The 144,179-nt window shown below is 30.7% G+C and overlaps 1 protein-coding gene across 1 annotated transcript; it reads left to right on the forward strand.

Moving 5' to 3' along the window:
• The first annotated feature begins 40,953 nt into the window (after positions 1-40,953).
• MS3_00010125 (uncharacterized protein) lies at positions 40,954-120,028 on the forward strand. Its single transcript, XM_051218474.1, has 8 exons — positions 40,954-43,191; positions 82,611-82,820; positions 94,494-94,739; positions 101,174-101,467; positions 105,790-105,975; positions 106,909-107,356; positions 109,308-109,684; positions 119,182-120,028. The coding sequence occupies exons 1-8, from the start codon at positions 41,305-41,307 to the stop codon at positions 119,899-119,901; spliced, it is 4,368 nt and encodes a 1,455-aa protein (XP_051074011.1). The 5' UTR covers positions 40,954-41,304; the 3' UTR covers positions 119,902-120,028.
• The last annotated feature ends 24,151 nt before the right edge of the window (positions 120,029-144,179 follow it).

The following is a 144,179-nucleotide window of genomic DNA, read 5'->3' on the forward strand; positions in this document are numbered from 1 at the left end:
TGATGTTTACGGGATTCGGTTTATGGTTTGATATGAAAGTATTCAAATATATTTTCGGGTACAAGTTAAACAATAACCAATATTAATAGTACAGGTATGTTTTGTATTGTGTGTATTTGATTTTGTACACTTTATTTAATTAAAAATACAATAATGAGAGACTACCATATGGTTGTAGACATTGATAATTGTGTCTACACAAATTGATATTTTGCTTTTAAAATAGATCATTTTGCAACATATTGTTAAAATACATTATGTTGTAATATTATGTTTAGAATTCAATTTTTTTTCATAGACTAAAAAGTAAATCAAATTTTCTAAAAATTTAATTTTCAGATAGTTATACAAAATAATGAAGAATGTACGTTGTCAAATCCCAAGCACGTGAAGAAAATAGCATCGAAACTTTCTTGATGTGTCATAAAATTTTAGTTGAGCCCTTCATTTTGACGTAAATTAAATTAGACGATGATGTTATCGATAAACTCACCATTTTTGTGACCCTCGAATATCTGACTCCAGGTAGATCGTACGAATGATTGTTATTGAAATATACATGTCGCTAATCCTCGTATATACTCATCGATTTAAATCGCATTGGTGAATAACGGAATTAAATAAGTTAAACACGAGAATAGATTTTTGAATACGTATAACTTGCACGCTCATTGATCTGGACAGAAAATCAGAGGGACGAAGTGAAGAAAGTCAAATAACACGCAGTGAAGAAGACGTAGGAGCCAACTCGATTCAACCAAGCATGACTCGATATTTATAGACAGACAAAAGTAAGTTACAGACATATGATCAGTAAGATAGGAAATGTACATACATAAACTTACACAAAAGTAGTCAAGGTAGACAACCGAATAATTAACAAGGTGAAAATGTAACTCAGAAAGAATGAATAAACTGGTCTGTCCGAAATCTAGAATAAGCTGAGTGGTCTTATCATAGCAACCAACACTACAAAATAATGAATATAAATAGATCAAGTTAAAACTAATAAGCTTCACAAATAAAACAGGAATTTTAAACAGAAGCGAACGAATATCCGATGTTAACCGTCGTAGTATAGTGTTCAAGTAGCCATAACGAATATTATACTTAAGTTGTGTCACCTAAAGGTATCATTTTTATTAACTGATATTCAACATTTTCAAAATGTCAGTCAGAAATTCAGTTCGTCGTATATCGTTAGAACTGTTATAAATTATTCGATAACATTTATTTTCAATTTGAATAAATCATTATTCATCTACTTAATTACTTCTGGTGAATAGAATTAAATAAATCAGATACCCTGATGACAATTGTGTATTCACATGTGATACTAGCTTCGAGGTGCATACGATATTATGTTTATTAAAGGTGAAAAATTCTCATCATCCGTTAGCTAAATGCATTATATTACGACTATTTAGATGGAAGACATTTTACAACTGATTTGAAAAACTGTCTGGTTTTATGAAAGGATTTATAGTTTTCAAGATCACCGATTTATATAAGTTTGTTGAACGTCGGGAATCAAGGAGCGTTGAACATTAGTCCAGTACTAGTATGAGGCTTCTTAGAAGTGTTCATTCAAACTTCCGCAAGGGACCTTACTCGTAACCTTTAAGTTTTTGAATTTCAGAACACTGACCTGTCATCCACAGTTCTTTATATTTAGATTCGCTTACACGCACACTAGCGGCTAACCTCGAGGAATTCTGGTGCAAATGTGTGATCAGTAGGGTTTAACCGCATCTGGTATAAGATAGCTACCAGCTAAAGACCATGGAAAGTGATTGCCCAATATCATGAACTGATTGAAACCAGAAATATATTCCATTTGATTACCCCCTTACTGGCCTTAACGTTAAGGACTTGAAGGTCCTGAGTATTTTCATACAAATACGAAACAACTGTTTGGTGCCTTTTAGTTTTCAGTGATTACGTAAATTAGATTTGTTTAGAATCCCAATAACACTCGGTAATATTCACAATCGTCTATACTGATAATTTATTAGTTATCTATAAAAAAAGTTCTCAATGTTAAATTTATATGACTTGGATATATAAGCCAAAATATTAAGCATATAATCACCTAAATAAAAGTGAACAGTACTTGAATAATAAGATTCCAAAGAGAGTGCTTCAATTTAAAACCTAAAATGTGGTCACGATACCTATATTGATCTCAAGTCATTTTTTTCATATAGATCTTTTGAAAACTAATTTTTATACGTTTTTGTTTACTTTAATTACAATTCGTTTTGTTTCATTCTCTAACAGTAAAACGTTTACTGATAAAAATGTGAATTCATCCTGACAGTGATTGATACTATTGTTCAGTCATATTCTATGAATTAAACATGCATTCATTAAACGTTTAATAAAACAAATTACAACTTGAATGGATTTATAAATCCCGGTTATTGATTTAGTACTTAAAGTTTAATCTTTTTTTGTTTTAAATTGATTTATTAAGAACCATGCACAAAATTAAACATCTTTTCTAGTTTATATTTTAATCATTTAATTCTATTATGTTATCTTGTTAGCGGAAAGTCGAAAATTTCTGATAAATATGTATCATATTTGCATGAAACGATACGATATTTTCTTGATAAGTTACTAAAGAAACGGTGATAACTTCATAACAATTTACATAACGGTGCTTGAGTTATGATAAGTTTTAAGTTATGTAAATCCCGATGTTAAGCGGCTAGAGGTAGAGAATTCAGTCAAAATCAATGACCTTAGCATATAACACATAGACACAAAGTGAACATACGCCCAATTTTTCTTATGAGTTTAGTTGTATGTCCTCTGTTTTCAGGGTGGTGAAAGAGAAAAAAAAGACGAATGAAATAATTGGATGAAATATAAAAAGAAATTATAAAGTTTATTTTAACCTAAGAACTTTTAATTTTTGTTAAATTTCTTTCTTGTTTCCTGATAAGTTATTTTAATAGATTGATTTTTCTATGTATAACCATTTCTTTTTTTCTTCTAAAGATAAGGAAATGTATATTATCAGAATGAAATTAATATTACATGTTTACAGGTCAATGAACATGTCATTAGTGTAAACTAATATCAATGATTCATTGGGAATGAACTTTCAAAAAAATTATAGTAATACCATTGTCTACCACTTTTTGTAGACCATAAATTCATTAAACATATTTACTTTTAATAGTTGAAATCATGAGTCTATTGAAGCTAGACCACCATGGAAAACCTGGAAGCACTGGACGGCCGTTTCGTCCTACTGTGGGACTCCTCAGCGATGTGTGTCCACGACCTCGCCCCCCATGAGATTCGAACTCAGGATCAACCAGTCTCGCGCGCGAGCGCCTAACCACTAGACCACTAGGCCGTCTGGTATCCAACGGTGTTAATGTCTGACTTCAACTTATTCACGAAATTGCGCCACCGTGCACCATTGTCTTCAGTGAGCTGATATCCCACAACAGACCTGGTTGAACTTCACTGGTCAGGAGTTCTCACTAGAACTCTAGGAAACGCTTCATAAAGTCAGTCACTAGTGAGCAGATGATTATTATCAGAAGGGATTTTGTGTAAATTTTAGTAATTTCAGTAGTTGAAATCATGAGTTAATTGAAGCTAGACCACCACGGAAAACCTGGAAGCACTGTACGGTCGTTTCGTCCTACTGTGGGACTCCTCAGAAATGCGCATCGACGATCCCGCCTCTCGAGATTCAAACCCATTACCTGGCATTCAACTGCGTTAATGTCTAACTTCAACTAACTCACGAAATTGTGCGAGCCATCCATCATTGTCTTCAGTGAGTTGCTATCTCACAACAGAATATTTTGTTTTATATCATTAGAATGGTGGATTGTTCCAAAAGAAGAAATTGACAGAATACGTATCACATGCATATCACAGATTATTATAAATTCTGTAAGAGATTTCCAATAAATCATAAGAGAATCTAATAAGTAATTAATAAAAATTTATTGCTTTTAATATATTAACAAGGATAAATTAATCTTAGATTAATACATGTAAAGTAATATATAATGCAAATGCTAATGTTCATTAAAGTCTGACTTTATTTCTTTTGATTAGTAAAAGTCTATTGACTACCTGTTAGCTATCTTATTTTGTAAATTAATAATCTAGGGATTCAGACATAATTATTTACACTATAAATGACAGTAAAGTAATTTAAATAATAATAATCATGCATAGTACTTCTAATAGTACTGAGAGATAGCTTAATTGTAGGATCAATAGAGTAGCGAACATAAGATCTTAGTTCCTGGGTGATTAACGTTCACTTCGGTTAGAATAACTACAAATGATCATTAGCCCTTACACAAATAATATGCTGCAAAGTTGGGTCCAATAATAAATACTCGGTAAATTAGTTAGCTTATCAGCTGACACATCATAAATTATTCGACGATCAATTTTCACCATATACCTAAATAGCATGTAAATTGAAAAACAATCCATTGTTATATATAATAATAACTATGTCATATTCGAATACTTCTATTTACCCTTCCTTCCACTTAAATCAACTTGGCAAACATACTATGGTGTTTGAATGCATCAATGATTCCTTTGTACTTGTTGAATTCTTGATTTCAAATTTTAATTACAGTGCATTCGTTTGTGGTTATCTAGTACTTCTTGATCTGATTACGTTATTTCTTAGTTCATACTATAATTCAAATACTTCTAATTATCATACTCCTTTGATCGTTGGTGGAGTGACAGCTATAGGAAGGTCTGTCTGTGCTGCTTCGATTTCCGGTAGATTCGACGAAGCTGGTCTATTCAAGTGTTCTACCCATCTGTTCCTCTGTTCTTGAATCTCAGTGATTAACTCGCCTTTTTCGTCCTTGATCGGTCGCTTTAGTTTTTTTTATATTTTCCTACCAATTTCTTCGTTGTGTCATGTAGTTGCTTCATATTTACTTCTGTCGCAGCTTAATCCACTGTCGTTCTTGGTTATTTTGACGTATTTTCGCCTGTCAGTTCTAATGTTCCTCTTCACTTGTTGGTTCGCTTTAATGTATTCAGCTTGTGCCTTGATTTTATTTTCTCCTGTTTGACTGTTGTTAATTGCTATTTTCTTGTTCTCTCTTCCTTGAGTTTCGATGGAGATCCATTCCCCATAATGATGATGCTTCATGCAGCTCAGAACCTCCTGACACATTGAAGTTAATGCTTATTTGATCCGTTTCCGATTGTTTTCCATAGTAATTTCATTATCTTACTGATGATAAAAGTTGATTCTACTAGAGATGTTATTATTATTTTTTTCATATGAATATTTACTACAATCGGTTTTAAAGTCAAATCAAAATTCACAATAAATACATTTAGAAATTTTTATTTTTTATAAATAATCACAATATAGTTCTCTATAGTTGATCGGTAACTGTATAGAAATTTATAATCAAAAAAAGATTTGAGTCAAATATCATAGTGTACAAATGATGAATTGAATTATTACACTGAGGGAAATCTGATTTATCAATGAAAATTGGTTTTCTCACGATAATCTGTTGGAATTAATTTTTTTTTTTCACAGTTCATTTACATAACATAGAATAGATATTGAATAATGTTTCTTGATGAAGTACCTACTAAGTTGAAAGTTTATAGAAAAAAATGTATGCAAACAAATTAATTACTACATCGTTTTCATCTACTATCCAATGTAGCAACTTTTGTAAACTTTCCTGCTTGTTTTTGGTTCCAATTAGTTATCTTAATTAGTTCCATTGGTTGAATCAAAATGATTTTCAACAATGCATATTGCATGTATGTATGTATGAATATTCATCTATACATATATTAGTACTTACTTACTTACTTACTTACGCCTGTTACTCCCAATGGAGCATAGACCGCTGACCAGCATTCTCCAACCCACTCTGTCCTGGGCCTTCTTTTCTAATTCCATCCAATTCTTGTTCATTTTTCTCATGTCTATCTCCATTTCTCGGCGTAATGTGTTCTTTGGTCTTCCTCTTTTCCTTTCGCCTTGAGGATTCCATGTGAGGGCATGTCTTGTGACGCAGTTGGGTGCTTTCCTCGATGTATGTCCTATCTACTTCCAGCGCTTCTTCCTGATTTCTTCCTCCGCTGGGATCTGGTTTGTTCTCTCCCACAGTACGTTGTTGCTAATAGTGTCCGGCCAATGGATCTGAAGTATTTTGCGTAGACAATTGTTAATAAACACCTGTATTTTCTGGATGATGGCTTTCTTAGTTCTCCAAGTTTCTGCCCCATACAGTAGAACTGTGTTGACATTTGTACTGAAAATCCTGACCTTGGTGTTGGTCGACAGTTGCTTTGAGTTCCAGATGTTCCCCAGTTGTAAATATGCTGCTCTTGCTTTGCCGATCCGCGCCTTCACATCTGCATCAGATCCACCCTGTTCATCAATGATGCTGCCCAAATACGTAAAGGTTTTTACATCTTCAAAATCTTCTCCGTCAATTGTGATTGGGTTGGTGCATTCTGTGTTGTATCGGAGAATCTTGCTTTTCCCTTTGTGCATATTGAGACCTACTGCTGCTGAGGCTGCTGCCACACTGTTTGTCTTCTCCTGCATCTGTTGTTGCGTTTGGGATAGAAGGGCCAGATCATCTGCGAAGTCTAGATCGTCCAACTGCATCTTAGATGTCCATTGTATCTCGTGCTTCCCTTCAGACTTTGACGTCTTCATGATCCAGTCGATCACCAGGAGAAAGAGAAAGGGTGAGAGTAAGCAACCTTGCCTAACACCGGTCTTCACTTCGAACGACTTTGTCAACTGTCCTCCATGCACAATTTTGCAGTGTAATCCATCATATGAGTTCTGTATGATATTGACTATCTTCTGAGGCACGCCGTAGTGTCGAAGAAGTTTCCATAGTGTTGTTCTGTCCACGCTATCAAATACCTTTTCGTAGTCGATGAAGTTGATGTAGGGTGATGAATTCCATCCAATTGATTGTTCCACAATGATCCGTAGAGTTGCGATTCGGTCCGTACACGATCTATCCTTACGGAATCCTGCTTGTTGGTCACGAAGTTGGGCGTCTACGGAGTCCTTCATCCTGTTTAACAATACCCTGTTGAAGACTTTTCCCGGTATTGAGAGAAGAGTGATGCCCTTATAGTTATCACAGCTGCTGAGATCCTCGTTCTTTGGTATCTTGATCAGGTGTTTTTTTCCATTCTCTTGGTACTTTTGCCGAAATGTCAATAACAATTAAAATTTCATAAAATTTAAAGGAGGTTTTTTTACTGGTTGAAATCATGAGTCAATTGAAGCTAGACTACCGTGGAAAACCTGGAAGCACTGGGCGACCGCTTCGTCCCATTGTGGGACCCCCCAGCGGTACGCATCCACAACCTCGCCTTCCTTGCTTTTCACTGGTCGTTCTGGTTTGCGGCGATTTCCAGAGAGTTTCTTTGTCGTGTCATACAATTGTTTCATGTTTCCTTCTCTTGCAGCCTTTTCCGCCGTCGTTGCTAAATCTTCCACATATTTACGTTTGTCGGTTCTGATGCTCCTCTTCACTTGTTTGTTTACTTCTGTGTATTCAGCTTGTGCCTTGGCTTTTTCTGCTCTTGTTCGGCTGATATTGATTGCTGCCTTCTTGTTCCTTCTTTCTTGAATCTTATCCAGTGTATCAACAGTGATCCATTACTTGTGATGTTGCTTCTTGTGACCCAGGACCTCATGACATGTTGAAGTGATTGCTTCTTTGATCCCCTTGCAGTTGCTCTCCACAGTGGTTCCTTCTCCATTGAGTAGATCATGAAAGGCCTGGAACTTGTTGCTGAGGTCTATCTTGAATTTGTTGAGTTCGTTAGTATCCTGAAGAAAGGCCGTATTGAACTTTTGTGATATTGTCCGTCCCGTTGTCCAGTGTTTCTTGAGTTTCAATTTCATCTTGGCGACCAGCAAGTGATGATCTGATGCTATATCAGCTCCTCCCTTGGTTCTCACGTCCTCTATAGTCCTCCTGAACGTTTTGTTGATGCAAATATGGTCGATTTGGTTTTGTGTAGTGTGATCCGGTGAAGCCCATGTGGTTTTGTGTATGCACTTATGTGGGAATATGGTGCCACCTGTGACCAGTTTATTGAAGGCACATAGATTTGCAAATCTCTTACCATTTTCGTTTCTTTCTCCCAGTCCGTGTCGTCCCATGATGTCTACATATCCGATGTTGTTCATTCCAACCTCGGTATTTAGGTCTCCCATCAGAATGGGCAAGTCCTTTTGTTGAGCACTTCTTGACAATTGACTGCAGCCTATTGTAGAATTGATCTTTAGCGTCTTCATTGTAGTCGTTGGTAGGCGCATAGCATTGGGTGATGTTTATTGAAATGCCCTCTTTCTTTGTTTTGAAGGAGGCTTTGATGATCCTTGGTCCATGAGATTCCTATCCTATAAGCGCATTTTGTGCTTGTTTGGACAGCATCAATGCAACTCCTTGTGTATGTGGTGCATTTTCTTCTTCATGGCCGGAGTATAACAGGAGCTCTCCTGTAGTTAGTCGTTGTTGTCCGAATGCGTCCAATGTGTTTCACTGATCCCAAGTACCTCTAGGTTGTATCTTCTCATTTCTGCAGCAATTTGGAAGGCTCTCCCGGTGTCCCACATTGTACGAACATTCCATGTACCTAAATAAATGGTCGCTCTGGTTGTCAGAAGGGGCATCGGCCTCGTAACTTCCGAAGGAATTCGGCTTTCATCATGAGGCGTCATAGTTCTTCCAAATGAAGACCTTCTGACTCCCAGGGCAAAGTTTAAAAGGTTTGAATAATTTTTTCTGGTTAGCGTTTTTTTAGCGAGTTAGTTTTCTACGGGATGGGGACGCTAGCCCCATGCCCAACCCTCCTCCTTTATCCGGGCTTGGGACCGGCAGTGGCCCCCGGAGGGACTCCAGGCGAAGTTACATATATTAGTGCTTTACTGAAAAAAAGGCTTGATTTCTGGTGGTTAGAATAGTTCAATGTTAGAGTTCCTGACTGGAACTCATTTATGGATCCCAAGTTTAATATTAAGTTCTTCAATATTGAAGATATGTTTTGTTGAGGAATATCAACTAAGATGAAATCCGAGTGTACAGTTCTTTCCTATGTATATAGCTTGCCTTGTAATTGATTCAATAATTGTTTGTGGCTTTAGTATATCATCAAAGTTTGTTTTTGGATTAGATTTTGAAACGATACTGAAGAAGAATTCCAAAAATGAAGAATAAATATAAGTAGAAGTTACTGCATCTTCATTTATGTATTAAAAATAGCTAGGTTACAATAAAACGATTCAGAATGAAATGTGTGCTTTTAATACTAAAATAATTTAAATAATTTAGTAGTTAACGAATCACTTTTTTCATTTTAATGACTCAGAATAATCAAATTGGTTCATTTCATATATCAGTATCAATATAGTGTTACATAAGATTTCTAAAAGACTATCGACAAGTAAATGAATCTTTTTTTGTTACTAACCAATAATGTTTTACTTCAATATTTAAGGGAGTTGTAAATATTTAACTTCAATAGACTATTGATTTATGTATAGTGTATGATGAGTACATACTTTATCCTTCTAAACTTCTCCAGAAAATGTCTTTTATAACTAGTTAAGGTAGTGATGTTTTATCCTATTTTTGGTTGGCTCAGATGTTTTTTTAGATTTTAAACTGGTATTATTGGACCAAAATATAAAGAACGTTTTACAATTAGATCAGTAATAACTCTTTTATTTAGTTTCAGAGTCCATGAACTTATGCTTAGGTCATAGTGCAAAGAGTGATACAGGTTTCTCTTTGATGATTTACATGAGATTATATAAATATCTTTCATGTTAATTGAATACTTAATAAACTTCAGTGAAAATGTTTTTGAATCAATTTGTTCTCTGAGATATAATTTATTTATATACATAAAGTTTCAGTGTTTATTCGTAATAATTCTCACGTAATGGCAATAAAATGCTTTCCACTTTAATAAAATAAGTTCGATGAAATTTCGGCCGTACTTATTAGAATAATATACACTTTAATAAAGAAAATGGATCGATAACTCTGAATACCTCGAAATGATTTTGTGAAAATCTTTAGTCAGTACGGTGATGTGAATATAAATGGACTAATTTCAAAGCTGTTTTAACACTGTTATTTGAACAATTATCATCCATGTTTCTAGTTTAGTTCCAAAACACATACTACATGCTTCTATTTGATTATCACAAAAACAGTAAGTCTGCTTATTAGAAAATAAAGTTGTAGAAGGGAAATTTCGATACAGTAATCTAATGAAATATCATTTCTAAATGTACATTTTCTAAGTAGATCATAAGTAAAACACTTTGGCGAAATAAAGTTTAAGAACTAGATTATTTACTATGACCATCACAGTATTAGTGATGTAGTAGATTTCCTGTATGTAAACCATCTAACTTTAATGATGTAACAAAACAAATGATTTCAGCTTAAATAAATGTACTTGTGTGAAATATCCTGGTATTTGCCATTCATGATATCTTCTGAATAAAAGTGTAAACTTTACACGATTTATTTCATTCAAGGGCTGCTTTAAGTGAGATCAGATAATTTCTTAACAACCTGTTAACTTTTATTTTCTTATTACTTTCCCCTTAATATGTGCTAATATTGATAGCTTGTCTGAAATGCCTGTTTTCTGTATTTTTGGTTGTGATTCTTTAAAAATATCTAACGTTGTTGAAACTAATTATTTGAAGATTGATTCTACGTTTTCACTTCATAGTACTAAGTAGTGAAGGTATTTGTTTTTGTAAACATTTATTTGTGGTAGAACTTTATATATCCCACCAAATTTTAAGGGCACATGAGGACAAAGTTAATATAAAAATTAAACTTTCTGTAGAAAATTTTCATACTATCATATTGTGGTGTAAGTTACTTATATTCACATAAGTAGTATATAATAGTAGTCAGGCATAGAATGTATTTTAGTGATAATCGAGAGGCAAAGAACGGGAACAAAAAGCAATTGGTATGAAAGTGCATGAACAAAAAAATCTGAGACGATGGACTGATATTTGGAAAAGGAACAGTCAAGCTTAAGACAATTGACTGATATGGTTCTTAGATTTTATTGAAATGTTCTGTAATTTTGTGCTCAAATATATTCGATTGTCCCCACTCGTGTTCTTGTTCACTACGACATCACTGAAATTACGAAGATGTATATCTTTACGAAAAAAGGTTTTTTTAAACTGAACAATATAAAGAATAATCTTATGGCAATTAATGTATATCCTCTTTCAAAACAGAACATTAATTAACTTGATATAAAGTTCACTAAATATTTCATAACAATTTACAAGATGTCATATGTAATATATTCTTTTATTATTTCTCAAATAATATCATATAATTCACTTGGTATTGTTTGGCTTGTATCTTCCCATTGGGATTTAAGACTGCAATTGATCAGTCTGTTATTGGCATATGTGCATACTGTACGTATGCCTCGATATTGCCTTAATTCACAAGCTTTTTGTAAGCAATGTTGGACAGTGGCTAGCAGTGGAATCCAGGATGCGCGTTTCGTCCTATTTAAGACTCAGTAGCTGAGTGGATAACGCGATGGCGTTTGAAACGAATGGTACTGGGTTCGAGTCCCGGAGTGAACATCAACTCTGAGATGCAGGTACATCCAGATGACGGGTCCCAAATATGACGAAACGCGCATCAAACTGGATTCCACTGCTCGCCACTATCCATCATTGCTTACAAAAATATCATTTAATTGATTATTATTTTTAAAAATGTAATTTTAAAATATCATCTTGTAATATTCATTTCAGAAAAAAAATTTCTTCGAATAAAATGGATCTAATCAACATTGAAGAAAAGAAAAAGAAAAAAAAGGAAACAACTATTTGACAACTGAATAATTCCTTAAACAAGCAAACAGAAAAAACAAAAACTGGAATAAACTTATTAAAAGTACAAGAAATTTCACTTTATTTTTGTATTATTATTTAAAATTTGTTTTATTCAGTCGAAATAACTACTTTCTATTTTTTTTCTTTACTCTTAGTGATCTAACAAAAATGAACCGAAAAAACAAAACAAAAAAAGTTCAACCTTTGCGTGTACTATTTTATCGAACTATTTGTTTATTGATCTATTCAAATTGTATTTTTTATTTTTTTATTTATTTTTTTTAGAAAAAAATTATTTTTTTGACGTAAAAGGCATATTTTATTTTATTTTTGTTGTTGTTTTGTTTTGTTTCGGTTTTCATTATCATTGTCATTATTATTGTATATATAAAATATTCAATTGTTTAATAGTCAACTGAATTCTTGTTATGAGATGGTGGAGTATCATTCAGATCAGAGAATAAAATTTCATCAAGAACTCTTGTTATATATACGATCTTGAAAATTGTAAATAATAAAATGATTTTGACACTTTTGTATATAATGTAATAAATAATAAATGATATATATGAAGAAAATGTGATGATCATGATAAGTGAAACATAAGTTAGTAAACAGAATTCAAGAAAATATGCTCTCTGATGTAAAGTGTTCTATTCTTCTGAAACTATAGTGAAATACATGATTAAGATAATCAATTGATGAATGTTAGACCACTATTGAGAACGTATAAGCACTGTTTAGCTACTTTGTTCTCGTATGGAACTTCTTAGCAGTGAGCATTCACGATTTCGCACGCGTGATTCGACCCTGAGACCGTCAGTCTTACGTGCGAACGCTCACTTTCTGGACCACTGAGCCGATATACTCATACTAGAACAATACGGCTGCTCACTGATTCCAGATTTTGATTAGTGGTCTAACATTGATCGATTCATGATCTCAATCAAAAATCCAACAATCTTCATAACACCATACTGATATTACGGAATAGTTTGTTTATAACGTAAAGTACATCAATATCTGACGCCATCTAGTCAAAGAAGATAAAAGGATTGATAGAAAATCAAGAGGGAACGTGGTCAAAGGCAAAATAAATCAAAAGGTTTCGTGGATTGACTGATGAAGTAACAAAACATCTAGTTTGGTAAAAGCTTTTAAAACTTTATTACAATTGAATTATTTAATTCAGTTTACAAGGTGGAAATTAAATTTTTATTTGAAACTAGAGAATGTCAATACAGTAGTTATTGAGGATGGCGGAAAGTTAATTTCGTAATATTTAGTGGATTTTGTTGTCATCCATTTAAAGGCTTGACAAGATAATATACTTTTATTCAAAGTCAAATAGATGTTTAGTATATGGTTTCGTAAAATGTAGCTGTTAAACATCCTTTATATTACGTAAGCGATTGCTCAAAATTGTTGTCCATAAAATAGTTAGAAGATAAGGTAATAATGCACTAACATTGTTTCTACGCATTATTCAACAGTAATATGAAGAAATAATTTATAACAAGTAGTGAGTTAGAATGGACTAAATCATAACGATTACCTTCATGAGTAGCTAAACATTTATTTAATTTACATTCTAACCTAACGGTATTGTGGTGAGTGCTACTTATATTGATATAAGTAATATATAACGCGAGTCAGGAATGTAATGTCTAACGGCAGAAGATGGGGAAGATCAAGAAAGGAAGAGCGGGAATAGACAGCAATTAGTATGGAAATGCAAGAACAATGAAGTTCGAGACAATTATTGAACATTTTGCAATTTAAGTATTATAGTATGGTTTTTCTATTTTACCAAGTAACTCTATAACGTTCTCCTTCACTACAGTGTTTATTGAATTCATCGATGAATTGATGGATTGATTCAGAATAATATATAATAGAAATTTTTGTTGGGAGTAATTTGAGAAGAATGAAATAACTTTTTTGGATTACAAAAAAACTTTTATGCTTTCTATTGTTTTAGTTACCTTGAAATATTTTTAGGTCCAGACATTATTCACATTGATTTAGTTTTAGAAAAGATATTTCTTTTCATCTAAAATTATTGATTATCTTTCAGAATTCATGTCTTTTATGTAAGCATTACTTCGTTTAATGAGTAAATGTTTCCCGAAATTTGAAGCTTTCCGCATTCCGTAAAACTGTCAACTTAAAACAATGCATTTAATATCAGAGAGCACTGAATGAATATATTTCCTGGTTTCTGATTTTACAACAGTATTCAACCATGCTTTTTTATGGGATCTAACGTAAATTCTCAAATGTCACACGAATTACAATACATATATATCTTACTGTTTCAGAATCCAGGTATATGTATCATCATTTTTATGAACTTACAATAATTGTGACAACGACTGATTGGCATCAACTATCAATGACGATTTCTTGATAATCGATTTCACAAGTTATAACTTCACTCTATTCCTTTAAGAAACTCAATTACAATCGATTCATTATTGAGCGACTGAGTAATGGCTAGTGGAGAATAGTTTAATTTGAATTTAAGTTTCTGTTAAAACTAATTTCAATTAGATAGAATTGTTATTAATTGATAAGTGTTCGTCTCTTTATTTCCATTTTTTAAAATTAGATTTACCATTTGGCATCTGTACAATTTTGAATATAAGATCTTTTATGAGTTATTTACTGTGTGACTATATAAGTATGTCTTGAAAGAATAAAGGTGTAAATTTTCATACGATAACACTTAAAGTGATAAAATAATATGAACTTGAGTTCATTACATTCAGAAACCATTGATTATTAGACACAATGTACTGACTTCTTACTAACAAATAGTGAGGTGTTTTGAGTGTAAAATTAAAGCCAGTTGTCAATTACATGATACTTCTATGGTAATAAACAGTTTTTAGTGAATATTTTACGGGTATACGATCAACATCAATCTAGAATGGAAAGCATCATCAAATCAAATGTGAAACTATAAACATAAAACTGAATAATTGTAGTGTTCATTTCACTTCATAATAAAAGAAACACTTCTATTAAAACAGTTAAATACATAAGTTTACATAGCAGAGTACCTTTATATGATAAACTAATAACGATACACTCAAACTTTGATAACTTCATCTTATAATGTATTTTTTAAAATCTAATTTCACTTCATGTACAATTATTGTTTCATATTCATATCAACTGTAGAAAGGACTGTTAATTTTAACATTTTTATTATCGGAAAAAATAATTAATTATAAATTATTTTGCTTTTTTTGATATGGTTAATTAAAATCCAAGTGATTGGAGTTTGTGTAAAATGTGAAACTTGTTCTTTTTTTTCACACTTCTTTGACATATGATCACATCTTGTAAAAGAAGTAATTGTACAACTCAGTTAATCAGTTATGCCTGTTGATTGCAGATGATTAATTTTATGGTTCTAATAATGAGTTTGTCAACTGTCCTCCATGCACAATTTTGCAGTGTAATCCATCATATGAGTTCTGTATGATATTGACTATCTTCTGAGGCACGCCGTAGTGTCGAAGAAGTTTCCATAGTGTTGTTCTGTCCACGCTATCAAATACCTTTTCGTAGTCGATGAAGTTGATGTAGGGTGATGAATTCCATCCAATTGATTGTTCCACAATGATCCGTAGAGTTGCGATTCGGTCCGTACACGATCTATCCTTACGGAATCCTGCTTGTTGGTCACGAAGTTGGGCGTCTACGGAGTCCTTCATCCTGTTTAACAATACCCTGTTGAAGACTTTTCCCGGTATTGAGAGAAGAGTGATGCCCTTATAGTTATCACAGCTGCTGAGATCCTCGTTCTTTGGTATCTTGATCAGGTGTTTTTTTCCATTCTCTTGGTACTTTTGCCGAAATGTCAATAACAATTAAAATTTCATAAAATTTAAAGGAGGTTTTTTTACTGGTTGAAATCATGAGTCAATTGAAGCTAGACTACCGTGGAAAACCTGGAAGCACTGGGCGACCGCTTCGTCCCATTGTGGGACCCCCCAGCGGTACGCATCCACAACCTCGCCTCGCGGAGTTCGAACCCAGGACCTACCGGTCGCGCGCGAGCGCTTAACCACACGACCAACGGGCCGTCCAGTATCCACGGTGTTCACGTCTAACTTGAACCAATCCACGAAATTGAGCAAGTACACACCACTGTCTTTAGTGAGCTGATATCTCACAACTGGCTGACTTCAAGAGGAATTTCCTAGAGTTCTAGTGATAAGTAGTGACCAGTGGAGTTCAAGCAGGTTTGTTGTGGGATATCAGCTCACTGAAGACAATGGTGTGCGGTGGCGCAATATCGTGAATTAGTTGAAGTTAGACATTAACACCGTTGGATACCAGACGGCCTAGTGGTCTAGTGGTTAAGCGCTCGCGCGCGAGACCAATAGGTCCCTAGTTCGAATCTTGCGGGAGGATAGTGTATACACAGCTGGGGAGTCTCACAGTAGGACGAAACGGCCGTCCAGTGCTTCCAGGTTTTCCATGGTGGTCTAGCTTCAACTGACTCATGATCTCAGCTATTGCAATATAAAATCATTGAAAAGTTCAAAAGTTATATACATATATATATTCATTTTTATAATTTCAATATTGAAATAATGAAATCATTATAATATGGATATATATTATTATGAATCAATTAATTAACAAACCGCCTTATTTCAAAATATCAATTAGGTGATTGTTCTTTTTTTTTTCTAGAGTCAATGATTCATTATAACATTTGTGTATTTTATTTACAATTAAACAACAAAACATATGGTAACTATATATCTTATTTTAAAATTGAATAACACTAATTGAACTACTGTTTGATTCATTTTATTCTTTTTCGTTTTGTTGTTGTAATAGCAGATTTAAGTGAAATTCTTTATGTATTTATAAAGATCAGTAATTTCTTTATCTTTTCATTCTACATATCATAGGAGAGAGAGAGGAAATACTTCTTTATTTACCAGTATAGGGTTGTGGAGATTGTTAAGTTTTTGATTCAGATCATAAACCGAATGATGTTAGACCATCCGAGTCGGGTAGAGACAGATATCTACCTCAGTACAATGGAAGATGGTCACGCAATTTCGTGGATCGATTGAGGTTGGGCATTAGTACCGTTGGATGCCGGCTTAGTGGTCTACAGGTTGAGCGTTCACGTGCGAGATTGGAGGCCCTATGTTCGAAACCCACAAGTGGGGTCGTGAATGCGCTCTGCTAAGAAGTCTCACGATAGGACAAAACGGCCGTCCAGGTTTTCAATGCCAGTCTAACATCAATCGGTTCATGATCCCAATGAAAACGTCTATATTTAATTGATCATAGAATTTATTTCATAACGGTGATAAAAATTGAATGATATAAATTATTTTCTACCATCTCATTACTTTATAATTACGTAATTTAGACTTTTAATTAAACTCCATTCATTCATTAAAGATAACTCATACTTAATTTTCTTTTTGAATGAATAAAAATACAATGTAAAAGTTGATAAAATGTGAAGTAACTATTTTATGCAAGATACTTATTTTACACCATTTATTTTCTATTACATAATCAGTATTACTTTATAAGCTTTCATTACATCGCTGATGTGTTTAAATAAATATTGAATAATGTTTTGAAAGATTATTTTATAGTCAGTAGGTGAATGAACTTGTTCATGTTTATGGATAATTTTTTGATTGAGATCATGAATCAATCAATCAATCGAAACCCAACAATCTCCACAACTCTATATGAATAGTTTTTTTATTTGGACTGAGAAATTACTAAAACCTAAGTGGAGAAGTAGCAAAGAGATATTTCATCTTATAATGATAATTTTCATTTCATAAATAATAACGATACCACAATCAATCAAACTCACAAGTTTCATAAGTAGTGCTGTAAAGATATCTTTGTACTAATGATTAAAAAGAAACATTGGCAAAAATTTCTTCCTTCAAAATCCTTACATCAAATCAAAAGTACAAGGGTACTGTTATGATATATCTGAGGTATGGAAATAGAAAAAAAATTGCTGAGGACCGTGAGAATTTCAAACCAAACCATATTAGTCATTTGTTTTATATGGGTGTAACCAGTAATTCTCTTATCAGATACTAACCATCTACTCAATTCATATTTTTCTTCTTGTATATCTTCTGGTGGATCAAGACATCAATACACTAGAATCCATGCACTCAAGTAAAAGTATAAAAGCTGTACAATATCTTATATAGCAAATATACTATTTGACGAACAGGTTGTTAGAGCTGACCTAGTCAATAACTTCTATTCTTAAACATCTTTCGAATTAAAAAAATTTGCACATATTCAAATCTTATTAAGATACATTTCTTTTAATTCCAGGTAGTTTAACTACTTGTATATATATATATATATATATATATATATATATATATATATATATACATGCAGATATCAGTTACTTTCACTTTAAAAAAATGTTTTGTTAAACAAACTTCATGAAATACTGCTTGTTGAGAATTCTATATTGTACCAAGAATATAATATTGAATAAAGCCAGTAATAGTAATAATAATTACACATATTATAATTTCGGCGAGACTATAATTTATGAGCGACCTTCGAACGAATATTAAGTGACCGGAGAAATACTAGCCAATCAGCATACAGTCAGTATAGAGTAAAAATATATTATACAAAACCAAACAAATAAAGTGCATACAATTCTTATACGTGGTTCAAAAACTTGTTAAGGTTAGAAAGAGGTCTACAGGTTCTAAGATCGTAATGCATGCAGTAGAGGAAATCATCTATATGGTTACAGAATAATCGGCCTCTGGAGCCATGATAAAGTCTCAAAACCCTTTCAGCCTCGACTACGTAGCTTCAAGATTGTTTGCGTGCACTGCGGTTGTTGAGCACACAAAATGCCACTTGTGGATAACGACACGATGTGCATAATCAAACAAATGTAGGGGTCTGTAAGCTCTCCAATCATCCTTATATATTGTAGTACCTGGACGCAGCCAGTGTTACTGGTGCTTTTATTATCCAGTTCGCGATAATTTTCGTAATTTACCTTAGTTAGGAATTATATATGTGATTTTCATCACGAACTGATATAAGCTATAATGGCAGAATTTTATTTAGCCAAATGGATGAAAGGCTTTCGCGCTAAACTCCGAGATCCGTTTGCTTCGTCCACAAATTATAGTCTGACCGTTTTATTTGTTATATCCGCTCAATTATCACGTTTTGTACGAAATTCCCTGTGAACTGATCGTACGTTAGCCTTGAGCGCTGAAGTTTGCGCCATGACCTGAAATCTCTCAAACACTTTTGATTGGCTCGTCCATAACTTAGTCTCACCATCATTTCTAGTCCATAGTTTGGTAGAGAATAAAACCACTATGTCAGCTTCTAAAGTGGTAAGTTGAAATTTTTTAACAAAACGTGCGTGTTTGTCAAAACTTTGATCTGAAAAAATATGATTTACCTTTAATTCAAATAATTGATACATCCAAAAGATGATTTCAGAATTACTGAATTTTGATGAGAGGAAACCCTATATATTGTACAAAAAGCAGTGTGTAACAGCAAACTTTTACTAAAATTCAAGAACAATGGGTACATGCTAATACGTCAAGTTATTTACATGGTCACAAATAGTTTTAACGGAATAATTTGATATATTTTTCAAAGTATATGTAATTTATAAACATTTTATAATATAAAGTGAGTGATACAAAATACGAGTATTACAACTGTTGATGTATATGTCAAGTAAAACATGACAATTAACTATACTTTGAAAGTATTTCATTTCAAGTTAAAGAATCAAAATAAGATAAACAACTTAACAGATTTATTCCATGTTTATGTTTTATTCAACAATTTGTCTACACTACTAGTAAACATCAAAGAAACTATTACTTTCATGTATATCATGGAATAGTCGAGTATTGTAGTTAAGTTGTACAACGATAATTGAGTTAAACAACAGTTCTATAAGTGTAATAACTTACTTTATGACACAGTAAGCTTACTTAAGAAATGAACATTTTACTAATACGATTCAATTAATCACTGTTTCGTAGTAAATGCTTTCAGATTGCTGTTGGCGTTCGAATTTTATTTTATTTTCAACCATTAACAATTAATAGATATGCTGCTTTTCTAATGACTGTTAATATTATTACATAGTGATATATTGCCTTTTAATTCTTACCGTGAAATACAGATTTATATTAATTTAACTTTATATGGAGGTGAACTGGTCCAGCTTCATTATGAAAATTGTATTCAGCCAAAAAACTTTCTACTCATCATGAAGCCACTATATCGATCATTGAAAAAAATTGCTAGTCTTATCAAAAGTTGCAACGAGAATCTGTGATTTAAACACTTAAATACAGTGTATTTACGTTGGTGAGGATTAGGCATCCAAATATAGTATCAGTTCTTTAACCTCGTGAGGAATCATTGAAAGTCTTGCTTATGAAACAGAACCATTGTTTTCCTTACTAAACAGTATATTAACAAGAAACTCATCAAACATTGGACAGCTAGACGAGTCTATGGATTTTTATTCGTCAGATACTGAAAATAAATATGATGTAGTGCAGCTTGCCGATCCACTAAATTTTTTACACTATGTTATCGTTTACACTTCCAAATTACAAAGTGTTGAGGAAAATAAACTTATGATCATTCTTTAGGAGTATGTACATCTCATAAACGCGATTTAAGTATTTAAAATTATAACTTATCTTCCTTAAGTTGTCTTGAGTAGGAATAAATAGAGATAGATAAACAGTCATTAAAATACCGACAGTTAACCATCAAACGTCGATCTCAAGAATCTTTATATTATTAACAGTGTAAGGCATGAAATACTATGGTACACTGTGTTTTACTATTTTTATAAATGTAGAAAAACATGAATGTGTATTTGAGAAAATTTTTGAGTTTCGAGTTGGAAATACTTTGTGAAAACTGCAGAACCTCTTAAAGTTGTTGATTCAGATTAATAAGGGGTTGATATAACCTTCTGAAAAAATGTTCCAACCAAGAGAACAAAGGTTATTTCATTAAAGGGTCAGAGATCAATCGAATATAATGTTATCGATATTAGTGCTAATGGACATGAAACCAAATAGAATAACAAACTAATATGGAAGCTCGTACTTTATTGTAGTTGCGTTTCCCTAGAATGATGGTGCATGCCCTGAAACTATACATTTCAACAAAGTGAGCATAAAAATTTGGATCACGTTAGCCAGTTTTTTTTCAGAACGGGTTTTGTGGAGATTTTCTTAATTCCAGTAGTTGAAATCATGAGTCAATTGAAGCTAGACCACCATGAAAAACCTGGAAGCACTGGACGGCCGTTTCGTCCTAGTGCGGAACTCTTCAGCAGTGCGCATCCACGATCCCGCACCTCGCGAGATTCGAACCTAGTTTTTTCGTTAAAATGTGGATCTGATATCTAATTTTTTTAAATGTGAGATTTATTAAGAAATAAATGATTGTGTTAACAGCATGGAATAATGATATATTTAGGCACACGTAGGGGTTTATCTGTTACTTAATCATTACCACCTTCTTCCATATATTTTCAAGTCATATAATATTTTTTACGGTCAAGGTTTCATGGTTAACACATGAAAGAATAACACTATTTTGACTGATATAATAAATAACTCATAAGATACTCTAGTTTTGTTTTATTAATAACTAAGTGTTATTTTCTTTGACGATTAATTTATTTGGCATGAGAAAGTCAAACCACCACCAGCAAAAAAAGAATAAGATTTTATCGGAACTAATACCATGAATGTTAGAACATTGATTGTTTGATGGTTTTGTCTAGTGTTGAAGTTTAGTAAGTGATTTTATACAAGCTTTCAAAATAAATTGAAATTAAATATAACCATAGTGAAATTAAAGCATTTTTATCATGACTTTTATAACAAATATCAAATATCTAATGAAACAATGAAAGGCATATAATGTAAGATGAATAGAAAATTATATTATGATACATAGATAAGAAATTAGAAAAACAAACGATAGTCGAATAAGAGAATATCAGAAGGGGTTTGTGGAGATTTTAGAAATTTCATAGGTTGAAATCATGAGTCAATCGAACCTAGACCACCATAGAAAACCTGGAAGCACTGGACGGCCGTTTCGTCCTAGTGAGGGACTCCTCAGCAGTGCGCATCCACGCTCCCGCACCCCGCGAGATTCGAACCTAGGTTTTCCATAGTGGTCTAGCTTCAATTGACTCATGATTTCAATCTGTGAAATAAGAGAATAGTCAATTGAGTTAAATGGTTTCTAATCACTAAGTTATGATAATAAACAAGATAGTAAAAAATCTTACAGAATTTTATAAAAATGAGTTTAAGATTTTCTGATTACTTTAAATCGTAACAGAATTAATGTAAGAGATCTAAAATGTTTAGTTACTATCTGATGGAAGTCATATAGACACTTAGTTTTAACATTTTGATTGTTATGTTAGTATAATCAAAAGAGAAAAGAAAAACTGAAGAAAGAAAAGGAAAACTGTTCATGTTCCTTAGATATCACATGTTTCTAGTAATGTAGTATGTTCATTTTATTAAATAGATTGATTAATGTATTTAGTTAGTTTGACAGTTCAACTGACCCAGAGTAATTACGAAAATATGTTCAAGTATACTATATATATATAATTTCAAACGTATTTGAAGTTTTTATAAGTAGAGATATTAAGAAGTTGAAAGTTTTTGTTTATCTCCATTCAAGAGTTATCATCTCCTCTGAATATGTTTGTTTTTTTCACCAGCATTTTATAAGAGAGATCGTCATAGAAATAATCTGAAAATAGTAACCTTTGAGTTTATACGACAGGAATCTATATTTAAAGCTATTAGTAAGTATTATCATGAGTTGAACTTTACAAATCTTATTTTTAAATGTCAAAAGTGAGAAATAAATGATAAATGGTGCTTTTTGACTTATAAAATATAGTTTAGAACAAAATTACTTTGAATAGTTATATGTAAATTACGGAGTGTAGTATCAAAGTATTATCTTACCACCATTAAAAGTGTTTTCAGTTTAACGTATAAAATGATTTGATTGGGTTAAACACAGAACAGAACACTAATTAGTCTGTCAGAAGATGGTTTTGTGGAGATTTTAGTGATTTAACAGTTGAATTCATCAGTTAATTAAAGCTAGACGACCATGGAAAACCGGGTTTATTGTGTGATAGTAAGACAATGAAGACAATGGTGGATGATCGCGCAACATCGTGGATTGTTTGAAATTAGATATTAACACCATTGGATGTCAACTCAGTGGTCTACATATTAAGCGTTCGCGTGCGAGACCGATAGGTGGATTTGAATCCTGGGAAAGAGATCGTGGATGCTCACTGCTGATGAGTCCCATACTAGGACGAAACGGCAGTCGAGTGCTTCCAGGTTTTCCATGGTGGTCTAGCCTTAATTGACTCATTAATTCAACTAATTAGTCTAATTAAGATATTCTCCATATGTTGGGCTATAGTCAAACCCTTAAACATTTTAATAGGTTTTAATCCTATGTCAGATGCTAAACAAATGCTAATTTGTGAAAACAGTTTTATTTTATGTTCATCAAAAACATTGCTCGACTAAGTGTAATTTACCACATGGATTATTGTATTTAAAAAATATGAATTTAACTAATTTTAAAAGTTATAATATAGATTCGTATTGTTTGAAAAATCCCTTGAAATTCCTAGGAATTCATTAAGCAAAATACGGACTGTAAGCAGAAAATAATCTTTTATTTCGTTTGATTTATAGTTTCCTTACATTTCAGAAACAGAACCTGAACAGGTTTTAGAAATTATCAACATAAAATACTTCATTGTAATCTCATTTAGACAACATAGATGTTAGATAATTTAGTTTAAGTTTTGTAAATATACTGAAAACAAAATCAGTTCACTAATATAAGACTGATTATTTATTGAGCAATAAGGTATGTCATTCCTGTCTAGTTCGTAGAGTTAATCACGCTCTAGCAACCGAATAGGGCTGTGAGTACCTGTTTAACTGACTCAACATTCCTCATAATATTGACTGGCGATTACATCCGATTTGAGTTTTAAGTTGCATACAGCTATAATTCATAAACACAAACACTTGGAATATAGAACAGTATATATACAATTCTACAAACATTTCACATTGTGTTCTAGCATTTCTCCGGTTTTGTCATATGAAATGTGTATTCATCATGGCTGATCAAATATAGAATGCGGAAAAATATCAAGACAGTATTCGTTAAGCACTATAAGCCACAGAAAACTAACAACGAACAGGACCTATAACGTTAAACAAACTGAAGGGAGTTGAAGAAGAAAAATTCCTTTCTGATGACGTTAATTACTAGAGCTTCACAGTTGTATTTATATTTACCTTTTACAAGTAGTATTATATAGTAAAATGAACAGGTATTGTACCATCTAACAAAGCTACCGAAATTTGTTAAAACTTGTTAGTTATCGAGTATAAAGTTGAAAAGATTCATACGAATGTAAGAGGAAATTCGCGTTTTGAAGATGAGGAATTAAGTAATACATAACCACGCTGAAATAAAGGATTGGATATTTCTTAATTGATCATAGATCATGTTTGAGTTTTTGAGTTGCTAAGGTCTCTATACTTGATAAATTCCAGGTCTAAAATCCCTTTGAGTAAGTCCATTTAAATTTTTAGACAATGTTAAAAATGATTCAAGCGGTTGCACGTCACCATAATTATTCATTTAGTCAAGGGTTAATCTGTAGTTTGATTTTGATTCCTATTTAAATTGTCATATAGAGGGGTGCTCAGATATGCGTTTTGTAAGTGCTTGGATTTCAAGTTAATATAGTCTATTGCAAAATGGCAAGTAAACTGATAAATGCATATTAATTTCTGCTAAAACATCAGTTTACTCCTGGTACTTCTCCAGACGAGAGTTTCATCGATTTTCTCTAATTTCTTATTTATTCATAATAATATACCGATATCCCATCTGAAACGTAACACTTCTATAAATATATTTGATGAACGTACTAATCCAACTGGTCTCTGGCAAAGCATTTAACTTAATCTACTATACTAGCTGTAACGCTAATAATATTGCAGGATCCTTTCCTTTATATAAATCTCGTAAAGAAGATACATTCCTAATGGCCACAAAAATAAATCATGTCCGAGTTGATGCAGTTTCATACTGACCTTATTCAGTATTTGTTGATTACAGTAATTATCGAACAGAAAAACATATCAGTTAAATGCGAAATGACAGAGAATTAATATAATTGCATATTATAGAGAACAAAAAGTCACCATGAGATAATTATTAAAAATTGTTGTTAGACTCATCGAAAATTACAGTAAAGAAAAATTACACCGATTAATTGTGAAAATCAACTGAATGAAAAACAGTTTCAAAATTCATTGCCAATCTTGCTTTCTTATCTCTTACTAAAAATGTTTATCTGAAGACGTTCTCCAGTAGGTTAGCTACATAAAAATTATTTGGCTTTTAAGGTAATCACTTTTCTGTTAAATTTTGTTATAGTCGTCTTTTAGTTTAGTATTATGAAATGAATAAACTGGTACGTATAAGAATTCTAAGCAATAGGTTAGTTCTGAAGTGTGTTTATTAATACACTGGGTCACAGAGCCTCATTATAGAACATCCGATAAAACCGATGTAAAGGTATTTTATCAAACGTGGCGCTTGAAGTATTCCTTCGTACGGCGTTAGCCAGCTGTATTAATGTGATAAACCGTCAACAGAAACCGTGTAGTGAACACGAACACGAGTGGAGACAATCGAATGTATTTGACACATTACAGAGCATCTCACTAAAATCTGAGAACCATATAGTAACTAGTTAATTTGCAAAATATCAATCAATTGTCTTAAGCTTAACTGTTCCTGTTGCAAACGTCAATCCATTGTCTCAGATTTCATTGTTCATGTATTTTCATACCAATGGCGTTCCGTTCCCGTTCTTTCCTTATCGATCTTCTACTGAAATACATTCTATGCCTGACCACCTTTAAATACTACTTATGTGAATATAAATAACCCACACCACAACCGTAGTAATATAGATACTTTATAATTACAATTGAATATTTTATTCATTATCACAATAAAATCCATTTTGTTGGTTCAGTTAATGATAATCCACGCGATTATTTTTAAATAATAAAAAAATTCAATGAAAAAAAGCCTAGAATAATAATTATGGTCAATTTGAAGAAAAGGTACTTAAAATGTCTTAATCAATGAATTTCTAAACTTTTTTAATAATTTAGATCAACAAAATTTAATTGAATCAATCTTTTTCTGGACTATGATGGTTTTTTCATCATTGTAATCAAGTCTATACTTACTTTAGATAATATTAAACTGGTATAATTAAACTGATTGTCTATACCCCCCTTTATGATTTTTCGATAGCGACTGTTGAACGGATACAGATTATTTAAAGTATTTAGTTTTAAATCTATGTATACATTGGTAACTTAAGTAAATTCTACATAACATTAACGTATTTACATATTAAGTGACTGTAACATATAAATGTCTATCAAATTGAAATGAAGTTACTGTTACTTTAGTAAATTAAATAGCTTCAAAAAAAAACAGATTTGATTGACGAATGAAGAATAAACTGAATGTCTAAATGGTTTTTTAAAGAAGAATTTAGAATAAGTTAATGATAAGAACAGGAAATATGATAAGATTGTAAAATTATAACAATGACGAGTATTACTGAGGATATTTAGGAATGCGAATATAGCCATTTCATTATCATGAACTATGTGTAAGATACCCGTTTAACAATTAATATGATTATAGAATATTTACAAAATAATACAGAAAGAAAATGGGAAGAATTCATTCAAACAAATGAAACTGGACAATAAACCTAGAATTAACATTAATCATTAGCTATAGAGTATTTAATGTCACGCTCATCTAATCATTATAGTTGATGTAATTCTGTGGACCACGTAACAGTAAGGATACAATTCTAAGTGACACTAAATAGTGGTATATTGTTTTGATGTTAGGTGGTTAGATACAATCAACAGAGAGCTTTAGGTTCAAACAGAATTAAGCTGGTTAACGGTTAGTGGTCACTTTCCATAGACATGTGATCATTTAGATTTGTTATTTGGTTTGCCCGGTGAGTGAGATAAAATTCCAAACAATATAAATCTATCTGTTTATTTGATTGTTATAACTACCAATATACATCACTTAATCAGCGAAAGTTTTATATCTTAAAAACAGAATAGATAATACGACAGAAATATGAATTTCTTGAACTAACATATACATATATATGCGACCAAATTTCATCAATTTAAGCACTTATCACTTAAAGTTCATAAGAGTTGTCAAGATATATATAGTAGGCAAATACTTGAAGGTTAATAATACATAAATACTTCTTATGATTTGGTTAAATTTGACATTTTGACAGTAATATATATATAAGTTTAAAAACTTAGATTCAGACTACACGAAATATGTATCACGAGACGGAATTAATGCAAATCAAATATCAAGAAAATTCTATATCTGTTATTTATTCAGAACTCAATCCTGAATTAAATGTTAATGAGTGCTGTGTTATTTTACATGATCTCCCATAGATGCTACTTTACATTTTTATGTAGATATTTTCAGTAGGTTCTGAAGAATATAATGTTCAATATCATTTTCATCTCTGTTCAACTATAGACATGTACGCTTTGCATTTTAAGACATTATTATTTTAGAAAACAATGTAGTAATTAGGGTATTTTGGTAATAACCTATTTATATGGAAATCAGTTTCAGTCACTTTTGTAGTGAATATAATTGGCTAATTCTAATGATTTAAAGCAATTATTATAAAGTACTATTTCGTTTAATAAATTTTACTGTGAGATTTAAACTTTTGTCATCAATGCCACAATCAGAGATATTCTTACCAACCTATCGGAAAAGCTAGTGATTTTACACAAAACGGGAATATTTACACCTAACAATGTTTTACTATTAAATAAAGGATTAAAACCACATTTTGAAATACGAGGTTAGAAACAGCTCTTTACAAAACATGAATCTGGAAAATGAAAAATAATAAACTGTGTGTGTTGGACTTGTAGATTGTCATTTCTATTCTTTAACTCCAAGTACATTGTTAAAATTTTTCAAGGTTTTACAAATTATGATATAACTCGATACATCGATAAATATCGTCGTCTGGTTTTTTCCTGTTGATGCCACGATCCCGACTTTATTTAGCAACTTATGAGTACATTTACAATATAATTAATTTGGGCTTATGAACGTCTTCGTTTGCACGAATATTTGTCAAGATTAGAACAAATAGTTTAACAATAATTGGGTGCTAAGTATAGAGAAGTCATTTTATGTAAAAATTATATTCGAAATAATCTCCGTGATTGAAATTTAAATAATTCCGACGTTTTGTCCAGATAACTTGTCTGGACTTCTTCAGGGTAATAATCAAAATCATCAAAGAAAGATATAAATTTTTAACAATCAAAACTATACTGTGTTAAACCAATCATATTTAGATGTTGATTTTTGTAAAATAGGAAAACATGAGTCAGTTAAATGCGAAACATGTGAAAAATTCAACTACATGGAAATAATTAATTGAATAACAAATTGTATGTGTGATTGGTTCAACACAGTATAGTTTTGATTGTTAAAAAGTTATATCTTTCTTTGATGATTTTGATTTTGATTATTACCCTAAAGAAGTCCAGACAAGTTAGCTGGACGAAACGTTGGATTTAATTAAATTTCAATCGTTGAGATCATTTCAAATATAATTTTAATATAGAATGAGTTTTCATTATCATTTACTAGACTAAACGGTCTATATGTATTTTTGAAGAAAATAATGAATATTATTAGATTATTTGGTATTGTGAATTATCAGAAGGGGTTTCGTGGAGATGTTTTAGAAATTTCACTGATTGAAATCATGAGTCAATCGAAGCTAGACCACCATGGAAAACCTGGAAGCACTGGATTGTTGTTTCGTCATATTGTGGGACTCCTCGGCAGTGCGCATCCACGATCCCGCCTCCCGCGAGATTCGAACCCAGGACCTATCAGTCCCGCACCAGGCGCTTAACCAACTATACCACGGAGCGGGCATTCTTTTGAAAAAAAGATTGAAGAGGTTATACAATTTTATTCTAATTCATTGAATCAAATATACACTACAGTGATGATTCATGTTGAAGCGTTTAAAACCTATAAGAAACTAGTGAAACTAGTGAATGTCATTTTGTTGATTTTTTTCTTTTTTTAAAGGATCTATCATTTATCATTAGATTTTATTGATATCAGTTCATTAGGTATTCACCGCAAAAATCTAAATTGAATAGTATTTATTTCAAACTTTGATTAAGGTGGCATTATTGTTGACGTGAACTTAAAAGTACGACCATATATTTACGTAATTGTCATATTTATATTTAAATTAGACAAAAGAAACTTTAGTTTGGGGTTTCTTATACATTAAATTCAACCATTTAACGTCAAAGATCCATAACTGTGGTGATCTGTCTATGTATAAAGCATGAAACAATTTACACCAAAGTCCAAAGCTTAGCAAAAAATACGATTATTAACTTCGTAAATTGTATAAGAATCAGTTTATTGTGAACCTATATAGTTGTATGTTTGAAAAGCAGAGAGTTGGTCACTATGTTAATTCTATACGGTACTAGACACGCAAATATAACTGAGTGTTTTACTAAATTAATCGCATAAAATATGAAGTTGATAAGTGGGATGTACGTTGCTGAATGAATTAATAACATATGAACGAAGATTACTGATGTAGGTAAGTATACACACAGAAAAATACTTAAAAAAGAACATTCAAAGTATTCGATGCTTATCCCAAAGTTTATTCTTAACGTTTCTGATTTTCGTCGTCACTACTTGATGAGTTTAAACAAACAGTAGTCTGACTAACGAATAATTAACCTACATATTATTAAATGACCAATTCGAGGAGGCTTCACAATGTTCCATAATTATAGACTTATAAAAATGTTTACGGGTATTTATACATATTATTAAGGTATGTTCTAATAAATTTATGAAATAGTAGTGATTATTATTTTTTAAAATCAATTTTCATTATTCATCCATAAATATTTTCCAATGAAATATCATTGGGATATTCATCCGGCATTAATGTTCCAGTATATCAGATACGTAATTCAATTTGTAGCCCTCTCAGAGTTACTGCCGGACTCAAGCCCGAATAAAGCATGGGGATTGGGCACGTAGTCAGAAACCTCACTCCGTAGAAGAAAATGTGGTTGAGAAAACTGGCCAGGAAAGTAATTGAAGCCATTTAAAATCTACCCTTCGGGTTGAACGATCTTTATTCAGAAAATTAAGACGCCTCATTGTGAAAGCCCAGATTCTTCGGAAGTCAAAAGCCTGATGCCCTTTCTAACAACCAGAAGAACAACTTATATAGGTACATGGGATGTCCGAACAATGTGGAGACCGGAAGGACTAGTCAACTAGCTACAAAAATGAGGAGATACAACATAGTGGTGCCCGGAGTAAAAAAACCCACTGGACTCAAGCTGGAAACAAAAAATTAGATTCGGGGGAGATACTTTTGTACTATGATGAAGAAGAAAATGCTTCGCATACACAAAGGGATTGCACTGATGCTGTCCAATGAAGTGCAAAAAGCACTTATGAAATGGGGATCTTATGAATTCAGGATTATCAAAGCACCCTTCAAATCGAAGGAGGGCAACGCAATGAATGATATCCAATGTTATGCACACACCAGTGATAGCAACGACTATGAAAATGATCAGTTTTATGAGGGGCTAAAATCAATCAATGTGAAGTGCTCAGGAAAAGACCTGATCATTCTGATGGGAGACCTAAACGCCAAATTAGGAATGGACAACATCGAGGATGAAGATACCATGGGACAACAAGCTCTGAAGTCAGATATATAGGTAACTGTAAAGATACTCCACGTACTATTCAGGAAGATTTGGGAGAAGGAACAAGTGCTGACAGACAAACTAAAATAAAATATATCTCGTCAAAATATCAATGAGAGGTGATCTGAGCGAATGAGAGAACTACAGAGGAATCACACAACATTCAGTACTGGGAAAAGTTTTCAATAGTGTTGCTGAACCGGATGAAAGATTCAGTAGATACTCAACAAGCTGTCAATATATACTGAAAGTAGAGAATTTATCATATTTTCCTCTGCAATAAATATCCATTTGTATCGATTATTTTGATGGCGTTTGAAGCTGGCGGTATTGGATCGGATTCTCGGAGTGAAAATCAACTGTGGGGTGCATGTACATCCAGCCGACAAGTCCCAAATCGGATGAAATGTATGTCTCACATTTCATTACTAGCCATCATCTATATCTACTTATAATGCTTGTAATAAAAATGGTTTAAATTGTCTTTCTCATAATGTCATCTAACTTAAGGTTACTGTAAAATATATCAAAATGATACAATGTGAATCATATTTTTTTAGAGTGATATAAACAACAACTTTGCATTCTCAGCAAGATGTTCTAATAGTTATAAATGTCAAACAAACTTGACATTCCTTTAAGGAAAAAAGATGATTTGTTAATAAAAATCACTAACAAACTAAAATTGTCATTTTTAAGGCTCTGGAAAGAGGAAATATACTCGACATATGTCGCCATTTAAATTTAACAAAAATTCGAGTATTGCATGTCAAGAAAGGAACAAATGTCATAGAAGTAGTTTGTGAGGTACATTCTTACAACTAAATTTATTTGATGATTTTATCTATTCAATGTGTAGAATGTTATTCTTCATTCAATAAAACATTAACTAACACTTTTTTTCTCATGTTTATTCGACTCATTGGTAGTTTTCATTACAATTAAGTGCTTTCTCATATAAACTTTCTTCTGTGTTGTTCAATGATAAACTTAATATCTCATGTTCTCAACCATATACACTTAGATTTAGATACATTCAACTGTATTACAAGCAGCAAAATGAAAAAGGGTTAATTCCTAGTTTTATATTCAATTAAACAATTCCTATGTGTTATCTTGCCAGTTTACTTATGATGGCGGAAGAATGAAATGTTGTATAAGTACATTTCTAGAATAATATATAGGTCGAACTTCGTCTTATACATTTCTTGAGTGAGCCTGATGAGTGAATGAATAACTCTAAAATGAGTTTAAGTTCTATTTCTTCATTTCATCCACCTTTTGAAAATCAGAATTGTGAATGGCATATTGTGCTGAGATAGATCTTTCAATTGTCTATCCATACTGTCCCAAAAATAACGTGTATGTATATTATATTGGATACTTTAAAATGAAATGTTATAATTTAATAATCTTGAAAGCTAAATTGATTTCCATCTTAAATATTTGGATATATATATCCATATATCATTGAAGTATAATGAAAAGATGCTTTCGAAATATCTATCAAATTATGAAATATCTCAGCTACATTTTCTGTACATATAACATTCTTCGAATAATATTCCATTTGTTAAAGTAGAAAGAATAAAATTATAAATGGTAGAAATTGTCTAAATATCAAGCTAAACAAGCTTACTTTACTAGATTGTCACTATTGAGACTAAAAACCAGTCTATTTATAACATTTTGAACGATGAATTAATAAGAAAACAAATAACTCAACTATTCCATCAAATTAGTCGTAAAATGTAGGTTAAACTTAATCCATTACATGATATCTATGAGGAATGTCAGTGCCTATTTTGGTTATTCTAATGTATAAAAATGTATTTGAATACTCAATGAAAAATGTTTTACAACTATTCCAATTACATACAAAGTACTATCGATTCTAGGAAATGAATATCACAATTTGATTACATCTTAGTTATGTTTTTTGGTAATTATGAATAATTATTCGATTAAATACGTTGGATTTTAGTTTTTGGACTAAATAACAGATTTCAATCTAAAAACACTTATTGAAGACTAGAAAGGTTCACTTTCTGACTTTATACACAAAATTCAGATAAAGAATCCCAGAGGTATACTCTTGAACTACTTTTCACTATAGAATTCTTCAGGGATTCACAATTTAAAACATAAGTTACGTGTAACAGTATCATGTGTTAAATCCCTCTACCATAGCAATAGAATTTTCATATTTCTCTCTTATGTTTACATAATTTTCTGTTTTAATTTATTTGGTCATTAACATGATCATCATATTTAATGTTGGTTCTACCAACAATTGTTAATTACCATCGATATAATCATATGTCCTTAATTTTAATTCTTATGACATAATAAATTTGCTCACTCTAGAGATTAAATATTTCTCGAATCTCGTCATTCCGCCTATTTTATTTTTTTCAAAACCATTTAGTCAAAATTGGATCATAATTCAGTAGGTTCTAACAACTATGCCACTGTTAATAGGACTATATTTATAATTTTTAAGTGGATTCATTAAAAACGATACCTACAGTGAATGAACTATTGTAATATAAACCTATTCAACTTGTATGTTTCTGGTTAAACTTAATCTATTACATGATATCTGTGAGAGATGTCAGTGCCTTTTTTGATTATTCTCATGTTTTCTCATGTATTCATTGTACTTTTGATGTTTTTTAAATAAAACATTTAAGCAGATCCATTGCCACTTTCCAGATGATTTTTAGATTTCCAAACAAATTGGAATGCTAATTTTAAATGGAATTTTTTACGTACGTTCCAATAGATTGCATAACGATAAAACATTGATCAAAGTTCTGAAATCTGAGAAATAAATATGATCTAATCAGTTATAAATTCTGTTATTTGGGTAGAATACATTATGATAAAAATTGGTGTCAAAGATATATATTACAGTATACATAAATCAATAAGCAGTCCAAACTCACTTTCACCGGATCTATCAGTTATCGAGGGGAATAACGTTAATGAGAACTGTTGTCCAACTTGTTGTTTGTGCAGTAATGCTTCATCGGGAACTGATGAAATATTGTGTTCTATACCTATTAGTATTCTTAGAAATATTTACGAGTTTATCATGGCATTATTTTTTAATTATGCAATGGTTTTCATGCAGGCGAATTATTCAGAATTTTTATTTTTATGAAACTTGATTGGTGACCACCCAAAACATTTGATTATTCTTAGATTTGAAATAATTCTAAGTAAACTGACTAAAGATCCAATGCAAACGTGATTCTGGCTAACTTATTCAAAAAAATAATGAACGGTTTGTTTATGGTCCTTTAAAGAACAATCACTCATGACAACGTTTGATGAAACTGTTCTATGCCACTGAACGACCCATAAATTCGGATCTGCTTAAACAGTTGGGAAACAAAAAACGATGCACTTATGACTTGTTTTGAAGAGATGTGAAATAACATTGTAGCTAATATCAGTTCCTAATGAAAACCTTTACTCTATATCTTAATACTAATTCCTAATAGGAATGTTGTTACTTTCCTGTGACCATGAAACAGTTCTCAAAGTCATTATTGATTCATTTGTATGTTATAGATTTACTGAGGTAAGCTATTATTTATTCTGCAGATTTTAAAAGAGTACATCAGGTTATCCATGAAAAGAAATTTAGCTATTAATAGCCCTAAAAAGTCTCTATCAAAACTAGCATACTTATAACCATTAGTTATGTATGATACAGAACTTTACGATTATCCATGATATTTGCGTAATTGGAAGGTTTTGAAACAATTATTGTGAACAAAAGTCTAGTTAAAAAAGTTTTTATGTTTCTATGAAAATTAGATATTCGGTACAAGGATGGAAATAAAACTTTAAATGTTATTTTAAATTGATCAAGTATGAGAATTTCTATCCAGGCATGAAAATAAAAAGATATTTTCTCTCTGTCTCGCTGTATATACATATATATATATATATATATATATATAGACTATAGTAGTAGGATAATGCTAATCAAGTCTTAATGTTACATAATAGTAGTATAATTTCACAAATGTCGAGTGATTAATTAAGTAAAGAGAATAAAAAATAACTACCATAATCCAAGATATTATTTATAAAGCTTGAAGACATATTCATTAACAGGTGACAAATTACATGAAATCTACTTAGAGAATTATCAAAATATTTTGATAAAAAGTTCAGTCTAAAAGTAGCTATTTAAAAAGATAAGTATGTAAATTATATAAACGTACAACTGTGGAATTTTGGAGAAAATAAATGACTTGGTATAATCTACTTTGATATGATTTTTTTCAATAGGTAGTAATATATAAAAGGCGAATATACACATTATATAGTACATTTAATGCAGTAAAATGGATAGCTTTAGAGGGTTTTCTCGAGTCAACTTGAGATTTTGAGTCATTCGAGTGGTAGTGATAAGAACACTTGAACAGCATCAACTGTTCTTTACTTAATCTTTGGTATTATAATCGAATTGATTAGCCTATATAACTGGTTTAAAAAAAGTGACTGGATTGATGAACACATTAATCAAAACAAAAATCAATCAATCTAGAGTAGTATTTTTAACCCAACAAAATATAATTTATAACATTTATGAGAATCTTGTTTAACGTAAACCTTCACAAAATTAGTTTATCTATGTGGATTTATAAGAGGATATCCTAAAATTAAAGGGACAAAACATGGCCCAACAAAAATGAATGTTAGGGAATAAATAATTATTGTGCATTACTCCACTTAACTCATATTCAGTATTTATTTATTTAAAGAATCAAGCAGGATCTAAGTTGAACTAAAGTCTGAACCTCACGATTAACTTTTAGCATGCTATTAATTTGACTTTGTTTTTGAATGCATTCATTCTTCTCATTCATTTATTTTGCATACTAGTGTTTCCTCTGGACACTCTGGGGTGGAGCTATGTGAGGGAAAATTAAAGTATACATTTTTTGTAATTAGTTTTGGTACTTTTTTCATTTTTCATCAATTCTTACAATTTGTACAATTCCCATTATTTCATAGATTGAAATCATGAGTCAATTGAAGCTAGACCACCATGGAAAACCTGGAACCACTGGACGGGCGTTTCGTCCTAGTATTGGACTCCTCAGCAGTGCGCATCCACGATCCCACACCTCGCGAGATTCGAACGCATGGCCTATCAGTCTCGCGCCAGGCGCTTCCGGTTGGTGAACACACATAAAATGACCCATTGATTATCGCTGACAAATACATTACTGCACACAGGCTATTCTAGTTTCTGAGCAGATTAATCTATTCATTCTTCTCAAGCCGTATTTTAACTCTGTCAGTTATTGGCTCATTAACCCTGATTGTTTTTATATGATCGTATGTGTGTTGATTACTTACGTGATTCATGATGTGTCTGTAATGTATTTTTATTTGGCTAAAAATGTCGAGTCACAATTATATCGAGCTGGTTTACTTGCCTTCTCCAATATACTTCTCTCTTTCCTCTTTGATTTGTCTCCGTGATTACGGATTCAAATTAATGAGTGCATAAAATATACATATTCAAAATCCATTCTCGTATTTGCTTTATATAATTCCGTTATTCACTAACGCGGATTAAATCGACAATTATATATGAGGATAGCTGACATATGATTTCGAAGACAATCATTCATGTAATCTAAATGGAGTCGGATCTCAGATCACTAAAATACCTTATTTAAAAATTCTGTCATAAAGTTCTAAGCATGATAAAAACTAGTAGTAACTTAAATGTTACAAAATGGTTACTTGGATAGAAGCTAAAATAATCTTTGAAATAATTGTTAAATACTAAAAATTATTGAGGCGTAAAAACAATATCATACAATAAATACACGCTATCTTAAATTGCTTCATAAATGTTTAATACTGCTTAAAGTTGAAATTACACGTTTCCACTAAACACAATGGTGTGATATGAAACAAAAACGTTTATTGATCAAGTTCAATGAACTAAATAGAATACACTTTGATGATTTTTGATGAATTTTTTGGACTACCATTTTGCAAGTTCTTACGATGAAAGGATTCAGTGTTTCAAATATAAAACTTAAGACAAAATGTAAAGAAACGTGATTATTGGAGATTATGGTTTTTTAACAAAACTCAACAGGGAAACATAATCTAGTTCTTTGGATAATAAAATTAACAGAGTATTAGTAGGCGGATAATTATTCTACTGTTAGATTTTATCACTGATGAAGTTTTCTTATACTCTAAATAGAAACTAAATATCAATTATTATTTGAAATAACGAGAATAAAATTTCTAGACGTATCGGGGATTATGGTTTAAACCAAGTTGATTGTTATCAGAAGTAAACTATTGATTACGAACGATCTTTGAACAAATCTTAAGTGACTTTGAGAATTTCAACCAATCAAAAAATAGTCTCTATGGAGTAAAAATATACAATACGAAATCGAAAAATTAGAGTAGATGCACTTCTTTAGCGTGGTTCAAAAAATTTTCAAGGTTAGAAAGAGGCTCTGCAGATCTGAAATCGTGATGCATATGATACAGTAACCCATCCATGTGACTGCATAACAGTCGACCTCTGGAGCTGTGATAAGGTCGCGAAAATTCTTTTGACCTCGACCACATTGCTTCTACACTAGTTGTGTGCACTACAGTGGTGCGGTCCACAAAACGTCGCTTGTGGACCGATAGGACGATTCACATAACGAAGTCTATATAAGCATCGGCACGCTCTCTAGTCATTTGTGTATATGATGGATCACGGCTGCATATACTCTCGTATAATCAGTATTACTGTCGTGAATTTTCGGTTTTCAACGCGTTTGAGGTCTCTTTTTTGAGATGATCTATCGTACATTCGAAGGACCTGTGAAGTATAGTTATGGAAGGGCTACTAACCCAATCCTCCTTAACACTTTGACCCCAATTGAATTTTCGTTTTCTAACAGCCGTTTCTTTTATTTCTGCGTTTCTTCCAACTCCTCCAAACGACTCATGCAAACTTGTGATTTTTACCGCTCATATATCTCAGAATACTCATACCAGTGAACTGCCGAAGCTTCGGTAACATCTGCAGTGGTTGCAGTCAGTGTTACTGGTGCTTTTGTTATCTAGATTACAACAATTATGTTAAGTTGTCTTAGAATCAGTCGGGATCGAGCGAAAAATTTTCTCGTTCTAGCAGACCTTTTCCTCTAACATATAACACATCCAAATAAATCACGATAGTCTGCATAAGGTCCGGAATTCATTTGATTACCGCGATCAAAAATAAAGGAACTTTTTAGTAATCTCATTTGTTGTATCCGCTCCACCGTAACCTCTTAAAAATCGGCTGTAAACCGATCATACTTGAGCAGTGAGTACTGAAATGGGCACCGTGACCTTGAAATCGTCCAGACGCTTCTGATTGGCTCGTCCATAAATTATAGTCTCGCTTAATTTTCTTTGAATGCTCTCAATTATTTCATATAATTCACTGTTAATGTTTGTTGTTATTTACGAACTTTTATTTATATTTCGTACAAATTATTTCCACAGTTTTGGTGTTAGTCCTCAGTTAATGACGAATAAATGACCTATTTAGCAATTATCACTTCCAGTAAGTTATTAAGGAAAATATTTTAGTAACCATCTCAGTCATCTTACATACCTTCTCATTTATTTTTATCATGACAAATAGTATTCGACAGAGTAAGTAAATGATAGGTGACTTAAGTATGAATTCTTTATAATTTATATTTTTCAAATCAATAATCAATACATAACTTCCTGATTAACAGTTTAAGTTGATAATTTAACTGACAAAAAACAATCTTACTTAATCACATTACCTGTTAGATTGATAAATGTTTGGCAACTTGTAGCTCTATCAACTGTAAAACAACTTTGCTTTCATTTCATAATATTTACTCGCATTATTGGAAGGTATGTATACAATCTTTTTTTCATTTAATGACTACGTTGTTTGCTTATCGTTTCATTATTTTACATGTACTCAGATGCAGGTTTTGACTGTATATATATTTTTACTTCCCGTCTAATTAGTTCTTGTTGCTAATATGACTAATATTTCTAAGCAGGTGGCAAGAAAACACAACATACGAATACATGTTATTCCGTTTCAATGGTTATTCTTGTTGCATTTGAAATAACATGAAACAGATGCTCATACATACCAGTACATATAAATGGTTTACTATACTTATCATGGATTTGTAATACAGAATATATTTCTGAATTTAAAAAATCTTGATCATTCTAGATCTATGGTGGATGAAGAAGTATACTGCAAACATTTGTTAGCGTGATTAAACAGTAAGGTTGCTTCATTGTCTATCTAATTACAATCCTTCAGATATATTCTAGCAAACACATTTCACATATCACTTTCATTTTACTGCCAAATGGCTGCTTTTATTCTACTTTGGAATATCCATAGTTGTAACATTATGTTGACTTTGACTTTGAAGTAGGTTTTAAGTAATTACAAAAGATACTGGGTTTGATTAGTATATTGAGTTTGTGGAGATTATCGAATTTTCTTTGTGTCGCATCACTGATTGATCATAGTTATGTAAATATCGTACGCCCACCTACTGTTCGTCACGAGATTTAAGGTCCTAGGTTTGATCCCTGGCAAGGTCAAAATGCATGGTGATGAGGAGCCCTACACCAATACAAAACAGCTGTCTTGTAATTCTCGGATTTCTAATCAAGTTCAGTCTATGAAATAAACATAATTACTTACAGTATTATTGATTGGAAAAATATTTTGAAAGTATAGTTTCAACTGTGTCCATACGTCATATAGAAAAGTCAAAATAATCAATTAAATAAACCTTTATCTTATTAGATTGTTAAATATAATGATTATCTGTATTAATTTAGAACCTTTTCAATTCTCATAGTTGTAAACTTCGATGTACAACATATCAGTATTCTCATAATATTGACGATCAGAATAATCGATACTCAGTTTAATAAACAAGAAAAATAAGAAATTCATAACCGATGAGTCGTATGAAACCTATCATATGTATTCCGAATCGGTGATGGTTAGAAATGAATTTCTTAATATATAAAATGTGGAAGTTAGTAATAGTATTACGCAAGTACTTATATAAGACCAATGGTAAGCATGTTAAAGAATCCTTATATATGTATATTTGGTTGGGTTTTGTGGATATTATAGTAATTTCAATGGTTAAGATCATAAGGTAAGTTGAAGCTAGACCATCATGGAAAACCGGGAAGCACTGGACGACCCCAACCCATCTGATATTAATCAACATATGCTCACTAGTGACTGGCTTCAAGAGGTATATCCTAGAGTTCTAGTGAGAAGTAGTGACCAGTGAAGTTCAACCAGGTCTGTTGTGAGATAGTAACTCACTGAAGACAATGATGGATGTGTCGCTCAATTTCATGATTTAGTTAAAGTTAGACATCAACACCGTTGGATACTGGACGACTCAGTGGTCTAATGGCTAAGTGCTCGCGCACAAAAACATTAAGTCCTGGGTTGGAATCTCGCATGGGGCGAGGCTGTGGATGACCACTGCTGAGGAGACCCACAATAGGACGAAACGGCCTTTCAATGCCTCCAGGTTTTCCATGGTGGTCTAGCTCCAACTGACTCATGATCCTAACCACTGAAAATATGTACATTTCTTTACTATCAACTAGTTCGATATACAAAATAAACTGCACAATTATTTCTTACTTTTTTTCTTTTTAGTCAACTTAATATAACTCGATTCATATGTATTAGAATATATTATTTAATTGCTAATTATATTACTATATTACACACCATATTATAGGGATGTAATTTTTCTCCAATCATATGTAGATTAGCTAAGACAATTGTGATTGGTCAATTTTCGGTTAACCATATGGAATGTATAAACATCAGCATGTGTTACATTCAAATTTCAATATATTTTATTACTATTCTTATTTATAACTATACAAATATGTATGAAATTGAATGATTTCAAAACAAACAAAAAAAGAACAGTATGTGATAAACGATTCCAAGATACTGGAGTATTATCATCTTGATTAAGTTTTCTTTCATAAAACAAAAACAAAAATGCAAAGTGATATTGTTTTTATATCCAAACATCAATTACATGAAAACGTTAATACAAATTTGTAAAGTTATAATTTGAATTTTTATACAATTTTACATGTTTATATTTATAATTTAGATTATTTAAAACAAAGAAATGTTGTATAAATACATTTATAGCTTATTATTATTATTATTAAAGTAATTTCTATCATGATATTATAAAATGGAATATAGATGTACAAATGTTCAAATTACAATTTATTTTCACATCATTTATTCAATCGGATTATCGAATTGATAAACTGTATTTCTTAGAATCATTATTTTTCTCTTTATTAAAAGTACGTTTAAGTTATAGTTTTATATTGATTATCATTATGATATGCGATATCTGGTTTACTACCTCTACAAAATTGTTAGTCAATAATTCTATTGATAACCGGATGGTTAATAATATTGTAGATAAAGAATTATCTGAAAGATTAGTTATCAGATCTTCTTCTATTATGTATGATAATTTACAATCATCTAGTGTTGCAAGTCCTATCACTTTCAATGTAAATGAAAATACACCTATTGGAACAATTATCGGTTATATACCTGAATTAATTTATCCTACACCTTTAGCAAGCATAAAATTCACTCTTCCCCATAATATATTTTTTGAAATTGATTATAAAGGTGCTCTACGTGTCATTGGTGAGTTGGACAGAGATGATAATCCATATTTATGCCTTGAACCTGGTTATCCACAACATTGTATATGGAGTAGTTTTGCTATTACAACCGATGGTCAGTACATAGGATTACGTATTACTGTTAATGATTTAAATGACAACATTCCTAAATGGCCACAATCATTTATTTTGATCAATGTACAAGAAGAAATTAAAACAACACAAACGTTTGAATTGCCTTTAGCTAGTGACCCGGATTATGGCATAAACTCAATACAAGAGTATAGACTGAAAACGGATAAGATGGAATCGAAATATTTTAAATTACTGGTGGAAAAACATAGCATGGAAAATTTAAGTTTATACAACTTTCATTTAGTATTAAGTGTTATTGAGTCATTAGATCGTGAAAGGCAAGCTTGGTATAACTTAAGTCTGTTGGCTATCGATGGCAATAAACCATATCATACAGGTACGTTGAAAATAACTGTTCATATAACTGATGAAAATGATCATACACCAACATTCTCAAGTAAAATGTATCAAGCTGTAATATCCGAAGACTTAGAAATAGGAAGTGTGATATACTTAACTGAAAACAATCAAACTTTCAACAATGTTGATCCATTAGGTATTTTAAGTGATGATTCATCATCTAAACTTCGTACCAAAAACCAATTGCATGCTACAGATCCTGATGAAGGCTTAAACGGTGAAATTGAGTACCACTATGCTGCTTCAACACCAAACTCTATCCTTGAAAATTTTGAGTTAGATAAAAATACTGGACTCTTGTATATAGCTCGGACATTAAACTACGATATTGGACCAAATGAATGGAATTTTCAAGTAATCGCTTCAGATAAAGGACGTCCACCTAGATCAAGTACAACTACGGTACAAATCAGTCTGAGCGATGCAAATACTCACGCACCAACAATCAAGCCACGTATACAATTGTCAGAAAATTATAAGCAACATTTATCTAGATTGAACATTAGTATTACATCAAATAATCATAACATATTACACATTCCAGAAAATGTTCCTCATACAAATGATGCACTGGTTGTTTTAACAGTAAGTGATCAAGATACTGGGTTGGGTGGTTCTTTTGAATGCAACTTGAAACCAAATGATATGAACACATTTGTTAAAAGCAGTATTTTGTCAGATATACCAAGTTATCCTGACCATAAAGACCATATTACAATTCAGTCGGTAACAGAACAATTCTATTTAAATTTCACTGGGAAATTACCAAGGTGGAAAATATATAGTATATACGCTACTACAACATTCGATCGTGAACTTGAACCTACACATCTGTTGCATATCGTATGCACTGATGAAGGGACACCAAAAATGACTTCCACATATACACTTACTGTGATTATTGAAGATGAAAATGATAATGCTCCAGAATTTACTGAAAATCAGTATGAAATTCATGTAAGTCAGATGATTGTTTAGTTTGCTACCTTGTATAACCCCCAGTTAACTTTTATAAATGTGAAACAGAACTGTCCATAGATTAGTTTGTTTTGATACTGAGTAATTTGATTAAATCATTCACTTTGAATTTGAAACATTGACACAATAGCGTTAAAATGTTTTCATTTATTAAAATACAAATTACTATAAATCTCAAACTACAAATGGTACATAATAGCTACGATTTTTTAAACCGAGTGATTTTGCTTTTTAACTAAAATTTCTTTGAGTATGAAAATAGATTTAACACATGTAGACATCGTCACTAGTTTCCAGATCGATGAATGAACTATTAAGTCTATAAATTGCAATACTGAACTTGTAGTGGCTTGACATCGTTTATCAATCACACTGATACCCATTATTAGATAAATCCAACAATGTGATTAAACTGTAAATCTCCTTCATCATCTAATACAGAAATTAGAATAATGATAATCCAAGAAATGAGTACATAACTAAACGTCTGATAAATAAAGCAAGTCATCTGTTCTGAAGGTATGCAAAACATGAGATACGTCTGTATTCAGTTATTTTGTGATGCGGTATTGCTTGAATAACTACTAGGACTTTTCGAATGTTCAAGCTAGACATTTTAGCAGATATTCAATTATTGAATAATCATAAGGAATCAAAATTTGTATATAATTTTCTCATCAGTTTCTCCTCTAGATTTCATTAGATACTGATTTCAAAAAAATATCATCCATTGTATTTAAAAATATCGTAACGCATTAAGAATTTCAACACAAACTCTTCAAAAATACCAAAGGAATAATTTCATACAGGTTGAACAAGTTAGAGGTTCTGTGATCAATGTGAAGTAGTAGATAACGCGTTGATAGGTAGTAGGTTCAAGCTGGAATGTAACTCTATTCTCTTGACATGCCTATAAAACAAAAGGTGTGTTCTTGATACTACTTTACTTATAATAACTTTTTTAACATATTGCTATTCAACTCTAAAACATTTAATATGATAAACTGATATCAGATAGAAATCTTTAATGTATTGAGTACTTTCTTTAAGGAAAGGAAAAAGAAATGAGAACTCAACTTGTTAACCGTCTAAATGATGTTTTAATTTATTATGAAAGAATCGGTAAAAATAAGCAATGAGTTTTTATATAGTATAGTTTCTTTAAACGTGAATCATTCAGAATAGAAAAGTTAAAGACCAGCACTTAAGTTCATTTGCACATTTGTGTTGATTTAGTATTCATATAAAACAAATTGTTTTTTAAATTTATAAGGTTAGTGATAGATTCAACTAACAAACTCTCATTTCATTTCACTTTTAATGAACAACATATGCTGAAATGTGGAAAAGTATAAAATATAAGATTCCTAAAGTCAACTACTTATTTACTTACTCCTGTTACTCTTAATGGGGCATGGGCCGCCGACTAGAATTCCTCAGATGTTTAAATACTAAAGACTTATTAACAATAAATTTTATGGGTAAACATATTTCATTTATACAAACAAATTGTAATCAATTATTTTTCAAGCATAAATACTAGACATTCTAAATTATCATTCTCATTTATTTATGAATTTGTGAAATATGAATCTATTGAGTAAAGTTGTGACAGATCTAAACATCAGATCATCAGGTTCAATACAGAATCTAATATATAATGAAATATATGATATTTCCTAATACAACACAAATTCGTGACAAATAACATTTACAGTGAAACAAAATAGCATGTAGAAATGAACACAGTAAATGTGTTTCCTCATTACAGTAATAATTTATCCTCATGCTTTAATTTTAGTCTAAATAGTTGCAATAATGGATGAATAATAAAAGATAAAAAGTTATGAAGGCACAAACCTATTTTTTTTCATTAAAGATAGGAATCATTCTAGATAACATAATGCTGTAATTCGCTAATACATACATCCTCTTTCATATGGCTTCATTTGTTTTATTTGCTGTAGAATAAGTTTAGTTTAAACAGGTCTAATTGTTTCAAGACGGTATTTATCGTAGATTCGCTTCATCCATGGTATTGTTTAAAACCATGAAGTTATAGTTTAGCAAATCTCAGCAGTTAATGCTCAAAATAAGTATCACTAAATTTTAATCCATGATATATAAAAGTCTCAATTCTCAACATGGCTGTAGGTGTATGCTGTTCAAGACTCGTAACTAAGATGAAACATATACCTAATTTTCTTCAGATAAGTTCAGTTTATGGTAAAAATCAACACTACTAAACAAATCAATCCTCATAAAATCTGTTAATGAAGTATCCTACATGCTTAGTAATAAAAAGATTCCAAATTATTTCCAGATAATTCTGTCACTTATATAATTAGAAAAAAGTATGCTAAGCATAGTATGATAAAATGTTAAAATCAAAATGAACTATAGTCAGCAGGGTCATAGAAACATAAATAAATTTGTTGAATTAAATGTTTAATAGAGAAGAAAATAGAAAGGGAGTAGATGGCTATGATGGAATGAAATAAAAATGATTACGACAGATTAAAACCATTGTAAGTTAAGAGTTTGTTTCTTTCGTACACATAATTCTGTTGTTTTTCTTCAAACATATAGAAAATACTTTGGTAATCCTAAGAAAATGGAAGCTAACATATATTTGTCAAGGCATTTGTATATCTAAAGTAATAAAGGTCAACTAAATAAAACCTCAAATGTATCTTGTAACATTTGTAAATCAAAAAGAGAAAATGATTAATATGATATGTCTACTTCAATTGCTATATAAATGATCTCTATTACTTTCCATATATATACGCCTTGACAAGTATATGGGTGACCAGTTTGTTCGCAATATATAACACAAATACATCATATTTTTCACATCAACTCTATCTTTTTACTATTCTATCCGAATTTCATAAAACGAACTAATTACTGTATATTTACAATTACCTAAATGTAAAGGTATTTCAGGCGAGACTCTAATTTATGGACGAGCCAATCAGAAGCGTTTTAGAGCTTTCAAGGTTACGGCTAACGTACGATCAGTTCACAGGGAATTTTGTACAAAACGTGATAATTGAGCGGCTATAACAAATAAAACGGCCAGACTATAATTTGTAGACGAATCAATCAGGTATAAGATAACAGATCTCGGATTTTGGCGTGAGAGTCTTTCATCCATTTGGCTAAATAAAATTCTGGCATTATAGCTGATGTCAGTTCATGATGAAAATCACACATATAATTCCTAACTAAGGTAAATTATGACAATGATCGCGAACTGGATAATAAAAGCACCAGTAACACTGGCTGCGTCCAGGTACTACAATATATACGGATGATTGGAGAGCGTACAGACTCCTACATATGTTTGGTTATGCACATCGTGTCGTTATCCACAAGTGGCACTTTGTGTACTCAACAACCGCAGTGCACGCAAACAATCTTGAAGCTATGTGGTCGAGGCTGAAAGGGTTTTCGAGACTTTATCATGGCTCCAGAGGCCGAATATTCTGTAACCATATGGATGATTTCCTCTACTGCATGCATTACGATCTTAGAACCTGTAGATCTCTTTCTAACCTTAACAAATTTTTAAACCACGTATAAGAATTGTATGCACTTTATTTGTTTGGTTTTGTATAATATATTTTTACTCTATATTGACTGTTTGTTGATTGGCTAATATTTCTCAGGTCATTAAAGATTCGTTCAAAGGTCTCGCCGTATTTCCTTTAGAGATTGACAGAAATGAAACTTGTTTCATTATTTTTAAAGAATAAATTCTTAAATATTTTATTTTACAAATTAAATTCAAAACTGATAAAACAGGTTTCTACACAACTATTCATTGTTAGTGTTTACCCAACTTCATAAATTCATTGTTAAAATAATGATACAGACATTGAAGACAAACTATTTTCATAATTAGATTCATCTTATCCAATTTGTATTCATGATATATGAAGAATGGTCTTAGTTAATGGACAGATATAATAAAATTTTAAGAAAAAAGTAACCATATTTGTTTTTTTTCTTCAGAAATAAGAGATTTGTTCTTCATCATTTGGAAGTATTTTATTTCTTTTAAATGATGAAATTGAATGATCAGACTCCCCCCCTCCCTCATAAAATGATGTAAAAGATATTTTGGTTTAATTATTTTTTTTCATCATGTTTTTACACTAGTATCTATAGGTTTTGAATAGTTAAAATAAAGAGGAAGCTAGTGGAATTGTCTTAGGGTGAATGATGATAATTTTCATTCTCTGTGGAAGATGAACTCTATCCTATGAATGACTATGATTGGTTTTAATTGTTAGTTTGTTTGCATATTCATTATAGAATATGATTCTTTACATAATGAATGGTATTTTATGAGGAAATACGAGTGTAAATTCATATAGAAGTTTCATATTTGAAATGATCGTCATTATTATTATTAGTGTTACATTTATATTAAACTTGATGGCCACAAATGTATGAATGACATAAGTTGAACATGGAAACAACGTAGTATACTATAGTCTATATTGTATAGTTAGTTGTACATTAATTTTGAGTTATAATGACTTTCTAGTCATATTAAATCGCTTAAGTTATTTCCGTAATTTTTAGCAATACTACTAAATATTCAGTTATCCATTAAAACTATGAATAATATTACTTTGTTTTATTTTGTAATTAAAGTCAATTATACACATAATACATTAAGTATAGGCTTTAAAAAAAGAAAGTTTAGGAGTTTTACGTAAAGCACTCAGAAGAACAGTTGCGGAAAATAGTACTATGGTAACCCATTTTAAAACCAAAAATGGAACTAAGTAAAGAAAATAAAGCTTTTTTCTAATAAAAATAATAACTTAGAAAATTTTAAAAAATTTACTAGTTTTAAACAACATTCATTTCAATGATTTAGGCAGAGAGGAATTAGGATTTGGCTGGGCTGTAGAAAAAGAATGAAATGTTATAATCTGAATGTACATTTTCAAACCTCCCACTATGGTTTAAACAATCAAAGAATTTATTTACTTGATGAATATAAAGAAAAATGTAACAAAACAAATGTTATCCAAATGGATTTTGCCTTTTATAATATATACAACACTAAACTCTAAAGCCTTGTTACCATCATTTAGTTTGTGAGAATATGGTTGAACATGTATTTCATGACAATATTTGAACTCATTTTCATTATATGGGAATATCAATGATGTTAAGTAGTTGTATGGAACCAGCTTTGAATTTAGGTTTCATGATGATTTTCACTTGCCATAAAAATGTTTTGACAATCTTTAACTATTTAGTTCTTTCTATTTTATTCAAATTCACATTATCAAGTTTCACAGTTATGGATGTTACAAGTGAGTAATTATGGACATGACTATCTTTCTGTATGAATGAAATATCTCGTTTAATGATCATTTGTTTTTTAAATGTCTTGTTTTACGCTCCTCTGAACTAATCAATAGAAGCTGGTCGTTAATAGAGATTAACTTAAGGTAACAGTTATCAGTAACAAAACACTCCATTAACGACATTTTAGAAATAAATGAAATAAGATAGACCGTGTTTTTGTATCGCTTAAAATTGTTAGCTATATACAATGACATTAGACAGAGAATATTTATCGCTATCTAATTTTGTCCTTTATTTAATGTTCTGCTTTAGGATACTAAGAAAAGTTTACCTTAACTACTCATATTGCTCCATAAGATTACTGATAAACTTTAGCCAGAATATAGGCGAATCAGTGGGTTCTGCTAAACATTATGTAGATTGAATCATTACATTTGAATACGACATCGTTTATTGGTTTTTCTTTATTTATTATACTTACGCAATACTTTCAAAAATACAAATAAGAAACTTTTAAGGATAGTTTTCCGGAACAAGAATAACACTGAATATTAAATAACATTGTTTTTAACCCACCCGTCTGATTTTGACCAAGTCACGAACTTTTTGATTTTCTACCATAAAGTATTAGATCATTATCATAAAGAGCAATTTTGGTCTTAAAAAACACTAAACTATTCTATGAAAAATTAAATTACAAGTATTTGCTTTTAAGATATCCAATTAGATAAACAAATAACTGATTTTCACTAGATCTATACTTTGATATAGTTGAGTGTAGAAATAATTATTTGGTTTATGATGTAACAAATTAAACTTAGATAAAACTAACTGAGTAAAACTGGTAATAAGTTTGCCATATTGACGGTGACAAATCTTATAACCAACCTTTACTTTTAAATATAATTACTGAATTATTTTTTCTGGTTAACGTTTTTTTTCTAAGGAGTTAGTTTTCTACGGAATGGGGTCGCTAACCCTGTATCCAACCCTTCTCTTTCATCCAGGATTCGAGTCGGTATTGACCTAAGAAAAGCTCCATGAGGAGTTAATTATAATTATCAGACGTCACAACAATAATCATGGTAAAAAAGTTTAGATTTTATTGTCTTTTATAATGAAATAGATTATTTTCTTATCATGATAAGAAAAGAAAAATAACCAAGAATTTACATGCAAAAAAGAATGATATAAGTGAAGATATAGAGATGGAACAAAATATCAACATACAAATTTCATCTAAGGAAAAAAAATTGTTGTTTATATAAATCTATTACATTTTCAAATATTCCTCTGGGAATTTAACATTTCTTTTTGTTAATGAACGGGAATTAGAAAAGAAAGAAAAAAAAACTTTGAAAGATTGACAGATAATAAAGAGATTCATTTTTTAATGTGCAACTACATATTATGGTAGAATGACTACATACATAGAAACACATGAATTTCATTGATAAATTAACATATTTCAGTAACAATATCAACTTGGAATAGTTCTAGTCAATTTTATATATCAGGGATTTTGTGTACATGTACTTGGTTTTAAAAGCGATCAAAAACTAATAAGGACTGAAAATCTGTTTCATAACTGTTCAAGAATCTTTAACAGTGCACACTTGCAACTTGTTGGAGATGAAAATTAGGAATTTTCTGTCACACAGTGATTAGATTTATGTGGAAAATTAACCTATTTTACAAAATCAAGATTCGTTTGATATATGATTGATATTAATGATAATGCATATGAATAAATGATATTAGGTGCTAATAAGAAACAAAGGGCGTATGCTCTATGTTGTAAATTATGATTGTATAGAAAAATACATATCAGTAAATAAAGTATTGCAATATAGTTTGATTTCGCATCACTACTATAGATGAATTTACACAATCAGGTATTGTAAAAAGTTCAATCGGTTTAACAAGTGAAATAGGAATTTATACATTTATCCAAAGTGAATAGAGTGAAATGTCTGTGAATTAGATGTGCTTCATATGATTTCTGTATAAATACATCTTATTCTTACTAAGAGTAGTTTTACTTGATTTAAGATTGAAATTCATCCTGTAAATACAGTACTCGTAAAGCTATCTTTCAAAAGGTGTCAAAAAGTTTCAATACTTCAATTTTTATGACTTTATACATGTACATATATATTCATTTCACTAATGTCCTTTAGATTAGCATCATGATATGTATTAAGGACAACGTTTTTGATGTATTTCACGAAACAAACGCATTTTTTATGTAATACTTTCAGGATGTGTATTTAAATTACTTCCTTATGATTAACTGTGCACATTATTTACACTTCGATTCCTTTTTTTAATATGAAAATTCCCATAATGTTTAGAATTTCTGCAATGACACATATAATGAGCTCGTCATTCCACAGCACATGTGCATTTAGATCTACTACATCATTCCTAAATGTTTTTTGCTGCTTATGTTTTCCCTAGTTTCATTGAAAAAGCCATTCTCAGTTTATCATGATTCCTAGTAGATTTCTAACTCGAGTTAGTTCATGATATATGTCAATATTTGTTCTTGCATATACGTTATTTCGTATTTCAAACATCAAAGTAAGAACCTATTACCACTTAGAAATATATATATATATATATATATATATGTAGGCTGTTCAAGATTTTAATATCATCAAAAGTGATTAATTTCTTTAAAGGACCGAAGGTCATTCTATTCTAAAGTTCAATGTGTTAATTTAATAAATAGTTATTTCACTGATTTAAATCATGAGTCAATTTAAGCTAGACCACCATGGAAAACCTGGAACCACTGGACGGCCGTTTCGTTCTAGTATTGGACTCCTCAGCAGTGCGCATCCACGATCCCAAACTTCGCGAGATTCAAACTCAGAACCTATCAGTCTCACGCCAGGCGCTTAACCAACTAGACTACCGAGCCGGCATCCAACGGTGTTAATTTCTTACTTCAATCAATCCACGATGTTTCGCCACCGTTCACCATTGTCTTTAGTGAGTTGATATCTCAATTGACTCATGATTTCAATCAGTGTACTTTCTGAAATCTCCACAAAACCCCTTTTAAAATATTTATTTATCAATCTGTTCCATGGAGAAAAAAATTAGTAAACTTCAAAACATTTCGGCAACATAAGAGTTAATATTCCGATTTTACTAAATACATTATTAAAAGATGTTTTTTCTTTACCTATAAAATTATAATAAACTAATGACTTACTTAACCGTAAACATGTTAATCTATGTTTCTCTATAGCAATATAGTTGCTAACTAATATCAATACTATTGAAATCATGTTTTAATCGATCTTGTTTATAAACACATACATTTCATGAATGATTTAATTTTGAGATCAATTATTTAATTTATAGATTTTTTTTCTTGTATTTTTGATCGTTTCTTTTTCTTTTCTTTTTACTTAACAACTGCTTTTTTTGTAAGATATTCATAGATTTGGCTAATTGAAATATAATGCAACCATCTATTTATAACTATTCTAAAGTATAGTAAAATTCATTATGTAACTATGATTGATAGTTTCATTTCACTCCATGTATAAGTAACCTTAACCTTATATTATCAATTGAACATTTCCAGGTGGTTTGTGATAAAAACCGAATAATCAATTTAATATATTATGAATATTATTATGATTATTCTATTTAAAAGTTTACCGAGTGTTTCTATGACCTTAAACTGTTATTAATTTAAACAAAAAACAAAAAAAGTATATAAAGTCATTTAGAAGGAAAAAAAACCTTTTTTTTAAAGAAAAACATTTTGATTATTCATAACTAAATGTACATTCAAACATTCTTAACGAAAATTTAAAAGTCAGTTTTACACTAGCGTTGGATATAATGTACTGGATAGTCCTTGCTTGTCAATCAACATAATAATATATGTATATTCTGTAAAACAATATTATATAGACAAGTAAATATTTTGTTTTTACTCTTGTTTAAAACAAAATACTAATAGTCTTTCAAACAACTTTATACTACTACTACTACTAGTATTATTATTATTGTTACCATTATCACTACTAGTAGTATTACTATTACATTTGCAAAGAATGTTGTTAGTAAACAATCTCGAAAACTATAAATTTTGTGTTATGACTAAAAACATATAGTCACATATGTTATTTTTGTGTTTATGGTTATATATCCTATCGTCTACCAATGACTGTTACCAACATATTCTGACTAAATTAACTTGTATTAAAGAATATTTTGTTACTTTTTTTTTAAACAAAATAGTAAAGTTATAGATTTTAACTAAGCTATTAGTAATTGTTAAGAAAACAATCCTTTAAGTTGGAACATCACCAACTGAAGTAAGTTGAACTATGATATACGAGTCAAGAAAACAGGAACATTTTTATTCAAAATGTGAAGCTTAGTACATTTTATAAATTAGTTCATAGCATATGTTCAATAACATATAGAAACGTTAAATTCAAACCTACGTTTTTGACAATAATGACATTTACAGATTGTAAAACAAGCTTTTCAAATAATAGTTAGTCTGTAAATGATTTAGCTATACAAGCATTGGAACTCAAAAACCAAATATCGATATAAACGTGCAGTGAGCACGCTTGATTTCATGTTCATTTTGTTGTTGTTTATATGATGACGATTTGATACACAATACTAAACGTATAAATAACTACCAAAAACTAACCAGTTTCATTTTAAATTATTAAATTTTATCTATTTATAATTACGAAAATGAAAGATTAAAAAAAAGTTTATTTTAAATTTGTTTGGCATCCACCTAATTTACTTTAAGATAAAACGTTCTTGACAATATGTTAGATATTCCAGCTTGATTTTAACTTCCTCGCACATCAACAAACTATGGAAAACTCTACTGCTAGCCGAATTGTTTGCAACGTTTTCGATATGTAATATCATAGAATGAATAAGCGTCATTCTTATTATTCATACTTAATAAATTTTTACAGAGTAAGTTGATTTGGATAATACATAGGGGAATATAAATAGTGGAGATATTGTAAAGAAACTAAGTGAAATTTATTTGTCGGTAAACTAACTTCAAGAAGTCATATATTTAATCATTGTCACTATAAATATACTGTACTACTTAAAGAGAAAGAATGTATGTGTGAAATCTCAGTGAATAAACTAGAAGTAAATCCCAAGTTTCGCCTAGCAATGTGGTTCAAGTTTTTAAAGTAAATAACTACATACTATAAAACTGTTGCAAGCAAATACGTCCTTGTGCAAATTCATCTTATTTAAATGAAATAAATGAGAATAACTATAAACTGTTGAACTAAGATATTATAAAGTTTACTATAATGTATGAACAGTAAGGCTTTGAAATACAGTTAACTGATTCGAACACGTCACTTTTTTAATAGAAAGTATTCCAAAGCAACATAAATGACTTTTTTTTTTTCAAATATGTTTCTTTTTACCCTTGTCGGTTATATGCTACATCTAGTATCAATTAAGATATCAGTATTCATTAAGTACATAACAGTAGTGACTTAAATTTAAAAGAAATGTAATCTACATGTTTAAATGATGAAAACATTTCAGTAAATAAACTCGCAATTGGGGGAGTTACTCAAATAACAACGGGTTTAAAATATTTAACTAATACTTCTATGTATCAATATTGATTTCATTGATCAAATAAGTTAATCAACATTAGTTCATCTTTTAATTTGCTACACTGATACCATGAAGAACTCAGGTTTCTATGATTAATAAGTAAATTTTTAAGTTGATTGATAACTGAGAACTTTCGTCTAAATTTGAACGAACAGCTTCGCAATATTTGGGCACCGAGTTAATATAAGACACTAAAGAAGAAGAATTTATTTGTAAAATCTCAGTGAAAGAATTTGAAGTAATTCCAACGTATCGCCTGGCAATCTGGTCCAAGCTTTTTCAAGAAAAATATCATCAAACAACAAAATTATATTTTCCTTGAAAAAGTTTGAACCAGATTGCTAGGCGAAACGTTGGAATTACTTCAAATTCTTTCGCTGAGATTTTACAAATACAATCTTCCTCTTTAATGGTTGATAACTGTTACTACATTTTTTTCGAACAATTATTAATGCGGAAATTTGTAAACTTGCCATATGCTTTCTGAATGAAATATACTCAATTGTGTATATTACATTATATTTAGTATTACTTTTGTATCCTCTTCTTCAATCAAATATACCTTAAATTCTATAGTATTATTTTTAGGTAATTACTTATTTAAACTATTTTTAATATCAGACGAGGTTTTTGTAGATATTATAATTATTTTAATAATTGAGATCATGAGTCCATTAAAGCTAGACCACTATGAAAAACTTGGAAGCATTGGATAGCCTCTTCGTTTTATTGTGAGAGTCTTCAGCAGTGCGTACGTTTAAGATTTTTAGTATGTCAAATTTTGAATGTATCATTCTTTGTCTGAACAGAAAATGTAACATAATTTTGTGTTAAAGTTATTCAAAAAAACAAAGAAAGCACATCCATTTTTTATAAAAAGAAAAGAACATCTACTTTGCTTAATTTCTAAACTTCAGTTTGTTCTGAAACTTCTCATTTCAGTAATTTAAAATGACGAAAGCTTTTTTTTCCAACTTGGATCAATGAATCTCTTTACATGAACGAAATTTATCATAATTATCCATTTGTTTTCTTAAAGTTAAATAATTGAAATGTATGAAAATAAATCGTAATTAGGTTTTGTAATTAAAGTAGCAACAAATAAACATTTTTTTCCTTCTTAAACCTATATGATATTCAAAGTATAAGAAATAAATGTGTTTAAGTTTACCTTCAATAATAAAACAAAACAGTGCTCTTAGCCAAAATGACATCAAATGAAAATCGATAAAGAAAACTTGAAGGAATAACTAATGAGTTGACTAAAGCTAGACAATCATGGAAAAGCTGCAAACACTGGACGACCGTTTCGTCCTCAGCAGTGTGCATTGACGATCGCGCCGCACGAGATTCGAACCCAGGACCTATCGGTCGTGAGCGCGAACGCCTAACCTTTAGATCACAGAGCCGGCATCCAATAATGTTAGTATCTAGCTTGAACTAATCCCCAAAATTCTGTGACAAACGATCCTGGATGCGCAATGCTGAGAACGGTCATCTATGAGATTTTTTATTTATAGAATGAGTGTTAGTAGAAATAAGGTATTATAATATATTCTAAAACATTTTTGTAAAGTATGATGTTTGTCATACCAAAATTATTGTCAAAATCTGATTCATTACCATTCTGTACTAATTAACCACTAAATTTACCATGAGTGTGGTTATTTAAATATATATAGCCACAACTGTTGCTTTAAACATTTCTAACCTATCAGTTTTTACAGAATTTCGTACGTACATTAGTGTGCATTCTTTGGGGCGGCAGACAGTTACAATAACAAATTGATTATTTAGTTTAATTGATATTGTGTTAAACATACTGAATGCTTATTATTAGAAATATTTATGAATACTATCATTTGAGTTCACAAAACCATTTACAACCGAACAAAACATATATTCTACTTAAATGGCAAACACACTTAAACAGTCCATATAGTCATTTGTCATTCAACAAGATAAATATTCATACAATTGGTTAAAATAATCTATGTTTACTAAACCTTTATTTGTTGATGTTTTTCACTGATTTGCATTATTTTTAAAATAACAATGATGATCATGTGATATCCCAAAATGCTCAATTAAGTATCTAACATATATTCACCTATACGTTTACTTGACAGTAATCTACCATGAACCAAAGACAGAAATTTTCCTAATACAAGTTGATTACTTTCTTCTTTCTCTTCAGGAAAAACCTTACTAATAATCTCATATACGTTGTACACTTTCATCAAAACGATAGCATTTAAAAAAAACGAATAATTGAGGTTCAAAAGTGTAATTCAAAATTTAGTCATTTCATAGGCATATTTTCACTATTAACATTAAGATAAATAAATCAAGTTTACTGAATGTGTATCTATTTTGCTCATAAGGTGACAAGTGTTACAATGTATTAATTATATTACAACACATTATTAACAAACTTATTTGCAACTGAAATAAAATTCAGACAAAAATAGATTTTGAGATCATGAATCGACCAATCATAAACCACTATTGAAAACCTAGTATGGGACTTCTCAGCAGTGAGCATGTACGACCCCGCTCGTGTGATTCAGATACAGGACCTTTAGATGTTTAACTTCTAGACCACTGAAACGGCATGCAATGGATGTTTTTAGGAATTCAATGGTGATTTAAAATTGATCGATTCATGATCGTAATCAAAACTCAAAAATCGCCGCAACTCTATACTGGCAAAAACAAATTAAGTCCTGATAATTAAATTTAGAAAAATCGTACTCTTTATACTCAACTCATAGAGTAATAAGACAATAATATACATCACAACTTACTTCCTTATGCATTTTACCCGTCATAGAGTAGCATAGGCCACCCACCATCATTCTCCATCCAACTCTGTCATGGCAATCCTTTCCAATTGTTTCCGGTTGCTATTCATCATTTTCACGTCTGCTTCCAACTCATTATGCAGTATATTCTTTGATCTTCAACTTTTCCGTTTCCCTTCAAGAATTATATTAACTCTAGCCTCGTAATTCAGTTTGTTGATTTTCTAAAGGTATGTCCTATCCACTTCCAATGTCTTTCCATAATTTCCTCCTCATTTGGAAGCTAGTTTGTTCTCTGCCATAGTAGGCTGTTGCTGATGGTATCCAGTCAATGGACATTCAGTATCTTATGTAGACAATTTTTTCATAAATACATGTACCTTTTTGATTATAGTTCTCGACGTTTCAGCTCCATACAGTAGGACTGTTTTGACATTCGTATTGTTGCTGTGTATGGGATGGAAGGACTAGGTGATCTGCGAAATCCGAATCTTCTAATTGATCGCAAGCTGTTCATTATATTCCGTGCTTTCTGTCAGATGTGAAAATCTTCATAACCAAGTCAACCACTAGAAGAAAGAGAAAGAGGAAGAGCAGGCAGCCTTGTCTGACTCCGGTCCTTACATGTAGGGCATCTGCCAGCTGTTCTTCATGCGCGACTTTGCATCGTGGTCCGTCGTACGAATTCCATATGATTTTGACGATTTTCTCAGAAACTCACTCCAAAGTGTCGAAGACGTTTCCTCAATGTTCTCCTATCCACACTGTCAAATGTCTTCTCATAATCAAGGAGGTTGATGTATGGTGAAGAGTTCTATTCAATTGATTGCTCAACAACGATCCGAAGTGTCGCGATTCGGTCTTTGCTTGACCAATCCATACAGAATCCAGCCTGCTGATTTCAAAGTTGAGTGTCTACTGAATCTTTCAGCAACAGTGTTCAAAACCTTCCCTGCCACTGACAGTAATGTGTTGCCTCTGTATTCCTCACATTCGTTCCGATCTCCTTTCTTTAATATCCTGATGAGGTATCCTTCTTTCCAGTCTGTCCGACGGCACTTGTTCCTCCTGCCGAATCTTCCTGAATAGAGTGTGAAGCATGTTTGAAGTTACTTGTATATCTGAGTTCAGTGCCTGAGCTGGTATATTGTCTGGTTCTGCTGCTTTCCCACTGTTTATTTGTGTGATGGTAATCCTGATTTCTTCGATCGTTGATGGAGTGACAGCTATAGGAATGTCTGTCTGTGCTGCTTCGATTTCCGGTAGATTTGACAGAGCTGATCTATTCAAGTGTTCCTCGAAGTATTCTACCCATCTGTCCCTCTGTTCTTGAATCTCAGTGATTGACTTACCTCCCTTGTTCTTGACTGGTCTCTCTAGTTTATTATATCTGCCTACCAGTCCCTTTGTTGTGTCATATTGTTGTTGAGAGCGATCTCGAATTCGTTGAGTTTGTCAATATCTCGAAGCAAGTCTGTATTGACCCTTTGTAATGCTGTTTGTGCAGTTGCCCATTGCCTCTTCAGATTTAGTTTCATCTTGACAATAGCCAGATGGTAATCTGAAGCTTAATCAGCCCCTCTTTTGGTTTTTCCATTGTCCTCCAGAATATTATATTGATAAAACACGGTCGATATGATTCTGTCTAGTGTGACCCTCTGAGACCCATGTAGCTTTGTTTATGCATTTGCATGAGAATATTGTGCCACCTGTAATGAATACACAAAAATTTACAAATTTATCACCATTATCGTTCCTTCCAGTCAGTGCATGTTGTCCCATGATATCTTCTTACCCGGTGTTATCCATTCCTACTCTGATGTTTAGATCTTCCACTAGAATGGTCGGATCTTTACCTGAGCACTTCACTATGATCGATTGCAGCCTCTCATAAAGCTGATCTTTGTAGTTATCATTGCTATCATTGGTAAGTGCATAAGATTGAATAACATTCACTATGATTCCTTTCTTGTTTGCTTTGAAAGGTACTCTGATGATTCTGGTTTCATGAGATTATCATCCTATAGGTGCTTTACGTGTTTTTGGACAGTATCCAAACAACTCAATGCGTATGTGGAACATTTTTTTCCTTATGACCCGTGTACAGCGGCATCTCCCGGACCTATCTTTTTCTTTCATTTATTAGGCGCATCATCAAGTTATATCTTCTCGTTTTTATAGCTACTTGGATAGCCTTCCAAATCACCTACATTGTCAGAACATTCCATGTACCTATAATAATTGTTTCTTTTGTCATCAGTAGAGACATCGGTTTCGTAGTTTCTGAAGAACCTTTGCTTTCACCGTTTTCTTAGCAATGTTGTTTTCTATGGGATATAAAACTACAGTTTACTTGTTCATTTAGTTACTGTAAGAATTTTGTTGCTACCTATTTCTTCTCTCTTTTTTTTGACTATGTTTGATGGTATTATAAGAATACAGTTGAATAATAGATTTATGTTTTACTTTGATAATTTACCAGAAGTATACATTTTTTATTTTATTTCTGTAATGAACTTTAAACAGACTAAAGTTAAACAAGAGATATTTTGAATCAAACTAATTATTCAGTTAAGTGAACTGAGATATTACAGTAGCTTGATTTTTAATTAATATAACACGTTAACATAAAGTAATTTAAATGAATGTATACTTACTTTCAAGTTGAAGTGATAAAAAGTTATAATTTGTTCAATTTCATACCATTAAGTAAACCAAGTCCCATTTGGTATATAAATAAATATGACCTATAATCAATCATGCGTTTGAATTCTTAACTGTTTATAAATTAAAGAAGTTTATTTATTATGAATTGACTAATGTTATGCATTAGAACATTGGTAGTTCATGACCTATAGATGATTAGATGTTGAGACAATCAGAAGTATTTAATTGTTTTCTGTGAGCTTAAGGAATTCATAGAGGTATGAAACGTTCTTACTTGGAGCATGATCAACGTAAAGCTTTTAATAGGTTTGAGGAATTATCTTTCAAAGTCCCAATACCTTTGTTGATGAACTCACGGGGTCAGGGATACACCATTCTTTAGAAGCATCTAATAGTATACGTAGTGAATAATGGAATGATATGTGTTTGCCAACTTCATGAGTAGTCTTATCTAATAAAGTAGCAACTACACACTTACACAAACAAGGAAAAAATCGGCTTGACTTAGGTTTTTTATATCAACCTCTAAATTCATTCAATTTTCAAGTAACTCCAAGTCCTACCTAATCTTTCTGTTTTAAACTATGTAGATGAAAGAAATAGGACCAAATAAACACAATTATCGTCTGAAAAAAAAGATGAAACAAAATAAGATAAAAACAGATAAAACGAAATGAAAAGTCAACATTACATTCTCCTATGGATTCTGACTTTCGTTTAACATTACTTCCGTTTTTAATTCAGTATGAAGTACTCAGTGTAATATTTGTGTTTTGTTGCCCAGTTGGTTATTTTATTCGGTACAACATTAATTTATTTAAATATCATGTTTATTCAAGGTACGATATTCTTCTATTAAATTAATGTGAATTCTGTCCAGTATGACATGCAGTATGTGGTTTTTTTTATAATTCTGGGTATTTTTCATTAGTATGATTTCATCTAAATTAATTATCAAAATGGGTGAATAAATCAATATAAAAATGAGTATATTTTCGACTATAATTGTCGTTGTGTTTTGAGGTTAATCAAGTTTTACTTTTATTGTCTTAGTGTTGTTATTTTGCATTATGGGAATTGTAGTGGTTTTTCCTTTTTTGGTATAAGTAATAAGTGACGAGGCCATAACACCACAACATTTTCATTCGTAGGTATTTTGATTACCAGGGAAAGTTCACATTGAGCATTTTAAAAGTGAATGTGAATTGATTTTAGTGTAATAATTGAATTCTTGTTAACAAAATATATAACATTAAAAAACATCTTGCTAACCTAAAGGTGTCGAATTGTTATCCCTAACCCTGAAAAAGCTAAACATAAAATAAATATAAGTTTAAGGGTTGTGGAGATTGTTAAGTTTTTGATTGAGATCATGAACCGATTGATGTTAGACCACTATTGAAAACCTGGAAGCACTGGACTGCCGTTTTGCCTTATTGTGAGACTCTTCAACAATGCGCATCGACGATCCCGCTCGTTGTTCTATTAAAACTGATTTTCCGATAATAAATTTTATATTAAAAGAGAAGTAATCAATTAAAATAAGATGTGTTTTTATTTTTATTAAGAGATAGGATTATGTTTTAATCCTCTATAATGTGTGCTCCCTAGTGACTAGGTTCTTGAGAAAATTCTTGGAGTTCTAGTGAGAAGCTGTGAGCAGTGGAGCTAATCCATGTCGGGTAGAAGCAGGTGTCTACCTCAGTACAATGGAAGGTGGTCGTGCAACTTCGTGGATTGCCTGATGTTAGACATTAACACCACTGGATGCTGACTCAGTGTTCCAGTAGGTTAAGCGTTTGCGTGCGAGACTGAAGGACCTGGGTTCGAATCCCGTGAGCGGGATCGTGGATGCGCACTGCCGAGAAGTCCCACAAAAGGACGAAACGGCCGTCTAGTACTTCCAGGTTTCCAATGGTAGTCTAGCATCAATCGGTCCATGATCTCAATCAAAATAAAATACATAATTACAATTTCATTGATTACTTCAATTAAAAAACTTATTCGCTTGTGAAGACTGTCTATGGGTGTTGAACTGAGGTCCGTTTAGTGTTTGCTGATATTTTATTGTATCTCAGATAAGTAAGTCAGTAATTTAAATCATTTTCATATTGAATATTACAATAATGCTATATTCGTTCTTTTGCAACTTTGTAAACTACCCATTGAAGAATTATCACCGACCATCACAAGTTGCATCTCAACTCAAACAGCTTCAGATGCACATTAAAGTTAATTTTGTCTCTTGATTATGTGATTGTATGATTGGTAAAAAAAAGTAAAAGTCCGATAATAATATTATTTAGAAAATATAATGTAAGATATATAAACAAATATTCAAAGTCGAACATTGTTATTAAATAGGTTGATAAATGAAACTCTTTTAGAAAAATATCTTTATTCGTTTTCGTTGCTTTCATCTTGATATTGTTTGACTTTAATCAGTGTATCTATGAAACTTTACGTTGATCACTATATATAATATTTATGCTACATTTCATTTTCTGCTGGCATACAGATATGTTTATAATCAACAGGTTTACATACCATCGTTATTCTTCATTTTCACCCGACTAACCAAACCATGTCAAGCTGAACTTTAAATATAATTTCTTGCCTATCGTATTTGTACAGCCTTTTCCTCTCTCATTATTATTTTATTCAGGTTATATGCTATAAGTTTAAAGAAAACAATCTGCAAACATTGAATTGTTTTATTGATATTTTATAAATACTTATTATCTGATAATTAATCTATCATTAACGTATATTAATTCGAATGAATAATCTCAGAATCTACAGAGTCTTTATGTTTTATTCGGCTAAGTTTTAATAGTCATAGTTTCTCTACTCAAATGAAACTCATATATTTATGATTATAGTGAATAGATAAGAAGAAATTGTATATGAGTGTTTATTATCTGAATCTAATAAATTTACATCTGAGGATTGAAATGTTTTGATAAATGGTTCACTATGAACCGTTGTTGTTTTACCTTATAGAGAATATCATCTTAAATTACAATTGAAATATCATTAATATTGTGTAAAATTTGCAATAGTCACTTGAGATACATCTTGAATAATGTAGAGGATCAGTTCAAAATATTATCTGAGTTATTGATTGAGAACAATACGATCTTACTATTTAGTTTTATGATAATTCTCCCGTTAGTCTGTGATAAATTTCTATGTGTACAAATAAATTGATTGACGTTTAACTATGTACACTATAACAAAATTATTCTTATATAATAAAGACATTTCGTATTCGGAAGAATTTTGCATAATCAGATTTATGAAAACTATACAGAATAGTGTATATTACTCAACATACTGATTAGAATGTTTCAGTGAGTAGTAAACAAGTGATTATTCTACTGGTAATTTCAAATAAGTAGTTGTTTTACATTGTTAAATAGTCACTGTATTATAAAATTATAACCATTACGTAATAGTATGTTTTTTGTTTTGTTTTACAAAATACCATAATTTATCTTCAGAGTGTAGGTGTGATTGAAACAAGGTCTTATTAATTTTCTTTAATTCGAATTGAAAAAGAAAAATACTTTCTTTCATGTATCGGATACAATGGTTTATATGAAATTTCAAAGGGATTAAACAAATAAAGAGGAAATTTTTTTTGGAATAAATCTCTAGATGTTTCCAGGATTTGTTTTTAGATTTCATCAAGACAAAAGATAAGAAGAGTGTGTTTTTTTATCAACATGCTTTTCAAAATACTAATTTAACTTTAATTGTACATTCATTTTATGCTAAAAGTTTAAAATGAAACAGAATGGCCAGTGTTACCAAGTAATTCTGTTATAACTGTAAGATGATAAGTGAATGGATAAGTTCAATGATTTGTCATTGAACAGGTTTAGGTAACATAACTAAACAATATAATCCATATTTATTGACATTCTATATGGATAATAATAATAATAATGTAATCGTAAGTTACCAAAATGTAGCTTATTTTAAAGTACCCAATTATGAAGTGAATACTAAAGATGATCATTCAGATGAGTAGAAGAATACATTTTTCTACACAATCTACATTTATTTTACAAAAAAGTAAGTTTTATGAATTGTGAGATTTCTTATTGAATGTAGTAAATTCATGGAAATGTCATGTAATGCCAAGTATAACGGCACTTTTCTAGCCTTCACTTAAAGTTTAAATTCAGCAAGAAATTACAGGCGCCTGTATATCATATTAAGACATTGATTTATTGAAATGTTCTCTCGTTTCAACTGTTCACTTTAATCTATCTTTCCAACAAAACTACTTATGTATCTGTTTATGGAGTGTGATATGGAGATTTTCATGGAAATATGTAAGATGTTTCAATTTATCAACAAAATGTTTAATAATTTCACAATTTACTTAATAATTAAACGTCCGTATAGTTTAGGTAGTCAGTCAATTGTGTATTTTTATTATAGAATATAAACATAAGTTTTAATGTAATGTAAACGGAATATGTTTAAGGAAAATTTAAATAGTCTGTATAGTTAACTTTATTTTGTATAATGAATGGTGGATATGCATAGTGATTGATAAAATAGCCGAATTAAACCAATATTATGGTAAAATCATTGGTTGGTATGTTTTCGTGACATTCATATTCATTAATCGGAAAAGAGATCTCCATTGACTATCTATGTGATTGATAATGAAGAATAAAAATAATATAAATTTTAACATCTACAAAGTACTTGAAATTTTATTCAGAACAGCATTGTCTTATTTGAAGTCCTTATTTGTCTATTGCAAAAACAGACTGATACTTGAACTTTCCGAAAGCTTTTTTTACTGCTGAAAAATAGTATCGCAAAATAAAGAGTGATTTTCACATAGCAACCATCTTTATAAAATTGTTTATAGTTTGTTATTAAACTTCATAGAAATTTTCCACTGAGATGTTACACTTTTCTGTTTGCAAATAATATATGACTGAATAGTTGGATTGATACGATCGATCGACCAGTTAATATTTTGTAATGAAGAATACTGTACACGAAGGTGTGAGTGAAGATAAATGTTAAATGTTCAGCTATCAGATAACCAATTATCTTTTAAATTATTAAAAAATATGCACACTAGTGACTAACTTCAAGAGATATATCCTGGAGTTCTTGTGGGAAGTAGTGACCAGTGGAGTTCAACCGGGTCTGTTATGAGGTAGTAACTCACGGATAACAATGGTGGATGTGTCGCTTAATTTCATGCATTAGTTGGTATTATACATTAACGCCGTTGGATGCCGGCCGGTACAATCCTATAGTGGTTAAGCGCTCGCGATAGGTCTCGGCTTCGAATCTCGCAAGGCGGGATCGTCGATGCGCATTGCTGTGAAGTCTCACAATAGGACGAAACGGCCGTCCATTGCTTCCAGGTTTTCAATAGTGGTCTAACATCAATCGGTTCATGATCTCAATCAAAAACTTAATAATCTCCATAACCCCTATACTGTATCTGTACTGTCTTATAAAATATAAATGATAGATTCAATATAGTTTAACTTATATCAAGCTATCGTATTTCAATTCCTGACATTTACTATTTGTGACAATTCATTATTATGTTTGTTTTACAATTGAAAATATGAATTAAAATCTTTTGTAAATTATTTATGTTTATTTGATTGATTAATGAATATCCAGTCACAACATTTACCAATTGATTAAACTATAATAACTATGAAATCTTTATGTATATTTGTCAATTATGCATAGAACTGTGTAAAACAATTTATTCTGTTTAAAAAACAACAACATTTAAAGGCTTTAATAATGACAAAGATTATAACTTTATACAGTGACTTTTTTAATCAATAGATTTCCACTTACAGTACACCAAAATATTCAATAGTTTATTATTCATATTATATTGATTCAGTGGAAACTTTCAAGATGAAAAGTAATATACTTATATATATACAGATTAAATGAACATAGAAATGTTTAACATTTACAACTGTCAAAAAACGTTGACTTCAATGACTAGCTTATCTATAAACATTCAGTCTTCTGGCATTTTCTATATTTATTGACGAGGCAACAAATTCCTAAGTATATATATATTGGATTTCATTTGAATGAGAAGTCAGAAACAAGCGAAAATAAATACTGAGATTATAGTTAAATAGATTCGATACTATTGGGTTTCTTTTTTGATAAACATTATTACTTATATTTTTTAATGTTTTCATTTGAAAAACAATAATCCTAATGCATACGATCTGATATTGTCCAAATTTTTTCTATTTTTATTCTATATATAACTAGTTATTTTGATGACCTTGTCAATGTATTTGACAGATGGTTATATAAGTTTATTTTAAGGTCACGATTTGTTTATTTTCTTATTTAGTAGTTTATATGAGTAGTATTGCGGCATTATGACAAGTATTATAAGTAAACAACCTGTATCATGAAAATAAACTACAAATTATGAATATTTATATAGGAATTCAATAAAATTGTATATTTCCAATTAGGTTTGGCTTGAAAGTTAACATTTCACTGAATGAATAGATCAAATTTTGTTTATGAACGATACTTGTTATGTCTGTTATTTATTCTAATATGAAAGATGAAGATTGACATTGCTGATATTGCGTAAAGAGTTTTGATAATAACATTTCATATAAAACGTGCAACAAACAATGAATCCTGAAGGTAAACAAGCTTTCTGCAAGCAGTTTAAGTTTATTGTTTCCATAATTGAAATAAAGTCATAGTAAATGTAAATTATTTAAGTCGTTTATTATCTATGGGAAACTTTCGATCTGAAATAAATCAACCGAACACTTAGGTATATATCATCACATATACAATACATAAAGGTGATGACCTAGCTACTTTATGCTGTTGGAACATATTCGATCTTGTTTAATGGTTGTCATTGTTCATATAAGTGTCCATACTCTACTAACTAACTGAATGATTTATTCACATAACATATTTTACTAAATACTTGAGTATAAATAAGTTATTAGGTAAAATGACATTAAACTGAGGAGTGTATACTTTTATAGATAAATTGTTAAAAGCATTCAACAGGTTATTAGAACTTTGAATATGTTTCACCCTGGGTTCTTCTGTATTGTTGTTTAGGTGCAAAGTATCTTAAACGTAACATTCTTATAAATTATTGAAGTAAATAAATGAACTATTTATAGATCTCGAGCAGGTCTACGGTTCCTTAATTCAATGTCGTATATATTCATTGAAATGCAGTGAAGAGTAGTGTATCACCAGAATAAAATAACAAATCAATGTTATTTTATTCAGTTCTCGATGAAATTTGACTTCAAAATGAACATTACTTATATATTTTTCGCAATAATAATGAAACTGTTCCCAATATCTCTTAATAAATACATTTAATGAAACAATTTCAATGTGAAGTTTCTGGAGGTAAATTATTAACAGATGACGTTCTTTCACTGATTATAAAGGACTTTCAATTCAAGTAACCTATCAGAAGTGAAAAATAAAACATTTATTATAACAGAATAAAAAAATACATACAGTACATATTCGTAGGAACTAGACTTCTTAATGTATTAGTCGATAAAGTCATCAAAACAATCTAAAGACTAAATGAACCAAATCCACCGCAATGTCTTGTTTCTTTTCTTACTTTGTATTGATTTAATGACAATATATTACCTTTGGAACTTCAGAATGGAAAAATATATAATTAATAATATATGGAATTAATACTAATCTTTTATTCCTAATATTTTACCAATGGTGATTAGGTAAAGTTTCTTTTCTATTAGTCTACTGACTAAATATATCAATGATTCTGTTTCGGTTATATATTATTTCATATAGTAAGTAATATAGCTTCGATTGAAATTGATTTATATAATTAGACATAATAGTTTATATATTTTATGGAAGCTTAATTTGACGGTTGTTTGTATGCAAGCCTATTTATCTGTCAAAATAAACTATAAGAAAATATAGTTTATAAATGCTAATGACTATATTAAAGGAAATATATAAGAAGTATAGTTTAAATGTATTATCTTTCTATGTAATATGCAATAATCTTACTGATGGAGAGACATGATGAAATTTTTTTTGAATAAATCAATCTATGGTAACTGTAAAGTGAACTGGTTTAAAGTCAACATATACAGAAAATAAACCTCAAATAAAAAATAAGATGTACAAATACTAATTAGTAACAGAAGTTGTTTCTAGTCATTGTATTTGAAAAAAGCATGTTGTGATGACAACTATTTAGGTCATTTATCAAATAAGTTCAGAAAGTTTTAAGGTTTGATTTCAGCTGTAGTTATCAGGATAGACTGTGATAAGTTCAAACGTAAGAAAAATGTGTTCAATACTTTAAAGATTTTAATAATCTTTTAATCAATGTCAGTGTATAATGTAAATTGTCTTCAATGTGAAAAGTATTACATTATTACATAAATTTATTTCATATATCCATTTGTTTTTCTATAAAAACCACTGCTTTGATATGAAGATATATTCATTAAACTTAGATTTCACAATGCAATATGATTATCGTTGTTATAAATATGATATTTTCATTTCATACACATAGTTCCCTTTATCGTTTTGAAAAGAGCAAGAACAAACATTCTAGCAGAATACCATGAATTCATTTTTATTTCGTTGGTTCTCGTCAGCTGCTTACAACCTGTGATATTTAAAATCATAATAACATAATGGGTTTAAATTACTTACATAAAAGAGTTTGATTGGAAGTTATAATGAAGACATATTCCTATGGTATAGCAAGGAGACAAATAAATCTAATAGACTGAATATTGTAAATATATACCTTATGTAAAAGAACATTGTGACAGCAGTTCCAACGGCTAGAAACAAGTAAACATTGATAGGAATAAAATTAGTAGAGTTCAGTTGATAAAATAAGACTATTAATTTGGAAGATAGTTGGAATAAAACTCAATGATGTGATAAGTTCAAGAAAGAGTTCAACGAAAAATAAAATAATGTTAGGATACAACGAAAGAATATTAGTCACCAAAGCAAGGAAAGATTAATAACCATCTCCTTCTGGACACATAAATCAGGTTTTTGGCGTCTGATAGCAACTGCTTCATCAAACTTCAGAAGATTGGAGTTTGGCTGCTTAATAATCACCTTGAATGATTGTAGGGTATCGATGTGATGTCCTGTATCGAGTTGTTTGGTGATTGCACTATTTAAAGTCTCTCTTTCTCTTGTTATGAGGCCTTTTGGAACATTTTCAAAAAAATCCAAAATATGCCGTCCTTTATGTTCGGCCAATGTAGCTGCTTTCACAGGTACACGTAGATTTATAAATACAATTGGCGGTAACATGATTTGTCTTTCAAACATATATAAATGTCATGTTTTACGTAAAGAACGGAAAACAATTGTACTTTGAATTCGCTCTATACATGAGGAGCATACTATTCTCAGTAATGACATGTGTTTTTGTCAGCGTTACAAATTTTTAGAATGAATCATTCCAGTCGTGTAAATATTTCACTGATTTAATACTGTAATACGAAATTTACATATAGGTGAAAATAATTGCTATAAGGTCAGTTTTTTTATTAAGCTAGTAAGTAAGTAGCTTTCAAAATACATTATCTACAGTCAGTCATGCTTATAGACATACTTTTCCAAGTTTAATTCAGTGTCAAATATTTTGTAATTATGAGAGTCATTTTTACTGAATCTTCGTAACGTTTTCTAATGTTAAAGACATTAAGTGATTGCACAGTTTACATTACAATTTGACTTTTTATCTAAAAACCAATTGTAAACGAAGAAGCAATGACTAGCTGTATTATCCAAGTGTAAGTATAGTTGTACAGTGCTTTGTAGCTTTCAGTTGATGTTTAAATAAATTCAGTATATAATGCAGAATAAAAACTCAACAATTTCAGTAAACCTTTCTTATAGTGTCAAAAACTGAAGACTTTCAGGCATTCATTGATTGACCACTATAGATTTATTAATCTCATTTATCACAACCATACGAATAAATTTCGCTCCAGTATCATTAAACGAATTCGACGAAGCATTTATTTCACGCAAATTAACTTCTCATTTCTAGAAGTCTTTCTACATTATTCTTAAAGGGTACAGGACCGCACTTTATCGGAATAAGCTTTCTTAAGCATCTAAAACACTTCATGAAAAACACAATTTAAAATAATTTACAAAGTCGTCTACTGAAGAATATTTTCAGTTGGATTCATGAGTCGATCTAAGCCAGACCACCACTAGAAACTTGAGAGCACTGAACGGCCGTTTCATCTTGATGTAGGACTCCCCAGCTGTGCACATTCTTGGTCCTGCGTTCGGTACCAAAATCCAGCTGTTTCGCTATCGCGAAAAATACTTAACCCCTAGATCTCTGAGCAGGGATCCAATGATGCTAATGTCTAAGTTCAATCGGCTCATGATTCTACAAGAATAGAACAGTAATACTGCTAATATCTCAGTGTATATCTAGCCTTGCTAATTTTCCACGATTTAATATGATTTTCAACCTAAACAACTCATGTTATAGCATTAAAGTAAGAATATTAATGATAAAAAATAACTTTGATTCTATGTTAGTTACCAAGCTCGTTAGAGGTTATGCTTTTTTAATTCAATATCCAATACACTCATAGATGTCCACTAACTTTACAACTCAACAAACGTGATATTTTGGGAACAGCTTTAATTAAAACGGTTAAAAAATACTTTTGATAATTCCCTTTGCTTCCTAACAATTAGTAAATTTGTATTTCAGTTAAACTTTCCATCTAGATAAATGTGAAACCGTTTTCGGTAAATTAACACACATAATTAACATAATGATTATATAATGCAAGGGGTTTTGCACAGCAAAACACTATTTGTTGATCAGTTAAACTCTTAGTTTAATTCAAAAGGTCTCTATTTTAGTGTCTCTCTTCATTTGCTTCATTACACAGTTTTCTAATTGCTTTTGTAACATTTTCGAAATAAAGGAAACTACAGTGAATGTTTGCAAGTTTGCACACCTGATATCATCATCTGACAGTTATTTTACAGTAATAACCAATATACTTTCAGCTCATTCATAAAATTTATATTTCTGCACAGTGTATGAGGATAAATATTAAACATTTGCATTAAGAACGTAGTTTCCGCATCATAATAACATTAAAATACAATACTATAAAAAATAGTTATGGTAGATATCTACACCTTATTTATAAAAGTCTTGTAATCATTTCTTTGACTTAACATGCCTACCATGTTAGACAATCATAATTGCATGTTCATCTCAATGTCGGTTTAGGATGTATTGTTTATATCATACTGTACAACAAACCTTGGAATAGATCATCTCAGTTATCATTGTATTAAACATAATAACTTCTTAAAAAAACAGTCTATATCAAGTAATGTACATATACAATAAAAATTTATATTTGCATAATGAAAGTTGACTATCTGTTGTCTCTATTCTATTTTTATCTTTAGTTATTTAACTTTAAAAATGTTTGAATTGAGATTTTCGGTATACGTTTTCAAAATAATTTATTGCGCCTAATGTACTTTTATGTACTTTGGATAATGTTAATGAAACCTTTCATATTGTCGTTTATATAACACTTTAAATGATCAGAAAAATAGACTTTTGTTACCGTTAAATGAATAAATTTAGTGATCTGTTTTAACCTGCTAAAGTAAATTACTTTAAGCAATAAATTATTTTGAACGAACACTATATATGTTCTGGATTTTTAACTGATTTCACTCTATGTGATAGTAAATATGCATTTTTTAAGCGTTCCACATACCTTTGCAATAAGAGCAGCGAGTTTTGACTTCGGTCGTTTGTAAACTTTTTCCGTTACGCACAATCAGACACATTAAATGTGAGGAAAATTAAATATTTAGTTTATCATGTGGTAAATTGTAGAACACAAGCCAAATTACAAAATTTTATATTTGTGTTAATAAACGATATAAATTACTATTTCCAAACATTCTGCTTAATGCCAAATTGTGATTGATATTACTTTTTATGGATATTAAGTACTTGTAAATGTAACCGATTTACCGGCTATAGACTGACTAAGAATTCACTTTTATATTTAACACTACAGGTTCATTTAACGAAATCTGACCTTTTCAAATTATGAAATAAGACAAATAATATAAGTTTTGCTCATAAAAGACGAATACTCTTGTATTCTCTCTATGAAGGATAACGTATTTATGGTACTACTATGTTATCGACTTGAATTTCGTAGTTGCAAAAAGGATATATGTATATAAGCTTGTAAACGTTTTAAAATTATCTTTAAAAACTTTGACATATCAAAGCTACCAAGTACTTTATTATTATCATTTTGGAGAATCTACAGCTTGACTAACGATTACAACCTTTTTGTTTCTTGTAACTGTAATTGCTAGGACTCTAAGTAATGTAAATTATTTTTTTAAACCAATCATACCTTCATTTCCCAATCATTCAATAAACCGTGAATAAAATTTATTATAAAACAGTTTACTTTCAGCTCAGCGAACAGCTTTTGCAGAAAAAAATACAGTTATTAATCCATTACGTAATCAAATAGTGTAATTACAAGCAGTCTGGATATTCAGAAACAATTTAGCACTATACAACTAAGAGAGTTATACAAATAACGATCATAAATATAACAATCATGATGTTGATTGTCTATAAACTTACTGGTATAGAGGTTGTGGAGATTATTAAGTTCTTGATTGAGATCATGAACCGATTGATGTTAGACAGCCATTGAAAACCTGGAAGCGCTGGACAGCCGTTTCGTACTATTTAGGCACTCCTCAGTAGTGAGCATTCATGATCCCACTCGCGGGATTCAAACCCAGGGCCTTCAGTCTTGAGCGCGAACGCTTAACCTACTTGACCACTGAGCCGGCATCCAATGGTGTTAGTGTCTAACATCAACAAACCCACGAAATTGCGCGACCACCTTCCATTGTACTGAGTTAGATACTTGTCTCTACCCTACACGGATTAGCTCGACTGGTCACGGCTTCTCACTAGGACTACGAGAATTTTCTCACGAAGCTAGTCACTAATGAGCATATGTTAATTACTAGTACAGGGTTTGTGGAGATTATTAATTTTTTGATTGAGATCATGAACCGATTGATTATATAAAAAGTACAGATAAATATAGATGTTGTAGAAAAAAAATGACTTGGTTTAAATTTCTGTTCATACATTATACTGGAAAACACCATAAAAGTGATTTTTCCTGTCACTTGCTTTAGTAATAAGTACTAAAGCAAACTAATCATACTATTGTTTCATTGTTCTAAATCATTAAATAAAGAAATCATGAAACCAAAAATAGATTACTAAATATGCTATTCGTTTAATGTAGCCATCAATGTACAGTCTTTATTTACCTAATCATATTTATATGACAACATAATAATAATAAGAAGAATTATAAAAGTCGGGACATTTCTAAATAACCAAATAAGTTTGTTTTTTATCCCATATTTCATAGAACAAACCACGTTTCATTCATACAGTAAGATATTTCATGATAAAAAGCATTGGAAATATCCATTGAACAAAAAAGAGGACATACACAAAACAACTACTAGATAAATAGATCATCTACAGTCACTTGTTTTTTTCTGTCTTATTACATAATCACACGTTTTTTCTCTTGATTCATTGAAACTTAAATGTAACGAATACAAACAAAAAAAACACCCTACCATAACCGCACTAATGAATACAATTTTAGTTATATTTCTGCGAAAATACAACAATGAATGATAAACATTTTCATTCATGACGTAAATACATATACAGGATCCTTCTGGTATTTCGTTAACACTTAAATATTATAATAAATACTGTGCATACATACAGTATGCAAATATGCTAATAACAGACTGATCAATTGTAGTCTTAAACCTCAATGGGAAAATACAAGCCAAACAATACCAAAGTAGTTTTCTATTTACATTTTTCTATGATACTTATAAATACTAATAACATTAATTACAAAACAAAATGTGACATCTGAAAATGAAACAATATAGAATATTACACATTGAACCTTTCATTGGATTTCATTTCATTATGTGAATACGATGAATTCTGTTATGTAATTCAGGTATAAGAGAAAAAAAACAACCCAACAATAACATGACCATATGTTCAGATTGTATTTTGTTGAATAAGAAAAAATAAAAAGATCCATTTGTCACTGAAATCAAAGGATGTTTGATTATTAGTAAAAATATATATATGAAAGATAGTTTTGTGGACGTCAGAAGACAAAACGGCAAACTATAATGTATTATTGATTATATCTATAATTCACGTGAGATTTTACATTGTAATCAATGTGTAATTAAAGAAACAATTGTTCATCTATATAACTTGGATCCTTTATTTTCTCTCATTTTTAAAAGTTTTAGTATGTTACTTTAATGTTCATTCACTAGAAATATCTTTCGTTCATAAAAAAAGAATTAAAATCACTATTATAATACTGCTAGCCAAATTCAAGGTGATTTTACTGAAACAGGTGATGTCGGTTTATTCATTTTAAGTATTTATGTTGAAAGTATCAAAAAACGATTGAATCAAACTAAGTGGAAGTATTGTACTTTGAAACTTAAAGTAGACCAAAGTTGATGTTCTGAGAAATAGAATCTTTAAGCCAATTATTTATGCATGATTGCTTTAGATTGAAGGTTTTTGGATTTAAATCTTATGCATATTATTTACTATACTTGGAGCTCATAAAATTTGTCACAAAATTTGGTCAGGAGCAACCGTAAATGTATAAATAATGGAAAATCATCTATTAGTTTTACGTGTTTGTATCAGAAATATCATTGATTCTTGTACTAACCACTAGTAGAAATCCTTCTGACCTTTAATATTTACCAGCACGATTAAGATTATACGGTTTGAAAGTGTTGATTTCAATGTGTCTGTTGTTTAAATTTACTGTTAGATTTAATTATCCAAGTTTTATAGAGTAAAATTACTAGGTTGACAAGAGCGTTTTTATTCTAGAATACTCCATTGTGGATTATTTTTGAAAATTTTCTGTAAATGCAGATAAATGGTTTCTTAATGCTGGTATGTTATGTAATACTGATGTCGACAGATGTAAGTAGTATGTATCGTCAATCGAAAATGAAATGCCTGGAGACAGAAGGTTAAGAAGATCAAAGAAAGGGATTGAGAACAAAGAACGATTGTTGTGAAAACGAATGATTAGTGAAGTCTGAGACGATTGACTGATATTTGCAAAAGAACGGTCAGGTTTGAGATAATTGATTGACATTTTACAATTAAGTATTTACTGTATGGTTCTCAGACTTTACTAAGATATTCTGTAATTTTATGTTTAAATACATTCAATCATCCCCAAATTTGTTCTCCTTCACTACACTGGCATGAATTATTTAAAAATAATTATATTTTTGTGTTCTTTTTATTGCTAAATATATACATATATAGATTGGTAGAAGTTATCTAGTCTTCGATGAATTATGTACCATATTCAATCTAATAATTATAAATGACATTTATTTTCAATGATACTTTAAAGTCCTGAACTTATTACGATCGGCCGTTATATTTTTATACTTGCTTACTTCCTTATACGTGTTACTCCTCGTAGAGGAGATTAGGCCGTCCACCAGTATTCGGTATCCATCTCTGTCATGGGCAATCCATACCAGTTGTTTCCTGTTGTTATTCATTCTTTCCTTGTCTGCTTCGAATTTGCGAAGCGGCGTGTTCTTTGATCTTCCTCTTTTTTCTTTCTCTTCAAGATTCCAATTTACCGCTGTGGTAAATATTCACGATAATTAATCATTATCTTTTTTAACATAACTAATACAATGTTGTTTTTATTTACATAATAATGATTGTTTTTAAAAAAGATTAGCTTTTATTATTATCAAAATGTTTACGGATACTTTTAAATTAGATTTTGATTGAATATAATTTAAGAATGGTTGATTTAATCCATCAGTCAATTCTTTCTTTTTGTCAGACGAAAACACCTTATCAGCCATTCAACTATTCTAGACTATTTTAAATATTTACTTAATAATCATAACTCAAAGTAATGCATAAAATGATGTCTGATTTTATTGTTGTTGTCGTCGTTGTTGTTGAAATAGTTACACAGTAAATTATAGTGAATATCATATTGTGTTAAAAGAAAAGTTAATAAGTCTAGTTAATACTCTAGTTGATTGTTAAATATTCTCTTGTAATGAAAACCGATAAGTTGTGTTTTTTCTCTTTTTTTTGCTTTTTCCAACGCATTTCTGTATGTTTTATTTCATTCTATGTTTTTTTTTGTGTGGTTGCTTTCTAAATATCACATGCTTTCTAATGTAAATGGTTAAATCTATTGTAAAGCGCTTTCTTTTTTCTTTTATGTTGGATATTTGAAAAGGTCATAACAACTGCCAGGTAAACATTTAGTATTAAAAAAAGGAATAAATGAATTATGTCATAATTTAGTGAATATGACTAAATAAATGTCTCATTTTCACCTAAATTTTATTATGTTCTCTCACCATTTTTAATATTCAGTATGGTAGATAGACATGGATATCTTTTCTCTCTCGTGTATGAAGATTTCTACTGTCTAACATTCGCTAGATTTAATCAAAAAACGATGATTTATTATTTTCTATTTTAATATGTAGAGATGAGCATACGTCAGTTTTTTCTAATATCTATGATGTAATTGGTTTAATGGGTTTTTGAGTAGAATTGGATTTTATTACCAATTATATCGTTTGACGGTTATAAACATCTTATGCTATTTGCCTCAATACTGCCATTAAATTACAAATATCATAAGCAGGAATGGATGATAGGTAGTAATGCAATTCAGGACAATCATTTCATCAGCTACCGAGTAGATACCGACGCTGTTGAGTCTAATTAAGCAGCTCTGGGATGAGAGTACATCCAACTGACAAATCCTAAAAAAATAAACGAAATGCACATTCTAGATTACATTTCTAGCAATTATCTAAATCACTTTATAAAGTATAGTATATTTTGTCCAACAGAAATAAAAATAGGTCTGATAATGTTAACGTGATATCATAATTCTCAAGATGATTCGGTGTGAGAACTACTTGTGTGAACTCGTACACATGTTTGTGTGCGGAAAAATATGATATTTGTAATGTAACGGAGTAGAGATAAGAATGTTTGTACATATATTAGTAATGAAATATGAATAGAATTAGATGTATGAATATTTAAATTGATTGGTTCATGTTGATTGGATCGTTAGATCTTTATGTTACTCTGTGTATAATTTATCAATACATGGAAAGCTTCAGTCATTCACCTTTCCACATAATTGTTAAAGCATATGTAATTTCTTTTGATATACTGTTTATCGACTTGATAGTCATTAAGATTAAGATAAATACTGATGTTGAATTTATTTTTCAGTTTTATAAGATTATATTAATGACTTTTTGATTTTAATTATATTGAATGTATTAGATTTTGTTTCCTTCGAACTAATTAAACTTCTGATAATTTCATACGCTTATTTATCTACCTTCAAGCAAATTCAGAAACTTAATCTTCTACTCATAATAATCTTACAAATATTATTTCTATTATTACCAATCTCTTCAATATCTAATTCATTTGAAATGATCAAATCTAACTTTATTAATGGTACTTATCTATTTGTTTAATAGTAATAATGTTCATGAATACAAAAACATCAATTATATCCTCTCTCTCTCTCTCTGTGTCGATCTCTATCTCGATCCCTATCTCTATCTCTCTCTAGTTTTACTTTTATCTATCCCATATACAAAAAAGAATGATTTCAGTTGCTACAAATCATTCATTCACAATAGTTTATATCTTTAATTATTTTAATTTATAAATTGTGCATTTATTTTATTTAATCAAAAAAGAAAATTAAAACAATTTAATTGACATAATTCTAGAAATATAGTTTTATTTAAATGTATAAATTAAATATCTCAATTCATTTTGAATTTTAAATTTTTTTTTTTTAAAAAAAACACAATTTGCACGACAATATCGATATATCACGTCATACATTATGTGTATAGATTTGTTTAAATGAACAACAACAACAACATCAACAACCACCACAACAACAACGACAAGAACAACAACCAAAAAAACAAACTGAGAACATTTTATACATCTGACAAAATTAAACTGTGTTCATTTAATTTTTGACAGTTGATCTAAGAGAAAAATAAAGAGAAAAAGTTGTTTCTTTTTTCTAGAAAAAAACTATATATTCACACAAAGAAGAAAATTTTCTTTTCGTTTTTACTTCTTTTAAAAAAATTTATTCATCATGGTGAAATAACTAATTTACTTACTTACGCCTGTTACTCCCAATGGAGCATAGGCCACCGACCAGCATTCTCCAACCCACTCAGTCCTGGGCCTTCTTTTCTAGTTCCATCCAATTCTTGTTCATTTTTCTCATGTCTATTTCCATTTCTCGGTGTAATGTGTTCTTTGGTCTTCCTCTTTTCCTTTGGCCTTGAGGATTCCATGTGAGGGCTTGTCTTGTGACGCAGTCGGGTGCTTTCCTCAATGTGTGTCCTAACTAATTTGGTTGAAAAAAAATAAGCAAACAAACACTTTCAAACTGTTTTGTTCTATTTATGTTGGGGATGTTAGATCCCCAGAACTCATTTAGGAAAGGATCTAATTTTGTAATTTTATCTGGAAAATTCGAATTTCTTCGTTTTTGCGCCAAAGGCGCTCTTGTCACCTATATGTCGTATTTCCTACTGGGAAACATCTTAAATGATATTGGTCCGTTGCGTCTTTTAGTATACAACTTGGTTACTCTCCCCAAGGACGGTTTTGCACCGTGTATATAGGTTTTGAATTGTGTTTGTTGTTACCGCTCGTTTCTGGCTGTTTTGCAGAATATACTTCCCATTCCAAGCTTGGATTTCTCCCTCTAGTTAGCGGGGCTGGGACGCATCAAATAGCCAGCTTACTGGATTTTGGTCATCGAGTCTTGTTTCTCGTTCGCAGATTAAGTGAACCCGTGATAGCTTCAAACCTAGCAATTTAACTTTATAGACATATACAAATGTTTTGAATATATTTGTAAATATTTTGTTTTTATTATAAAATTTACTTTTTATTTTTGATTTCTTAAATTTTCATTTATTTTTTTATTCAATATGTTATTTATTAGTTGACATATTCATTTGGTTTTTGTTTTAAATGATTAATCAAATTGTTGCATTTTGCATAGTGTTTATAAAATATTCATTTTACATATTTTAGTAAATAAGAACATAAATTGGGATAATCGAATGTATTTGGGCACAAAATTACAGAATACCCTAATACATACTACTTGTGTCTATCGATATCAGTAGCACACACTATAGTACAAAAATATTTTTAAACAAAATAAACTTACGCCTGTTACTCCTCGTGAAAGAGCATAGGACGCTCACCAACATTTGCCATCCAACCCTGTCCTCGCCAATCCTTTCCAGTTTCTTCCAGTTCCTATTCATCCTTTTCATATCTGCTTCTATTTCTCGACGTGATGTATTCTTTGGCCTTCCTCTTTCCCACTTCCCTCCAGGATTCCAAGTTAGGGCTTGCCTGTAGCTCTTCTAGACTTACTGCCGGTCCCAAGCCCGGGTAAAGGAGGAGGGTTGGGCAAAGGGTTAGCGACACCATCTCGTAGAAAATTAACTCGCTACAAAAACGATAACCAGAAAAAATAATTCAAACAAAATAAAGGCGAATTAAATTTTTAATCTGTTATATCTGTTAAATTTAATTCTAAAGAATTAAGTGAAAAGTTTACAACTGTACCATTTGCAATTTTTCAAAAATGACTAATTCAAATGATAGGAGTCACAATTTCAGTACAGTTCGATTATACACTGACTGTAGAGCTACTCAAATATAAAGGAAGCAGTAGATAGTTATCAAAACAAACTTTTGAAGGGGAAAGAGTGGATCTATAAATTAAGTTTTTGGTATCTCATATTATGTTTCCTTTGAAAAAAACTTGAGTGGTTAACAAATTAACCATAAGATATAGTTTCATGTCTCATTGGAAATATGCTTTGTCATTAGTTTTATTTATTTCTAGTGTGAAAGTTTTTTTTTCACCGAATTTTCTGACTACTATAGCTTTTCATGTTACTGTAATTAGACAAACAAGTTCTTAAAAGGAAATGCAAGTCAAAGTAATCAGTAACAGTGAATTTATGTCTGTAAAAAAATATTAAATTTTAGTCATTACGACTATAGTGAACGCCATTGCACTGATAATAGATTTATAATGTGATAACTCTATTTAAATGAGACAAATCATCCAAAATTAGCTTTTTTAAACCATAAACGTGATAATCGGAGATCATTGAAATTTCATCATTGATAGTAAGATAGTAAATAGTCATATATCGTCATAAGATAATAATTTGAGATATATTTATTTATTTACTTGAATGCAAATATTAGTACAAAGGGGCACTGAATACGTATGCGCTACTTACGTCACTTGATTTGTGAGTGGGCTGTGATACTGTTCGGGTGTCCAGACTGAAGTAGATGGTTTTCTTATGGGGCCAAACACGGAGCCTTCGACCTAAAATTTTGATTCACAAGGCAGTGGGGCAACGTCAGGAGATGCAGTCTCATGGTAGTCAGTGACCAAAAATTGGTTCACACGCCATTTGTTCTTTCAGGATACTGGATCTCATGTGCACGGTTGGTTTGGAATCGGGGTTTTCCAACATCTTCCATATCCACCAACCCGGTTAAAGCGTCGGACACTCGTTTCTTGTCCTCATAATTTCGTAAACAACATCTCGGCCTCGAGAATGCAGGGAGTAGAACTCCTCTGGCAGTGGTTATTTACGCGATCGAGGTTATATATTATTCAAGTAGCTTTCCGAGGTCACAGTCGAATTAATTTTTATCTTTTACTCAATGAATTATAGCTTTCAGAAACATGGTTTCATCATTATTTTAACCGTAATGTATGATTTAACACATTCTAATAAGTTAATAACATTCCGTTTTATTCATTATACTAACTATATTATATTTTGTCTAACATTGTCGGTATCTTAACAGTAGGAAATGCTGATAGTCAAGTCAGAATCTAAGACCAAAAATCAATAATTTGACAATTTTATTCATCGATATTTTATGAATAGGATATTCTAATGATCGATTCGCCTTAAATGAAGATATATATATATCTTACAACATATATTGGATCGGTTACAACATATGTAATTAGATGATGAATGATCTTCAGTTTCCTGTCTTTTATTTACGCCTGTACATACTATTTTGATTTCTCTAAAGAATTTTCTTTTTAAAGCTTTATTCATTCAATTTATTCTCTTACGCATTTTTCCGATCACTACAAACATGCATTAACATCAGTTGAAGAAATGCGATGGTTTTTGTTTGATCATAACTAAAATTATTATTATTTTTTAATGTGCATTTTGCATTCACGATACAGCGACATTCATTTCTAAATCACATTATAGAGAATAAAATGAGGATGAGACATTTTCTTAAAGGCAAGCAAACACATTTAGTTAAATAAGTACATACATAATGTATACTGAAGACAAAATAAATCTAAAATATGGAAGGAAACAAAGTTTTTTTTAAAAAAAGAAATTCAATACATCCGATTTTCTAGTGTGTTTGTAAGAATTTCTCGACGCACAAAATGTATGTTTTTATTGTTGATTTTTCTCAATGTAACAGAGTGTTTCCCCTCTTCTCCCCCCCCCAATCCTTTCATGTCACATAGTTAAATAGTGCAAGTAATTTTCGATAAAATATAGATATTTTAACTGTAAAATGTATATTAATAACAAGTTCTTAAGAAAATAATGACATTTCATCTTGGTTGTTAAAATCTTCCTGTTGAAGGTTAGGACTTTAATTGACTAGTTAAATTCGGCTTTTGTACATCCTATGCGAATTGCTTCGATATTGCCATAAACTACACGCATCATGAAAAGAGATGAATGGTTGGATACAAGACACAAATCTCGTTCTATTTGCGATTCGTCAGCTGAATTTAACTGTACGTCGAGGGTTGGTGCTTACTGCAAAACTCTGGCTGACGAATTTCAAATGGGTTTGGACGCTCATCCTTGATTACAATGCTAGACATCATCCACCTCTGAATAGTTACATTTATTGTTGTTAAGCATAAATGCTTATTAGCGGATATTTGTATTGTTAGGTTAACTAAATCATAGTGCAGCTGACTAAAAATACCGATTCTGTATTCCCAGTTGTTTAAATTTCACTTCAACAGATATCTGTGTTTAGCGAATTGCCAACAATCAATTATACTAAGAATAACAAATATCACAGAAACCCTAGTTGGGTCATAGATTTACGTAGCTATAGATTATGACGTAACCATATAAGTTTGCTTTGCTATTAAACTATCTGAACTCCTTGGCGATTACTTATCTAATAAAATATGAAATCCGTTAATGGTAAATGTTCCTTAATTATTATTCAATGTACTATATTACTATAAGCACACAGCAATACATTATTCTGAGTGGATTAATATCACATAACTTTAATAACCAAATTTTATATCTTTGTTTGATAAACTTTTAATGTGAACTTTTTAAATTATCTGAATTTCAAGACTGCTTCACAATCATAACTACTGTTGCTCATTGATGGATGTCATGAGGATCATTCTATCATAAAATTTTCACTTTATCTTCATAATAGTTACAAAGATACCATGAAATAAACACTGAAACTACTAAACTTGATTGGTGTTTTGTTGCGAACTTATCGCTATATTATATGGTATATATCTTAATTTTGTTCAGGTTATGGAAGAAAATCAACCGAACTCTACAGTTGGTAGAATTGTAGCCATTGATAAAGATGCTAATCAAAATGGTAAAGTTAACTATAAAATACAATGGCCAAATCAACATAAGCAGTATAACAACTTGTTCATACTAACGGAACATGGAAAGTTAATTGCCACACAAAGTTTGGATAGGGAACGTGTCCCAAATGGATATAAATTTACGGTAAGTCACGTTAATTGTGCTAGGCTGAAGTAAATCATGCGTTTCATTGTCATATATTTCTATCTTTGTATTTATTAAATATCTATGTCAACCATATGGTTAACAATTGTTTCGCTTATGAACATGATAAGATGTCATAAACTATTTTGAGAAATAACTTAGATGGATCATATAAATTTCATGACTGTTTACCTATTCCATGTCATTTCATACAGGAAAAACCTAATTTTTGGAGTGTGCTTTCTTCGATAAATAATGCAAGTATTAAATGACCAGAAAGTCTAAAGCATTTAATCAATCACCCAAAAGCTTTGTTTACTAAGTACTCATTATCTTATTTGATTACGTACTTTCAAATATGTATACCTAACGGATGCATAAAACATTATAAGGATTTCCCATGTTTCACTATGTATTAAATATATTGGAAGAATTATCCATTATTCTTTATAATAATGTAAACAACATTATACTTAATCGTCCTGATAAAATTGTTCTTCATCTAAGAACAGTGCTACAACACTCAGTTTTAATTTTTAAAAGAATATTAGACAAACATTATAGACCAGAAAGCACTGTATCTATATGTGAAGCAGTTACCCATTTGTGACTTTGAAGGATGGTTGACAAATATTATGAATTTATTGCAGGTGGACATGAAAACTAATGATTGCTTGGCCATTTCTTTAAAAGATAAGTGCTTGGCATGAGACTTCAAAGTCCTGAATTCGATCTTTCATGGAATCGTGGATGCGCACTTCTGAGCACTCCCGTTGTAAAACAAATCGAATGTTCATTTCATGCAATTGGTTCCCTTTATGAATTTAAATAAAGCATGTTTATTGCTTTCTGCTATGCAAAGATCAATCTGTGACGGGAACTCTGAAATTAAACATTCTCCTACTACTAACCAGTTCTATCAACAAGAATGTACAACCTTTCAAGTATCTTACATTTTCCAAAAAGTCAATATGATTTTCCATGATGAGATATTGAAATCAATTTTATGGATATGAGATAACCGAAGCATATGAATTTAGAACTATTTATCAGTTAATTTGCATTATGAATAGCATTTTAATGGGCCAAGAACGATATTAATTGTAGAACACAATGAGTTCATTTCGCTTCTTTCTCTTCAGCTAAATATAAGCGTAATTTAAAACTTGAAAAAGCTCATTTTTCAGCAAAAAAAGAATAAATATTCTAACAAGCATTTATTAATCCTTGAATTGATAGTTACGGAATACTCAAAATAATTTTATTACGTAACATCAACTACAAGAGGTGATTTGACTAAATCGCGGTAACAAGTAACTGAAAGAAGAAATTAAGAAAAGTGAAAATACCTTTGTTCCAGGGGCAGATAACATTTAACCGCTAATTTCTTTACATATACAAAGGTTGGGTTTAATCCAATAGTTACAATGGCTCCAGTGACTTGTTATATAATGTAATTAGGTTCTTAGTTGATTACATTATACATATTCATGACATGCTGTTAATATTCTTTCTTAAACTGTTTTGATAGTCAATCAATAAATAAAAACGCTCCAGTCATCAAACACACGAAACTAACTTTATTGTAGAATTTAGTTGTCTGATTCTTCTGATCTGAATGACAAAACATGCAAGTAAATAAATGAAAAATACTTTTAGTATAGTGAAAATTCATATTAGACTCTTTGTACAAGGAACAAATAGAGCCAAGAAATTTTTTTCAACTATTTTTTCATCATGACTTTACATCAATATATATATATATATATATATATATATAATATGATTTACAACGATGAAAAAACACTCATTGAGTTAGTGTATTGCGTAATGGTTATGTAATATCACATTGAACATAAAATACCATTGAGTAATTGGAAGAGAGGGAATTATAATAAAGGAAGTAAGGGATGATCAAGCACTTCCTACACTACCTAATATATAAAAGGAGCTAACCAAAATTTTGATAGAAGTTCTGTATTATAGTAGTCATGCAAGAATCAAGATATAAATGTTGAGAATCTGTAAAAGAACAGACTTGAAGGAAATTAAAAACTGGTTTACATGTTTTTGAACGAAAAGATTCCATCAAAGTTCAGCCATAAACTTGATCCTATGCCGATGGCCAAAGTAGCGAAAGTTGTTGTGCAAACTTCTTTTAGATGCGAAGTTGACGTTTGTTAACATGTTTTTCGATAGCTTCAGAAAGATACTCTAGACAAACCCGTAAGGCATGAAGTAAATTTGTTGGGACATGGTGGATAACTTTAAAAACTTTATTCAAATCAATTGAACAAACTGTGTCTACCAAGTGAGAGAGAATATAGAATTCCTAATCACTTTTACCTGTCCTTTGCTCAATCAAGACGGATAGCATTCTGCTGTGTGATGATGGACTTGGCGAATGGTACGCTTTTTATATAACTGACTGCAAAGAAGCAGTTGAATTAGTAAATACACATGGATATGGAGAACTTAGGTAGTCTGCATTTATTGATGGTCATTATTATGGAGCAGTTGTAGGAAACCACATTCACTAGAGCTGAAGTAAATGTTTTCTGCACTGCCTGCCCTAACCTTTGAGTTACAATCTCTATGATAGCAACATTGAGAAATTGTAATTTTAAGAACAGTGCTTTCTTCGGAACGGTAGAGAAATTTGGTCCTCTTTCAATCACAATCATATTTTTATCGATGAATTTCGTTTGATATACATTCTTACGAAGCAGCTTATGAATATTACTCAGTTCATCTACAATGGGGTTATCAGAGCTAATCATTCTAGCACGATGAGTTAGGATCTTTACTAAGTTTTTTTCGGTCTGACTGGTACAGCACTATAGAAATGAGTACACCGTCCAATCTCAGACTTTCTATAAACACGAAAAGGACAACTTAATATATTTAATAATATTCATCAATCTGTTATTTTTACACTAAAAGAAGAGCAGAGTAATATCATATCGTTTTTAGGTGTCTAACTAACAAGAAGAGTAGATGGAACATTAAAAATGTAGGATAGATAGAAAGTTTCGCATTCATCTTAACGCGACTACTGGGTGTGTTATTTCATTATTAGTGTAAAGCCATGATGAAACCTAATTGAAAAAAAACTTTATAACTGGGTTTTCATCATGTTCTGCCTTTTATTAGTTCAGTTTACATATTTTACAAGTAGAACATCAGAATTAAAAATTATAGATGGATAAACTTCAAGCATTTGTAAATGACAAGTTTTCAGCGATAATTTCAATCAGTCTGAAGGTAACATGTAAATGTGAATTGAACACAATCACTATATGTATCGTGATGCTCAAAATATAGATTTTTGGTCAATTAAACGAGCTTAATTGGTAAATAAAATTTATTTGAACAATGTAATATAAGAGCTCATTACATTTTGAAAAACGTGATCACATATTTACAGAAGTGAAGTATTCTTATAAAAAACTAAAAGATCTAAACCAAAGAAACTGTGATCTAATAAAGTCAAAATGATAGGGAAAACTAACATCATAGTAATACTGGTTGTACAATCTGAACTAAATATCGTCATGGTCGAATTATTCAAAATACCTCTCGGATTAAAATTTTAACAAGTTATTGATGTATTATACAAAGTCAGCTCAATACATCACATGAGGTCGCTAATCTACGTCTGCTTAAAGGACCATTAATACAGAACTACTAAGATCAGTGATCTGTAAGGAAGACAGTTTGGTTTACCAAGCAATTGCAGCTAGACAACCATTGTAAATTAGACAGCGCTATAGCAGTGGTTTTATCCTGTTTAAAATTTCTCAATAAACCATCTCAAATACCTGAACAACAATAGAACCTACCACTTTCAAATGCTCTCCCAATGAGTCTCCCAAATAACAAGATCAGTTGTTTAATTTCATCCGTCTTTCAACGGTACTGTAAAATAACTATGATTTGTGTGAATAATCACAATAATTACTCCAACAGGTACAACGTAATTGATAAAATAATGTAAATAAAATAAGAGATTATAAAATTCAAAGTATCTCCGAGTGAAAATGTTGAATCAGTTTTATTTTCTACTTTGTCCTGCTTAATTTTGATGCATTAGCAACCAGTATGCTCTAATTGTATGTAATTATTCAAGTATGTGTATCATTTTTTGTTTTATATGTTTTTACAAATTGAAGTGACTCAATATCTTTTAATTTCCACATAGATTATCTATTTAATGACTGACAAATTAGTTTTTATGAGCTTTTCACTATCTCAAACATAATTCTATGGATTACTAAATAAGTGTTAAAATATTTGATATGGTTACTCATTAAATCATTATTTATTTCACGGTACATAACCCAAATGCATTCTCATTAATTATCTCACATTTTCTTGAATTAAAACTAAAATAAAATTTTGATTGAAATCATGAACCGACCAATTTAAGACCATCAAACAAAACTTGGAAGTACTGAACGGCCTTTTCGTCCTAGTATGGAACTCCTCATAGTGTGTACCTACGTTCCAGCAAGAGAGATTCGAACCCAACACCTTCGTTCTCGTGGATGCTTAATCTCTGGACCACTGAGCCTGCGTCAAATGATGTTAATGAGTTACATCAAGCAATATACGATGTTGCGCGACCAACTCTCATTGTCTTCAAAGGGCAACTGCCTCACACCCGACACGGATTGGCTCCAATGCTTCTGGGATTTCAATGGTTGTCTAACATTGATTGATTCATAATCTAAATTAAATCTCAACAACCTCCACATATCCGTATTGAAGTAAAATTGCTTAACTGGATACTCGTTATCGTTAAAAGGTAAGTGGAATTCTTCCACAGACAATTAGACTGCATCTTCTTTGCATGGCCGAAGCACTAGTCATTCATTTGTAAAAGCCAGAATTGTGTGTGCAAAAGAGACTGGTACAACCTCTTCTTCTATCATTCTCTTAATGTCCTATAATCTCTTTTCTCTTTCTCATAATCTTCCATTACAGTCATCTGCTTCCCCTTTGATCTCCCCCTTTAAATCATCTACCCCCAACTGGTTTATTTCTGTTTCTACGATCATTCTGATTACATTTCATCTCAATTTCAACATTTTATCTTATCATGCTGAGCCATCCTTTCCCAATGATAATTTCCCTATCTATCTTTTGATGAATACTTAAGCCATTAACAACCGAACAATTATTAAAATTTCGTTGTTTAAAAAAAATGTTTTTAATACCATTGTTTATTTAACCTCATTGTCAGCATGTTTAACAGAAGTTTATTATCAGTATTATTATCATCCTGTAAAAATAAGTATATATATATTTGCGATTGTACGGCTTTGAAAATGAATTCACCGAAAAGAGAACTCTTCGCTGAACTAATCTTTCTTACTCGTTATTGCATCGTTTAAAAACACAATGATAGTAGTTTAATAGTTTTGATAACTATTTCAATTATATAGTATAAATTTAACAGAATCCGGTAATACTGTATATCTGATTAATAACATAGAGATATACATCTAACATTGATAAATGAATATAAATATTTTAGAAAAAAAAAGATAATTTATTTCTGCTCACTAGTGACTAGCTTTGTCAGAAAATTCTCGGAGTTCTGGTGAGAAGCCGTGACCAGTGGAGCTAATCCGTGTAGGGTAGAAACAGGTGTCTAACTCAGTACAATGGAAGGTGGTCGTGCAATTTCGTGGATTGGTTGATGTTAGACATTAACAGCATTGGAGGCCGGTTCGATGGTCCAGTAGGTTGAGCGTTCGCGCGCGAGACTGAAGGCCCTAGGTTAGAATCCCGCGAGCGGGATCGTGAATGCGCACTGTTGAGGAGTCCCACAATGGGACGAAGTGGCCGTCCAGTGCTTCCAGTTTTTCAATGATGATCTAACATCAATCGGTTCATGATCTCAATCAAGAACTTAACAATCTCCACAACCACTATACTGATGAAACTATTAAATTCAGATCATCTTAAAACAAAACAACAACAAAAAGCAAAAAAAAGAAAACGTATATCTAATTTTTATTCTGTCCGTTGTTATTAAGCATAAAGAATAGTCCATTTAGAATATATTGAATTAAACATATTGAATAGATAAATTCTGTAATCAACTTTAATTTTGATTAGCACAAAGATTATCAAAAATTTAATATAATGGATTACACTATTACGTAATTCATATTTTATTATAGTAACTAACTTTTAAATCAATAATTTTTTTAATTTTTGGCAAATCGTTTATGAAATACATTTCACTTATCGAAGTAATTTTAATTCTTAATTTAAAAAAAGCAAACTATTTAAATCATTATTTTGCATGAAAATTCACAATTCAATGATGACACAATTGATTATGTAATTAATCTAATTATGAAAATAATATTCCTTTATGTCATTGAAATATCATTGTTTATCATAAATGCGCACTGTTGAGGAGTCTCACAATAGGATGCGACGGCCGTCCAGTGCTTCCAGGTTTTCCATGGTGGTCTGGCTTCAACTGACTCATCATCTTAACCATTGAGTTAAATACATTTATTACATACAACAGAATACGTAAAATGTTATTATTATTATTAATATATAAATGCTGTATGGATGAAATGGCCGTCCAGTGATTCCAGGCCATCCATGATAGTCTAGCTTCAATTGACTCATGAATTTAATTAATAAATTGCTATATACATGTTTTTATATATTTAAATTATAATACTAAAATTTGTGTAGGTTAAATAGCATTTTAAGATATCAAATAGGAAGTCCTGAAAAATAAAAGATATCAAGTTTAATTGATTTGGTTATGAACCTAGCACTTGTATTAATATTATTATAAAAATGACTCTACAGTACGTCAAAGAACAGTATACCTGTTAACATGAAGATCTGTCGTTTATATATTGAATGAAGATAGTTGAACATATCGTCAAGTGAGCTGAAAAATAGTTTTTCGGTTTATTACCAATCTGGATATAAACAAAATTATGTTGGAAATCAAATCGTGAAATATATATTAGTATATCAGAAGGGGTTTTGTGGAGATTTTGGCAATTTCAATAGTTGAAATCATGAGTCAATTGAGGCTAGACCACCATTGAAAACCTGGAAGCACTGGATGGCCGTTTTTTCCCAGAATGGGACTCGTCAGCAGGGCACATCCATGATCCCGGCCCCCCGCGAGATTCCAAAACAGGACCTATCAGTCATCATCTACTCACTAGTAACTGACATCATAAAGCATTTCCTAGAGTTCTAGTAAAAAGCCGTGACTAGTGAAGTTCAACCAGGTCTGTTGTGAGATATCAGCTCACTGAAGACAATATATATATATACTTTCTAATCAATTAAGTCAGTGCATTAAAGTATTTTATCAATTAAATGTTTGTCTTTTACAATTTTAAGCTTCTATATCCAGTAGAATAATGATTAAGTAGTTTTGACAACTAAAATATTAATTTTCATTAATTTTTATTCTTATATTAACTAATTAAACAAGAATGTTTAACGAGTAAACAACTAAAAAGTAGTACTTAAAGGATAGAAATGAAATTAACAAATTTAAAATAAACATTAAATGACTAATATAAATGTATGAAGGGTTTAAGAAATAACGATGACAAAAATAAATAAAGTAAAGCACTTTGATGTTGTATAGTTAATTTAAATTAATTTAATACTATACAAATAGTTTCCTATCTACTAAACCACTAAATATAAATAAAAGGTTAATATGGAAGGAAAATAATAATAATAATGCTCATATTGAATTTGTTCCTTAATTAAATTCACTTCTGAAGTATTTTAAAGAGTGAGCGTGCCAAAACCGACTAATATTCTTTATTCATTCAAATGATTTATAATTTTGTTAAATGAATAAGTATATCCTCAAGAAGTTAATTATTTACCTTTTTTACTTAGTTATATAGATATTATTGAAATAATATAGATAGTGGTTGTCAGTGGAATTCGCGACGCGTGTTTCGTCCTATTTGGGACTCGTCAGCTGAATGTACTTGTATCTCAGAGTTGATGTTCATTCTGATACTCGAATTCAGTACCGTTCGCTACAAACGTTATCGCATTATCCACTTAGCTAGTATCCATCTTTACTTATAATACTTGTGAATCGAGGCAATATTGAGGCAATACACATAGTATGCATATATGCGAATAAAAGATCTAAGCATCGATGGGAAGATTCAAGTAAACAATAACAAATGAATTTGTTGTTGGGATACTTTGATTTGATTATTCATAGTAGAAAATAACTCAAAATGTTTAAACCTGAAAAAACAGATACCTATTCAAGAAGTGGTATTTATTTCAATGGAACGAAAATGTCACATTGGTTTGTTACTCATACCCATAAATTTGATGTTTACTTAAATTTTAGGTAAAACTTGTATAGTTACTTTTAATGATCTTTTAAATGATATCTGAAAACTATAGATAAATCTTTGTCAAACAATGGTTTCCTAGTTAAATGTACACTATAGATTTATTTTAGAAAACAAAAATTAATATGTAATGAAGTTGGTGGGCAAGACTATAATTTATGGACGAACCAATCAGATATAAGATAACGAGTCACAAATTTGGGTGCGGAATTCATTCATCAATTTGGCTAAATAGAGTTTGAGCATTATAGCTGATATCCGTTCGTGATGAAAACCCTAAATCTAATTTTAAACACTAACCATCAACTGTTAATGAGGATTCTAACTGCCTTATAACCCTCATTTACTCCTAATTAAAAGTTGTTCACTCTCAAGATCACTTCAGCATCGCTAAAAGGTCGTCCATAAATTGTAGTCTCACCAAGTTGATGAAATACTTTAAAATAAGTCTAATAATAACATAATATATTGTCCTATGGGAAGTATTATAAACAATCGATTCCTCTTTATAAAAATGCATAGAAATATAGATATATTTCAGGTAGATTATCCATTTGAAATTAGCTAAATTGACTTAAATGTCATGACATATCTTATTGAAATTGCATAAATACATTAAAAATATCAGAAAAAAGGCCAGAACACAGCAAAAAATTTTTTTATTTTTATTCCTAAATACATTAGCAATAATAAGATATAAAATAAATAATAATAATAAGCTATCTACTGAGCAGTACGAACAATATAGTTAAACAATTCACAAACACTAAATGGTTGAATTAAATACCATACACTTAAGTAATAAAAGAAAAGTAAATTAGTTTAACTAATTATCATAAACTTCGAATGAGAATTTAAGTAGTTGAGGACTTAATATAAATTGGTAATGAATCTGTTATACACGTAAATATTTGTAACCCTTTCTATTATACTTCAAAAAAATAGGCGGTATTTTTTTAATTGGGAACAGTCAATAAACATAATTATGCAAACATATGGTTTTCTTATTATTATGAAATTTGCAATTCTTAAAGCTTACAAAGTGATTAACATAGGAAACAACTTATCATTTGTTTCAAATGAAAATATCAGCAAAAAAAGATTAAACGATTGCTAAGGGTGGTATTTACACCTGGTGTAAGTTACTCTTGTCGTAAATAATCCTCATCAAAACGAAATTCTAAAGAAACTTAATATAACAGAACATCATAGTAGTAATGGACTATATTATTAATAAATAGAAAAGAGCAGACAGTTGGACAAATCTGAAATTCCATCATAAAGTGGCTGTAAGATTATAGCAGAACCATGAAACTGATGAGTTTGATGTTATCTCATTTCATTTAATAACCAAAACCTACTTTTACACTGCTGATATACTACTACTGTAGTGAACAGAACACGGGTTGGGACAATCGAATTATATTTATCACAAAATTACAGAGTGACTTGGTAAAATAGAAAAATCATACTATAATACGCGATTTGCAAAATGTTCAATAATTGTCTCCAACTTCATTGTTCTTGCATTTCCATACTAATTGCTTTCTAATCCCGTCCCTCCTTACTTGATCTTCCCCATCTTCTGCCGCCAGACATTACATTCCTGACTCGCGTCATATACTACTTATATCAATATATGTAGCACACACCACCCTGCTTCTACTTCTGCTGGTGCTATTATAACTACTACTGTAGTGAACAAACAAATGAGTTCGGCTGGACCAATGTATTGTATATTGCAAACTCACAGAGTAATTCCGTAAACTATAAAAACAATGCTTCATGATTCTTCTAATAATGATGTTATTACAATTGTTCTTTGTTTTCTTATCTGTTCTCTTCAATCTTCTCAATATTCTGCCTCTAGACATTCAACTTTCTATTGATGTTACATACTATTTATATCTATCAACATAAGTAGTATACACTACACTAACGCTACCACTATTATTATTACTCTATAACTAGTTACTTGTCAGTGAAAACTAAGAAATTACGATCTATATTTAGATGTCAATAAAGCATGTGACAGTAACATTTTTATCAATTATTTCTTAAATTTATTTCACATAAAATGGTAATAAATTATTATTGTATCCATCCAAATGACTTCAATTATCATGTTGTTTTTTTTGCATTTTCATGTGGGAACGTTTCAGATATGTTAGACGTTTTTAAAAACCATAACTAAATACTGACCAAAAAAAGAGATGACTAGATAATCAGGTTTTGTATTTAAATTTCCATAATTCTGTATAACTGTTTATGACAAATAAATGAGATAGACCTTTATCAAGATATCTGTGTAATTAGGAAAACCATAGTGATATATATATATATAATTTTAGGATAAGATACATTATAAATTGATGTCAAATATTAAATTAATTTCCAAAACTAGTTCCAGTGAACTGCCTGATTCTTTGTTCCACACATCTAGGCAACATATAGTCACGTCCTATTTATGATTTACATAATTAGGACCCATTGACCATCTAGTTAGTATGATATAACTAGACCAGTTAAATTTAAAAAATTTCAATCACAACTAAATAAACACCCATGATAAAACATTTGATTGTAGAACTAAATTCATATTTTCACTGGTCTTGTTTTATAACTTAATCCCTGGTATTCAGGTTCATAATAAAATGTACACAATTAGCCAGATTAAAATTTTAGCAACATCACTTGTTTATTGACATACAAGTTCACTCTGTCGTTACTTCAATAACATTACATGTTGTGCTTTAGATTTATGAAGCAGTAGATGGAAATAAGTTAGAATTCGACGTGGATTTCACACTTCATCACTAATCTTGATAACAGATAAAATGTTGTCAGTTAACATTTAATTCTTAATGACTTTCAACGATTACACAGATGTTCTCCTTTCCTTTTTTTGGAGGTTACATAACCACAAACTATATTAATCAAAATGTATGCGTGGTTCTGTAAAATTAATTAAACTAATTAGTAAACATTGTAGTGATACTTATAATTCGAAAAGGTTTTTAGTTTTTCCAGTTGCTTATTGAATAGTTTCTATTTTAATTTTGCACATATACCGTACTCATTTAGAAGTCCTGACAGTCTAACTCATGTTCTTTTGTAGTATCTTCAAGTTCAGAGACAAAGTAAATTCTTACTACTTAAGGCTTTAAACTGTTATATTGACTTGTTCATCATAAGACCAAAATACCATAAATCCAACTTGGATTTTTAATTATTGTGCCTTATTGTAAAAACTGCTTTCCTTCCGAATTATTGTTTTTAGGTAGTTGCATTTGATTCAGGTATACCAAGTTTATCGACAAGCACAAATGTCCATATTATTTTGGATGATATTAATGATTGTATACCAAACTTTTCTCAATCGGAATACAATTTTACTATAGTTGAAGATTTTATGCAAAATTATACTGGACCAAGAATTATTGGCATGGTGGTTGCAACTGATTGTGACATTGGATTGAATAGTATGTTAATCTACTCTCTTCTTGATCCCGGTTTACCTTTTGAAGTAAGTTGAAAAATAAATCAATAAGTCTACACTATATCAAAATCGTATAACTATGGACAGTGTATACTCATAAAGTTATCCTATTTGTACCATATTACTACATTATCTCAAAATTATACAGACCATATTAGCATTGGTTACCAGCCATGACGTTTTTCGAAAATATGTTTATGAACACAGATGCAACTTCTTATATCTTATAAACATCGTTGTCATTGAAGTGGCACTTAGTCATCCATAACCATTATTCACCTGACTGATGTAGGTGACGCTATCTGGTAGAATAATGTAGTTTATGAAAACCTCATCTAGAAACTGTAAGTTTTCTATACATAAAGGTGTAATTTAGTAATTATAACGAATTAGCTCAATTGAATATGTAAAATTAAGTATTAGTCAATGTGTTTAAAAACAACCCGATAACCATCAGACCCAACGAATTCCAATGACTTTTGTTGTGATGACCTGATAGCCCATTGATACAGTAAATAGGATAATATAGACTAATTAACAGATAATCTGCTTATGGGCTCGTAACTTAGATCTTGGATGAATAGACTCTAAACAACAGAACAATCGACAGACCGACTGAATTTATGAATGTACACTAATAAATTTTGACTACTATTTGTAAGCATAATATTTATCCACAATAATACTATTGTGCTACCGATCAGAAAGTAAATGACTAATCATATAAAGAAAAATGTAATTACTAACTATTCATGGATCCACGCCCTATCAGTAACTAGAAGGAATTGATAACAGAATTTCGTTTACAGTATATTTAAGGAAGTTCATATGATACTTGCCCCATATATTTTAGCAATACTACAAACCATTTAAATCAAAATATTAAGTAAAGTTAAATCTATTAACTGAAGTCCTCAATATAGTATGCATTTATTGATTTGACAGTGGATTAAATATTGTGTGCGAAAACTTGTCCTTTTGAATACAGTTTTTTTAATATATGGTATTTACAAGCACCAAAAGATTTACTCCTTGTATTATATACAAGAAATAATGTTATCAATGAATTGATTATCCGATTTTTTCCCAATACAACTAACTTGGAATTCTTCTCATATCCAGCTTATCGATTTTAAGTTTGAACAAGTTACAGCGATGAATTCTAGACATAATTTCATGTAAATTTTTAACAAAATATTATTTCGAACAATTGATCTATGTTCAGAAGGGGTTCTGTGGAGATTTTAGAAATTTCAATAGTTAAATTCATGAGTCAATTGAAGCTAGACCACCATGGAAAACCTGGAAGTACTGGACGGCTGTTTCGTCGTAGCATGGGACTCCTCAGCAGTGCACATCCACGATCCCGCACCGGCTGAAAGGTCTAGTTGGTTAAGCGTCTGGCCTGAGACTGATAGGTCCTGGGTGGTAGTGGTCTAGCTTCAATTGTCTCATGATTTCAATCAGTGAAATTGATCTATGTATACATTTTTGACTTCACTTCTGTTTGGTTCATTAGCTAATCATTACAACAAATAATATGAAAAATTAGTCATCTTTTACTGATGTTTGTAGCATGGTTTATCTTTTACTGTAACTATAGATAGTAGAATTATGCTCAGTTAAAATCATATTTAGTTTATTCCTTATTACTAATGTCTTATAGAAACTATTCATTATGATAAAAGTTTCCATCACCCTTTGATCTCATTTCAACAACAGTTGAACATTAAATAGCATCAGATAAATATTTAGTCTTTATTTAAAACTATTAAGTAGTATTCAACCAGAACTGTTCATGTTTTCTTTGATTCATAAAATACTCATCGATATAGAGTTCTATGTTAGAACTAAACATTTATCCAGTTTTGCGATTGGTTCCCTTTATGAATTTAAATAGAGCAAGAACAAACATCGAAATAATATGAGTTCATACTATTCTCCATCAATGTTTGTTCCTGCTCTATTTATATCCAGTTATGCTTGAATGTTCAAAAATTTCCTTGAATAATCTTCAAATATTTTATAAAAACCAACGCTAAATTAAATTGCCGCGCAATGATTACAAACCAAAAGCAAAAAAATACATGCTATGTGATGGGAATCAACAAATATATTAAACATCAATAATGTCAATTTTCCAATTAATTACCGGAAATATTCATTTTGAAAATTAATCATTTTATCATCAAACTGAGAAAAAACCAAGGTGTTTATTTTGACATTATAATAAGTATAATTAATATGTAAACTGAATTAGGTTATTGAAATATTAGAAGTACATAATTTTCTGTCTATATTTCACTTATGAACTTGATTTCATTGTAAATGATCCTTTAATATGAATTCGAATATCATTTTAAAGACTTGGTTAACATTGGCTACATAATCTATGATAGATATCTAAGCTAATGAATTTTATAGCATGGCTGGTTTTTATTCCATCTACAACCAAATAAACATGTCTATAATGATATTCCTTTGGGTCGTTATTTTATCATTTTGATGAAGTACTCTTTCATATCTGCAGACTGATGACTATGTTTAGTTAACTACTAAGATAAGGATCTTAATAATGTAATTCATTCCACCTAATCTATTCAAAGCTTCAATGACAATGTTAACCAAGTATTAGTAACTTTCGAATAACCACTTCTTTTAAACGTCACATTTCACAAACATAAAGAAAAGCTAAGCGAAATACTGAGCTTTTACAAGCGGTGAGGATTATAAACTAATCTCGAGATTTTGCCAAACATCAAACTACATGGGTTACCAGGACTTTCAAGATAAGTGAAGTGGTTGACTTTCGCAACCATTTTATCTCCTAATACTACTGTAGGTATTGAACCTGACCGATTCTAATGAAACATTTTGAAGTTCGAGAGAGAAAAAATTATCTGTAAAGCTGGGTGACACGGCAATATTTCTCTCAAGATTACAGGTACACCTTGCTGACGAGTGCCGAATAGCACGAAAAGTAGTTCCAGGGTTTCGTGATGACTACCTGCGACTACAGTCTCATCTCAATTCAGTGGATGCGATGTCCAGTCACCTAGACTATGGGCCACTTTGTAACTTGGTCTATAGAATTCGATCTGCACTAAGGAGAACCTAATACGCTTGACATTGATCACTAACCGATGATCAATTAGTTACAAAACGTTTTAACATCCATCTCCAAGTTTCGAATTTCATTATCATTGTAAAAAGATAGTGTTCTATGTTTTTACTGAATTACAAAATTATTTGATAAATAACCAATTGACTTAACAATAAGGAAAAATCCCGGGAAAAACATAAGCACAAAAGACTGGAAGTGAAAAGAAATCATTAATTAGATGAAACCGATGAATATGAATTAGTAGACATAAATCTGAATTAGTAGAGGAACTATCTAGAACTAAACATATTAACAATATGATTAAAACTTATACATTTAGCAATGCTCTCGATAAATCAACTAATACTAACCATGAGTTATGAAAAACAAGATTATATGACAGCATACTCTCATTGAAATACTGCTAAACTAACAAACGAATGACAGTGAACTATTAATATATTCACTCTATCAACCATCTTATTCATTAAGGACTTGTGAAGTTCTCAAAACTCATATGTGAATAAGAATTATAAATTATCAAAAATACATCATCATTCCTGTTATCAGATCATCCGAATTTATTTGTGAAAATTAAGTTTACATTCATTAAATTAACAAACGAATAAATTATACACAGGAGGTATTAGACTGTGGTACAACACATAGAACTATAAAGTAATGGAATCTCCTTACCATTTTAAACATTGCGATCTAGTTTTTTATGTTGTTTATCTACCTAATTTGAAAATCGGTACTAATAAACCGCAATTGTTAACTCTTTAAACAATACCAAAAGATATATATTTTTTATGACTATTGTTTTATTTCTATTTAACCTTAATCTTATTTATTCATTTTAATTAACACATAGATATTGGCTCAAGAAGGCACCAAATACATATGCGCCACACAAATCTCATTTGATTTGTGCGAGAGCTGTGATACTGCTCGGGTGCCCAAACCGAAGCAAATGGTTCTCTTAGGGGGCCACTCCCGGAGCCTTCGGCCTGAAGGTCTGATCCACAAGGCAGCGGAACAACGTAAGGAGTCTCAATCTCATGGTAGCCATTGATCAACGAATGGTTCATACGCCATTTGTTCCTTTAGGATACTGGAGCCCATGTGCAACATTGATTTGGATTCAGGGTTTTCCGACTCCCCTAGGTAGGCTCCCAATGTCCACCAACCCTGTTAAAGTGCCGAACATCCGCTTATCTTCCTCTCGAGTTCGTAAACAACACCCCCGCCACGAGAAGGCAGTGAGTAGGACTTCCTGGCAGAGGCTATATACGCGTGGCCATGTGAGAGTATTTCAAGAGGGAGAGCTGACTCTCCCCACTCTCGGCTATACCTGGGCATTTGGAAGCTAACCTCAATCTAATAAAATATGTACGGTATTTTTAATAATTCAACTACATTTGTTGAATAAAAAGAAAGATTGAGACATAAATGCTTCTTTATAAACATACTTTATTAACACATTAATAATATGATTATAATATATAAATTGATTGACATAACTTAGGTATATTATTTCCTAAATAAACAAATTCTTTATAAACAAACTAAATGATGATATGTTAAATTATATTTAAATAAACCAGATAATGTATCATTACAATTTGTCGATATACAACAGTTGTTCTTAGACCACCTACATAATTCCAACAACAACAATAACCAAAAACAAAATATGATTGAAATAAACAATTCGTTAAGATTCATCTAATGAAATATTTAAAATAATCATAGGTAAATATCTATATAAAGAAGTTAATTTATGTCAAAACTATCAATCATGAAATCTATGCATAATGGTTTAGATACTTTTTGAAATTATTCAATGTAAGATTATAAAATGTTATTATTATTATGTACTTACTTACTTGCGCCTGTTTCTCCCAATGGAGCATAGGCCACCGACCAGCATTCTCCAACCCACTCAGTCCTGGGCCTTCTTTTCTAATTCCATCTAATTCCTGTTCATTTTTCTCATGTCTATTTCCATTTCTCGGCGTAATGTGTTCTTTGGTCTTCCTCTTTTCCTTTGGCCTTGAGGATTCCATGTGAGAGCTTGTCTTGTGACGCAGTCCGGTGCTTTCCTCAATGTGTGTCCTATCCACTTCCAGCGCTTCTTCCTGATTTCTTCCTCCGCTGGGATCTGGTTTGTTTTCTCCCACAGCACGTTGTTGCTAATAGTGTCCGGCCAACGGATCCAACGTACTTTGCGTAGGCAACTGTTAATGAACACCTGTATTTTCTGGATGATGGCTTTCGTAATTCTCCAGGTTTCTGCCCCATACGGTAGAACTGTCTTGACATTTGCATTGAAAATCCTGACATTGGTGTTGGTTGACAGTTGCTTTGAGTTCCAGATGTTCCTCAGTTGTAAATATTCTGCTCTTGCTTTTCCGATCCGCGCCTTCACATCTGCATCAGATCCACCGCGTTCACCTGTTAATTGCTTATCATTACAGTAATGAAATGTTAGCTAACTAATTCTAAGTGGTTAATGTAAAACTGTCATAAAGATACATTTTATCAGAAATAACTGACAACTTACTGTAAAGATTCTAATATTGTGTTGACATACTATTTTTTACAAGTACTTAAATATAGTTTGAGTCGACTTTGTTGAAACAGCTTCTCTTAGCATATTGTAGCCACTGAAGAGAAATATTTAAAAAAATTTTAATCTTTATTATTAATCAATTACTAATCTTTTAGGATGCTTCTTTCTACTTAAATAAAGTTTTATCTAATTTTCATCTTGTAATTCCACCTGTGCAACAATTTATTTCTGTTTTCATTATTTCGACTTATAGGGCATTAATTCTTTCAAAGATAAACTTTGTAAGTCGAACATTAATTAGATTGCTTATTAGTCTTTAAGGATTATCTCTACTAAAATTCGTAGACGCTATAATAGTTCTAACGTTTTTCTATCATTAATTATCCTTTGGAAATACTTCACATGAACTGATGAATTGAAAGGATGGAATGAACAAAGCTCCAAAATTAATGTTGACGGTTTCAATAATAGTTAAGAAACATGGTGCACTTAAGAATTCACTGTGGTAAGTTGAACTTGAGTTTAAAATTGCCTCATTATAACTCAGTATAAACAATGTATACATATCAATCTAAGCTTTTTATCAACATAAGATCTCACAAATATTTGACCTATGACAATGGAGAATTATTACACATAGGAGGAAATCTACGAAATACCGATTAAAACATCGGTAGAACAGTTTCTTTTCAGTTAAACTATTTAAATTAAATAATTTTTTGTAATATACATACGTGTAGTTGAATTTCATTCAATAAAGAACCTCATTGTATATTTTTACAGATCGATTCTCATGGTCTTTTGAAAACAAACCGTATTATAGATAGAGAGTCCCAATCAATTTATCAGTTTACAGTTCTAGCTACTGATGGTGGAGTTCAGTTAGAAAACAGATATTTACCGGTAAATTATCAAATTGATGATTATGAAGAAGAAATAAACGAAGTATCAAAACATAAAATAACATCACAAAATAAAAATAATATTCACACATCTGCAGTCACTGTACGCATATTAGTATCAGATCTGAATGATAATACTCCAATATTTGTGTATCCAAACACAAGTGTTTTTAAGGTGAGTTAATTCTCTTGAATAAAAATATGTTTAAATCATAAGCCTATTAATTTTAGAAACATAATTTTTTCAGTATTATTATTGAATTCTCTTCCTGACATGGTTACGACACCCAAAACATGATAAGTAACGACCCATATATATTTTGTTTTCTGACGTTTCGTGACTTAGTGTAAGTCACTTCTTCAGAGAATAAATAACCAAATTAGAATTAATCCAAGTTTAAATAATACAACGGAACAATAAGAATAATATTTGACTAATACCCCATTAGCTCGATTTCATATTTATTTTGTTTCATTATTTAAATAAGTTAATTAGTCATTAGACTATGATCATTAGATAAGTTTCTTAAGTCGTAGATTGTTTTGTTCTTTTCATTTTTATTTAGGTTATTCAGAATGAGATAAGCAAACAGTTTCAATATTTCTTAGTCATTTAAATCTTACATCCTTTGGAATTTCAAATTGTAGGTAATCTATCTTCTGTTGAAAAAATATGTCTGCAGTTAAATTCATGTGAATTATACAGAATGAAAAATATGATACAAACACTTCTATGAAAGGAATTTCTAGCTCTTCCTATGCTTTATTTGTTACGTAAGAAGGATTTACTTATCTTTCAAGTCACTATTAAACATAAAACTATTTTCAGGTTATTTTTGTTGTACTTTACAATAACGATAAACTGAATAAATAAAATGATAAATGAATGTCATGTAGAACAAAAGACTAAACACCATCATATGAATAGTTTCTAGTTATAATAGAGTAAGTTTCTTAATGCAGATCATTGTAAGAAAAACGAACTCTATTGATATTGTCCCTATTATGTATTTCATTTTTAAATTAACGATGATCATATTGATTGCTTCGAAACGTTTACAGCTTTAGTGATTTCATCTTGATCGAGATGTGAGTAATGCTTTTTTAGATATGCGGTTTTATGTATTGGAAAATTACATAATATTCAAACAAATAGTGCTGATACATTTCATTCACAACAAAAGATTTCCTTGCTCGTAAGCCCGTAAAGCTTTCTTTATACTACTTGACAACATATAAATGTTTATACTCTGTATGTGCATTCTAGGATGTGTATTGTAACTACATTAAACATATAAAATATTTACTCAGACAATAAATTATTCTAAGCAAAGATGGAGACTGATCAATTGCGGTCGTACACGTCAATGGGAAGGTTCAAACAAACAATACGAAATGAATAAATTATTCTATATTTTATAGTATTGTATCTCAAAATTACAATCACTTATGCCTAGCTAATAAGCACAATTTCATTAGCTCATTAATGTAAGACTTAGGTGCTTGTCATCTTCAAAAATGTGATTCCAAACCCCAAACATATCACTATTCTTATTTTATTTAGTTTATTAACAGTCATTTGCTCTTGCATCGGTAATCGGCATCATATAAACTTTTGACAATGAATAATCGAATGAAAATAAAAATAACAAATAAAAGAATATATTTAAACAGCTTAAATTATCAAAATACATTTTTATGCTTTCTTCCATGCTTTAGAACACAATAGTTTATCAATAATATGAAATTCAGTATATAAGTTCTTGAAAGTTCCTTTATTACTATTCATACATCTTTCTAATTCATACTTGTCAGCATGAATCTTAGTCTTAAACTGTTGTGAGCCTTGACTTCCAGTTAACTGAAAATGTACTATGTATTTAAGTAGTTGATATATATGTATATAAGTTAAAATTCAGTTGTATCTTGTGTATAATCACTGGCTCTTTTCACAGACATTATTTTATGTTTATAACACTTACGTCATAAACAAATGTTGATATAGGTTTTTAAGGGATGATCGTTCAACAGACGTTCGTGATAAATATTATACCGTCATTTAAGAAAAAAAAGGACATATATCAATTGGCGATGATGAAATGTAGATTCGGTAGTCGCATAGTTATTTGTTTTTACAAATATCGTAGACATTCTTGCTGATTTTTGAAAAAAGATACAAATAAATGAATGCCTTTATTTATATTAAAACAATGAAAATCGATCTCAAACTTCAAAAGTTATTTCATTTATTCTTTATTCCTAGTCTTCTTTAAGTTCGTTCTACATTCACCAATAACTTCAGTTGTAAGTAAATCTATAAATTCAGTCATATAAATTCTACGCAGCCTTACTCGAAGAAAACAGTTTTGTTTCTAATATATGTTCGAAATAGCATCAATTAGCACATGTATGGTATTTTTATTTTATTTGAACGTAAATATTGGTACAGAGGGGCAATGAATACGCAATTCACTTAATTTATGTGTGGGTTGTGGTACTGCCTAGGGGCCTACACCGAAGAAGGTGGTTTTCTTAGGAGGCCACTCCCGGAGCCTTTGACCTAAAGGTTTGATCCACAAGGCAGTGGAGAAACGTCAGGAGATGCAGTCCCATGATAGCCAGTGACCAATAATTGGTTCACACGCCATTTGTTCCTTGAGGATCCTGGAGCTTATGTGTACCATTGATTTGTAATCAGGGTTTTCCGAATTCCCTAGGTGGATCCTCCATATCCACATGTATAATAAACATATATGTTTAAGATAAATGAACTTGACAAAGAGATATACATTATAGTTATTTATATTAATTTCTTGCGAACTACTTGGTCTCATTGACATGTAAACTAAACTTAAATCTAATTAAAATTGTACAACAAACAGAAGTTATCAGATATCACTTTTTAAAACAATCAAAATAATATTTATGTTTTTGGTTAACCATATTAATTGATTACATTTTTTATTTCCTTATGACAGAATATGTCAAGTTGGATATTACCTAATTCAAAATTATCTTGAAATAATAATTCAACACAACATTTCTGTTGCTATGACAAAATTTTATAAAGTTACTCATTATTCACATGCTAAATATTTTGTTTTTCTAAATAAAGCTTCCTATAATATATCCAATTAAACTGTTTCATTTCTATTAGAAACATTGTTCTTGTCAAACGTCATGTGGAAAAGTAGATGTAACAGACTTACTTACTTACGTCTGTTACTCCTCGTGAAGGAGCATAGGCCGCTCATCAGCATTTGCCATCCAACCCTGGCCCGAACAATCCTTTCCAGCTCCTTCCAGTTGTTATTCATTCTTTTCATATCTGCTTCTATTTCCCGACGTAATGTGTTCTTCGGCCTTCCAATTTTCCGCTTCACTTCAGGATTCCAAGTTGGGGCTTGCTTCGTGATGTAGTTTGATGATTTGCATAGTGTATGTCCTATTCATTACCACCGTCTTTTCCTAATTTCCATTTCAGCTGGAAGCTGGTTTGTTCTCTCCCACAAAAGGCTGTTACTGATGGTATCCGACCAATGGATGTTGAGTATCTTGAGTAGACAACTATTTATAAATACTTGTACCTTCTCGATGATGGTTGTAGTAGTCCTCCAAGTTTAAAGTTCCGTACAGTAAAACTGCCTTGACGTTCGTATTGAAGATTCTCACTTTGATATTGGTTGACAAACCGTTGTTTTGAGTTCCATATGTTCTTCAATTGTAGGAATGCGGTCCTTGCTTTGCCAATCCTCGCCTTTACGTCTGCATCTGATCCTCCTTGTTCATCGATGATGCTTCCCAGGTGTGTGATGGATTCCACATCTTCCAGAGTTTCGCCATCAAGGGTGATTGGATTGCTGTTCTCCGTGTTGTATTTGAGGACCTTGGTTTTCCCCTTGTGTATGCTGAGGCCTACTGATGCAGAGACTGCTGCTACACTGGCTGTCTTCATCTGCATTTGTTCGTGTGTTGGATAGGAGGGCTAGGTCATCTGCGAAGTCCGATTCGTCTAATTGGTTCTGACCTGTCCATTGTATGCCGTGTTTTCCTTCAGATGTCGAGGTCTTCACAATCCAGTCGACCACCAGAAGAAAGAGGAAGGGAGAGAGTAAACAGCCTTGTCTGACCGCGGTCCTTACTTGGAATGCATCTGTCAGCTGTCCTCCATGTACGACCTTGCACTGTAGTCCATTGTATGAGTTCCGGATAATATTGACAATCTTCTCAGGAACTCCGTAGTGTCAAAGAAATTTCCATAACGTCCTCCTATTTACACTATCAAATGTTTTTTCATAATCAATGAATTTTATGCATGATGATATAACAAAGTTATACTGATAATAGTTTGTTGTCATTATTGAAAAATCTAAACTCACTAATTGAAATCTGTTTAATTTTTTTTCGTATAGATATACTTCAATTAATGCAATATCAAAACTAACATTTAGAAATTAATAATAAACTTATTCATTATATGTATTTCTTAATTTCAAGGTTCGACTTTCTGTACATGAAAAAAAAGGATTTATAGTAACACGATTAGTAGCTGTTGATAAAGATTCAGGTCGAAATGGTGAGATACATTACAGTTTACTTAAAGGTGATCCCAAACATATATTTGGATTACGTCATGATACAGGAGAGATAATTGTAACAAATACTATTCAGAAATCTAAAGATGCAAGTACAATATTTCATTAAACCTTATGATATTTGTTTGTATGTTTGTTTTCTATTTTTCATGATTAATTCAAAGATTTATCAGTCCAGTTTATTTCTGTCATCTAAGCATTTATCTTCCTGACAATTTACTGGATGCGCACTAGTAGGTAGTCTCATAATAGGATGAAATAGATGTTCAATGATCTCAGATTTTTTAGTGTTGGCTTACTTCATGTTAGTTTTCAAGCATAACAACATTCAACAATATCCACAACTCTTATATTTATAAATTTTTATGAATGAAAATGTTCAATAAATGTACCAAACATATTATAGACAATGATTAAGACGCATTGAAAACATGTGTTCATTCGGATACATTTATTAATTCAATGGAATTCATTTTGCACAGCAATAAAGAAACAATAGAAATGCAATGTTCATGATTGAAAACCTACAAAATGCTGGTTCAGTGATTTATATTTAGAAAAAACAATGACGAAACACTGGGTAGCTACAGTAAAATTAGTATCCCATGAACAGCCTATTGGAACGAAACAAGTACTACTAGCATTCACTAGCCCTATTTACCAATAATCTTCTTATCACAAGTTAAATTAGCTTAGTTATTGTAGTTGACTGAAATCACGAAGCCAATTTCATTTTAATGGGTCAGTCACATTCTTGAATTCATTCGCTCCGTGTCGTAGCGCAAATAGACTTTAAGATTATAAATGAGCATTCTACTGTGCTTCATTTGTAACGAAGTAACGAAATTGTATCATTCTGTAATTCCTTAATACCATAAAATAGAATGACTTCACCAATGTGTAGTGAATAACTTTAAAGTTATCTTAATATGAACTTGTAAATTTTAATTTTTCTGAAAGTGAATTATGCTTACTTTATTAATGAATTACTAACCTACTCCTTCATTATTTGTGCAATTAGGTTCCTACAATTTTATCGATTCAAGCATCAGATCGTGGAGTTCCACCGAAATCTAGTAAAATAGATGTTCAGATTATTATCACTGACTCACCACCAATTGGTAGAAGTCTTGGTACACTTGATGAATATCAGTTGGCTAATTTAAAATCACTTGGATTAATTGGTATCACCGAAGTGGATAATACTGGAGCTGTTGAATTGAATAAACTAATCATGATGTGTATTGTTGTGTCAACAGCCATATTATGCATTATATTGATTGTAACTATTGGAGTGTTTGCTAAACGTACAACTTGTAAGAATATTTTCACCTCAATAAAACAACGTCAATCTGTAAAAATGAGAAAGACAAGAGGAAAAAGTAACGTTCCTGATGTTATTTGTAAAGATAATGATGATGATATTAATCAGCCGGATGAACTTCAAGAAGAGATGAAAAACCTTAAAGGTATGTTATATTACGGGAACTTTTGTGATTCATCAATACGGATTCATAAATTTGTTCTGAGCTATATTTGATAGTCAGCTTGTGGCTTTTATTCTAGTTTTACATTACGTTAAGATAGATTCAAATTTATTTTGCTTCTCTAGTTGGTTTTTAATGCAAACATTGTAGAAAATATCCTGTAAATTCATGCTTTCAGAACATATATATGATAGAATAAATGTCATTTAAGTATTGTATGTTTTCAACGTTTTAATAATTGGTCAATGGAATAAGAAGGAAGCTTATCACTTGATAGTGTAAATATATTGTTACTGCTTTTCTGAATTTTTCCGTATGATTGAAAAATACAAATTAAATGGATAATTATACAAATGAAAGGGTGATCTATAGTTTTCTGCAGTTTTGAGAAACATTGGTCAAAGATTCAAGTGTAAATAATAAAATACTATAACAACAGAAGACTTTAGGGAAAATGAATTCACTGGGGATTGTTAGTAAGATAACACTGCCATACTCGATATGTTCATTTGATCCTAACTGTCTTGAAGATATCACTCACTTTTGATCTACTAGTTAATTTAGACAATTTATTCGTAAGTAAATCGTTGTTTGTGTAGTACCCAGTACCGAATCTCACAACTTATTTCACATGTAAGGTAGACTTAGAGACTGATTTTAAAACTATGTAATCTTATGCTGCTAGTCTACAAAATGTTTCTGTCGGCAACCCAGGTGCTAGGCTTGAAGCTATTACGAGTTCAGTTAGTATGCGAATGGAACAAAGACTTGTGACCGTAGACCAATAAGCCAGCTATTCGATGCGTCCCAGCCCCGCTAACTAGAGGAAGATGTCCAAGCTTGGAACGGAAAAGTGTATCCTGTAAGCCAGAAGCACGAGTGAATAATAACAGACACAAATTAAACGTATATATATATATAGAGCATAAAACTGTCCTTGGGAAGCGTAGCAGAAATAGCATACTAAAAATACACAACGAACCAATAGCGTCAAAGGTTCTCCCAAGTGGGAAATACGACACGAAGGTGAAAAGTGCGCTTTTGGTGCAAAAACAAGAAAATTTAAATTTTCAAAATAAAACTACAAAATTAAGGCATTTACCAAGTAAGTTCTGGGGATCTAACATCCCCAACATCAGGAATAGGTACACACGGATAACAATTATAACCACTAGCTCTTATAACTAAATAAGAATAAACGTGGCTCAATCCGTAGAAGAGACAAAAGTAATAGGTAATGTTTTATTTACACAAGCAAATCACTGATATCTCTGCATACACTGACTTTTACAAGTTTAATTTACAACAGTTAATAATCTGATTTAAAATATAATCATCTGATTACTACTTGCCACTCATTAATCAGTTATTCATGGTATCAATATAATTAATAATATTGCAATTTTCAACCTTTGAAAATACTAAATAAAGCTACTCTACTGAGTTATGAATTTATTTCACTCTAACATTAATCTTTTTAGTGAAATACATGTGATCAAATCTACTTTTGGAAATCGACTTGAATACCGTATTGTCACTTCGTACTAGAAACAGTGCTGTAATTTCATAATATTTTTTCCATCTAACAGTAGTTAACGACTAAAACATTTGAATTTTTATTTATACTGTATTAGAATGTGACTATTTATATTTAAATATGTGACTAAATAACTAGGTTTATCAACCAATTAGGGTCAATAAATAGTTTGACAGCAGTTTTCATTAGTATGAGGATTTTCGATGTAAATGATAATGCAGTAAAGTGTATTTTATTACGTAATATGAGTCCAATTCAAGTACATTTGTGCATGGCAATTTAGTTTATTTATTATTATTATTATTAATATGTTTGTTAATTTAACCAAACAAACTCGTCATTTGCATTAATATTTATCGAGATGTTTGTGTTGTTTTCCTCTTTTCTTTTTTATAGAAAAGAATTCAATTGAATTCTGTGATGTTTTATCTCATGTACAATATAATCATTATCAAGAAATGGCACAAAAAAGTTCACTTATTCCTAAAACACCAAATACCCTAGCTAATGCAATCAAACTTGATCATTTACTTCAATTTGTTAAAGATAATAATAATAATAATGATATTGTTACTGGGGATAGTGATCTTTATAATAATAATAATAACACTAATGAAGATACTTTTTCTAAATCTACATTAACAAATTTACACTGTGATAATATATGTTCACCTGATATAAGTATCAGTTTACCTTCTTATACAAAAAATAATTTTACTAATGATACATTATTTATGGGACATTTAGAATGTAATCGTTTAATTACTACAGAAGTAAGTATGAATTATTAATATTATTATTATTTCTGAATGAGATATATGATCTTTTACTGATTATTTCAAGATGTTGCTATGTTTACTAATCTCATATTGAATTTAATGAGTTCAAAATGTTCATTCAATTAGATTGTGGTGGCCCGTGGATCTGACTCCAATTAGATCGTATGAATGTTTGTTATCGCCTATAATCGTATATAATCGTCGACTAAAATCGCGTTAGTCACTAACGGAATTAAATAAGTCGAATAAGGAGAATGGACTTGTAAATACATATATTTTGTATATAAAGCGAATGGAATAGAGAGAAGAGAAACGACGCAGAGTGGTGATGGCCAACTCCCCTTTTACTCAAGCGTCAATCAATATTTATAGTTACACACAAGTAAGTTACAGACATGTGATGAGTAATGGGATAAGAAATATACATACACATATGCGCTCATATAAAAACAGTCAAGATTGATAAGCGAATAAGTAACAAGTTCAGAATATAACTCAAGTAGAATAAATAGATTGGGCTGTCCGAAAGCCGAAATGAGGTATATGGGCTTAACATAATAACCGACACTACAAGATCTTTTATATAATAGTTCTTTCAACTATAATCATATGTCATTCCATACATACTTGACCTAATCCAATATGCTTTACTATCTCATATATCTTTGTAAGAGTTATGAAATAGAATGATAATAAACTTCAAATCATTCTGCGAGGAACTAAATTTCATTCACCTTTTTTTCTTCAATAGTAATATTAATTAAAGTTCTATTCAATCAATTCTCCTTAAAATCTGTATTTATTCGAATATTTGCTTTATAAACTGTTATACCTCGATCAGTTATAATTAGTGAGATTATTTTATACCAAATAGTTTATCAAATTTGCATTCTTTATAATAATTTATGAACAAATATACAAAATTAATTTTTCAAGCGTGTAGACACTTTCACAAGTTCTTTGAGTCATAATTTTCCAGATGAGATGATCGTATACAACCATAAGATATCTGTACATTTGAAATCATGAGTTAATCAAAGCCAGATCATCATTGCAAATAATTGGAACAATGGGTGGCCTTTTTGTTTTAGTACGAGACTCCTCAGTTGTATGCATTCATGATCTTTCATACTGGACTCAAACTTAGGATCTTCAGCCTCTCGCATTATCCGTTTAAGTCAGTTATCATAATACATTATTTCGCTACCATCGGAGATTTATGCAGTTGATAATCAAAAAGGTTACCATATCTTTAATTGATACACAGATAAAATCATTTGCAAAAAAGCGCTAGACCTTGGTTTTGTGTTCGTTAGCATAAGCATCAAAATGAGTCGATAGTCTTAAGTTGGTCGATGTTTCACTTGCTGTTCCAATCAACTACCGTCACGGCCGGCAGAGTCATTACTCAGCTAGTTCAGCGGTAACTAACAGAGCAATAATTTGGTAAATATTCGCTGTATTCTTAACTAATTATCAAAATCTGTTAAATTCTTTATTTAGTAAGTCTTTAATTCAAAGCAACTAGTAAACGTCTTCAAATCATCCAGTACACAAACAGTGATGACAGGGATAAATGCTCAATATTTTAACATATGAAATCAAACTATGTATTTCAATTTTCTGATTGAGGTCACGAATACATTGGTGTTAGACCACCATTCGAAACCTGGAAGTACTGGACAGCCGTTTCGTACTATTTAGGCACTCAGTAGTGCGCATTCACGATCCCGCTCGAGGGATTCCAACCTAGGGCCTTCAGTCTTGCACGCGAACCCTCAACCTACTGGACCATTGAGCCGGCATCCAATCGTGTTAATGTCTAACATCAACCAATCCACGAAATTGCACGACCATCTTCCATTGTACTGAGTTAGATACCTGTCTCTACCCGACACGGATTAGCTCCACTGCTCACAGCTTCTCACAAGAACTCCGAGAATTTTCTCGCAAAGCTAGTCACTGGTGAGCACACATGTTAATTATCATTATCCAGGATTCAAATATAATCCTATCTCTCAATTAAAATCTGAAATCACAATTTATTTTGATCGATTACTTCTCTTTTGATATAAAATTTATTAGCGGTAAATCAGTTTCAATAGAACACTGACGTTATAAAATTTTATTAGTCCAATAACACTGTGCTACTCTTGCAGTGAATAGGAACACCAGTGGGAACAATCAAATGTATCTGAGTACAAAATTACAGAACATCTCACTAAAATCTGAGAATCATATGGTAAATCAATAATTTGCAAAATATCAATCCATAGTCTGAAACTTGACTGTTCCTGTTGCAAGCATCAATCCATTATCTCAGATTTCATTGTTCATGTATTTTCATACCAATTGCGTTCCGTTCCCGTCCTTTCCTCATCGAACTTCTACTGAAATACATTCTATGCCTGACCACCGTTACAAACTACTTATGTGGATAGAAGTAACCCACACCACACTATGTTGTATGAATATAAATTATAATATTCATTTCGAAATGTATTTTTCATAATAATCAGTAATATATATAATTAACTAATTAAAGTGAATTTAGCAATCATTACTAACATCTATTCAGTTAAATACCAAGTTAACTGTAAGGATTGAATCGCTTAGAACATGAAGTAATTAGTGCAAATAAGATATTGTCCATTGTCAATATTAACTGAATTTAAAGAAATAGTAGCTATTAAACATTTTATAATGTATATTTTATTGTAGTTCACTGTTGAATGAAATTGTAATGGTTAGATGAATTTCGTGATCTATTAAAGATCATTTACAAAATCGTTATGATTGTAGTGACTGTGCTTCGGTGACCAATCACTCTCGTAACCGTTACCATATAATCTTCAACGGTGTTTAAAAACAGAAGGCAAAGAGAAGCAGCGACTACAGTTTTATTAGCAGATAACTCAGGTCACAGAGCAGTGAGGCGAAGGAATGAGTCAGCAAACCGAGAGTGTGTAGGGTGTAAATGTACATGTATATATATAACGAAATGAATGGATCATCGAATCAATTAAGCAGTTAATAATAAACTAGCAGTAAGCAATGTTCAACATGCATATTTCATACAAACACAACAATAACAAAGGTACAATAAGTTGTAATAGTACGGATGACTTTGTCCTTTAAATAAGTTAACAAAAAGGTTTAACTGAGTTAAATAAGAAGAAACTCAATTGCACGTGAGTTGGTATATGATATCAAATAAAACAACTTATCAAACAGTAGTTGAAATACACATTTAATATACTTTATTTATACAAATATTTAGATAGATTATTATTCATATTCTGAAGCAATAAATGAATTTCTAAATATGTCTATGTGTAAAGTAGTAACCATTAGTATTTATACATAAATGACATTTTCCTATGATTCATTGTATGATTATTTCACAGGATAATTACTGTTATAGACCCAGGTAATGAAGTTAATAATATGCTAAACATATATAGTATTTGTAGTTTATACATTAGCTTTCGTATGCAAACTGTATTTCTCTAAAATAAGAAAGTCCCTTCTTGACACATTCATAATAAGAAAATTGTCACTGATATTTATATAGGTTATAAGATAGATCTCATACCCAAATCAGTGATAAAGTATCTTATATGCTTTTCATACATTAATTTTTGCTGTTTATCTTCCTGGGAAATAAAAGCATTGGATACCATCACCTTCTACTAAGATTTTTTTTATCACAGTTTATTTTGTCTATATTTTCCAAAATAATGTATCATATACATAATGCATGATGCCAGGATTAAATTAAATGTCAAATAAGATGTAATACACTGTAATCGTATATCTCAAACGTATAGTTGAATTAAAATGTTATTCACATTTTTGGTATTAAATTAGAATTTAGTTACCGCTACATTCTCTGTTTTACATATACACAATTTCGTCTCTAAGCAACCAATCTTTTTTAGGAAATACTGTTATATTCAAGAACCAAATTTTTAAAAAAAGTACAAATCTTGTGGTTTTCCTTCTGTATATCGATAATACTTTTAATTTAATCACTTTGACTTATAATGAAAAAACGAAACAACTATTGCCTAGTTTTGGTGGCAATCATTTTTAACTCCAGAAAATAACATTCTGATAATGTTTCACTCTCTCTAAATAAAATGGTTTATTATCGAGAACTTTGCCAACTGTAAATTACGATCAATTTTAAAATAAATGGGATCACAATTGTTAACAAAAATCAAATATATTTTTATTTTCAGTATTAATAAGTGTATCATGTTCTTAATAGATCCACATCAGTTTTAAAATGCTTAGAGCTTTCATATGGAAAACTTGTTTAGGTGATATTTAATAACTTGAACAAGATAAAAGAGCTCTTTCCTAACTATTGTCCATTAGATGAGTGTACTTAGTTCACACGCTAAATATCAAAAAACTCATTCTGTTCATTGGTTACCAGAACAAAAAAAGCATTTTAACCAACATAATATCCTGTTATATAACTGAGCTCTAAGAATGTAAGTGAAACCAGTGAACTTAGAAAAAATACTTAGTTGATACATGTGAATAATAAGCTTTCAAGTCAGAAAATATCCTGTTACATTTCTGATTAACAAACAAACTAATGGATTCAAAGTTGCAACCTTATTACAAAGCATATTGTGCTATGTACAAAAATTACATCTAATAATTGAATTCATGAATCAATTGACACAAGACCAAAATGGAAAACCTGGAAGCACTGGACGGTCGTCTCATCCTAATATTGGACTCCTCAGCAGTGCGTATCCACGATCCTGCATCTCGAAATTAGAACCCAGGACCTTTCAGTCTCGTGTGCAAACGCTTAACCTTTAATCGATTCAACTTTCGCTTAACTCTACATCTAGATCAAAGCTGTCTATATGATTTTGAATCTAAATATCTTAAGAAGTTAAACATTGAGCTTATAATTGTCAATCGAATTTTATTACTTTTTAGTGAACCTCCACAAAAAACACTTGTTTTTAAACAGATAAAGTAAGGATTTGCATTTAGTTTAGTTTATTGATGATAATCTAGTCCATGTGTAATCTGATGGTTGTATTTTATTAAAAAATATTAAATCATTGACAATATGGGATAGTCCATAGTATAATTATTTCTTCCAAATAGTGTCAGTGATGTTGTCCGGTTACTAGAAATGTTAAATTTGCACTGATATTTTAATAAATCATGTTACTATAAGGTTTTGATCAAAAGCTTGGTTAAATAATCTTAAGTTTCTCTTCAAATTACACATTACGAAATAATTACGATACAAACTTATGTTGATTTTTAAGATACATGATATTTCTATGAAAATACATTTTTAAAATATTGGAACTAACTTTTTCTACCAGTTAAATAATCTATATAATCCAATTCTTGATAAGTCCCTGTTTTATATTATCATACATCATCACTATGAAAAGTAAGAGAGAGTATATTATTCCAAATGAAGACCAATTACAAAACATTTTCTAAACGACTAAGAATGTAGAATTGATTGATCACTGGTTGGTAATCATTGTCATGTGCGTCATGTCCTTCTTAGCTCAGATTGAATGCTATAGACCAAGTTGCAATGTGGTCACTAGTCTAGATGACTCGACATTGCGTACACCATCTTATTTAATTAGTAGATATTATTTAGACAAATAAATACCATTAAAAGTATTAGTTTATTGTAAACATTACTGTTGCAAATAAGTTACTTGATTATTAAATGACTTAAATTATCATTAGATTAAAGTGGTTTTTAATAGAGGCTTTTCCTAAATTATGTTTTCTTTCTTTAACTATAACAAGAATGGTTACAATAATATTAATCAACAAATTTAATGTAACTCTATAGATAAAACGTGTACTTATAATGAGTATGTTTTTGTTTTAAATTAGAAAAGATAATAAAAACTGTATTTATTACCCAAATATTCAACAAACAAAAAACAACTATCTCTCTTTTTTTTGCCACTTCTTCTGATGCAACTTTGAGAAGTTTTATTAATTACACTGTAAATCTAAAATAAATAAAAAAAATAGAGCCAACTTCTATTCAATATTATAAAAATCAATAATTTAAAGAGATTTATAGTGGTTTATTCTCATCAAAACCGGAACAAAATATCTTCTTTACAAGATCTTCTATCAATATGACACAATATAATTATATTCTAGTAAAATTTTAATTCTTTCATCATATGCATATGAACAATATATTTCTTTTGGGATAGCAAATAATATTGTGTTAAACAAATAATACAAAATGTATGGTATTTTTTAATGTACCTTTGGTAATTCATAGAAAAGAGAACCTGTCAGAAATTAATTTAGACTAGCTAGAATTCATAAAAAATCCAAAATATATATCCCTAAAAAACGTTCATTTTGTTTATGAATGAAAGAAAAAAGTAAACATTTTAATAGTTGAGATCGTGAGTTAATTGAAGATAGACCACCATGGAAAACCTGGAACCACTGGAAAGCCGTGTCATCCTATTGTGAGACTTCTCAACAATTCGCATCCACGATCTTGCTTCGCGAGATTCGAACCAGGGACTTATTGGTCTCGCAGGCAAGTGCTTAATGTTTAGATCACTAAGCCGACATCCGGTGGTGTTAATGTCTAACTTCAACTAATCCACGAAACTGCGCCACCACCCACCATTGTCTTCACAACAGAAAGTAAACTAACGAATGAAATTATATGTAAATAAAAACTGAAATGGTTAGTTGTATTGCAGTTTATGTGTTAAAAAAATTTTTTTGAGCTTTTTGACAAAACTACCTTTATCGTCAGTTGTAAACAAAAAAATTGCAATACTTCTGTTATTAAAAAAATCGCATCATATGAAACCATGTTCTGTAGATTTAAAAAATTGTTTTGGATAATTCAATCTGATTGTGTTATATCCCAGCGAGAAATATGAATGGTAACTCTTAATAACCATTCATGAATAAATATTGTGTCTATTCTTAGTGTATAACTAACTATTCAGTAGATGGATTATGTATAACTATACTCCTCTTATTACAAGCTTCACTTTGACCTATAAACTATTATCATATGATTTGTCGTTCGTGAGTTATGCCCAGTCTACTAATGACAGTCTTCCACGTTCACAGACATTTTTGGCCAGATTTTGTTCAAATGTTATCCTCTATTTTATCGTACGATGTGGTCAGTTTAATTTGTATATAAACCTAGTATGTTTGAAATACATTATTCATATCGTAGAGGTTGAGATTGGTGTTCTGAACATAACAGGCAGCGCTAGGCATGAAGCAGAACCGATAAGGACTTAAGGTTGCTCATACAGGTTTACATGTCATTGATCCAGTAGACAAATCACTGTTCTCTAATTGGCGATGTCATTACGTTATATATTAATTTGTCACAAGGCCCACAAGTTATAACAGACTGTAACTTTACAATGATTAATATGATTTATTGAAAGAATTTTCTTACATTATCTAATGATATAGTTAAATTGCTTGTTGTACGAGAAGTCATATCTTTTTATATCTGTTATTAGTTGAAGTAAACATTAACTGATATGAAGTCCACGAAGACTAGATCAAAGTTTATTTTCCGTCCAATGAGACAAAGTTATTATATTCTACAGCGATAATTGAAAGAGCTTAATACATATAGTCCAGTGAGATATCAATAATAATAAAAGTAATGGATAGACAGAAATTAAAAATAGTAATTTTCATACGTGAATTAAATATTCGAAATGCATTAATCATTAACTATTCTTCATTCATCTACGCAAAATGTTTGTCATTCGTTTCAGCAATATTTATATTTATTTTTCTGGTTTATTATTTATATTTATATACAAATGATTAATTCATCATGAACATAGAAATACAAATAGGTGTAAATGTCAAGTCTATTGTACAAGCCTATGCATAAATGTACATAGATACATATATTCCTATTCTGAGTTTTGTTTTAACATTCATGAACACTATTTGACAGTGTAAATTTTCTAATTGATAATCTATTGAAGATAATTGATGATTTTATTGTTATTTATAACTTAGAAGCAATACTAATCTATCAAATCAACGACAACATTATCATTAGTAATACACCTATATATTTGAATATAATCATCAAACTATATTTAGAACTAGACTAAATCCTATCAATGACATATAGTTCTTACAATATCTGCTCTCTCTCTCTCTTGAAATGAGAAAAAAACCACGACATGTGAAATATAAGCTGATTCGATAGAATAAAACTTGAAAAACAATACATCTACTTTGAATTTTTTGAACCAGTAATAGTTTGTGTTAAAATTTTAGATTATTGTTTCAATGAGAGTGGCTTTTTTTAAAGAAGAATAAAATAGTTCAAAACTTTGATAAGCTGAAACTGAAGTTTTCATTTTAAAAAATGTACTGAAAAACTGCATTACTTCATGAATCATCTAAGTTTACGATGTGATAGCAATGGTTAAATTCAGAAATGCTATCCAGAACATGAATATTTTATTGTAACTAAAGTTTATTTCATAGTCAGAGAGGGGTTTTGTGGAGATTATTGTAGTTCAATAATTGAATTCATAAGTCAATTGAAGCTAGATCACCATGGAAAACCTGGAAGCACTGGACAGCCGTTTCATCCTGTAAGTCTAGGAAATATCCGGCTTGTAGTCAACCATTAAATTTTCAAGAGCTTTTTTCTTCGTGATTTGATTTATAGTCTACTGGACCAAATATAAAATACTCGTTTGATTGCTGGAATTCTAGTAAGAAGCCGTTACTAGTTCAGTTCAACCGGGTCTGTTGTGAGATAGTAACTCACTGAAGTCAATAGTGGACGGTGGTGCGATTTCGTGCATTGTTTGAATTTAAACATCAATGCCGTTGGATGACGGCTCAGTGGTTTAAACGTTAAGCGTTCGCACGCGAAACTGATAGATCTTGGTTTCGATTCACGCGAGGAGGGAAGGTGGATGCGCACTGTTGAGGAGTCCCACAATGGGACGAAACGGCTTTCCAGTGCTTCCAGGTTTTCCATGGTTGCCTTGCTTCAACTGACCCATGAGTTCTATTATTAACTTATGTAATAGGTATGAAAATATTCATTGCAGTCACATTTTATCGATTGTTTAGAGTAAATGATTAGTGCAATTTAGAAGTTCAACCTTATTTTCAAATCCATGAATGATGTTAAAAGAAGCGGGACTAAATTATTAGGAAATTTTATTCTTCATGCCTAAATTCACTCATACTGTTACAGTCTTACAATTTTATAAAATTTTTAAATTGGTGGTAAATTATCTATAATATCCTTTGTAAAAATCCGCGGCAAACAATATGGAAGTATAGCGGGAAACCTTCAGGTATTTATTTTATATGGAAGACAGTTGAATTTTGTTGTTTATCCATAAATACTATATATTACTAAGATATAATATTCTTTTTACGCTACATTTAATATATATTTGATTTTTTTTATCGATTAGAGCGGTCAAGAAACGCATAGTGAAAGTTTGCCGACTTCAGTTATAAATTCTGTTCCATACATATCCTATGCGCAGGATGCAGTGATGACTCTTCCTCGTGTATGTGCTATTCATGGAGCACCAGGAACTGCAATGAAACTTCTCGCTCTTCCATTAAATGATTCATCATATCTTGGTTGCTCTGAAATGAACAGAAATCTCTGCACCTCGTCATTGAATGACGCTCCTGTAATTGATTCAGATGTCGATTCTGGTCGTGGTGGCAGTGTAAATAATATTGGTAGTTCACCAAACAGTGACCAAATTACTCTAAATCACAATGTTTCTTCCCGTAAACCAAATGCTACAGTATTCCCGGTTCATTATGTCACTGGTAGTCTGAATTTTAATTTAATTCCAGTATCTGTAGCCACAAGTTCAAATTTAACTCCATCTACATCATCCAACCCACCTGTACTTTTACCTTTATCCGAAGTACCAAATGTTTCAACAGAATCAACTTTATTAAACCCTAAAAAATATTCTAAACTAACTGGAGATAAATTAAAAGTAACATTTGCTGAGAATCCTAATGAAGAAGAAATTTCATCTCAATTAACTAATTCATTAGATGGTACAAAACCGATAATTCATTATCCTACAGTTTCACCTAATCCGGTTAAAAAAGACAAAGGCCCTTGGCATCTTATACAATGTACATCAAATAATGTTAAATTATAATTTTTAAAAAATGTACTTAAATTTTATTCTGGAAAATCACTATAAATTATAAATAATTCTTTTTGAATGTATCAGTAATTTTTTTTAATAAAGACTTATTTCATCATCAGCTTATCAATTATTTATATACCATGTCTTCTTCATCCCTCAAAATATAGTATTCATTTACTCTATAACGTAGTATCATTTTACTTAAGATTATACTTAGGAAATATTATTTGTAGTAATGATTTCGTTTGAATGTAACCAATATCCTCTGTTCTATGACATTTAATACATGATATCATTCTTTCGGCTTCCGTGCTTTCATAAGGACTAGCTTTGTAGAGTTAATACAATGTTTTTGAGAGTTTTCAATATTTCATAAATCAATTCCTTTCTCTATCTTTAACTGTAATCCATGATTAGCAGTTAAAGAGACGTGATATTTCGAATTACTTTTCACTAAGTAATTCATTGTATAAAAATACTACTGAATGTTGCATAATATCATTTTATTTGATTAGAACTTTTCTCTAAACTTCAAAACCATCTGCTTGATCAAGATTCCAATGTTTGGATTAGCGTGAAATCTTACGCTACTACACATTCTAAGGACTTATAAAGGATAAATTGAAAGTGTTGATCAAATGACATGGTTGAGAAAACATAATACTCATAAACAAATGTTAGATAGATTGAAGATATCATGATAACATTCATTATTAAGAGTGTCTAGTAACTCCAAATACCACTGAAGTTCATCAAAGATTTTAGTCATAGTAGAACATGAGTAATATTTACATTGGGTTTACTGATCATGATATTTATTGGTTGAATACGATTACATTTTCTGTTTATTAAGCAAATTGGCTAATATGGTTAAAATATACATATTTCCTTCATGATGAATGTTTTATCAGAAGAAACTAATTGCTATCATTTAAAACTCTCATTATTCTTATTTTTGGCATTCATTGTTGAACTAAGCGTTGTCGTACATATATACCTAGTATACTTTCCAAGAATTAAATACAGGATAAATTTTTAAACAATATTCCTAATTTGGTTTTAAGTTTTGTAGTTCCTAGTTAACCCATTCAAATATAGGTTACAAAGCCTAAGTTAATAATCCTAATACAATTTCTTCTGATGAGTTTTATTTCACATGTTTCACCATAATGCTACTGCAATGAGTTGACATTCTATAGATCAAGATGTAATTCACTAACATGACTTCCTGTTCATTAGTTCTATCATATAAAATGCAAAACATATCGGATTGATTTTATGTACATAAATCACTAACTTCTCTATGAGATTCACTTAATTCCACTGGTAAGGTGTAAAACGTATAATAGTTTATTGATCAACTGACTATCTGACGTTACCATATTTCTGACTGATGAAGTAATTATGCGTTCTTTAATACCTATTTAACTTTTTCAGTAGGGTAAGTAAAAAAAACCATTTTCGATAAGTAAGTAATGAATAATCACAATAAGTTAGTCACTCTTATCGTATTAACAATGCAAAAAGTAAATAAGTACCAGATATGGTTCCTAATTTGCACAATAGATTACATAATGAAAGGGATTCCACAGCTTTTTCCTTCAGTTGAATGTAACCAGATAGTCTTAGAATTATGTAGAAATATCAACGAACGTAGTTACACACTAAAACTTTTAAAATTAAGCGCCGTACAAGAAACATTAAACTTAGCAGCGTTTCATTGTAGTTAGTAATTGGATCCAGGATAAGCGTTTGATCTTACTAGGAACTTATTGACTAGATGTAGCTGCATCCCAGTTCGAATGGCTTCTTCCTAAGGTTTTACTCATTAACTATTTCGAACTTTAGTTCCAACATAAACTTTTTAATGCATGTCATCTAGCTGATAGGTTCTCAGTAGGACAAAATGAACTTCACCATTTCCAACGTTAACTTCTATTCAACTATATTAAAATTCATGGCTAAGAGGCTATATCAAGACAGTCAGCTAAGGATGTAAACACGCAGACAGCGGTCGATCAACAACAGTCATATACTTTTTCACACATAATCTTAATTTCATCTTTAACAAGAAACACATATATTCGACAAAATAACAAGATTTATGACCACCCATATAGATTTCCATTAACTAAATTCACAATCGTCATTTGACACATTCTAATTGATATTATACTATTTAAAAAAGAAAAACTAAGAAATAAGCAGAATAAATAAAAAGTCAGAGAAAAATGAAAAACAAGAAAGTGACAGTTACTAACTTGTATAAATAACATAAGTATATACATAGAGAATTCCACTTCACTTCTATCTATCGAACAATGTTCATAATCGTTACGTTATTATGAAATAAAATGTATGTGAAATTGTCACAGTAAAATGAGTAAATATTGTATTTAAATATAAAATGATAAAAAGTTAAATTATTTTTTTATCCAGCCAGTTTAACTAATTCAATTTAAATAGTTGAAATCATGAGTTAATTGAAGCTAGACCATCATGGAAAATCTGGAATCACTGGACGGCCGTTTTGTCCCAGTATAGGACTCCTCAGCAGTGCGCATCCACAATCCCGCCTCCTACAACGTTTGAACCCAGGACCTATCAGTCTCGCGCGTGAGCGCTTAACCATTAGACCACTGAGCCGGCATTCAACGGTGTTAATGTTTAACTCCAATTAGTCCAAGCAGTTGCGCCACCGTACACCATTGTCTTCAGTGAGTTGATATCTCACAACAGACCTGGTTGAACTCCACTGGTTACGGCTTCTCACTAGAACTCCAGGAAATGCCTCTTGAAGTCAGTCACTAGGACGAAAAGACCGTCCAGTGTTTCCAGATTTTCCATGGTGGTCTAGCTTCAACTGACTCATGATTTCAACTATTGAAATTTCTAAAAATCTCCACAAAACCCCTTCTGATAATTCAACTTACTTTTTAACTACTTTCCCCTTACTTTCCCTATTTAAAAATATCTACATAAAGATGTTATTATTTTTTAAAAGAGAAATATTGGTACTTTTATCAGTTCTTATATGATTATCGTTTATTTCAACCATTCATGTATAGTTTTCAAAGGTTAATTGGTATACGTTGAGTGTGTTTGTTTGCTTTCATCACTGACTGTTGCTTTTAGGATTTGAATTTTTACACCAAATGTCGATTGTAAAGACGAAAACAAAATAACCCTTAATGAAAAAAAGACCTCATTATCGTTTATATTTTTACAGGATATTTTTTTGTTCTGAAAGACTAAAACAACACAAATATGGTAGTATGTTCCATGTTACTTGAAAAACACACACATAACTCAGTATTTCAGATAAAATAAATCAATTATTTTTTTGGTCTCGCAGCTTCGTGGAAAACTTAACAATCTCCACAACCCCTAAACTGATAAATCAATAATTATTTATCATCAAAGTTTGTTTGAATTTACGGAAATTTGTAACCATGTACAAAAATTGAATAAAGAAATTCTGTGTACACTGATAGTGTGCACATTCATGTTTATTTATTTTTATTCAAAATATATGTTATAAAGTTGTAGAATAAAAATTTTTATATCCTGGCTATCAATTTATATAACTCAGATTGTAGCTTATCTAAGGTTACTACCGGTTCCAAGTTCTGATAAAGGAGGAGGGTTGAACATGGGATAAGCAGCTTTATCCCACAGAAAACGACTTTGCTAAAAAAACGCTGACCAGAAAAAGTAATTGAAACTGTTTAAATTTTACCCTCCGAGTTGAAGGATCTTCTTTCAGAAGAATTATGATGCCTCATGATGAAAGCTAAGATTTTTTAAAAGTTAAGAAGTCGATGCTAAGTCTAACAACCAATGCGGCGATTATTGTAGGCAAATGGAACGTCCATATAATGCATGAGATCCGGAAAAAATGAGGAGATACAAGTTGACGGTTCTCGGAAGCAGTAAAACCCATCAGATCCTATCTAGACAGAAAAGATTACATTCTGGAGAGATGATACTGTACTCAGATCACGAACAAAAAATGGTCCATACACTCAGAGAATTGATCTGATGCTGTTCAAGCAAACACGAAATGCACTTACAGGATGGGAATCTCACGGATCCAGAATCATCAAAGTACCCTTTTGTTAAAACGCTCGGTCCTACTTCGTCTAATTTTATGGCGGTTGGGTTTCCACGTTTACACGTACGAGACGTTAATTTACCTTAGACGAATATCTACACTAGATTCCCTCCCAGTGTCTATTTTACAGGACGTCAACACAACTCAGATCAAGAACACGTGATTAGCCTGACCACAACGTAAATATATTTCCACACAAAAAACCCGACACAATCCAACAATAATAAACAATCAATAATAAGTGAGTCATAATAATAATAAGGATAGGGGAATATATAACTCATCTGACACCTGTCAGACTGTCTACATGTCTGACTAAGCAGATAACCAATCATTATCATTCTCGCCCATACATCACTTTCAAAGCCAACAAGAAAGGAATCACAGTGAATATTATCCAATGTTATGCACACACCAATGATAACAGTGACGACGACAAGGATCGGTTCTATGGAATTCTACAATCAATCATTGCGGACTGCTCAAAAAACGACCTGACCATTCTATTGGGGGACCTAAATGCCAAAGTAGGAATGGACAACACTGGATACGAAAATATGATGGGACAACATAGACTGGAAGTAAGGACTGAGAATGGTGACATTAGCAAATTCATGTGCATTCAACAAAATGGTTATATATGTCACTGTATTCACACACAAACATAAGCTGCATGGGTCTCGCCGGACCACACTACAGTAAAAAAGTCAGAAGGTCAATTGAAGACGTGAGAACCAGGAGAGGAGCTGATATAGCTTCAGATAACCACTATCTGGTGGTTGTCAGAATGAAATGGAAGCTAAAGAAACATTAGACAACTGGGGAAACAGCATTACAAAGGTTCACCACAGCCTTCAAGTAACTGACAAAACTCAACGAATTCAAGATAGCTCTCAACAGGTTCCAAGCGTCACATTATCTATTGGAAGAAGATGAAATTACGATGAAGGACAACTGGAAAGAGATCAAAGAAGAACTAACTACAATGTGTCAGTAAGATTTGGGAGGAGGAACAAATGATGACTTACAGACTGGAAAGAAGTATATCCCATCAAGATACCAAAGAAAGGAGATCTGAGAGAATGTGAGGATTATAGAAGTACGCACTACAATCAGTATTGGGAAGAGTTGAATAGATCTCGTCACTTTACATCAACTTACACAACTACAATGTGTTTGACACTGTGGATAGGAGAACCTTATGGAGACCCCTTCATCATACGGAATACATACGATGGACCATATTGCAAAGTCGTGCATAGAGAACAACCAACAGATGCATTCTATCCTGTACACAGCAACAAAAGCAGGTGAAAACAGACAGTGTAGCAGCAGATCCTGAAGCAGTAGGCCTCATCATACACAAAAGAAAGTCAGTAAACTTTTTGATACATTTGACTTTGCAGAAAATGTCAAAATTTTATGTACTTCACTTACTTATCCCAAAGAAAATATGTTTCAGCAAATGATAATATCCTTTTTAATTAATAAATAACTTTGAGACTTATCTTCATATGAAACACGAGCAAAATTATTTAATCATTTTTGATCATGTTTGGACTGATTCAATATAAGAAGTGTAGAGACTGATATTAGTGACCGAACTTACGTACATTTCGTATTCGAATATTTATATATGTTGTGATATGTGTTACTGATGTCGACTGATATAAATGGTATGTATCACTAATCGAAAGTGGAATACCTAAAGACAGAAGGATGAGAAGATTAAAGAGAATAAAAACAGAGAGTGATTGAAATGAAAATGAATGAATAATCAAGTCTGAGACAATTGATGAATATTTTACAAATAAAGTATTTACTGTAGGATTCTCAGGTTTTAACAAGATATTCTGTAATGTTGTATTAAAATACATTTAGTTGCCTCCCTCCCACTAATGTTTTCGTTTACTATATTGTCTCTCGTCTATTTGTCTTTCAATTATCAAAGTATAGGTTCATTTATTTGAAATAGAAAATTATCACCAATCGAAATAGTTTTATTTAACCAAATACATTTACAGTTCAATAGGCATGAGATTATCTTATTATAGCTGATAAAATGATTCAGAAATGTATTAACTAATCTTGTTTTTCATATAACATTGACTTGAAAGACACAATTTACGTTCCTTTTCTCCTTTTTTTTAATTAACAGATGTTAGCAACATAATCTCACTTCAGCTTTTATGTACTTCATTTCGTCAGTTTATGATTTACATTATAAAGTTACATTTTATTTGCATATTTTTTTAAAAAATTTATTCTGTTATCGAATAAAGTAACATAAATCATACATTTCTTACAACAAATACATTTTAGGATATAAATGATTTAAAAGTCACCCAATGTATAATAATATTCATCTGAATTAGTGTACATATACCTTCCAATAATTTGGTAAATTTGAATATTAACTAACTACATGATTTTCTAATGTAAAAATAAGTTATGTAATTCTAGATATTAGTGTATTTCATACACATAGTTCCCTTTATTATCTTAAATAGAGCAAGAACAAAGATTGGTGCAGAATAATATGAATTCATTTTATTTCGTTAGGTTCTCATCAGCTGCTTACAACCTAAATTATTTGAAATTCAACATTATTACAGATATTGACATCTTTATACATAAGAGTGTGATTAAGGATCAATACATGTGTATGATGATGTAGCAAGCAAAGATTCAGATAGAGTTAATGAGCTCATAAAATGTTTGATTCGAATAAATAAATAAAGTTAGAGAGGGGAAGTTCTGGAACATTGAAATAGTGATTAGAACAATAAATAAGAACTTTCGTCTAAATTTACTGTAGGATTCTCAGGTTTTAACAAGATATTCTGTAATGTTGTATTAAAATACATTTAGTTGCCTCCCTCCCACTAATGTTTTCGTTTACTATATTGTCTCTCGTCTATTTGTCTTTCAATTATCAAAGTATAGGTTCATTTATTTGAAATAGAAAATTATCACCAATCGAAATAGTTTTATTTAACCAAATACATTTACAGTTCAATAGGCATGAGATTATCTTATTATAGCTGATAAAATGATTCAGAAATGTATTAACTAATCTTGTTTTTCATATAACATTGACTTGAAAGACACAATTTACGTTCCTTTTCTCCTTTTTTTTAATTAACAGATGTTCCCACGTCATAACTTCCTCTTCTAGTGTATCGGAAGTACATATTCTTTCTGTTCTGTAAAACAGTGTTTTGACCAGTGCCTTTTTGTAACTGATTGGACAAAAGCTATTGAAATTAAGATAACTACCATTCCATGTGTCTTTCTTATAAACTGAACGTTGAACTGTACCATCTTTTCTTCTTTTCATCGCAATATCGAGAAAATGGAACTTGTTTTCTTTTTCATGTTCCATAGTGAAATGGATATTCGGATGTGCTTCGTTGAAAAACTCTAGCAGATTTATTGCTTGTTGTTTATTATTACATACGATGAAGGTATCATCAACATACCTCGAATAATACGTCATTTCATCAATCGCTCGTTTGAGTTTGGTTCTTTCGAGGTTAGCCATGAAAATATCTGCTAGGACAGGACCTAACGGACTTCCCATCGCTACACCATCGGTTTGTTTGTATATGATATCGTTGAACTGGAACTGTATACAAAAAGAGACAGTAATAAATCTTTCCTTACCCTGGTAACAATAACCCCCACTCTTTCTATTAATTTGCTCCTATTTATTTATTTATTACGTCATTATTGCAACTCTTTCTGAAATATAAATTACATCATATATAACTGATTGATTTCAATTCATATTTTCTTTATTACCATTAATCTATTTTCATGAGTTCTAATCATTCGCTGAGATTTTACAAATATATTCTTCTTTTTAATGTCTCAAATTAACTCGGCGCCCAAATATTGTGAAACTATTCGTTCAAATTTAGACGAAAGTTCTTATTTATTGTTCTAATCACTATTTCAATGTTCCAGAACTTCCCCTCTCTAACTTTATTTATTTATTCGAATCAAACATTTTATGAGCTCATTAACTCTATCTGAATCTTTGCTTGCTACATCATCATACACATGTATTGATCCTTAATCACACTCTTATGTATAAAGATGTCAATATCTGTAATAATTTGAATTTCAAATAATTTAGGTTGTAAGCAGCTGATGAGAACCTAACGAAATAAAATGAATTCATATTATTCTGCACCAATCTTTGTTCTTGCTCTAATTAGTGTATTTGTTGAACATGCACATGGATCGTTTAAGTCATTTGAATTGATCATTAACTTCGTGATTTGATCATATTGGGATTTAAGCAAAGACAACTTATCTACTTAGAAATAAACGGAACATTTGCAAGCTATTAATTCACACTCCCATTGATATTTATCGGATCGATATTGATTTGAAATAAAAGTCTTTCTATAAATTGAATGATATTAATAGAAAGACTTGTGATGTAATCCATTAAGTTGATTGAACATTCGTAAATACATCGTTCATGAATTTTTTCAGGTTTATTGTCACGAACACAAAAACTTTAAAAACGTAAAGATTCTGCGTTACCAACTAGTAAGCCTTAACATAGTTAAAACAGTATTTTGATTTTAGTGACTTGTAGATATTGACGAAACTTACAGCAGTTCCCAAAAATATATCTGTAAAATGTGAAAGAGTCATAGCATGAAAAGTGATGTATGGAAAATATCATTAATTGAACGTCTCTAGTTGATAACATGCGACTATCTTTACATGAGCTGTTGTCGATAGTTGACAGCCTGTAAGGTACAAAACAACAAACTCATTAAGACAGACCCATCGATATTATGCCCAGGAATGTGCCGTTTCTGGCTGAAATTGGACAATAGTTATACTTAAAAGCACTTAACCTTCTGTAAATACCTTACTTATTTCTTCTTATTCAGTATCCATATTTAGGGGATGATACAGCCTAAAACTAATCTGTAAGTAAATATTCGCTATTTACTTATTTTTCACTGAAATTTTTTATAATCTTATCCTTTTGCCGTTCCTTTAAATATTGTTCTCACCATTCATTCATTCACTGATTTAACGGACCTTTACAGCTTTTCACTCGAACAAAATGATTTACTATCTTCTGTCTATTAAGTTAATATTTCACAACACATTCTGTAATAAGTGGATATTATAACCGGATTTAGTATTTTATTTAATTTGTACTTATTGTAAACTATATTTGCACGAGAACTACATCGATATATCATTTCAGCCAATCAATAATCAAACATTTGTCCAGCTTTTATCACTATTAACCAAAATACAGTAAATGTCACTGTGCTATTTAGATCATGACTAATTTTCTGTACAACTGAGATATTCACATTTACTAATTACTTAATAATAACCACTATCTTGTTTTATTTATCTCTTAAATCAAATCAACAAAATTCAACTGAGTATTGACAACGAGATACCCTGATATTGTTTCACATTTACCAATTAATTAGTTCATAACTTTCCGTTTTATAATAAAGGTAAAATAATCGTTGTATATATACTTCGTTTGTTATCCTGCATTGTTCATCAGAATCGACCAGAATTTCAAGTGGTGTAACGATCAAATATTGATCAATAGTGTATTTACACAACCATGTAATAAAGTAGTATGAACGAGAAACATGTTATCGGTGACTGAATGATACTATAAGTCTTTTCAATTGTTTATTCTTTCTCTTATCATAGATTTACTATTTTACACTAATTACCTATCAATTTCTGTTACAAATTATTTTACTTCAACAAAATCATGAGCTCATCTCCTCTATAAAATTGAGTATAAATGAAATGAGATGAGAAAAGTATAAATCACTAATTTAAATAACACGGAATATTTTCAAATTATTTGACTAGTAACTAAGCAGAACAATTTCTAGTTAAATTAGGAAGGGGGATTTCATTTGAATTCTACTTTCCCAATTAAAATTAATTACTCAAATAATCGGCTTCATTTTACATAATTCGTTTAAAGAATGATATTTACAAGTAGATCAGAATAAATTAACTACTACTACTACTCAATTTCTATTAGAAATACATGTAGAAAAATGAGAAAGATTATCAATTCAAACATAATTTTATAAAATTATAAACAAAACATTAAACGTTTCACAAATTATACTTTAACAATGCATTACTTGTTTATATAGATCAAAATGATAAAGTGTAGGCTGTTGAAAGTTTGAAATCATAAACTGACAGATAAATATATTATTCACAAAAAAAGGATATTTTGGGGCAGAGATCTGACTCCAATTTGATCGTATGAATGAGTGTTATTGAAATATATGTATATATGTCGCCTATCCTCGTATAAAATCATCGACTTAAATCGTGTTAGTCAATAACGGAATCAAATATGTCGAATAACGAGAATGGACTTTTGAATATATATATTTTGTATATAAAGTGAATGGAATAGAGAGAAGCGAAACGATGAGCAGTGGAGATGGCGGGTAAGCCAACTCCATTTAGTCAAGTGTTAATAATTATAGTCACAAAAAATAAGTTACAGACATGTGATGAATAGGATAAGAAATGTACACACACATATGCGCTCATAGTAAAAACGGTGAAGATTGATAAGCGGATAATTAACAAGATCAAAATGTGACTCAAGTAGAAAGAATAAAAGGGGCTGTCCGAAAGCTAGAATAAGTTATGTGGGCTTAACGAAATGACCGACATTACGATATATCATCATTGATACATTAATACAATGGTGGATGGTGGAGAAATTTCGTCGACTGATTGAAGTTAGACATTAACACCGTTGGATGTCGGCTCGGTGATCTAGGAGTTTAGCGTTCTCTAGCGAGACTGGTAGGTCCTTGTTTCGCTTCTCGCAAGGCAGGATTGTGGATGCGCACTGCTGAGGAGTCCAATACTAGGATGAGACGACTGTCCAGTGCTTCCAGGTTTTCCATGGTGGTCTAGCTTCAATTTACTCATGAATTCAGTCATTAAATTGGTACATTTATATTTAAGGTTGGTAAAAATATTTCCAAACATTTATTTTAGTAATTAATTAGATATTACTGAATGAATGTTATTTTAATTAAAATGGTATGTGACAAAAACTAGACCATAATGGCATTGAACTTTTTCAGTAACAGTTAATTAATAACTAATAGTTTAGGTCTGCAAACTTTGTTACCAAAAATGTGAATATTATAGAACCATTTGGAAGCTAACAGGGAATCTAGCTCCGTGAATCCATGCATTCTGGCGTTAGCATTCATATTGAGTTAAATAATACTGGTCAATATTAAACAATCTAAAGCTCTATTTATAAGCCCTTTGTCAGTTGTAGTTGCGTATTATCACGAGAATCATTATTCAAAATCAACTACAAAATTAGACGAACAGTATCAAATATAGTTTTGATCACACAATAGTTCATAAAAGATATTTCTACAATTTATCAATTATTGACTAACCTTCCTACATTTTTAGTAACGAGTAAACTCAATCCTAATCATATTTCTGAAGTCTCTACTACCATATGCTTATATGGTTCCTATCTTCTTTTAGTTCTTTCTATGGACAGTTATCAATCACTTCATGTCAGTGAAATCTTAATGTATTTCAATAAACATTAAACTACCATTTAATTCCTATTTAAAGTGCATAATATTTATTAAATTATTCAGTTTTTCTGTCCCATTGACCCCATTTTGTATTAGATACACAGCTTGGTTGAAAAAGTATATCATATTCACCCAATGATAACGAATAGCATTTAATGGTAAAAATAACTTTAGAACCTGTATAACACTGACATCATAGCATAAACTTGGAACAATACTTCATCAGTGAACTAATGTACTCTCAATTCTAATTTACAATTTTCAACAGAAGAAAATTTATAATAAATCTTTACAAATATTTTTGTTTTGTTTTGAAGAGATGCTTGTGATCATTATCTTGTAAATTGTAATATCATTGTCATTTTTCATTATATGTTCTGTTGTACAACCGATAACTACTAATAGGATACAAACAGAAATCAATATATAATTAATGAATAACAAATTAATGTATACAGTTCAATGAAAATACATACCATATATGAATGATATATACGAAATACTAATGTATTCTTGATAAATTTTACTCTTAAATTTTTGATGGAGTTTTGTTCACTGAGCTGGATGATTTGGTCGTTCATCCAACTCAGTGAACAGAACTCCATCAAAATCATCCACCTGAGCTATAAATCTTCTCCACCATTTACTCTTTACTGTTTATTTGTTCTGAAAATCTTTTATGCTACATGTTAAATCTTAGAAATAATAGTTAGAATAATTGAAATTATTTAGTTATATATATATAAATTACAATAAGATTAGTGGTAACAGAAGTCACAATCATCACTATTCATCAACTTGTTCAACTTGAAACTACATTTTAAATTGACTAACAAGTACTAATCATATAAGCATCAATTGAATGACATTTTCAATCAACAAAAAAATAGAAAACCCCAGTAATAACAATCATAACTGTTACAAAGAAACAGATTAACATATCTTTTGTTTGTTTTTACTAATATTTTCCTTCGCATATATATATATACATGTCATGTTCATTTTCTCTAGAATTTACAAAATATATCTCTTTCAATTATCACTTTATTCATCCACTCATCAGGAGATCAGTTAGTTTTGAAACGAACAGTTGTTCACTGAAATATTAGTATTCTAATTACGTCCATATGTTAATATATATATACTGTCTGTTCATCTAGTCTTTTTTACTTACATCCAAAAACTGACACAATATCTATGCATTATATTTTAGTATTTGTTAATATAAAGTTTTGTTTCAATCGGTAAGTAACATTTTACCCGGTGAATATTTGTTGTTTTTTTGTTTTTGTTAAATTGTTATTTCTATTTTCTTCAAGTTGAAATTCTTAAATTTAGTGACTTGTATAATTAACAGGTAGAAAAATATTTGTTCATATTCTTTGAAGTTGTTCCTTTATTTTTTCCACAGTACTGAATATTTACTGTTGAAGATGCCTAACATAACTTTGATAATATACATTTTTTTACTAAAACATTATATGTTCAATGTATTTTGTTTTCAAAATTATGCATGAATGTGTAATTGAAAGTGTAATTTAAAATCAGCAGAATGGATTGCACAAACATTTTAAACAAACCATTTGGCGCTAACAGAAAATTGAAGTAGTAGACATTATGTAAATATCCATATAATAACATCATATAATATATATTACAGATGTTTTATTCAATAGAAAATAATGACTTCAATCACTGATTTGTTTACCAAAGAAACAAGAGCAGACAATATGTTTCTGTTTACAGGATTCTTTTTAAATTGGATATCCCATTATTATTGTACAGAAATAATAATAATAGTAATTATGAATTTGTATAAACTTATTAATCTTTGTATCTTTTCTGATAAATGTTTACATACTACTAAAAAGCAATAAAATGGCTGAACATACATAAATATCATAAACAAACACATTCTTAGCTGCAGCTTGTTAATCCGTACTTTGATACGATAATTAATGATTGAAATTTCTGTAGCTCTTCATATTTTCGACCATCTCAGTATTTTAAAGATCCTTAATCTAATTCTAAACTCTTAATCATATATTTACAATCTAATAGGAGACTAATACAAACTGTCGTATGACCATTTTATGATATTTCCATGTTTAACTAAAACTTTATTGACTAGATCATATGCATAACTGCCTGTCTCAATTTTTCTAAATTCTTCCTTGCCCATTTTCTTAAATATCCCCTTGGCGATTACTGTTGAATTTGCATGTATTTTGATTGTGCTAGCCTTAGGTATTTATCATCTATACTCTAATTGTTCATATTATTCACCTTATTAAAGACCAAATCACCTATTATTCATAGAGTAGGCATCTTCAGCCTCTCGTGCATGCATCTATTCAGTTTTCTTATTCACTTGTTCAGTTTATCTGCTCACATAGATGTCCAAAGTATGCATATCTTAAATGCAATTTGTGTTTAACTTTTTATTTCTACATACAAGCTTTTCACTTGATAGATTTGTATAAAGTGGAATAAGATAAATTCATTTATTTCGTTAATTCTAGTCAGCTGCTCACAACGTAGAAATGATAGTAATAATTATTTATAACCAAAGTACATACTTCATATCGTATTAGTGAAGATTAAGAGAATAACGACAATAAGCACAGAAGTGTTATAAAGTATGAATATTTATAAAACAATAGAAACCTGTTGAGTCATTAAAGAAGAAAGAATCCAATTCAGCGATGAAAATTGTCTTTTTGATAATCTAATTTAATTTACTTTACAATTGTACAGCTTGAGTAAAAAAAATCATCGTGAAGAATATTCATATTATTAAGCGTGGAAATTCTAGAATAAATATTTCAAACAAATGAAGACACCCTTTTAGAGAATGAATATTGTTACTTAATAATAAACATAAGATTTGATAGAATAACACAGTAACATGATTAAAGCCTATAAAACCCAAAAAAAATAATAATCAATCTGCTAATGCAAATATGAAATAAGATATTATATGATTGAATATGAAAAAAAGAGGTTATTAGGCTAGTGAGAGATTAACAACTGCTTCTTTTAGGATTGTTATGGCCTCGGTTTAACATAGTAGATTCAAAGTTATTTAGATGTTCATGACGTTGAGCGATTTTAAACTATCAACATCGTATCAACTATCAAGTGGATGATAAACAATAGCACCGCTTTGCTCGTTGTTCCTATTTTGTTTCCAGTTTTTATTCCTGTATTGCATGAACGTGTATAGTAGACAGAAGATGTAAGAAGTTGAACAAACTGTATATTTCATTAACATCAATATCGTCCAGTCATATTGGATTTTCAATTTCAAAATATTGATCATTGAGTAAAAGCAGGATCTATAGGTTCACATCATATATTTATGTACATTAGTTAAACGACCAACATGACCTAAACATATACTGAGTGCTCTTTTGTTTTTGTCTAGTTACCGAATTAGTACAGCATATCTTGAACGAATAACATAACGGGTTATGCAAAATTTACGTTGTTAGTTATTGACACTTACTTACTACAATAGATTACTGATACTGTGTTTGTCGACTAATCTAAGTTTGTGTAAACTGTTTTCAAATTTTATCTAAAAACAGTCCTTAAAACTAAGAAATGTAAATAAATAGTCAGTTTTGTATTGCTCTTAACATTTCGCATCGAAACTAATCAGTGTGTAAACCGATATTCAAAAAATTTGGAGATGTTTGGTAAATACCTTGTTTATATTCCTGAATAACTTGTATATAACTAACAATTAGGCCGGATTAAAGCATTTTATATTTAAATCAATTAAATCTGTAAAGTACCAAGTGAAAGTAAAAAACAAAATGGATACAAAAGACATGGTTGCTTAAAGTAAAATAATGTTTGTATTGTAAAAATAGGATACATTAACTTGTTACGATCATTTTAACCGGTACTTTACAAACCAGTCTCAAGCAATCATTTTCCTCACACCATTAAAATCTCTGTAAGACCACCATTCATTTCAGGATCTACTAAGTTGTCCTAAAAATACATTAGGAGGAAGAGTGGACGTTACGAAACAAATATTTTACATGACTAATAACCTAACTAGATCTGAAAACTACCATGTTTCGAGAAATCATACGAGGACAATATTTGTTGATACCATACATGATGATTGATGACAATGCAATCACTAATTATTCATCTTCATTCCTATTGTCAGTTAGCATTTTTCGTAAACATTACGTCATAAAAACTTATAAATGGGTGAAAAAATACCAATGAAGATTAAAAAACTGAAGCTTTAATTTAAAAAGACATTTATTCTATTGTGTGACTGTGAGCGATCTCTGCTTCGGTATACAAATAACTATCTTAAATGTTAGATGACCTAATTATACGGGTGTAAATAGTTTCTCTCGCTTCGTAGTTTTGGAAGTTTATCTTATACAGCCATTATTACTGATTTCTTTTGAATTTGGAAAACTTATTTAACCTCTACCTCATTTCACCATATCTGAGTTAATTCATATCATTTCATTAATTACGTTCTCTCATTCAAAAACCAGATCTTATTACAAAGTAAGTTATCTATTTCACACTGGATTACAAATTATTAATCTCACAATTTTAAATGACTTATGAACTGATCCAGATATGTATTGTATACTTATCATCTCAACATTTGAATACTCATTTCATATACACTTCTTTCTTTTAAACAATGCAATAATATCATGGTTGATATTCCCCTCAAATTAATAATTTGGAATTATGATTATAAAACATTAAAACATTTCTGTGTTTTAACAGAATGAAAATTTTGTAAACAATAATCATTTTATTTTCGACCAAATGTTCGTTATCAGAAGACGTTTTGTGGAGATTTCAGTAGTCAGATTTCATGAGTCAACTGAAACTAGACCATCATGGAAAACACGAAGTAACTCAATGAAGACGATAGTGGACGGTGGCGCAATTTCGTGTATTGATTCAAGTAAGACATTCACACCGTTGAATGCCGGTTCAGTGGTCTAGACGTTAAGCATTCGCACACGAGACTGATAGATCCTGGTTTTGATTCTCGCAAAAAGAGATCGTAGGACAACACGATCATCCAGTGCTTCCAGGTTTTCCATAGTTGTCTAACTTCAATTGACTCATGAATTCAACTAGACAAATGTTTGTTATCTAAACGAATATTTGCTTTTTCCTCAAGCCCAAGTATTAACTATTACATACCTTTCTTTTAACTACTTTTTCATCCAATAATAAATTGACTTTTTTTGTTCTATTAAAAAACTATTTACCTTATTCTAACTATAATACAATTACACTGTATAATCTATCTCAAATAATGATAATTAGATAATCAAAAAAATTAATACTTTTAATATCAGAAGGGCTTTGTAGAGATTGTGGTAATTTGAACAGTTGAGATCATGATGCGCACTGCCGAGGAGTCCCACAATAGAACGAAACGACTGCCCAGTGCTTCCAGGTTTTCCATGGCGGTCTAGCTTCAATTGACTCGTGATCTCAACTGTTGAAATTAACACTTTAGTACTTAGAAAATGTTCAACTAATTTCTATCAACTTAAAGATTGAATCATTCTACTTCTAATTTCATAATTATTTTTTTATTGTAAATTTAATGATTACAGTGTAATTACTTAGGTAATACATAAAAAAAAAGAGAAAAACGATTATAATACGTAAATGATTTGAATAATTTATGAATTGAAAACTGTAGTTCAAATGTCTGTTATACAGAAAAGAGAAAGTAAAAGGAATAAATTAAGAAGACAATTTAAGTAGTATTTGAATCAATGTTGTGTGAAATGTTGTATATGGTAGACATTATTATTATTTTAAACGAAATCATAAATATGAACATAAAAGACAAATCCCATACTCATATGAATCGTTCAGAAATGAAATAAGAAAATTCTATCAATGAAATATTTTCTACGGTAACATTTTTAAGAGATAAAGAAAAATAACGGATAGAGACAAGAGACAGGAAATGATTTACACTATGATTAAAATTTCTTTTTTTTTTGGATACTTCCTGGGTTGATTCTTTTTCTCTTCTTTTTTCAAACATTTCTACTCACACCTTCTTCTTGCTTTAAAATAAGACAGATAAATAGACTGATGTAGATGTTTCTTTGTTTGTTTTTTTGTACAAAACTGATTGATGATAAAATTAAATTTTATAACCAATCAGTTAAAAATTTTTAACAATAACTAATGTATCTAAACATTGAATAATTTCAAAAGAGGATAATTTGTTAATTTAGTTTAATTATCCCTAGTGATTGTTAATTAGTGTTTAATTTATTATATCTCATTTTTAGATTTTTATTTTGAATAAATACTTTATTTCACAATTATCTATCTAGAAATTACTATCTAGACTATTCTATTATGCAATGTATTTTCAATCTAATTCATTATTCTAGGTGGCTTGTTTGAATATCTAGGCTACCTGTTCCTATCATCTACATATTTCAACAACGTATCTGTTTTCATGTTTGTTTTAACACATCATTATGCCTATTAATCTCATAACACATCCAGAAGCGTTTGTAACAAGTTTACTGTACAAGTTCACTGTACAAGTTACAATAAAGCCCAATTAACTACATCGTGGTTGCTGGCAATATGCATCGAAAAGAATTTACATTCTTCAGATGTCGATTTCTGAACTGCTAACATCTAACTAGCAACTACTCAATATTTATTGTTAGGATCGATCAAGAAATGAGAAACGGTAACTAGTTGAAATACTTTGCGTTGAGAATTCTATATTGTACGACAAATATGATATTGAATAAAGCCAATAATAATAATAGTAATATTATACAAGGTAAAATATATTCAAATGTAAATGAGATATATATATATATATATATATATATATATATATATATCTCCTGTCATTTCATAGCATGTTATTTATTTACTTGGTTTTTAGTAAACTTTCTCAAAAGGATTCACTGGCTTTCTTTTGATGTCTACAATGATCATCAATAATTTATGTTCGTTATATTCATCTCATATAATGCCTAACACTTGAGTAGATGAACAAGAGAATAAAGTTACTTTTGTTAATACATTTATGGTTATTAAATAAAAGTTTATCATTTATTACAGTAAGCTAATATTCATTTAAATAAAGATAATTTGGTTTTGAAGTGTTTTGTAGTTGAAATAAAAGATAGACTATAGACGTATTACAAATAATAATCTAAAACATCCTTCTTAATCCGATTTCCAATAAACATTTACCGCCTAAACAATGACTTGTAGGAACAAAATAAATTCAGTATAACGGCATATGACTGGCGGTGCATAATATTTTCAAGCATCAAATCGTTGCAATAAGGCTTTAAAAAGTCTGAATTATTAGAAGAATACCCAAGTAAGTCTAATTATTCTGAAGGTTAAAAATGAACCCTTCCTTCATAAAACTTAGAACTATAATATTTAATGTACTATATGGTACACGTCTTAGCATTTTGATATACACAGTAAAAATGTTTGGCTGTATTATAATTCAATTTTTTAAATTAACTTAATACTTAAATAAATATTCCTCTCATTAATTATTTTCGCTTCTTGTTTTATCATTACTTATTTAGTCTGTTGTATTGTATGACCTATTGAATTGTCACGAAACCTCTTTTATATTCACAAAATTAATCTCATTGCTTACGAGTTATCTCAGTGACTGAAATCTTGTTACAACTATCTTTTTTTCTAGAAAAAAAGAATTCTTACATTTATTCTATCACCGTATATTCATTAAATGCTTTTACTATTTTACTTACTACTAACTTTGTAAAAAAAGACACGTAATTTGTCGAAAATAGTTTGTGTTTGTGCATAAGCACAATGTGTACATCAACTAACTCATATTAGAAAATGATATTTCTAAGCACTTGAATCATTATTTACTTACTCACGCCTGCTACCCTTAATGAAGCATAGGCCGCCGATCAGCATTCTCCAACCCACTCTGCCCCAATTATGCTTTGGTTGTCAAAAGGGGCATTAGCCTCGTGACTTTCGAAGGAACTCGATTTTCATTATGAGAGGTCATAACTCTTTTAAATGAAGACCTTCTAACTCCCAGGGCAGAGTTTAAATGGCTTGAATTATTTTTTCTAGTTATCTTTTTTTAGCGAGTTAGTTTCCTACGGGATATTGTGGCTAACCCCATACCCAACCCTCCTCCTTTACTCGGGCTTGGGACCGGCAGTAGCCTCGGAGGGGTTCCAGGTGAAGTTACTTGAACCATAAATGAATAGAAATTACTATATATAAAAACTATTTGTCACCAAATTATGACATTTTTACGAAATCTATTTCTTCATATAATTAGCAAACAACTAAGTGGATTTTTGTGACTTAATTTGTAATAACATCTATAACTATGCTGACAGTATCTGACTTGATAATTTAAAACATTATCCAACCTATACTGAAATGTCAAGTGATAATCTAATAAAAGTAATTGAAACATTTTCATTGCTAAAACAATCATTGTTTGTCCTGAGTAGTATGACACATTATACCTATAAAGAAATAGAACACTACTAGATCTATAATTGTTCAAGTAATGACATAGAACTACTTTATTTTCGAAAAATAATGTAACTGATATTTGATATATATGAAACAGAACAATTTCCATTGATTATTCTATGTTTTTTCTTAAAAACTTGCCTGACTTTAAGTACTGCTTATAATCAAGTGAAACTGTAGTGAAGGAGAACACAGGTGAGGACAACCGAATTATATTTATCACAAAATTTACAGTTATTTGGTAAAATAGGAAAACCATACTATAATACTTAATTTGTAAAATGTTCAATAATTGTCTCGAACTTCATTGTTCTTGCATTTCCATACTAATTGCTTTCTATTCACGCTCTCCCTTTCTTGATCTTCACCATCTTCTGCCGCCAGACATTATATTCCTGACTCGCGTCATATACTACTTATATCAATATAAGTAGCACGCATCACAAAACTACTTCAGTGCTAAAATTAAAGAATCATTTACAATAGCTGATTCTGTCTTAACTATGTTTTTTCCATTTCCAGACTATTGTCATCATTGAAATACGTATATTGTAGACATCGTGAGAATATTCAAGATAAATAAAATACTGAACAAACCATATGTTTGATAACCATGTCGTATCCTCAGAGAAGGAAATTCGATTAGTTCAAGATTATTAATAAAGTGTACTACTTTGTTAAAAATCCATTTCTACACTGAAAAATAATTTAAATATATATATATAGAGAGAGAGAGAGATTTGATTTTCAGTATGTAAGCTAGTAAAGAGAAATAAAAAATCACTTTCCATATCTAAATGATTTTGATTAATATGCCGATAAAAATGTTATTACGAAACATAAACGACAAAGTATGACTTTGAATAAAAAGATTGACAGCTCAGATGAATACTTTTGATGTTGTTGGGTTTTCTGTTTTTAAATAACTACACTCCGAAGCTTTTATTATCAATCTGCATAACATTATCAGTACTTAGTTCATGTAGAAGTGAAACTTTTGCTTATTCTACGAATCTTATATCAGTTTGTTCTGTTGCCCTAGTTGTAATTAATCATCTCTGGAGGTTCTATTGTCTTCAGCTTTCTTTGTGTTCAAATTGACTAATGTGCTCCATTGAGTTTGTAGCACGTTAGTTTTTGACCTTTTTTCCATTGGCTCAATAGATTGAGTTTGACTCGACACATCTGTCGACTACTGATTGATCTCAATACTAAGCTTCCAGAACGTCTCTGACATTCGAAACGTTCTACCAATCTAAACTTTTGTCGTTCACATGGTCAAACTCGCATCCATAGTTGTCTACATGCATTGATACCAATTATGGTACATCTTGCCGTCTCACTGATTGATTTTTTGTGTGCATTATTATCTAGATTGTGGTATGTTTGTCACTAACTTGTTAAAATACTATCATACTAAGGGATCATAAAATGATTCTGAGTGTAGCTTAGAGCACAAATGTTTATTAAAATTAGGCACCGAAGATCTTAACTTCCGACCGTAAGGAAGCCTCAATCAATTTTATTTGACGATCTCACGACATAGACTTTGTAACGAACCCGTTAAGTATAAATCACTGGAGGAAATATTTTTAAGAATTCTAATAGAGTTCTTTCTTATCATGTACTTACATTCAATGAAGCATTATTAGAGCACAGAAAAATTGACGAAAACCCTCTAAATTAATGACATTGAATCCGCCAAACGTCTAAGATGGTTATATATAGACAAATTCACCGGCTTTTATGATGTTTTTTTTAAATTGAACACAAAATCTTTTGATATAGTGTGCTCGTCATCTTTTATGATTGTTACTGAAATGTTAAAATTAAGGTGAGTTGGAAAAAACTTCACAAGATTTTTCTAGGATATCCATAAAGTTGAAGAGAGACAACATGACCAAGAGATATATTACCCCTGTAGGCTTACGAGATGACTTACTTACTTACTTACGCCTGTTACTCCTCATGAAGGAGCATAGGCCGCTCAACAGCATTCGCCATCCAACCCTGTCCTGGCCAATCCTTTCGAGCTCCTTCCAGTTTTTACTCATCCTCTTCATATTTGCTTCTATTTCCCGACGTAATGTGTTCTTCGGCCTTCCACTTTTCCTCTTCACTTCAGGATTCCAAGTTGAGGCTTGCTTCGTGATGTAGTTTGATGATTTGCATAGTGTATGTCCTATCCATTACCACCGTCTTTTCCTAATTTCCATTTCAGCTGGAAGCTGGTTTGTTCTCTCCCACAGAAGGCTATTGCTGATGGTATCCGGCCAACGGATGTTGAGTATCTTGCGTAGACAGCTATTTATAAATACTTGTACTTTCTTGATTGTGGTTGTTGTAGTTCTCCAAGTTTCAGCTCCATACAGTAGAACTGACTGTCTTGACGTTCGTATTGAAGATTGTGACTTTGATATTGGTTGACAAACCGTTGTTTTGAGTTCTATATGTTCTCCAATTGTAGGAATGCGATCCTTGCTTTGCCGATCCTCGCCTTTACGTCTGCATATGATTCTCCTTGTTCATCTATGATGCTTCCTAGGTATGTGAAGGATTCTACATCTTCCAGAGTTTCGCCACCAAGTGTGATTGGATTGTTGTTCTCCGTTTTGAATTTGAGGGTCTTGGTTTTCCCCTTGTGTATGCTGAGGCCTACTGATGCAGAAACTGCTGCGATAGGAGGGCCAGGTCATTTGCGAAGTCCAAATCGTCTAATTGACTCTGATCTGTCCATTGTATTCCGCGTTTTCCCTCAGATGTCGAGGTCTTCATAATCCAGTCGACCACCAGAAGAAAGAGGAAGGGGGAGAGTAGACAGACTTGTCTGACTCCGTTCCTTACTTGGAGTGCGTTTGTCAGCTGTCCTCCATGCACGACCGTGTACTTTAGTCCATCGTATGAATTCCGGATAATGTTGAAAATCTTCTCAGGAACTCCGTAGTGTCGAAGAAATTTCCATAACGTCTTGCTATCTACATTTTCAAATGCCTTTTCATAATCAATGAGATGACTAGTACTTGAATAATAACACGTTCAACCCAATTAGTCACAGACAAGAGAAAATGAACATTCCTCTACAAAGTAACTTAACATCGAAATAAAAGAGTAACAGTTCTCTTTTACGATATCGAAGAAAATCACACATCATTATAGTTGCCCCATAATTTATAACCATAAGATATCAAACAAGCTAGCTGAAAACTTTTTAACTGTAAATAGATAGTGTATTTCACTTTCAAGTTACCTACATTGTTTGTTTTAAAACAAATCATTTTAATCTATTTAATCAAAAATATATGATTGTTAACCTCTTGTTTTCATAGGAACATTTGATGATTTACTCATTAATTTTCTCTTCCTTAGAACTCAAATCTCCAGAACCCAATTTATTAGTTTACTGTTATTTACCTTCACTTATTTCATTTACGTAAGCTTTACATAAAAAGTGCCCATAAGTATTATCATTCAAGATTTCCAAAGAATGATAACAATAAAATACTATATTTAATCAGTGGTTGATATGAATAACCAAGATCCATTAATAAAAATCTATCGATTAACATAAATATTTAAACAGTCACTTATTATGTGAGTATTGTATAGATTAGATAAGAATCTAGTGAAATAAGACAAAACCGGCACAAAAAAATCACTTTTGCAATAAGAATATAATTCTCTACATTTTACTCTCTTTTATCTATTGTAACTAAGAAATTCATTATGATAGTACAAGGATTGTTGTTAAATTTTCTATCACTGACTGATTTTACGTCACTCTATCAACCAACAGTATTTATTAGCTATGACTTTAGTTCGTCATTGTTTCAAATGAGTAGATGTAATAGTTATATGTATTATGTTTTATCATTATTCATTACAAGAATCTATTTATTTCTATTTTGCCTTGTTTTTGAATAAAACAAATGTTAAACTATTGATCATATTGAGTTCTGATAGTACTAAGTGATTTCAAGTTAAACTAGTCAATGAAATGT

Source organism: Schistosoma haematobium, chromosome 1 (genome assembly GCF_000699445.3).
Source record: "Schistosoma haematobium chromosome 1, whole genome shotgun sequence".
NCBI classification, from domain to species: Eukaryota; Metazoa; Platyhelminthes; class Trematoda; order Strigeidida; family Schistosomatidae; genus Schistosoma; species Schistosoma haematobium.

What these genes read in the sequence shown, in the direction of transcription:
- MS3_00010125 (XM_051218474.1), top strand. Translation starts at nt 41,305, where the DNA reads ATGTTCAAATTACAATTTATTTTCACATCATTTATTCAATCGGATTAT. An exon ending in AAAATCAGTATGAAATTCAT is followed by an intron (nt 43,192 to 82,610) that starts GTAAGTCAGATG and finishes AATTTTGTTCAG; the next exon opens with GTTATGGAAGAAAATCAACC. An exon ending in CAAATGGATATAAATTTACG is followed by an intron (nt 82,821 to 94,493) that starts GTAAGTCACGTT and finishes TATTGTTTTTAG; the next exon opens with GTAGTTGCATTTGATTCAGG.